This window comes from Triticum urartu, chromosome 7A (assembly GCF_056163025.1).
Source record: "Triticum urartu cultivar PI428250 chromosome 7A, HENAU_Tu73, whole genome shotgun sequence".
Lineage (NCBI taxonomy): Eukaryota > Viridiplantae > Streptophyta > Magnoliopsida > Poales > Poaceae > Triticum > Triticum urartu.
Window position 1 is genome coordinate 702,675,521 of NC_141879.1, and position 138,398 is coordinate 702,813,918.

The window sequence follows — 138,398 nt, forward strand, 5'->3', positions numbered from 1 at the left end:
TCCTGGTAGTATTTTGCAAATCATGTTGTAGATCAATAGCTCGCGTTGTTGCTTCCCTGTGCTTATTTTGATATGTTCCTAGAGAAAATTGTGTTGAAAGATGTTAGTAGCAATGATGTGGATTGGATCCGTGATCTGAGGTTTATCCTCATTGCTACACAGAAGAATTTTGTCCTTGATGCACCGCTAGGTGACAGACCTATTGCAGGAGCAGATGCAGACGTTATGAACGTTTGGCTAGCTCAATATGATGACTACTTAATATTTTAGTGCACCATGCTTAAACGGCTTTGAATCGGGACTTCAAAAGACGTTTTGAACGTCATGGACCATATGAGATGTTCCAGGAGTTGAAGTTAATATTTCAAGCAAATACCCGAGTTGAGAGATATGAAGTCTCCAACAAGTTCTATAGCCAAAAGATGGAGGAGAATCGCTCAACTAGTGAGCATGTGCTCAGATTGTCTGGGTACTACAATCACTTGAATCAAGTGGGAGTTAATCTTCCAGATAAGATAGTGATTGACAGAATTCTCTAGTCACCATCACCAAGTTAGTAGAACTTCATGATGAACTATAGTATGCAAGGGATGACGAAAACGACTCCCGAGCTTTTCATGATGATGAAATCGATGAAGGTAGAAATCAAGAAAGAGCATCAAGTGTTGATGGTAGACAAGACCACTAGTTTCAATAAAAGGGCAAAGGGAAGAAGGGGAACTTCAAGAAGAATGGCAAGCAAGTTGCTGCTCAAGTGAAGAAGCCCAAGTCTGGTCCTAAGCCTGAGACTAAGTGCTTCTACTGCAAAGGGACTGGTCACTGGAAGCGGAACTGCCCCAAGTATTTGGCGGATAAGAAGGATGGCAAAGTGAACAAAGGTATATTTTATATACAGATTATTAATGTGTATTTTACTAGTGTTCGTAGCAACCCCTTGGTATTTGATACTGGTTCAGTTGCTAAGAGTAGTAACTCGAAACGGGAGTTGCAGAATGAACAGAAACTAGTTAAGGGTGAAGTGACGATGTGTGTTGGAAGTAGTTCCAAGATTGATATGATCATCATCGCACACTCCCTATACTTTCGGGATTAGTGTTGAACCTAAATAAGTGTTATTTGGTGTTTGCATTAAGCATGAATATGATTTGATCATGTTTATTGCAATACGGTTATTCATTTAAGTTAGAGAATAATTGTTGTTCTGTTTACATGAATAAAACCTTATATGGTTACACACCCAATGAAAATGGTTCATTGGATCTCGATCGTAGTGATACACATATTCATAATATTGAAGACAAAAGATGCAAAGTTAATAATGATAGTGCAACTTATTTGTGGCACTGCCGTTTAGGTCATATTGGTGTAAAGCGCATGAAGAAACTCCATGCTGATGGGATTTTGGAATCACTTGATTATGAATCACTTGATGCTTGCGAACCATGCCTTATGGGAAAGATGACTAAAACTCCGTTCTCCGGAACAATGGAGCGAGCAACTGACTTATTGGAAATAATACATACTGATGTATGTGATCCAATGAGTGTTGAGACTCGCGGCGGGTATCGTTATTTTCTGACCTTCACAGATGTTTTGAGCAGATATGGGTATATCTACTTGATGAAACACAAGTCTGAAACATTTGAAAAGTTCAAAGAATTTCAGAGTGAAGTGGAGAATCATCGTAACAAAAATAAAAAGTTTCTACGATATGATCGCAGAAGTAGAATATTTGAGTTACGAGTTTGGCCTTTAGTTAAAAACAATGTGAAATAGTTTCACTACTCATGCCACCTGGAACACCACAGCATAATGGTGTGTCCGAACGTCATAACCGTACTTTATTAGATATGGTGCGAACTATGATGTCTCTTACCAATCTACCACTATCGTTTTGGGATTATGCATTAGAGATAGCTGCATTCACGTTAAATAGGGAACCATCTAAATCCGTTGAGACGACACCGTATGAACTATGGTTTGACAAGAAACCTAAGTTGTCGTTTCTTAAAGTTTGAGGTTGCAATGCTTATGTGAAAAAGTTTCAACCTGATAAGCTCAAACCCAAATCGGAGAAGTGCGTCTTCATAGGATACCCAAAAGAAAAATGTTGGGTACACCTTCTATCACAGATCCGAAGGCAAGATGTTCGTTGCTGAGAATGGAACCTTTCTAGAGAAGGAGTTTCTCTCGAAAGAAGTGAGTGGGAGGAAAGTAGAACTTGATAAGGTAATTGTACCTTCTCCCTTATTGGAAAGTAGTTCATCATAGAAATCTATTCCTGTGACTACTACACCAATTAGTGAGGAAGCTAATGATAATGATCATGTAACTTCAGATCAAGTTACTACCGAATCTCGTAGGTTAACCAGAGTGAGATCCGCACCAGAGTGGTACGATAATCCTGTTCTGGAAGTCATGTTACTAGACCATGACGAACTTGCGAACTATGAGGAAGCGATGATGAGCCCAGATTCCGCGAAATGGTTTGAGGCCATGAAATCTGAGATATGATCCATGTATGAGAACAAAGTATGGACTTTGATGGATTTTCCTGATGATCAGCAAGCCATAGAAAAAATGGATCTTCAAGAGGAAGACGGACGCTGATAGTAGTGTTACTATCTACAAAGCTAGACTTATCAAAAAATGTTTTTAACAAAGTTCAAGGTGTTGACTACGATGAAATTTTTCTCACTCGTAGCGATGCTTAAGTCTATCCAAATCATGTTAGCAATTGCCGCAATTTTATGAAATCTGGCAAATGGATAAACAAAACTACATTCCTTAATGGATTTAAAGAAGAGTTGTATATGATACAACCAGAAGGTTTTGTCAATCCTAAAGGTGCTAACAAAATATGCAAGCTCCAGCGATCCATCTATGGACTGGTGCAAGCATCTCGGAGTTGGAATATACGCTTTGATAAGTTGATCAAAGCATATAGTTTTATACAGACTTGTGGTGAAGCCTGTATTTACAAGAAAGTGAGTGGGAGCACTACAACATTTCTGATAAGTATATGTGTATGACATATTGTTGATCGGAAATAATGTAAAATTATTCTGCAAAGCATAAAGGAGTGGTTGAAAGGATTTTTTTCAAAGAAAACCTCAGTGAAGCTGCTTAAATATTGAGCATCTAGATCTATAGAGATAGATCAAGACGCTTGATAAGTTTTTTCAATGAGTACATACCTTGACAAGATTTTGAAGTAGTTCAAAATGGAATAGTCAAAGAAAGAATTCTTGCCTGTGTTACAAGGTGTGAAGTTGAGTAAAACTCAAAGCCCGACCACGGCAGAAAATAGAATGAGAATGAAAGTCATTCCCTATGCCTTGGCCATAGGTTCTATAAAGTATGCCATGCTGTGTACCAGACCTATTGTATACCCTACACTAATTTTGGCAAGGGAGTACAATAGTGATCTAGGAGTAGATCACTAGACAGCGGTCAAAATTATCCTTAGTGGAATAAGGATATATTTCTCGATTATGGAGGTGACAAAATGTTCGTCGTAAAAGGGTTACGTCGATACAAGTTTTGGCACTGATCCGGATGACTCTTAGTCTTCATCTGGATACATATTGAAAGTGGGAGCAATTAGCTAAAGTAGCTCCGTGCAGAGTATTGTAGACATAGAAAATTGCAAAATACTTACGGATCTGAATATGGCAGACCCGTTGACTAAACTTCTCTCACAGGCAAAACATGATCACACCTTAGTACTCTTTGGGTGTTAATCACATAGCAATGTGAACTAGATTACTACCTCTAGTAAACCCTTTGGGTGTTGGTCACCTATCGATGTGAACTATGGGTGTTAACCACATAAAGATGTGAACTATTGATGTTAGATCACATGGCGATGTGAACTAGATTATTGACTCTAGTGCAAGTGGGAGACTGAAGGAAATATGCCCTAGAGGCAATAATAAAGTTATTATTTATTTCCTTATTTCATGATAAATGTTTATTATTCATGCTAGAATTGTATTAACCGGAAACATAATACATGTGTGAATACATAGACAAACAGAGTGTCACTAGTATGCCTCTACTTGACTAGCTCATTAATCGAAGATGGTTATGTTTCCTAACCATAAACAAAAGAGTTGTTATTTGATTAACGGGATCACATCATTAGGAGAATGATGTGATTGACATGACCCATTCCATTAGCTTAGCACCCGATCGTTTAGTATGTTGCTATTTCTTTCTTCATGACTTATACATGTTCCTATGACTATGAGATTATGCAACTCCCGTTTACCGGAGGAACACTTTGTGTGCTACCAAACGTCACAACGTAACTGGGTGATTATAAAGGAGCTCTACCGGTGTCTCCAAAGGTACATGTTGGGTTGGCGTATTTCGAGATTAGGATTTGTCACTCTGATTGTCGGAGAGGTATCTCTGGGCCCTCTCGGTAATGCACATCGCATAAGCCTTGCAAGCATTGCAACTAATGAGTTAGTTGCGAGATGATGTATTACGGAACGAGTAAAGAGACTTGCCGGTAACGAGATTGAACTAGGTATTGAGATACCGACGATCGAATCTCGGGCAAGTAACATACCGATGACAAAGGGAACAACGTATGTTGTTATACGGTCTGACCGATAAAGATCTTCGTAGAATATGTAGGAGCCAATATGAGCATCCAGGTTCCGCTATTGGTTATTGACCGGAGATGTGTCTCGGTCATGTCTACATTGTTCTCGAACCCGTAGGGTCCGCACGCTTAAGGTTTCGATGACAGTTATATTATGAGTTTATGAGTTTTTATGTACCGAAGGAGTTCGGAGTCCCGGATGAGATCGGGGACATGACGAGGAGTCTCGAAATGGTCGAGACGTAAAGATCGATATATTGGACGACTATATTCGGACAACGGAAAGGTTCTGAGTGATTCGGGTATTTTCGGAGGTACCGGGGAGTTACGGGAATACGAGGAAGAAGCAATGGGCCTTAATGGGCCTTAGTGGGAAGGACTAGGAGGTGGCGCGCGCCCCTCCCAAGCCCAGTCCGAATTGGACAAGGGATTTGGGGCGCGGCCCCTCTCTCCCTTCCTTCCCCTCTTCCCCCCTTCCCCCCTTCTCCTAGTTGGACTAGGAAAGGTGGAAACCTACTCCAACTAGGAGTAGGAATCCTACTCCTCCTTGACGCGTCCACAAGGGCCGGCCGGCCTCCCCCTTGCTCCTTTATATACGGGGGCAGGGGGCACCCCATAGACACACAAGTTGATCCGTGTGATCATATTCTTAACCGTGTGCGGTGCCCCCTTCCACCATAGTACTCGGTAATATTGTAGCGGTGCTTAGGAGAAGCCCTGCGACGGTAGTACATCAAGATCGTCACCACGCCGTCGTGCTGACGGAACTCTTCCCCGACACTTTGCTGGATCGGAGTCCGGGGATCATCATCGAGCTGAACGTGTGCTAGAACTCCGAGGTGCCGTAGTTTCGGTACTTGATCGGTCGGGCCGTGAAGACGTACGACTACATCAACCGCGTTGTGCTAACGCTTCCGCTGTCGGTCTACAAGGGTACGTAGATCACACTCTCCCCTCTAGTTGCTATGCATCACCATGATCTTGCGTGTGCGTAGGAATTTTTTTGAAATTACCACGTTCCCCAACACCTTCCTCCTTGGTTGTGCATGAAGCGGAAGTTCATTATGATGCCACTGCTCATCCAAGGCCCTAGGCAACCCGACAAAGATATTGATGTGTTCCTAAGGCCATTAGTTGAAGAACTCATACAGCTGTGGAATGGAACAGGTGTACGTGCGTGGGATGAGCACATGGGGGAAGAATTTGACCTCAAGGCGTTGCTGTTCGTGACCATCAATGATTGGCCTGCTCTCAGTAACCTTTCAGGATAGACAACACAAGGGATACCGCGCATGCACGCACTATTTGGACGATACCGACAGTATATATTTGGCTAATTGTAAGAAGAATGTGTACCTGGGACATCGTCGATTTCTTCCGAGCAGGCATGCCGTAAGAAAGAAAGGCAAGCATTTCAAAGGTGAGGCGGATCACCGGACGAAGCCTCGCCACCGTACTGGTGCTGATGTACATGATATGGTCAAGGATTTGAAGGTAGAGTTTGGAAAGGGTCCTGGCGGACAACCTGTTCCAAATGACGCTGACGGACGCGCACCCATGTGGAAGAAGAAATCTATATTTTGGGACCTTCCCTATTGGAAGACTAGATGTCCGCTCCGCAATCGACGTGATGCACGTGACGAAGAATCTTTGCTTGACCCTGCTTGGCTTCTTGGGCATGTATGGGAAGACAAAAGATACACCTGAGGCACGGGAGGACCAGCAACGTATGCACGGAAAAGACGGCATACACATCAGGGTCATGCCAGCTACGCTCTTACCAAAGAAGAGAAGGAAATCTTTTTTGAATGCCTGCTCAGTATTAAGGTACCGTCTGGATTCTCCTTGAATATAAAGGGAATAATAAACATGGAAGAGAAAAATTTCCAAAACCTAAAGTCTCATGACTACCACGTGATTATGACGTAACTGCTTCCGGTTGCATTGAGGGGGCTTCTACCGGAAAACGTTCGATTAGCCATTGTGAAGCTATGTGCATTCCTCAATGCAATCTCTCATAAGGTAATCGATCCAGAAATCATACCAAGGTTAGAGAATGATTTGGTGCAATATCTTGTCAGTTTCGAGTTGGTGTTCCAACCATCCTTCTTCAACATCATGACGCACGTCCTAGTTCACCTATGCGAAGAGATTAACGTTTTGGGTCCTGTATTTCTACACAACATGTTCCCCTTTGAGAGGTTCATGGGAGTCTTAAAGAAATATGTTCATAACCGTGCTAGGCCAGAAGGAAGCATCTCCAAGGGCCGTGAAAATGAGAAGGTCATTGAGTTTTGTATTGACTTTATTCCTGACCTTAAGCCGATTGGTGTTCCTGAATCACGGCATAAGGGCAGACTGGATGGAAAAGGCACGCTAGGAGGGGATCAAATAATATGTATGGATGGACATTCTCTCACCGAAGCACACTACACAGTTCTACAGAATTCCGCCTTGGTGGCTCCGTATTTGGACGAACACAAGAATTTTCTACGCTCCAAACAACCCGGAGCGGTCTGATGACTGGATTTCATGTGAACAAACCAGGAGTTTCGCCGGCTGATTGCAGACACGTACCATGCATGACGCCTCTATTGAAGATGACTTGTACTCGCTGTCCCAGTTACCATCTTTGAATATAATGACTTTCAAAGGGTACGAGATAAATGGTAATACATTTTACACGACCGCCCAAGATAAGAAGAGCACCAACCAAAACAGCGGTGTCTGCTTTGATGCAGCAACCAAGAGGGGAAAGGAAACATATTATGGTTATATACAGGACATATGGGAACTTGACTATGGACGTGGTTTGAAGGTCCCTTTGTTTCGGTGCAAATGGGTCAATATGACACGAGGCGAGGTAACGGAAGACCTGCAATACGGAATGACAACAGTGGATCTCAACAATCTTGCGTATGCAGACGAACCATTCGTCCTAGCCAATGATGTGGCATAGGTTTCCTATGTGAAGGACATGTCTACCAAGCCGAGAAAAAGAAAAGATAAGGAAGCGAATGCATCATACGATGAGCCAAAGCGGTACATAGTTTTTTCTGGGAAGAGAAACATCGTGGGAGTGGATGACAAGACAGACATGTCAGGAGATTATGAAAAGTTTAATGAAATTGCTCCATTCACAGTGAATATTGACCCGAGTATCCCGTTAAATGATGAAGATTTTCCATGGTTACGGCGCAAAGGGACACACACGAAGAAAAAGTTTCACACCCAAAGATCTAGGATGTGATCGGCTTCACTATCATCACTTTCTTCTGTGTTTCACACCCAGGAGGTAATCTCTGTAATGGTTAGGGTAGTTATGTGTTTTGGCATTTGAAACACAAAGAAATTTTATGTGTAAACAAATTCTTTCATGCATTTACTGATTTTTTCAGCTAAATTGAAAAACACTTCAAATGAACTCCGAAAAGGTTGAAAGTTGGCATGGTATCATAATTTCACCCACATAGCATGTGCAAAAACCTAGAGAGGGCAACCGCAAAAACAGGATGCACTTCGTGTACAAAATGGACAATCTCTTTCGAAGTATCAGGGTTTCAGACGAAAACTCATCCGTTACAAATGCACTTCATTTTTTAAATAACCTAAGTATTACAAAATTGAATATAATGATAAAACACACTAATATTAAACATAAGAAAACAGAATCACTAAAAAATCTATTTTCAAAGTTAAGTTATTCACAAACTAGTGATTCACACAAATTTCAAATAATTCAAAATGTAAACTATTCAAATTTGTAAACTACCGGCACTAATAGTAAATTTGTAGTTTTTTGTACCTAAAGCAAAAATATTCACAAATAAACTCTAAATACAGCAAAAAAACAACTCAAAAATAAATAAAACAAAAATAAATAAAGCAAAAAAATAAGAAAATAAAAAAGCCCGCCTACTGCGCCACAGCGGCCTACATACAACTAGAAACCCAACATGTTGTTGGGCCAGGATGCAGGCCCGCAAAGGCCCAGTAGGTCCACAGGGCAGAACAGAACATTTAGGCCTAGTAGGCCTGCTTTGGAGAGGAGCTCGAGAGAGCTACCGCACTGGGGCTTATAAACCAGTGCGGACGCCCCTCGGCTAGCGAGGTGGGACTAAACATGACGCACCGCACCTGCGCCAGCGCACCCCCGTTAGTACCGGGTGGTGCCTCAAACCGGTACTAAAGGGGGAGTCTTTAGTACCGGTTGTGGCCACCACCCGGTACTAAAGGGGGTGCGCTTCCCGCCGCTTGGCCTGGCCAAAACAGACCTTTAGTACCGGTTGGTGGCTCCAACCGGTACTAAAGGTGGGTTCTATATAAACAAACACTTCAAAAAATCAGTTTCTCATCTCTCCCTCTGCTTCTTTCTCCTCTGCCTCGTCGTCACCGCCCGTCTCCGTCCCCGTCGCCGCCCCCCGTCGCCGCGCCTCGCCGGTGAGCTCCTGCCCCAGCCGCCATGTCCACACACACACACACACACATTGTTATAGAAATGTTAGCAATTTTTCTGTTTTTTAGTTATAGAAATATTAGAAATGTTAGTTATATAGAAATGTTATAAATTTTTCTGTTTTTTAGTTATAGAAATGTTAGTTTTAGATATGGTCAATGTTTTTTTAGTTTATTATATTTTTAGTTATAAAATTTAGAATTTGCATATATGAAATCACAATCCACCATTTAAAAAATATTACTTACTTTTGCGGCATATAGTATTTGTTGTCGACGATGCCCGGCCCGCATCCTCGCCGTCGACCAGTTCGCGACGACGTCCTGCTTCAGAGGACCCATGTCCGGGACTGGGCTCCGCCGGGCTGGCACTGGGAGGTGCTACCTTCAGGGGCGCGACGCTTGGTGAGGAACCCGGCCCCAGGTCCCGACGTCGACCCTGATCTCCTTTGGTGGCGTTCGCGTGGGCCACTTTTGGTGCGGAGGGAGCCGGCCCCGCCGGAGGTGGTACGTCGCCGTGTCAGGGAGGAGGACGAGCACGTCCATCGCTACATGGCTGCTATGGACGTCAGGTTCTCCAATACCTGGCAGGTTCTTTCGGGAGATCACCCGAGCTATGATCCAGTGATGGTTCCTTCACTTTGGTTGTCCACCGCCCGCACCTCAGGAACTGCGAGTGGCCTATATTACTCTCTAGTATTCGATCTTTATTAGCTAGCTAGCTAGCTAGTGATGTATTCGATATATAATATTCGAGATGATTTATTCAAGATTATATATATTATTCGAGACGATGTATTCGAGATTATATCTATTATTCGAGACGACGTATTCAAGATTATATTCGATGATGCTTATTATGTACTATGATTGATTCCGTTTTTCCTTATTAATTGATTGCATCCATGCATTGTAATTTGAATATATTTCTTTTGGATTAGTTAAATAAAAGTTATGGCGGACAATACCGGCAGAGAGGGAGAAGAGGCCCGTTCAATATCATACGCAATCCTCGCGGGCCAGATGATGATCAGAATGAAGAAGATTATGACGGCTCCGAATATCTAAACAACACCAGGGTGGGTGATATGATATTCGATCGCGACGACCGAATTGATGAAGTCATGAACTATGAACATGACGAATAAAATGTTGATCTTGAAACAACGAAGACCAGCGAGGTATATTTATATAAGCAGGCATCTGGTGATCATCACATGTTTTAAATGACTTGAAGATATATTAAGGAATCGATCTTTCTTCTTTCAGCCATCCGGATCGAGCAAATCTTCAGGCAGCAGGACAGTACGAGGCCCGAACAAAAAGTTGAAGGAGGGCGTAAAGTACAATATCGAGGCCATCACACCTAATGGCGAACCATTAGCGCCTAAGAAGATTGCGAACAAGTTCATTCGTCAGTGCGGAGTTCTTGTGAAGGACCAACTCCCGATCTCCCTTCAAGAATGGAGAGAGCGAGCAAAGCCACGTCCAGATCTTACTTTTGTCGACGACAGACAAAAAGTTCTGCTTTGGAAACTCTCATGGAACATTTCACCCTACCAGATCATTTCACAGATGCAGATGTGGAGAAAGTCAAGGATGCCGCTCTTAGGAAGATGGCGGTTGCATTGAACAACCACAAGAAACGTGTATGGGACCAGTACGTCAAGGGAGGAAAGCAGACTCCAGTATTCAAGGGAACACTAGAGAAGCAAAGTGCTCATTGGGACGATTTCGTGAAATTCAAGGAATCGGAATTATCTAAGGAACGGTCGAGAATAAACAAGGCCAATGCCGGAAAAAAGGATAAGTTCCATAAGCTAGGGCCAGGTGGCTACGCGGTGGCAATACCTAAGTGGGATAAGTCTGAGAAAGAGATGGAGGATGCAGGTGTCACTCTAGTTACATTGAGCTGGTCCCCCAGGTGCAGGACTTGGTTCTATGTGCATGGGGGGGAGTTGGACCCGAAGACAGGCTTAGTTTCAAAGAAGGCATGTCTGAACGGAGCCGAAGATAAGATACTTGTTGCAATAGAAGAGGCTCGATCGGGGGTGTTCGAGCCCAACAGAGAGAACGACGAGCTTACGCGTGCCCTGGGAAATCCTGAACACCCGGGAAGAACACGAGGCAAGGGCGTTATTCCGTGGTATGAGGGATTTTTGGACTGGAACGCCGACTACAGAAAACGTGCGAGAAGGAAGATTGCGGAGGAGAAGAAGAGGAAGATGGAGGAGGAGAAGAGGAAGCAGGACTATGAACGCCTTCAAGGCCTAGAATCAGCGCACGCGGACTTGGCAGTCAAATTCCAGCGGTAGCAGGAGCAGATCGACTCACTTAGCCAGCAAAGGGGGTCTCAGCAGCTAGCGGATGATCCAGCATTGGATAGCACCGTCCCATCCATGTCGAGAAGCAGCGTGGGTTCCGCCCCGGGCGACGCATTGCTGGATAGATACCCCGTGGATGACATCATGGAGAACACTAACTGCGAGCTACACTTCAAAATGAAGAACATATCCATGAAGGTGGCGGACGCCGTTGCTTTCACAAATCCCCCTGAGGCAACCTTCCATTGCAACCTGGTTCCAGCGGCTATGCTCGTGTCTTGGTTGATGAGGTGGTGGACCAATATTCGGGGCTAGAGCTTGACATTCTTGGAGGTGACGAGGAGCACACACTGGGAGAGGCCAACCATCGTATCATCCTATGGAGAAAGGATTGCATCATCTTTCGAAGGCCACCGACACCGCGTCAGCTGACTCCTCGTCGAAGTCCGCCACCTAGTTAGCAGAGTCCCGCTCCTCCAAGTCCACCAACGCGTCAGGCCACTCCTCCTCCTCCAAGTCCGGCAAAGCGTCAGGCCACTCCTCCACCAAGTTCGGCACAGCTTCAGGCCACTCCTCCTCCTCCAAGTCCGGCAAAGCGTCAGGCCACTCCTCCTCCAAGTCCGGCACAGCTTCAGGCCACTCCTCCTCCTCCAACTCAGCCACGTCAGCCGTCTCCGCTGCATCAGCAATCACGGAAGAGAACCGCCGCAGCTATGGTGCGTAGCGGTACAAGTCGAGGTAGTACGGGAGGTACATGCGGAGGCAAGCGATTTCAATATGGTCCAAGCCTCGCGCCTCTTCCGCAGAGGCCTTACGACAAGTCCAAGGAGGAAAACGCAACCATAGTGAAGGCCCATGTGGAAGCCCATTTTGCATCGAAACCGCCACCGCCGCCAAGGGAGAAAGTGCCTGAGGAAAAGATTGACCACTTCATTCGTATGGCTAGAGCACCAGCTCCCAATCCTGTTGACACAGACTATGAGCGCCACCTCAGGAAGTTAAATCGAGCACGTCTACAGAATGAGGCGAGCTCGAGCAAATCAGCTGGCAAAAGGAGCGGTAAAACTGTTCCCTGGCTGAGAGAACAGGTGGCGCAATCAATCCCCCCACTTGTTGTACCAACAACACATGAGAGTACGCGCGCCCAATATTATTGTGGGCAAACCGTTAACGTTCCCGGGCTGGGCGATGTGGTAATAACTGAGGAGCATATTGAGGAGGCTGAAAGGCTCATGATCACTGTTGGACAACTCCTCGATATCGAGCCCGTGTCTCTGCTTAGAGAGGAGGAAATAAAACGGAAATATGTCCGGGGCCAACCTTTGGTCGAGCAAGACGAGGTCAAGAAGCTCCCAATGAGAATGTATGAATTGCATCAATGGTACATGAACATTATCAAGATTTCCAATCGAGAGTCCCTCATGGTGAATGTCAAGAAGGATCATTACTTCCATGAGAAAGTTGTGTCCGTTGAGTATTCAGAACTATTTCTGTTATACAATCAAGACGCACTCGACAAATCTATCGTCAGTTCCTATTGTCTGTAAGTGATTTCTTTCTGTAATTTAAGTCTCAACCTAGCTGTAGTGATCATTTTGATCAATCATTACCTGTAATTATCCTCACTATATTCTTTTTTCGTGGTATTATGCAGGATGAAGATGTATGAAATGAAAAAAGGTGCACGCTATGGCATTGGGTTCATCGACCCAAATAGCATTAATGAATACACATGGAAATTAGATACATATTATCAAGCAAGTGTAGAGGAAAGCATGCTAGAGTTCTGTTGGGGAACGTAGTAATTTCAAAAAAATTCCTACGCACACGCAAGATCATGGTGATGCATAGCAACGAGAGGGGAGAGTGTGATCTACGTACCCTTGTAGATCGACAACGGAAGCGTTAGCACAACGCGGTTGATGTAGTCGTATGTCTTCACGGCCCGACCGATCAAGCACCGAAACTATGGCACCTCCGAGTTCTAGCACACGTTCAGCTCGATGACGATCCCCGGACTCCGATCCAGCAAAGTATCGGGGAAGAGTTCCGTCAGCACGACGGCGTGGTGACGATCTTGATGTACTACCGTCGCAGGGCTTCGCCTAAGCACTGCTACAATATTATCGAGGACTATGGTGGAAGGGGGCACCGCACACGGCTAAGAATATGATCACGTGGATCAACTTGTGTGTCTAGGAGTGCCCCCTGCCTCCGTATATAAAGGATCAAGGGGGGGTGCGGTCGTCCAGGAGAGGGCGCGCCAGGAGGAGTCCTACTCCCTCCGGGAGTAGGATTCCCCCCCCTTTCCTAGTTGGAATAGGATTCGGGAGGGGGGAAAGAGGAGAGAGAGAAGGAAGGGGGGCGCCGGCCCCCTCTCCTTGTCCTATTCGGACTAGGGGGAGGGGCGTGCGGCCCAGCCCTGGCCACCTCTCCTCTCTTCCACTAAAGCCCACTAAGGCCCAAGTACCTCCCGGGGGGTTCCGGTAACCTCCCGGTACTCCGGTAAAATCCCGATTTCACCCGGAACACTTCCGATATCCAAATATAGGCTTCCAATATATCAATCTTTATGTCTCGACCATTTCGAGACTCCTCGTCATGTCCGTGATCACATCCGGGACTCCGAACAAACTTCGGTACATCAAAAATACATAAACTCATAATATAACTGTAATCGAAACCTTAAGCGTGCGGACCCTACGGGTTCGAGAACAATGTAGACATGACCGAGACACGTCTCCGGTCAATAACCAATAGCGGAACCTGGATGCTCATATTGGCTCCTACATATTCTACGAAGATCTTTATCGGTCAGACCGCATAACAACATACGTTGTTCCCTTTGTCATCGGTATGTTACTTGCCCGAGATTCGATCGTCGGTATCTCAATACCTAGTTCAATCTCGTTACCGGCAAGTCTCTTTACTCGTTCCGTAATACATCATCTCACAACTAACTCATTAGTTGCAATGCTTGCAAGGCTTATGTGATGTGCATTACCGAGAGGGCCCAGAGATACCTCTCCAACAATCGGAGTGACAAATCCTAATCTCGAAATACGCCAACCCAACATGTACCTTTGGAGACACCTTTAGAGCACCTTTATAATCATCCAGTTACGTTGTGACGTTTGGTAGCACACAAAGTGTTCCTACGGCAAACGGGAGTTGCATAATCTCATAGTCATAGGAACATGTATAAGTCATGAAGAAAGCAATAGCAACATACTAAACGATCGGGTGCTAAGCTAATGGAATGGGTCATGTCAAACAGATCATTCACCTAATGATGTGATCCCGTTAATCAAATAACAACTCTTTGTTCATGGTTAGGAAACATAACCATCTTTGATTAACGAGCTAGTCAAGTAGAGGCATACTAGTGACACTCTGTTTGTCTATGTATTCACACATGTATTATGTTTCCGGTTAATACAATTCTAGCATGAATAATAAACATTTATCATGATATAAGGAAATAAATAATAACTTTATTATTGCCTCTAGGGCATATTTCCTTCAAGTTCTTCAAGCACCTCAAATACAATGAAGATATACTACTTCCTTACAACTTCCTGTGAGTCACATTGTCTTGTACTACAAATTCTGTTTTTGCTTACTAGCTAGCTACATGTTTTTTGCTTACATATATATGCCCACTTAATTAAGACATGCAAACATGTGTCCATCCAGTTTTCACTGGATCTTGTTAATCATTAAAGTTGATGAAGGAACAGTTGAAGTACTGGACTCACTACTTAAGAAACAAAGTGACTACACCATCGTGAAGGGGATAGTAAACAGGTAATTTCAATCATTATTAATTATATCTCGGTCTATTTAATTAGTTCGTCATTTCCTGATAACAACTATTTAATAACCCCTTTATTCATTTTCTTTGTCGGCGGGCAGGGCTTGGGCAAAGTTCATCAACGTCACTCCAGGCCAATGGAAACGAAACCTGAAATGGTATCGACCCAAGGTAAGTAATTAAGTAGTACTAGCTAGCTAGCTGCCATCTCTTTAATTATCATGCTTGATTAATTATTATCTGATCAAATTCCATTCTCATAAAGGCCCTGAAGCAGGCGCCGGGGAATAATCTGTGTGGATACTATGTTTGCGAGAACATTCGCATGATGGCGTCCGAAAGGAGCAGATCTCAAAGACAGGACTGGGTACGTTTGTCAGAACACTATTCACAATTTTTACACCATTATCGATATCTAGTCACACAACTAATACACATGCATATTGATCTCCTTCTTAATAGTTCAGAGAGGTGCGGGACAAGCTCCTACCAACGGAGCGCATACAAGCAATTCAAGAGGAAATAGAGGGATTTTTGCTCGACCAGGTCATAGATACGAACGGAGAATACTATTACCCGCTACTGTCCCCATGAACCACTTCCAATTGTCATCGTGCTCCGAAGGCACCAATTAGGCTAATGCAACTGGCTCCGAAGGCACCAATTAGGAGAAATTTTATATAGCTAGCTAATTGTATATATATATATGCATGTGTGTATGTGTGAATTAATGGTGGGTGTGAGACATTCGATAATATATATATATGATCGGTTCTACTCGAAATTCTATTTATATATATGCATAACGTGTACAATATGCCATATCGTAAAATAGCAGCAAACGAAAAAGAATTAAATGGAAAACACAAAATTAAATGAAAAAGAAATCAGAAACCCAAAACCCCCCAACCTTTTAATACCGGTTGGTGTCACCAACCGGTACTAAAGGGCTCCCTACCCCCAGAGCTGGCTCGTGCCACGTGGTTGCCCTTTAGCACCAGTTCGTACGAAACCAGTACTAAAGGGGGGGACCTTTAGTCCCCACACTTTAGTGCCGGTTACCGAACCGGCACTAAAGGGCCTTACGAACTGGTGCTATAGCCTGGTTCTGCACTAGTGAATGGAGTCTGATCTACATCATAATTTGTATTAAAACAATATCAAAATTAGAAAAGGCTCCAGTTTACTTTGGATCTTACCTACGCATCGGTTTATACTTCCAAAGTCAGAGTGTAAGAGTAGGCAGAGGCACAGAGCGACTGTCATAATGCATTATCCTGCAATCATATGCAACAATAGTTAATATTCTTGAGAAAGAAAATAGATTACCACTGCACAATTCAAACAAACATTTACGCAAATTACAAGATGAAATTACCTGCTGGGAGAGAGATATCAAATATATGGGATAAACGTGCTGGAAAAGAGATCAATCTAAATGAACAATTAACATGGCATATTAAGACGAATCCATATATACACGCCACACACACACACACAAAGAGAGAAGGGATCGATGAACGCCACACCTACATGATGCCATTAACATGCTGCCATCATTGCCGGTCATATTTATCTTCCCAAGTTGCGGCACTCACGCAAAGGCTCAACCTCATTACGTAAAGTAGCTTTTTATACTATAATTGTAAACCTGCAAGACCATAGTACACTAAGTAACAACTAAAAATTCAAACACTAGAGAGAATTAAAGATGTAGTGTGGCATCTCACGAAGCATTTTTTTTGTGATGCATCCTTATGAACTACTCCCTCTAATCCTTATTACTTGTCACTCAAACGGATGTATATAGATGTATTTCAGTTCTAGATACATCCATTTGAGCAACAAGTAAGATGAATCGGAGAGAGTAAAAAAGATTGCAATTCATCATAACATTCAAATAAATAGAAATATTTTCAGTATTTAGAAGGACCTCAAGTTAAACAAAATAGTTCAAATGAATCAGATTTACATATACACTCATGGTTAATATTACTGATGCCTCCTTGACAATGGAAGGTTTTGTGAACGTAGTGAATAAATAAATGCGCAATAACTCCTATTTCCACATGGAACTAGATTCTCTCCCAATAAGCCTCGTAGGATGCAAACATTGATATCAAAACAAGACTAGTGAATAGTCATCTGAAGAAAAATAATCATTTTGTTTTGGAGTGGCATGGCTACCTACGAATATTATAGGTGCAAACAACAATATGTTCTGAACAACTAAAGCAGAGGATCACCAGCAAAAACGTTCATAACAAAATTAGAGCAGATTTCCTCCAACAAAAAAAGAGGATCACTAGCCATAACTTAAGTTTTTTTTTGGAAATTAAGGTATACCCCCGGCCTCTGCATCATGATGATGCATGCGGCCCTCTTATTAAAAATTCAGAAAGTATCAACATAAAGGTCTTACAGCTCGCAAACGGAGCAAAACAAAGTACATAAACCGGAGAATTACAAGCGGACAAAGACAACCGAAACGGTAATAATAAGGATAAGCTCTCTAGACTCCTATCCTGTTATGTGAACGCCATCTGAACCGGTTGAATATAAACCGAGCCACCATCTCCCATTGGTTGCACCCAGTAGCCAAAGGCTCCCTGGAGTCCATAGGAGTGAGTAAGGACCACGTACGGATCCAAGCTGTAGCTCTGAAGATAACCTGCAAAAAGGTTAAGTTGTGTTGTCTGTTAAAAATCATATCATTTCTGCAGTTCCATATAGCCCATAATAACGCACATATTCCAATCGAAATACGAGCTGCCGTGATCTGTTCAACCCCACCTAACCACGTCCCAAACAAAGACGCAATATCTACTGGAGGATTGATATTAAAGGCTATATGAATCGTTCTCCAAAGTAACTTGGCAAGTGGGCATTCAAGGAATAGATGTTGTATTGTCTCATCCTGAGCACAAAAACAACACCGCGAATTGCCAACCCATCGCCTCTTAAGAAGGTTGTACTTTGTGAGTATTACTTGCTTGTGGACAAACCACATAAAAATTTTAATCCGCAAAGGAACCTTAACCTTCCATATATGTAGTGACCTTGAGAGGGGGCCAGAATTAATCAGATCCGTATAAAAAGTTTTCACCGTAAATATCCCAGTTTTAGTTAACTTCCATTGTGTTGATCCGGCATGTCGGAGAGTCGAACTTCAATCAATCTCCGAACCAAGTGCATCCAAGCTGTCTGTCTCTCACCCACTAACGTACGTATGAACTGGATGTTCAAGGGAATAGGTTGAAGGACGATACCTACGTAATCCTTCTTACGTTGCACAATATTGTAGAGGGTGGGATATTGTAAGGCCAGAGGCATCTCTCCTAACCACGTATCCTCCCAAAATCTTGTTGACATCCCGTTGCCAACCAAGAATTTGACCCTACGAAAGAACATATCCTTCGCTCTCATAAGTCCCTTCCAGAACGGCGAATCAGTCGGTCTGATGGTAACCTGGGCTAGCGTTTTCGAGTGCAAATACTTATTGCACAGGATTTGAGACCACATGCCCTCCGGCTCTGTCTCTAACCTGTACGACCATTTGCTCATAAGACATTTATTCTTAATTTCCAAGTTCTCAATACCGAGGCCCCCTTGTCCTTTAGGTCGACAAAGGATATCCCATCGCGCGAGACGGTATTTCCTCTTGGCCTCATCAGATTGCCAAAAGAAGCGAGATCTAAAGAAATCAAGTCACTTTCGGACCCCTTTCGAAATTTCGAAGAACGAAAGTAAAAACATTGGCATGCTAGTCAATACTGAGTTAATCAAAACTAGCTGACCTCCGTATGACATCAGCTTGCCCTTCCAGCAACTGAGTTTTTTTTCAATTCGTTCTTTAATACATTTCCATTCTTTATTGGATAGCTTACGATGATGAATCAGAATACCCAAGTAGCTGAATGGTAAGGCACCTAATTCGCATGCAAACAATTGTCTGTATGTATGTTCCTCATCTTTGGCCTTCCCAAAACAGAACACCTCACTCTTATGAAAATTAATTTTTAAGCCAGACAATTGTTTGAATAGACACAAGATAAGTTTCATGTTACGTGCCTTAGCCATGTCTTGTTCCATGAACAGAATAGTGTCATCAGCATATTGTAGAATGGACACCCCTCCATCAACTAGATGAGGAACTAGACCCTCTACATGGCCATGCTGCTTGGCCCTGCCAATAATGACGGCCAACATATCTGCCACAATATTGAATAGAAGAGGTGACATGGAATCCCCTTGTCGCAACCCCTTATGCGTCTGGAAGTAGTGACCGATGTCATCATTCACCTTAATTCCGACACTACCTTTCTGGACTTGAGTATCCACTTGGTTCCTCCAGGTTTCACTAAAACCCTTCATGTGCATTGCCTGCTGAAGAAAAGGCCATTTGACTTTATGATACGCCTTCTCGAAATCCACTTTGAAGATAACCCCGTCTAGTTTCTTCGAGTGAATCTCATGGAGTGTTTCATGTAAGACGACCACTCCTTCTAGTATGTGTCGTCCCGGCATGAAAGCTGTCTGACTAGGTTGAACCACTGAGTGAGCAATTTGTGTCAATCTATTGGTTCCTACCTTTGTGAAAATTTTAAAACTCACATTCAGCAGGCAAATGGGTCGGAATTGTTCGATCCGAGCTACCTCATTCTTCTTAGGTAACAACGTTATCGTACCAAAGTTGAGGTGAAATAACTCCAAATGGCCCTCGAAAAAATCGTGAAACATAGGCATAAGATCATCTTTAATGATATGCCAACATTTCTTATAGAATTCAGCTGGAAACCCATCTGGTCCCGGTGCTTTATTCGGCTTCATTTGGGTTATGGCCAGATGAACTTCTTTTTCAGTAAACGATGCAGAGAGAACATCATTCTCTGCTGCCTGTAATTGAGGGATATCATCAATAACAGACTCATCAAGAGACACCGTAGATGTATTCGGGGGTCCAAATAGGCTTTTATAATAGTTGGAAATATACGCTTTCAGATTTTCATGCCCCAGTATTGTCCCCTTGTCATGTTCAAGCTGTATAATCTTCTTCTTCCTATGTTTACCATTTGCAACCATATGGAAGAACTGTGTTCTGTCATCCCCTTGGACAACCTTAAGCGTTTTCGCACGCAACGCCCAATTGAGCTCCTCCTCCCTCAGGAGAGCACGTAGGCCTTGCTCAGCCTCAGAATTAGATCGATGTTCATTAACAGAAAGGAGAGTGGTTTCAGCCTTTAGATCTAGTGCCTCAATGAGCCGAGTTAGACGTTCTTTTTTCTGTTTATAAATCCCACTCTCATTTCTGGCCCATCCTCTCAGAAATTGTTGGAGGTGTCTAATCTTATTCTGCCATCTCTCGACATGTGTTCTTCCCGTAACCGGCTTAGCCCATTCGCATTCAATCATCTCCATAAATCCTTCTCGCTCAAACCAGCTTTGCTCGAAGGAGAATATATTTTTATTTGCAACATGGGTAGTGTCGGTGTCAAAACCGGCGGATCTCGGGTAGGGGGTCCCGAACTGTGTGTCTAGGCCGGATGGTAACAGGTGGCAAGGGACACAAAGTTTTACCCAGGTTCGGGCCCTCTTGATGGAGGTAAAACCCTACGTTCTGCTTGATTAATATTGATGATATGGGTAGTACAAGAGTAGATCTACCACGAGATCGGAGAGGCTAAACCCTAGAAGCTAGCCTATGGTATGATTGTTGTGCTGTATGTTGTCCTACAGACTAAAACCCTCCGGTTTATATAGACACCGGAGAGGGTTAGGGTTACACAAAGTCGGTTACAATGGTAGGAGATCCACACGTCCGTATCGCCAAGCTTGCCTTCCACGCCAAGGAAAGTCCCTCCCGGACACGGGACGAAGTCTTCAATCTTGTATCTTCATAGTCCAGGAGTCCGGCTGAAGGTATAGTCCGGTCATCCGGACACCCCCTAATCCATGACTCCCTCAGTAGCCCCTGAACCAGGCTTCAATGACGACGAGTCCGGCGCGCAGATTGTCTTCGGCATTGCAAGGCGGGTTCCTCCTCCAAGTACTTCATAGAAAATTTTGAACACAAAGATAGTGTCCGGCTCTGCAAAATAAGTTTCCACATATTGCCATAGAGAGAATAATATTTACACAAATCTAATCTGCTGACGTATTCTGTAGTGTGACATCGCACCACGGCCAAGCCTTTATTCGAATCGTTTTATTGTCCCAACTCAGCATGGCATGCGAGGCGGTTTCCTTAGCACGTCTCGTCGAAGCAGAGATCGAGTCCCCTTATTCCGGGATTCTCATCAATACGGGCGTGGGTAACCCAACTGCGCCATTGATTACGGTGCTTGGAGATAAGCGAGTTTTACCAGGCTGGTGGGGACACGTAGTTGCGTCCACCCATATAAGGGGATAAGGATGCACCTTTTTACCTACACCTTCTTCCTCCTTTGCCTATCCATTTTCGCGCACTCGAGCTCCAGCGCCCAAGTCCGCACTCCCCACCTCAACCTTCTCCAGCCATGTCCCGAGCGGGAGGCAAGTGGATGGTCTCCTCCGTCACGGAGGGACACATCAAAAAACTGAGGAAGGCCGGATACTTGTCTAACGACATCGCGTACCGGCTCCCGAAGAGGGGCAGCGCCTCCCCAACCCCAAGGCCCCATGAGAGGGTAGTGTTCCTTCCCCACTTCCTCTGCGGACTGGGCTTTCCTATCCACCCATTCGTCTGGGGACTCATGTTCTACTACGGCCTGGATTTCCATGATCTGGCCCCGAACTTCATCCTCAACATCTCGGCATTTATCGTCGTGTGTGAGGCTTTCCTCCGCATCCGCCCCCATTTCGGCCTATGGCTCAAGACTTTCAATGTCAAGCTGAAGGTGGTGCGCGGCAACCAGGCAGAGTGCGGAGGCACCATGGTGGGCAAGATGCCCAACGTCTTATGGCTCGAGGGCTCCTTTGTGGAGACCCTGAAGGGGTGGCAATCGGGGTGGTTTTACATCACCGAGCCGTGCGACCCTGAGTGGGTCGCAGCCCCCGAGTTCCGGTCCGGACCCCCAACGCGGCTCGTGTCCTGGAAAGAGACGGGCCTGTCGTGGGGAAGCAAAGGAGAGGTGACTGGACTGCAAACATGCATCCAAACCCTGGTGAACAAGCAGCTCAAGCTTGTCAATGTAGTCCAGGTTATGCTCATCCGCCAGATCCTCCTGTGTCAACAACGGGCCTTCAATCTGTGGGAGTTCAACCCGGCGCAGCACCGAACTCTGAGCAGGCTCTTTGACACGACGTACGAAGATGCCTGGAAGGTGCTTTTCAAGGGCGCCGAGGCTCCCGCATCCGCTACCGAGGATCGCGGATTCAGCGCGCTGCGTCACGCTAGCGCGGTAAGTTGTTTGTACCTTTTACATGGTATTAGTTTTTCATAGTTTAACACTATGCGGGATCTAAGCTCCCTTACCTTTGACAGGATTGGCAGGCGAAGTCCGGACAGATCAACTGTCTGGCTCCTTTGCCCGAAGACCCAGCCGATGCCCGCTTGGCGAAGCTGCTGGTTTCGGCACCCTGTGTGGTGCCGGAGAAGAAGGCCACGAAGAAGGCCACGGGGACTCGAAAAAGTGCCCGGCGCCCGGAGGTGTCAGGTTCATCATCCGAAAGCTCCAAGGCGCATTCCTCATGTGAAGACGAGGAGGAGGAAGAAGAGACCTCTCCCCCTCCAGCGGGGGGAGAGAAGAAAAGGAAGGCCGCCCTCACTGCGGAGGCCAAAGGGTCCTAGAAGGGGAAAACCCTTCCTCCGGACTACTCCACCAACGCTGATGACGGCGGAGAGGAGTGGCCGCTCAGGGCCAAGCCCCTGGCGAAATCGTAAGTATCCGGATGCCAGAGTAATTCATAGTATTCCTTTATTGCACAGCTTTCCCTTATGTCAAATATGATTATGCAGCCCACCCAAAGACCGGCTCGACGCGTCGTCGAGCGGTTCACTGGACTCGCCAGATGTGAATTCGCTTCCGACGGCTACCTCCCCCGCCCTACGGACGACGCCGAAGTGCTGTCCCAACAGGTTCCAAGCCAGGAGGAGGTGGTCCTGGAGGCGCCGCAAGGCGACCTCCCGGACTCCAGGAGTAAAGGGGATAAAACCCCCCAGGGCTCCAAGTCCGGCTCTAGGCCGGACACCGTTCCGGAACCTTCAAAGGTTCCAGAGTCCGGCGGGCGACCTCCTTCCAAGAGGAGCAAGCCCACCATGCCGGTGACCCCCGTCCAACCGGAGGTGCCGGACAATTTGTTGGAGGTGCTCAAAGGCGCCTCCATCGACGAGGAGCACCGCACCATTATGAGTGCGGTGGTCCAAAAGGTTCAGACCGCCAAGAGCGGACTGACTGAAGCTTGTGCTAGCCTTTTAACAGGCTTTGAGGTAAGTAAAGAATGTGTAAATAATATTACCGCATAGACAGTAGCCCCCGATGCTCTGTTTGGCGTTCGGGAAGAAAAGCCGAATAGAGGATCAAATAAAATTCGCAGGAGTCTAACAAAAAGGAGTCAATATGCGTATGCAGGCTTCTCTACTGGTGTCCGCCGCACTGACTGTGGAAGTGGACAAGCTATTGTAGGGGCGTGCCAAGAAGCAGCTCGAGGACAAGGAAGGTAAGAAATACCTTGTTTATATATATATATATATATATATAGTGCAATTGCAAAAAATGACAGGATTATCATGGCTATTGTACGGGCCACGTCTGAGGTGGCAACCCTTAAGCAAGCGCTGCTCGAGGCCGAGAAGAGGGCGGCCACGGAGCGCACCGAGCGGGAGAAGTATGAGGCCCAGGTTGGCAAGGTGCGGCAAGAGCTCCAGCCTCTCATGAAAAAACATGAGAGTTTGGAGCTTGACTCAAAGACGCGAGCGTCCGAGCTCGCGGTGGCTATTGAAAGTGCCAAGTCTGCCAAGGCCGAATCCCAGAAGACCCTCCAGGAGTTGGATGCGGTGAAAAAGATAACGGCGGGTAAGGCATTCTTTATGCACAGCAAACACATAAACGTGAGTTACTTGTTACTTACCCGAATCCGGAGCTCTCCAGGAGCATTCGCAGATCTTCCCCGTAGCGTGTCCGATGCTGTCGCGTTCTATCGAGCCGAGGAGGGCAGCTCGATAGAGAAGGTGTTCTGGTCTCAGTATGCTGAGGCCGGACACCCCGTGCCCCTGAGCGACCAGCTGAAGCAGCTGGTCGAGCTCCACAAGGCGGCCGAACAGGCCATGAAGGGCCTCATAGTTCGGCTGTGGCCTACAGAGGCTCTGCCTGGGAGTTATTTCGGGCTAGTGCGGCGGCTGGTGGGGGCCTGTCCAAGGCTCGAAGTCATCAAGTGCTCCGTCTGTATTGAAGGTGCCCGTAGGGCCCTTGCCCGTGCTAAGGTGCACTGGGGCAAGCTGGATGCTGAGAAGCTTGTGAAGGATGGGCCACCGCCGGGGAAAGAGCATCGCAAGCCCGAGAATTATTATAAGGATGTTCTGAAGGGTGCCCGCCTTGTGGCGGATGAATGTTCCAGGGATGTAATTTTTGAGTAAATCTCGCTCGTTTTGTCCTGTGCGCTGAAAACTTGTTCATATGCGCTAAGCAATGCTGTTGGAATTTAAAATATTACCTTCTGTGCGGCTGTTTATCAATTCTGAGAGATGGCAAGTCGTCGGCTTCTGCCCCCGTGCCGCTAGTGCTGGGGTGTTCGGGGATAAACCTGAGCGCTCTTTTTCCCATGTTTGGGTCCTTCGAGGGAGGCGCTTAGCACAACGAACAAGGCCATCGGACTATAATGCGTGAACACTCTCACTTAGCCATAGAATTCTATAATTTTAAATTTCGGTGAAGCCCCTGGTATTCGGAAGACCGAGTTCGGGGCGCTATCCACGCCTTGGCCGGACAGAGCCGACTCCTCGCTCTAAGTGGCATAAGTATTTAAGGACTCAAAAAACCTCTCGAACAGCGACCAGCTCTCGCTTCATCATGACAGTCAGTTATAGCTTTCTCTACAGAGGTGCTCGACCCAGCTCAACTGGGGCACAATCGCAGTAGTTCTCCTAGTGCTACCTTAGCCGACATAGCGAAACGTAAAGCACCAAAACATAGGAGCCAGGCAAACCCAACTATTGACCCAAGACATGATTCGGAGCCGATGCATATAATGCTATAAGTTCGGGGTGCCGTACTTGTTAAAGTGTTTGGACTTCTCACACCATATTGAGGGGTACTAAAGCCCCTGGCGTATTTTGGCCGTACCAAAGTGTACGGGCGCAACATGTCGTTAAGGAACATATATTTGTAAAAAAAAGAGTAACGCAAAAATAGACAAAAGCTATGCATTGTTTATTAAAAAGGGCTGTGATCAAAGCAGAACGATACAAATAATGCGATAAGCAAAATGTTGGACTATTTAACATGTCTGTTCCACGGGCAGGCTGTGGAATGGTATGCGAAACAGGTATACTGCTCATGATAGAGACCACCTGAGAGTTCCGTAATGCGGCATGACTTGTCTGCTTCCCTGGTTCTTGCATCGTTTGTGCGGCAATTGAACTGCCGAACAGGCCTTCCGAAGAATGGAGTCCTGAAAGTAAGTGAAAATTAAAAAATCGGCAGCCCCTGGTGCGGTTTAAGCCGTGTTTCCGGCGTGCCGTGAAGGTGCCCCTCCCCCTGTACCCATGGTATTTCTAGAGCGTAGTTATGTACGCGAAGCACTGGTGTCGCATTTTTGCAAGGGCTGGGGTTGGGGCAGCATTGCTACGCCTGCTCGGAACGTGTCAGGCGGTCTTGTTGTAGGTTACTCCGGGCGCACTTGACGGTGTCCGGACGTTTAACGGTCGGACTGGAGAACTGCTGTGACACCCGGATAATCAAGCTATAGTAACCTCTACTAATAACGCCACGTCACCTCCGTTATTGTCGCTAATCTCGCGTTAGTTCGAAACCGATTCAAATTCAAATTCAAAACAGAGGCAAACAATAAAAGTTTTCAAATATTAAAACTAAAATGTTTGGAGTAATCCAAATATTGCATAGGTAATTGTGGCAGAGAAACCAAACTTTGATAAAGTGCTTAAAGGCTCTAAAATAAATAAAACAGTAGCTTAAACATTTAAATAAATGGCTTTCATAATTTATAGAGTATTAAACTATTTTAATTAGGTGTGGACTTTTTGTGGCAGTGGTAAAACTAGTCCCACTAATTTAGGTGCTTTTGTATATATTTTGTAAAACAAAATTAAATGAGCATAATGATAAAACAATAAAGTAAAATTACTAAAATAAAAGGAAAACAACCCCCCCTCCTGACTGGGCCTTGGCCCAGTTAGCCGTGCGGCCCAGCTAGCCAACCGGCCCAACCGCACCCCCTCTCTGGCCTACAAGGCCACCTCTCCCACACCCGTAACCCTAACCCCCGATCCCCCCACTAGCAGCCGCTCACCCCCACCTCGTCCTCCCCCTCCCCCGATCCAGAATTGGATTGGGGCGCTCGACGCCGCCGCCGCTCGGAGGCGCCCGAACCCCGCACCCCGCCGCGCCTCCGTCCTTCCCCCCGCGACCATCGCGCCGGAGCCCTTTTCCCCCCTCGTCGGCGCCTCATCATCCCGGCCGCGTCCGGTGCTACTCCCCGTAGCCCCGACGAGCGCGCCCGTGCGCGAGGACCGCCGCCTCCGCCCTACAGCTTCTTCGTCTTCCTCGCGCAACGCCTGCAACACCACTGGCCGCCGCCATCATCGCCACGCCCCGCCGAAGCTCACCACCGCCTCGCGAGCCATGGCTTCCTCCTCCTCACCCCATGCTGAGGACGTCATCCCCGCACTGCGTCCCCCAAGCCTTCTACTCGGCCTCGCACCTGCCGGCCCATCCGGCCGTCGGACCTCGCCGGCAGGGTTCCTCCGGCCTCCCCGAGCCCTCCTCTGCAACGATGTGAGCCTTCGGCTCCCCCTGGCCTCTCCCCTCTCTTCGCCGTGCCTCGTAGACGCCCTGTCGATGAGGCCGTGCCTCTGCCACCACTCGACGCCGACGTGGTGGTCGATTCCGACCGTCCCAGCTCCTGCTAGAAGCTCCAGTGTGTGTGTGGCGAGGCCCTCGTCCGATCCATGACGACCACCGCTAGAATGTTCGCCGGAGGCGAGCGCACGGTCGTCGCCGGTGCGCTCTGCCTCAACGTCGTTACCCTGCTAACGTGGAACTGCGATTAGCGCTTAATTACCATGCTAATCAACCCACTATGTCATTGACCAGTGGGTCATCCCTGCTAATTCCCACTATTTAATAAACCTGTTAACTAAGTAGACAATAACATGTGGACGCCCAGCACCCAAATAACCCTTCACTTAAAACATGCCCCTGACAGTAGGCCCCACTACTTAATTAGATTAACTAAAACCGTTTAAAAACATTGATTAACAAAAGGGTCCACTAACATATGGGTCCCACTACTAAATAAATCTAGTTAGTAAAATAGTTTAACTAGTAGTCTATGACATGTGGCCCCCACATGTCAGTTGGACCAGTCAAACCAGTCAACAAGTTGACTGTTGACTGTTGGCTAGGCAGTCAGCAGGGCCCACCTGTTAGTCAAATAGTCATATCCCTGTGTACACTTCTGAGTACCCATGGCATATAGTATTTAATATAATTTCGAATTAAATTAACTATAGAATTTTAGAAAAACAATTTAGACTTAAAAAAAGCATAGAAAATAATCCGTAGCTCGGATTAAAATACTTTCTACATGAAAGTTGCTCAGAACAACGAGACGATTCCGGATACGCAACCCGTTCGTCCGCCACACCCCCCTAACGTATCGAACTCGTAACTTTCCCCCTCCGGCTCCTCTGCCCGAAAACGCGAAACACCGGGGATACCTTCCCGGATGTTTCCCCCCTTCACCGGTATCACCTCATACCGCGTTAGGGCACCCCTAGCACCGTTACTTGTCTTGTCATGCATCGTTATGCATCTGTTTGCATTGTATTCATTGTTTCTTCCCCCCTCTTCTTCTGCTAGACACCGAGATCGATGCCGCTGCTACCCAGTACGACTACGGTGTTGACGACCCCTCTCTTGCCGGAGCAACCAGGCAAGCCCCCCCTTTGATCACCAGATATCGCCTATTCTTCTCTCTACTGCTTGCATTAGAGTAGTGTAGCATGTTACTGCTTTTCGTTATCCTATCCTGATGCATAGCCTGTCCTTGCTACTACTGTTGTTACCTTTACCTGCAATCCTAAATGCTTAGTATAGGATGCTAGTGTTCCATCAGTGGCCCTACACTCTTGTCCGTCTGCCATGCTATACTACTGGGCCGTGATCACCTCGGGAGGTGATCACGGGCATATGATATATACTTATACTGTTACATTACTTATGATACTATTCGGAGATGGGGGCTGAAGGGGCAGGTGGCTCCATCCCGGTAGAGGTGGGCCTGGGTTCCCGACGGCCCCCGACTGTTACTTTGAGGCGGAGCGACAGGGCAGATTGAGACCACCTAGGAGAGAGGTGGGCCTGGCCCTGGTTGGTGTTCGCGGATACTTAACACGTTTAACGAGATCTTGGTATTTGATCTGAGTCTGGCTACTGGCCTATACGCACTAACCATCTATGCGGGGACAGTTATGGGCACTCGACGTCGTGGTATCAGCCGAAGCCTTCGTGACGTCAGCAACGGAGCGGCGCGCGCTGGATTGGACTAGAACGCCTACTAGGCTAGGTCTGCTTTCGGCCGCCCACGCAACGTGCAGGTGTGCAAAGGGCGATGGGCCCAGACCCCTGGGCGCTTAGGTTTAGACCGGCGTGCTGACCTCTCTGTTGGTCTAGGTGGGGCTGCGACGTGTTGATCTTCCGAGGCCGGGCATGACCAAGAAAAGTGTGTCTAGCCAAATGGGATCGAGCGTGTTGGGTTATGTGGTGCACCCCTGCAGGGAAGTTAATCTATTCGAATAGCCGTGATCTTCGGTAACAGGACGACTTGGAGTTGTACCTTGACCTTATGACAACTAGAACTGGATACTTAATAAAACACACCCTTCCAAGTGCCAGATACAACCGGTGGTCGCTCTCTCACAGGGCGACGAGGGGAGGATCATCGGTTAGGGTTATGCTATGCGATGCTACTTGGAGGACTTTAGTCTATTCTCTTCGACAGGATTAGCTATCCCCCTCTTATTCTGGCATTCTGCAGTTCAGTCCACCGATATGGCCTTTACACATATACCCATGCATATGTAGTGTAGCTCCTTGCTTGCGAGTACTTTGGATGAGTACTCATGGTTGCTTCTCCTTCTTTTCCTTCTATCCCTTCTACCTGGTTGTCGCAACCAGATGTTGGAGCCCAGGATCCAGACGCCACCGTCGACGACGACTCCTACCACACCGGAGGTTCCTACTACTACGTGCTGCCCGCTGACGACGACCAGGAGTAGTTAGGAGGATCCCAGGCAGGAGGCCTATGCCTCTTTTGATCTGTATCCTAGTTTGTGCTAGCCTTCTTAAGGCACACTTGTTTAACTTATGTCTGTACTCAGATATTGTTGCTTCCGCTGACTCATCTATGATCGAGCTCTTGTATTCGAGCCTTCGAGGCCCCTGGCTTGTAATATGATGCTTGTATGACTTATTTTATTTGTAGAGTTGTGTTGTGATATCTTCCCGTGAGTTCCTGATCTTGATCGTACACGTTTGCGTGTATGATTAGTGTATGATTGAATCGGGGGCGTCACAAGTTGGTATCAGAGCCGACTGCCTGTAGGAATCCCCCTACCACACTCCTTGGCCGAAGTCGAGTCTAGACATTACAAAACTTTTACTAACATGGCTGTGTGCCTTACGGGCCCACGTCGCCATTTGGGTGGTATTCGGATCTTTTACTCCTTGTCTATACTCTGGGACACTGATCACTCTTCTATTCGGGTTAAATGATTTTGCTAAAATCTAACTCTATCGTTACCACTTCCTACCGGAGAATCCTTTCATTACGGATGATCGACTGCTTCAACAGAAGATTCTGACAATACTCTCCGATATTTTCTTGAGACCTTGTGCCTGTTGCTTTTGCAATTCCCTACCACCGAAAAATCCCTATGGATAAATACTTACACCTGTCGTTCTAACTTTTATTCCCAGTTGGTCTTGTTATTACAAGATACCCCGAAATACTTGTCGTTGTTTCGATAATCCTTTGAGCTTACTGCCTTGCTGTTCTTTGTCACCCGAATACCCCTACGGATAATTCTCGCACTTATCGAGTATCCGCTCATCCCCCAGTTGTTCATGTGTTTCACAATGGTCTTCGAAATACTATTCGATCCTCCAAAAATCCTTAGTAGCTTATTGCTCTGCAATACTTGTCTGCTTGCATTATGGATGCTTTCCATATGTCTGGCAATATTCGTTAGTATCCTTAGGCATCGTCTTTTTGATCCTATTGATTCAACATGAGTGCGAATGCACGCAATCATCAGTTGATCCTTTTAAATTATCTTTCCGGCTCAGACGTTATTTTAAAACATGAGCTGGATCTCGACCAATCAAATTGCTATCGATTGTACCCCTAAGGCTATTCAACTTATCCATCCCTAATCAGAGCATTGCTTCTGATCCCTTGTCTTGGAATTGATAATTCCTTTGCATTTGAACTTTGAGTTAGTCAGTTGTTTCCATAAACTGATCTCCTTGTATTCCTTCTTCCTCGGGTTGAGTACCGATGCTCACATCAGACCCCTTGTGGACCACCAGATCCTTTGTTGGATTTTATCCGACAGATTCCTTCATATTCTATAAGCTTGTGAGCCTTTCCTCGGATACATAATGCCTTTGGTAAATTGTATCATCTGCTTTCTCCAGCATGCTCTACTCTCGAGCTTGTGTTATTTATTCCTGAAATTGTGGTATATGCTCCTAAGATGCCTCGATGGGTTGAACCTATGCCTTCCATATTATGTGTGAACTTGAAAGTTTTCACGAGTCATAGTCGTCTGGTATTTTGCCAGATAATTCAACCCTACAACTTCTTCGAAAAAGAGAAGTGAATGAAAGGTTATACACTGAAGAAGTGGGAGTCGACCTTGAACTTGTGTTCATGCCCATGGACACGATGTATATCCTATCATGGAAGCTTCTTGTAATAATAACTATCCCCTTGATATAATATCATTTGGTATCTGTGAATTGATCCTTGCAATCGTGGTTCCGACCATATGTTCTTCTTTGATCCCATTTCTCGGGCAAGTTTAAGTGCTTGTCTTCTGTAGAGCAATACCCCAGTCCAACCTCTACTTGGATCCGTCGTCGAGTATTACCCCCTCTGGTATCTTGAGATTATCACGGAACTGCATAACTTCTTATGAGTTCTTCTTCAAGTATTATTTCTCACTGATTCCAAAATTTTCCCCGGATTCTGAGTTGTTAGACACTCAAGGACACCGATAGTGAATTGAGTCTGTACTCCGATTCAATAACTATAAGTAATTTTCATTGCTTACGAGTTTAATAATCCTTCAAGTCATTCCTAGCCCGGTTGGCTATATCATTATCGTGCTAAATTTTAACCGTGCTACCTAGTCCAGATTCCTGGGTGCACCCTTCTATCATTGTTCAGTTGTCTATGTTTCCCTCGAGCATACATCATTATATCATTTGATTCGACAAATGATATTTCCTTGTTCACCTAATTGTGGAAATCCATCCTTTGGAAATCTCGATGATTTGTTGCTGAGCCTATCAGCCACCTCCTCATCCTCTCCTTGGTTTACTGATGAACTCTTGTTTCAGAGCTCACTTCCATAGATCATTTCTGAGAATCTCACAATGTCATCTCGTCAAATTGTATTGCACCTTTTCTTCTCAGGCATCCTGAGTCTGAGGTATCCTGACACCAATCAAATCTGAATCTCGGTCAGATATGATGGTTGGAACATATTTCCAAGAGTTATAACATTGGTCTTTGTATGACCCGATAAGGTGGTGTCATACCTAGCCCACCTGGCCGGAGGCCCTATTGTTATAGTTCTTCCTTTTAGCAATATTGGCCATTCTTCCATGAGGAAATTGTAAGACTTATTCTATAAGTTGTTCCTGATGGATCCTTTTTGTTTCCAAAGTCTGATCTTCACCTGTTGACCATGTCAATGCTATCTCGAAGCATGTCTATGGTGCTCCGATTTTCAACAGGAACTTTTGAAGCCCAGTGCTAAATATTTCCTGCTCAATTATCCAAACATCACTGTATGGGTAATGTCATGAAAATTCTCTCCCCTACCTAAAGAGTTTTCTACATTATATCATGACATGGATATCATGCTCTGCTTGTCCTTGGGGAGGATATACCCTTGAAATATGTGTTTAAACACATTTTCCTTTCCATTGTTCTGTTAATCTGATGCTCACATTTCCTTTACATTGGTTTGTTTAGCCTTTTCGGTGATCTATATGATCTAAGCAGCAATATTCTACTGCTTATGTAAACACATAGGTGCCCAACCGTGTCGGTAAGACCCTGTTACTATTGTTGATGACTTCCCGGTAGCCACCGATGGACGAGAACTTTGCCTATTGGTCCACCTCGTTTCAACGAGCAGGAAAATGGTTCTCTTCGTCCCTCGCCCTTGGTACCGACGTTGTTGCCGACATAATCGACAGGTTACCCTCTGACATGCCTTGCTATCATGACCATGCAAGATGTCACCACTCCTCCTACTTTTAACCCACATGGTGGGCCCATAACCCACAGTTCCACAGGATCGAAACCTGACTCTCTTGTACACCCTGTTTCAAGGTTATCCCTTGCACTTGGTTTCGTGTGTAATTCGTGAGCCACCTTCCGAGTGATCTATTCTGGCATCACACACAAGACTTGGTCCCATTGCTCTGAAACCTTTCACACTCTATTTCACGCAATGAACGATTGCCTATCCGCCCGAAACTTTTCATGATACCTTCTTACTTCACTCTCGATATTTTCTAAGGTTTCAATTCGAGAGTTACTTTCCGCCACCTTCGCTGATTTTATCTACCAGATAAGCAACACTATAGTGGCCCGTTCTTCTGGAATACCCCCTTACCTATTCGTAAGTTCGATGTAGTTCCCGAAGAAAGGACGACAACTTCATCATGATGCACTGGAATAATGAATTGAAGACATCAACGAAAGGGATTAACTTCTTCGAGAAGATCCGTTAGGATTTCGTAACTAGACCTTCCCCCTTCTCAACCTCTTAAATCTCGGGACGAGATTTCTTGTAGTGGAGGAGAATAGTGACGCCCGGATAATCAAGCTACAGTAACCTCTGCTAATAACGCCACGTCACCTCCATTATTGTCGCCAATCTCGCATTAGTTCGAAACCGATTCAAATTCAAATTCAAAATAGAGGCAAACAATAAAAGTTTTCAAATATTAAAACTAAAATGTTTGGAGTAATCCAAATATTGCATAGGTAATTGTGGCAGAGAAACCAAACTTTGATAAAGTGCTTAAAGGCTCTAAAATAAATAAAACAGTAGCTTAAACATTTAAATAAATGGCTTTCATAATTTATAGAGTATTAAACTATTTTAATTAGGTGTGGACTTTTTGTGGCAGTGGTAAAACTAGTCCCACTAATTTAGGTGCTTTTGTATATATTTTGTAAAACAAAATTAAATGAGCATAATGATAAAACAATAAAGTAAAATTACTAAAATAAAAGGAAAACAACCCCCCCTCCCAACTGGGCCTTGGCCCAGTTAGCCGTGCGGCCCAGCTAGCCAACCAGCCCAACCGCACCCCCTCTCTGGCCTACAAGGCCACCTCTCCCACACCCGTAACCCTAACCCCCGATCCCCCCACTAGCAGCCGCTCACCCCCACCTCGTCCTCCCCCTCCCCCAATCCAGAATTGGATTGGGGCACTCGACGCCGCCGCCGCTCGGAGGCGCCCGAACCCCGCGCCCCGCCGCGCCTCCGTCCTTCCCCCCGCGACCATCGCGCCGGAGCCCTTTTCCCCCCTCGTCGGCACCTCATCATCCCGGCCGCGTCCGGTGCTACTCCCCGTAGCCCCGACGAGCGCGCTCGTGCGCGAGGACCGCCGCCTCCGCCCTGCAGCTTCTTCGTCTTCTTCGCGCAACGCCTGCAACACCACTGGCCGCCGCCGTCATCGCCATGCCCCGCCGAAGCTCACCACCGCCTCGCGAGCCATGGCTTCCTCCTCCTCGCCCCATGCTGAGGACGTCATCCCCGCACTGCGTCCCCCAAGCCTTCTACTCGGCCTCGCACCTGCCGGCCCATCCGGCCGTCGGACCTCGCCGGCAGGGTTCCTCCGGCCTCCTCGAGCCCTCCTCTGCAACGATGTGAGCCTTCGGCTCCCCCTGGCCTCTCCCCTCTCTTCGCCGTGCCTCGTAGACGCCCTGTCGATGAGGCCGTGCCTCTGCCACCACTCGACGCCGACGTGGTGGTCGATTCCGACCGTCCCAGCTCCTGCTAAAAGCTCCAGTGTGTGTGTGGCGAGGCCCTCGTCCGATCCATGACGACCACCGCTAGAATGTTCGCCGGAGGCGAGCGCACGGTCATCGCCGGTGCGCTCTGCCTCAACGTCGTTACCCTGCTGACGTGGAACTGCGATTAGCGCTTAATTACCATGCTAATCAACCCACTATGTCATTGACCAGTGGGTCATCCCTGCTAATTCCCACTATTTAATAAACCTGTTAACTAAGTAGACAATAACATGTGGACCCCCAGCACCCAAATAATCCTTCACTTAAAACATGCCCCTGACAGTAGGCCCCACTACTTAATTAGATTAACTAAAACCGTTTAAAAACATTGATTAACAAAAGGGTCCACTAACATATGGGTCCCACTACTAAATAAATCTAGTTAGTAAAATAGTTTAACTAGCAGTCTATGACATGTGGCCCCCACATGTCAGTTGGACCAGTCAAACCAGTCAACAAGTTGACTGTTGACTGTTGGCTAGGCAGTCAGCAGGGCCCACCTGTTAGTCAAATAGTCATATCCCTGTGTACACTTCTGAGTACCCGTAGCATATACTATTTAATATAATTTCGAATTAAATTAACTATAGAATTTCAGAAAAACAATTTAGACTTAAAAAAAGCATAGAAAATAATCCGTAGCTCGGATTAAAATACTTTCTACATGAAAGTTGCTCAGAACGACGAGACGATTCCGGATATGCAACCCGTTCGTCCGCCACACCCCCCTAACCTATCAAACTCGTAACTTTCCCCCTCCGGCTCCTCTGCCCGAAAACGCGAAACACCGGGGATACCTTCCCAGATGTTTCCCCCCTTCACCGGTATCACCTCATACCGCGTTAGGGCACCCCTAGCACCGTTACTTGTCTTGTCATGCATCGTTATGCATCTGTTTGCATTGTATTCATTGTTTCTTCCCTCCTCTTCTTCTGCTAGACACCGAGACCGACGCCGCTGCTACCCAGTATGACTACGGTGTTGACGACCCCTCTCTCTTGCCGGAGCAACCAGGCAAGCCCCCCCTTTGATCACCAGATATCGCCTATTCTTCTCTCTACTGCTTGCATTAGAGTAGTGTAGCATGTTACTGCTTTTCGTTATCCTATCCTGATGCATAGCCTGTCCTTGCTACTACTGTTGTTACCTTTACCTGCAATCCTAAATGCTTAGTATAGGATGCTAGTGTTCCATCAGTGGCCCTACACTCTTGTCCGTCTGCCATGCTATACTACTGGGCCGTGATCACCTCGGGAGGTGATCACGGGCATATGATATATACTTATATTGTTACATTACTTATGATACTGTTCGGAGATGGGGGCTGAAGGGGCAGGTGGCTCCATCCCGGTAGAGGTGGGCCTGGGTTCCCGACGGCCCTCGACTATTACTTTGAGGCGGAGCGACAGGGCAGGTTGAGACCACCTAGGAGAGAGGTGGGCCTGGCCCTGGTCGGTGTTCGCGGATACTTAACACGTTTAACGAGATCTTGGTATTTGATCTGAGTCTGACTACTGGCCTATACGCACTAACCATCTACGCGGGGACAGTTATGGGCACTCGACGTCGTGGTATCAGCCGAATCCTTCGTGACGTCAGCAACGGAGCGGCGCGCGCTGGATTGGACTGGAATGCCTACTAGGCTAGGTCTGCTTTCGGCCGCCCATGCAACGTGCAGGTGTGCTAAGGGCGATGGGCCCAGACCCCTGGGCGCTTAGGTTTAGACCGGCGTGCTGACCTCTCTGTTGGTCTAGGTGGGGCTGCGACGTGTTGATCTTCCGAGGCCGGGCATGACCCAGAAAAGTGTGTCCGGCCAAATGGGATCGAGCGTGTTGGGTTATGTGGTGCACCCCTGCAGGGAGGTTAATCTATTCGAATAGCCGTGATCTTCGGTAACAGGACAACTTGGAGTTGTACCTTGACCTTATGACAACTAGAACTGGATACTTAATAAAACACACCCTTCCAAGTGCCAGATACAACCGGTGGTCGCTCTCTCACAGGGCGACGAGGGGAGGATCATTGGTTAGGGTTATGCTATGCGATGCTACTTGGAGGACTTCAGTCTATTCTCTTCTACATGCTGGAAGACGGAGGCTGCCAGAAGCGTAGTCTTCGACAGGATTAGCTATCCCCCTCTTATTCTGGCATTCTGCAGTTCAGTCCACCGATATGGCCTTTACACATATACCCATGCATATGTAGTGTAGCTCCTTGCTTGCGAGTACTTTGGATGAGTACTCACGGTTGCTTCTCCTTCTTTTCCTTCTATCCCTTCTACCTGGTTGTCGCAACCAGATGTTGGAGCCCAGGATCCAGACGCCACCATCGACGACGACTCCTACTACACCGGAGGTGCCTACTACTACGTGCTGCCCGCTGACGACGACCAGGAGTAGTTAGGAGGATCCCAGGCAGGAGGCCTACGCCTCTTTCGATCTGTATCCCAGTTTGTGCTAGCCTTCTTAAGGCACACTTGTTTAACTTATGTCTGTACTCAGATATTGTTGCTTCCGCTGACTCGTCTATGATCGAGCTCTTGTATTCGAGCCTTCGAGGCCCCTGGCTTGTAATATGATGCTTGTATGACTTATTTTATTTGTAGAGTTGTGTTGTGATATCTTCCCATGAGTTCCTGATCTTGATCGTACACGTTTGCGTGTATGATTAGTGTACGATTGAATCGGGGGCGTCACAACTGCCTGGAGAGGCTGCTTTGTACTTCCCCTGCAAGGGCCGCCGTGTGCTCCTCCGTTCGGAGGGAGCATTCGGTGTTTCCATTGACCGTAATTACTCCTCGAGGGCCTGGCACCTTGAGCTTAAGGTATGCGTAGTGCAGTACCGCGTTGAACTTGGCGAATGCGGTTCGCCCGAGCAGTGCGTGATAGCCACTACGGAATTGGACTATGTCGAAGATTAACTCCTCGCTTCGGAAATTATCCGGAGATCCGAAGACCACTTCAAGTGTGACTGAGCCTGTAAAGTTGGCCTCTACATCCGGTATTACGCCTTTAAAGGTCGTTTTGGTGGGCTTAATCCTCGAGGGATCTATGCCCATTTTCCGCATTGTATCCTAGTAAAGCAGGTTCAGGCTGCTGCCGCCGTCCATAAGGACTCTAGTGAGATGAAATCTGTCAATAATTGGGTCTAGAACCAATGCGGTGAATCCGCCATGACGGGTGCTAGTGGGATGGTCCCTTCGATCAAAGGTGATCGGGCAGGAGGACCATGGGTTGAACTTTGGGGCGACTGGCTCTACCGCGTATATGTCCCTTAACGCGCGCTTCCGCTCCCTCTTGGGGATGTGGGTTGCGTATATCATGTTCACCGTCCGCACTTGTGGGGGAAAACCCTTCTGTCCACTGTTGTTCGGCGGCCGGGGCTCTTCGTCGTCATCGCTATGCAGCCCCTTGTCTTTATTTTTGGCATTTAACTTTCCTGCCTGCTTGAACACCCAACAATCCCTGTTGGTGCGATTGGCCAGCTTTTCGGGGGTGCCATGTATCTGGCACAAGCGGTCGAGTATTCGGTCCAAACTGGACGAGCCCTTAGGATTTCTTTTGAATGGATTTTTCCGCTGACCGGATTTATAGCCTCTGAATCCGACATTAACTGCCGTATCCTCAGTATTGTCGCCGTTAATGCGGCGCTTCTGCTTGTTGCGACGCGACCTGCCACTACTGTCCCTGGTATCCGAATTGCCAGGGTTCTTGGTCATATTGTTGCTACGAGCAAGCCAGCTGTCTTCTCCCGCGCAAAAGCGGGTCATGAGTGTCGTGAGTGCTGCCATAGATTTCGGCTTTTCCTGTCCAAGGTGCCAGGCAAGCCACTCGTCACGGATATTGTGCTTGAAGGCTGCTAGGGCCTCTGCGTCCGGACAGTCGACTATTTGATTTTTCTTTGTTAGGAACTGTGTCCAGAATTGCCTGGCCGATTCCTCTGGCTGCTGAATTACGTGGCTTAGGTCATCAGCGTCTGGTGGTCGCACATAAGTGCCCTGGAAATTGTCGAGGAATGCGGCTTCCAGGTCCTCCCAACAACTGATTGATCCTGCTGGCAAGCTGTTAAGCCAATGCCGAGCTGGTCCTTTAAGCTTGAGTGGGAGGTATTTGATGGCGTGGAGATCATCGTCGCGGGCCATGTGGATATGAAGGAGATAATCCTCGATCCATACCGCAGGATCTGTTGTGCCATCGTATGATTCCATGTTTACGGGTTTGAAACCCTCGGGGATTTGATGATCCATTACTTCATATGTGAAGCATAGTGGGTGTGCGGCGCCTCTGTACTGGGCTATATCACGACGTAGTTCCAATGAGCTTTGTCTACTGTGTTCGGCCCTACCGGATTTGTGTCCGGCGGGATGGTTATCGTCTCGAGTCGTGGGGCGCCCACGCGATCCGTAGATCGATCTTGTTTGCCTTGCCTTGTCCTCCAACATATCTCGCAGGTCTGGCGCATTATCCCGTGCCTTGGTACGGGGTGCGGCTTGAGTGGAGGGCCGAGAGGCCTCTCTGTCGCGGCCACGAGGTGGCCGGTCGGCCGTATCAAGTGCTGGTGATGTAGGTTTAAGTGCTTCCTCCTCTAATCGGGGTAGCAACCTGCGCTTTGGGTAGCTCTTAGAGGGGCGTTCGAGTTTATGCTCTTCGGCCCCAAGGACTTCAGTCCATCTTTCGACTAGCAAATCTTGATCAGCTCTAAGTCGTTGCTGTTTTTTCTTGAGGCTTCTTGCCGTGGCCATAAGCCTGCGTTGAAAATGCTCTTGCTCGACGGGATCCTCTGGCACGCTGAATTCGTCGTCGTCGAGGCTTGCCTCGTCTTTGGAGGGAGGCATATAACTATCGTCCTTGACCTCTCTGTCTGCTGCTCTCTCATGAGGGCTGGCTTCTCCATCCTCCTGTGCTGAATCTTGTTGGAGGGGGTTTTCTTCGGCACTCTCCGGAGTATTATTATCTCCCGTGCTGGAATCACCGTATTTTCTTTGGCGGGATTTTGAGCGGCGCCGCTGACGCCGGCGCTTAGGTTGTTTCTTGGAGGGGTCATCCTCCGCTGTTCCATCGCCATCTCCTTCTTTTGGAGTGTCCACCATGTATAGGTCATATGACGAGGTGGCTTTCCAGGGCCCAATAGGCGCTGGTTCTTCATCGTCTCCTGCATCGGCGTCCATACCGTCGATGTCTTCGGAGTCAAAGTCGAGCATGTCGGTTAAATCGTCGACAGTGGCTACAAAGTGGGTGGTGGGTGGGCTTTGAATTTCTTCATCGTCCGTATCCCAACCTTGCTGACCGTAGTCCGGCCAGGGCTCTCTTGATAAAGAGAGAGACTTTAGTGTCTTCAGAATATCGCCGAAAGGCGAGTGCTGAAAGATGTCCGCGGCAGTAAACTCCATGATCGGCGCCCAATCGGATTCGGTCGGCAGGGGCGCGGAGGGTTCGGAGTCCGGAGAGGAGTTCGGCTCCTTGGAGTCACGAGTCTCGCGGAGTGCGGGGCTGGTGTTTGGCTCGATCACCGTTGGGATCGCAGCCCCCGAGGCGGCGTCCAACCACCCTTCCTCGATCGGCGCAGTTGGCTCCGAATTAAGGGTCGAAGTCGATGCGGGTGCGGCCTCCAGGGCACTGTTCGGCGACAGAGCTAGATCATGCTCGTCGTGATAGTGCGGCACGCTCGGCAGTGGCTCGAATCCGTCGAAGATCAAGTCCCCGCGGATGTCAGCCGTGTAGTTTAAACTTCCAAATCTGACCTGACGGCCAGGGGCATAGCTTTCGATCTGCTCTAGATGGCCAAGTGAATTGGTCCGCAGTGTGAAGCCGCCGAAGACGAAGATCTGTCCGGGGAGGAAGGTCTCACCCTGGAATGCATCGCTGTTGATGATCGTAGGAGCCATCAAGCCTAACGGCGACGACACAGAGGAACTCTCAATGAAAGCACCAATGTCGGTGTCAAAACCGGCGGATCTCGGGTAGGGGGTCCCGAACTGTGCGTCTAGGCCGGATGGTAACAGGAGGCAAGGGACACAAAGTTTTACCCAGGTTTGGGCCCTCTTGATGGAGGTAAAACCCTACGTCCTGCTTGATTAATATTGATGATATGGGTAGTACAAGAGTAGATCTACCACGAGATCGGAGAGGCTAAACCCTACAAGCTAGCCTATGGTATGATTGTTGTTCTGTATGTTGTCCTACGGACTAAAACCCTCCGGTTTATATAGACACCGGAGAGGGTTAGGGTTACACAAAGTCGGTTACAATGGTAGGAGATCCACACGTCCGTATCGCCAAGCTTGCCTTCCACGCCAAGGAAAGTCCCTCCCGGACACGGGACAAAGTCTTCAATCTTGTATCTTCATAGTCCAGGAGTCCGGCTGAAGGTATAGTCCGGTCATCCGGACACCCCCTAATCCATGACTCCCTCAGGTAGCCTCGCCCGAATCTAAAAAGAGTGGTGTATGATCCGAGATCGCTCTCTGCATTGCATGAACCGACACCAACGGATATTTTTGTTCCCACTCCACACTAGCAAGTACCCTATCCAGCTTTTCATAAGTCGGAACAGGTAATGAGTTGGCCCATGTAAACTGTCTACTGGTGAGCTCAATTTCTCTCAAATTGAGGCTCTCGATAAGCATGTTAAACATCATAGACCAACGTCCATCAAAATTGTCATTATTCTTTTCTTCTCTCCTCCGAATGATATTAAATCCCCCCTACTAGTAGTGGCAGATTTTCATCTCCACAAATCAGCACTAGATCGGCCAGAAAATCAGGTTTAAATTCAGGTTGTGCTGCCCCATATACCGCAACTAGTGACCATCGGAACCTATCCAATTTTGATCTTACCCGGAATTTAACCGAAAAGTCTCCCTGAACCACATTAAGCACCTCTAACGTCTCACACCGTACTCCTAGTAAAATCCCGCCGGATCTTCCTCTAGGAGGTAGAATGTGCTAGTCAAAGGCGATACCACTGGACAAGGTTTGAAGGAATTGGGATGTGAAATTATCTCGTCCAGTTTCCAAAAGTGCAATGAAATCTAAGTGATGTTCTAACGTTGTCTCTGCTAAGAATCTTTGTTTAGCCAAGTCTGCTAAACCTCTGCTATTCCAAAAGAGTCCTTTCATAAGTCATCATGAAATTTTTCTTAAGCTTAACTCTATCACTTCTGCGTACTGCCGAGGTAGGATAAATTTTCTGCTTCCAGGGTCGTTTGGGCTTCTCCTCAACACCCTGCAGGATGCTAGTATTATCTATGACAGACACTGCATCCTCCATCAAGAGAGGCGCTACCGTATTTGTGTTCTCAACATCCTCCTCATCCTCAGCCTCGACAGTAGGAAACAAATTATTACATATATTTGCAAGATCATTAATTCCTAAATTATTCATGTCATTGTCATTCAAAGGTTGAATAGAGACAAGATTATGAATGATCTCAGAAGCCCTCTCCGCTTCCAAGTCTAAAAGATCATTAACGGATTTGACGACCTCGGTTTCATTTGATCCCAAAGAAATTCCTAAGTCGTTTGCCTTATCAACTATTTCATTCTCAGAGAAGTGTAAAATTGAACAACTTTTATCCAAAGACGTACCCGCAGTAGTCTCGGCCTGACGAAGCATGGCGGCCCTCTTGGCACGCGCTAGCTGCAGGTCGTCCGCATCTGGCTGTCCCTGGATCCGGTTGCTGACACGCCTGCCAGCCGACACCGGATCCGTTATCTCGCCAAAGGCGATGAGCTCCTCCATCGTCCTCTCATGAGGGATACGGTCAGGACTCCCACGCCCCTCCCTTATCGTCGGTGAAGGAGGGTAGGGCGTCGTGGAGCGGACCTCCGCCGCAGTGGACGAGGGGGAGTAGGACCGTGGAGACGCCTGCTCACTGGTCCCGTCCCCCTATCTCCCGCTGAAACCGTCGTCCCCCGGCCAACCAGCTTGGCGCAATCCTGCGGAGGGGTTATGACATGGGACTCCTTCCCACATCTCACCCCCGGCTCACCACTCTGGATGGTGTGGTCCTGTGGAGGGGTTATAGCACGGGACTCCTTCCCGCACCTCACCCCTAGCTCGACCGGAGACGTCGAAGTGGGAAGAACGCCATAGACCTCCTGTCCAGGCACCCCTCCCACCGAAGAAAAGTCGGGCTCTGTTATCTGGGTGTTATGGGCTACCTGCCCACGGCCCCCCAAACCCATGGCCAACCCATCAGGGTCCACCCTCGCACCGAGTGTAGACTCCATGGTCGTCACCTCACCGACTAGACTCAGCACTGGAGGCAGATCAAGCTCCGCCGGGTCGTCTGCCTCTACCCTGGTGCTCCATAACCGACTAGGAGCAGACCCCGGTGCAAATGAACCAAAGCGAAGCGTGTTCATCGGAGTAGTGGACGGGGGCGCCTCTTTGGTAGAACTAGCTACCTTATCTGGTTGTGTAATAGGCCCCTTATCCGACTCTGGCAGTGTATCATCGGGCCCCTTATCATGTTTCCCGGGCGCGCCGCCTCCCTCAGTCGTATCCATGTCCTGTGTCCCATCCCCATCCTCGGAAACTACAGTATCCTCGATCTCAAGCTCTAAGACATATGTGACTCCAGCATGTGTCCATCTGACCACATCTGGTATATGCTCAACACTCACAACAATGACCAACAGCCTCGCAGCTTTTTGTGCGCGAGTGAAAGGCATGTCAACCTTTTCTGTTTTACCAATCATCACACCCAAACTCCAAGCACTCAGAAAATGTTTTACAAATTTAGGTGGCAAGCCATAGAAACGAACCCACACCTTCTCCAAAAGTGTACCCTCAGGTTCTTCCTACTTCCACTCGTCAAAAGCGATCACAATGTTTGTGCTAGTAACTCTGCATAAACCCCATTTAAGAAAATGCATCTGATCCTCTTTAGTGGGAAAATCCACCTTATAAGTCTGACCTTCTAACTTCTCCAGATGCCACTGATAATTACCTAGCACTAAGTCACGTAGCTGTCTCACGATCTGAGCCTCGGTCAACTTTCCATTAGTAACTCTGATTACTGCCGGGAAGGAACTCTCAACCATCTGCGGTAGAGGGTCCACCTCCGGTGTCTCAAAGAACATCAATTCCCTACAACAGACCCCAAAAATGTTAATACCAGGCTTAGGACCGGAGAGAAGAGGGCATTCCCCAGTCACATGCTGGGAGCGGAGGCAATAGTCACAAAGCTCATTCGTACACTCTGCCATGAAATGACCCGGTTCACCACATCTATAGCAAGGCAACTTTTTCTTCTTAATCGCCCACTTAGAGAGTTTTTCTCCCTCCGCTTTCTCTGACCCTTTGTCAGACGTGCCCTCCCTAGATTTGGTCCCTCCAGAAGTCACCGGAACCTGCACTGCTGCCAAAGCCCTAACCGCGTCAACTGCCGCCGCCGGTAGCGTGGATGGGTCTCCCACCTCAGTCGCTCCGTGCTCGAGTTCCTCCCCCGAAGCCATATCCATAGCAGGCAGTGGTGGCGGTGGGTAGTGTCGAGGCTGTGGTGGGCGTCTCCCTCTCCCACCGCGACGATATCCACCGCGGTAGCGATCCCGGGGGCCGGTGACACCTTCAACAAAGTTACCGGGCGGACCTTGAAACTGTCCAGCATCATCATCATTGTATCGGTTATATCCGCGGCCACCACCGGACGAAGATCCATGGTGCAATCCCTCACCATATGCATCATATCCATCATCTCCCCACTGCCTGTATCGGTTGACGTTCTGACCATCCCGGCTGTATCCAGAGTATCCACCACGCCCTTGTGCACCGCGACCCCTTCCTAGGGCCGGTGCCTTGGCTGCTGGTGGCTGCGTCGATTCATCCGGCTGACGCGTATTGGGCCTAGGCGTCTGTGTCAACGCCGAAGAGTTAGATGCATCTGCCCCCTGTTGTACGGATGAGAGAACGCCTCGGCCGGCGGCAGCTCTGGGCTGCACACTCGTTGCCACAGACCTCTGAGGAGGTAAGCCACCCCGCCCGAGAGCGCCGGTCCCACCAGCCGTCAGGGCACCACGGCCAGCACCACCGGCGGCCAGGACTGGTTGAGCGCCACGCCCGGCCCCGGCCGTCGCGGCAGCACTGGACAGCGGAGCGCCACGCCCGGTCCCGCTAGCAGCCGAAGCACCAACGGTGTGCGGCCCTCGCTTGATGGGCGGCGGCCCTCGTCCAGTCATGGCGTCGGCGCAGGAGATCTTCCTCGCCCGCCCAGTACCCAGCGAATAGAAACCTGGAACCGCAACCCTCACTAGTAGAAAAAGGGTCAAATGTGAAGCACATTAGTGCCGGTTTGAATTTGAGCCAGCACTAATGTGACCATTAGTGCCGGTTCCAACGGCTAGGCGGGCGGGCATCATTAGTACCGGTTCGTGGGCAACCTTTAGTGCCTGTTGGGGATATTACTACTGGGCGTAAACCGGCCTATCTGGGCCGGGTTAACTTCGTCAGTAGTTAAGTATGTTAAAGCCCAAGAAGACAGAGGAGGGATCAAGGCCCATAGTCGGTTCAAGGCCTGTAGCCGTAAACCGGCGTTAGTAGTTAACCTGTATTGTAAGTTAGGAATAAGTAGAGACCAAACCGGACACATCTATGAGCCGGTATTGGGACTCCGTAAGCCGACGGGAGTCACCCGTGTATATAAGGGGACGACCCGACGGCGGTTCAGTATGCAGCATTCAAAGTGACGTCATCAATTTCCAACATGTTCTGACATCATTTGTTGTTTTTTGGTCATTTACCTAATTGTTTAGAGAGCTAAATGACCGTGAAATTGAAAATCACTACAAAATGAACTCTGAAAATGTTGAAACTTGGCATGGTATCATCATTTCACCCGCATAGCATGTGCAAAAGAGTAGAGAGGGTCACGGCAAAAACTGGATGCACTTCGTGTACAAACTGGACAAACTCTTTCGGAGTATCAGGGTTTAGGACGAGAACTCATCTGTTACACGGGCACTTCAATTTTTTTTAAATTTATTTGAACTCCGGACTTCTTTTGTGTTCAGTATGTAGCATTCAAAGCAACGTCATCAATTTCCAACATGTTCTGACATCATTTGTTGTTTTTCGGTCATTTACCTAATTGTTTAGAGAGCTAAACGACCGTGAAATTGAAAATCGCTACAAAATGAACTCTGAAAATGTTGAAACTTGGCATGGTATCATCATTTCACCCGCATAGCATGTGCGAAAGAGTAGAGAGGGTCACGGAAAAAACTGGACGCGCTTCGTGTACAAACTAGGCAAACTCTTTCGGAGTATCAGGGTTTCGGACGAGAACTCATCTGTTACACATGCACTTCAATGTTTTTTAAACTTATTTGAACTCCGGACTTCTTTTGTGTTCAGTATGAAGCATTCATAGCGACGTCATCAATTTCCAACATGTTCTGACATCATTTGTTGTTTTTCGGTCATTTACCTAATTGTTTAGAGAGCTAAATGACCGTGAAATTGAAAATCACTACAAAATGAACTCGGAAAATGTTGAAACTTGGCATGGTATCATCATTTCACCCGCATAGCATGTGCGAAAGAGTAGAGAGGGTCAGGGCAAAAACTGGATGCACTTCGTGTACAAACTGGACAAACTCTTTCGGAGTATCAGGGTTTCGGACAAGAACTCATCTGTTACACGGGCACTTCAATGTTTTTTAAACTTATTTGAACTCCGGACTTCTTTTGTGTTTAGTATGTAGCATTCAAAGTGACGTCATCAATTTCCAACATGTTCTGACATCATTTGTTGTTTTTCGGTCATTTACCTAATTGTTTAGAGAGCTAAATGACCGTGAAATTGAAAATCACTACAAAATGAACTCTGAAAATGTTGAAACTTGGCATGGTATCATCATTTCACCCGCATAGCATGTGCGAAAGAGTAGAGATGGTCACGGCAAAAACTGGACGCACTTCGTGTACAAACTGGACAAACTCTTTCGAAGTATCAGGGATTCGGACGAGAACTCATCTGTTACACGGGCACTTCAATGTTTTTTAAACTTATTTGAACTCCGGACTACTTTTGTGTTCAGTATGCAGCATTCAAAGTGACGTCATCAATTTCCAACATGTTCTAACATCATTTATTGTTTTTCGGTCATTTACCTAATTGTTTAGAGAGCTAAATGATCGTGAAATTGAAAATCACTACAAAATGAACTCTGAAAATGTTGAAACTTGGCATGGAATCATCATTTCACCCGCATAGCATGTGCGAAAGAGTAGAGGGGGTCGCGGCAAAAACTGGACGCACTTCGTGTACAAACTGGACAAACTCTTTCGGAGTATCAGGGTTTCGGACGTGAACTCATCTGTTACACGGGCACTTCAATGTTTTTTAAACTTATTTGAACTCCGGACTTCTTTTGTGTTCAGTATGCAGCATTCAAAGCGACGTCATCAATTTCCAACATGTTCTGACATCATTTGTTGTTTTTCGGTCATTTACCTAATTGTTTAGAGAGCTAAGTGACTGTGAAATTGAAAATCACTACAAAATGAATTCTGAAAATGTTGAAACTTGCAATGGTATTATCATTTTGGAGTATCAGAGTAGAGAGGGTCACAAAAAAACTACTCAGAAATAAATAGAAGAAATTAAATAAAGCAGAAAAGAAAAAACTATATAAAAAATTACTCAAAAATAAATAGAAGAAAATAAATAATGCAGAAAATAAAAAAATTATATAAAAAATTACTCGAAAATAAATAGAAGAAAATAAATAATGCAGAAAAGAAAAAACTATATAAAAAATTTGTTGGGGCGCTGCCCAGTGGGCCTGCCAAACCTAGGGTGTGCAAATGCAGGCCCAGAAGGGCCAGCAGACTCACAGGGCAGCGCGCCCTAGTTAGGCCCAGAAGACAGATATATAGAGAAGCTCGAAGGAGCAGCCGCGGCTAGGTTTATAAACCAGTGCGGCTGCCCTTCGCTCGGCGAGGTAGGACTAAACATTGTGCACCGCCTGTGGCAACGCACAACCATTAGTACCGGTTGGTGGCTCCAACCGGTACTAATGATTGGGCCTTTAGTATCGGTTCGTGGCACGAACCGGTATGAAAGGGGCTGTTTCCCGCCCCTTGGCCTGACGAAAATTGGCCTTTAGTACCGGTTGGTGGCTCCAACCGGTACTAAAGACCCCTCCTATATATATGGCACTTACGAAAAAGTCAGTTTCATCGACCACCACTTCTTCTCGATCCAACTTCTTCGCCGCGCCCGTCGCCCATCGCGCGCCGCCCTCACCGCCCCCGCCGCCCGTCGTCGCCGTCACCGCCGTCGCCACCGCCACCCGTCGTCGCCGTCGCCCCCGCCACCCGTCGTCACCGTCGTCGCCCCCGCCGCCCGTCGCCACCGCCTCGCCCGCCGCCCGTACGCCGCCGCCCCCCGCTCATACACACACACACACATTGTTTTTACTTATTTTCTATTTTCTGTTGTTTAGATTAATGTTAGATAAATTACGTAGATAATAATGTTAGAATGTTAATGTTAGATGAATTATATGGAAAAGATGTTAAATATTAATGTCAATTTTAGATGAATTAGAACAAGTTGAACTAGTTGAATTAGTATAGCTAGATATTAATTAGGTATATATATATGAGATTTGAACTAGTTGAATTAATATAACTAGTTTATTTTTAGTATGAAAATTAATAGAACAAGTTTATTTTTAGTAAGAAAATTTAGGTATATGAGATTTGATGATCTAATCAAAATATTACTATATAGAACTACCTACTTTATTTTAGTAAGAAATTAATAGAACTAGTTTATTTTTAGTAAATGCTTAGTTGAATTAATAGAACTAGTTTATTTAGTTGGATTAATAGAACTAGTAAGTGTTTAATGTTTCACCTATATATGAACATATGTTAGATATTAATGTCAAATGTTAGATGAATTAGATATAAATTATATGTTAGATATATATTTAATTTAGTTATATGAGATTTCGTTATCTAATTAACATCTTATTATATAGAACTAGCTACCTTATTTTTAGTAAGAAAATTAATAGAACTAGTTTAGTTGAATTAGTTGAATTAATTAGTTGAACTAGTTAGTTGAATTAGTTCAATTAATTAGGTATATTTTTCGTAAGTGCTTAGTTGAATTAGTTCAATTAATTAGTTGAACTAGTTGAATTAACAGAATTCGTTGAATTAATAGAACTAATAAGTTTTTAATGTTTCACCTATGAACATAGGAATGTCGTCTGACGACGAACACGATTTCATTATGTGTGAATACTGCGAAGACCAGCGCGGCCTGTGCGGCAGAAATTTTCTAGTTGATGATAGACGCTTCAGCATCAAGCTGGATGAGAACTTCGAAGTGGATACAGTAAGTCACAACGACAAGTCTTTTTTCGTAATTAAGCATGACTTATGCTTCATTTGCTTCAAATTTTAATTTTAATTTTTCACTATTCTACTAGCGTATCCCCTGCCATGCAAGAATTTTTGTCTTGGATAAAATAGGTTTCAGTCCTAACGAAACTATGGAGTTAAAAAGAGTTTACTTGAAGACCGAGCATGGTTATACCTTCAACGTCAAATTATACAATGCAGACACATACACCTATTTTGAATGCAAAACATGGCAAGCACTATGCAAGGCTTATGCATTTGAGCCTGATATGGTTATCACCTTTGATATTCGTCCGGAAGATGATATTGAAGGTAATAGAGACATCTAGGTCGATGTGCAGACGCCTCCAGTTCTACCATTATGTGAGTTTCTCAACCATATTTATGTCTTCGATATGAGATTATTTGAACCAGTTGAATAATTAATAGATCTCAATTTATATTGACAGCTTACTCCCAATCAAGCAAACATGTCCGGCGCTTGGTAGACAGGACCGTCCATTGTCCCGCGGCTGAACTAAACTGCAAGGAGACAAGTCATTATGTTTCATGGCTTGAGGATCTTGATGCTGTCAAGACAAATTTCTTTCCTGCACTTAGAAATGTTAGTACTCAAAACATGCGACCAATAGTTTTCGTACTGAACTACGGTCACATATATTTAGGAAAGATGGTAAGATTTCTACTATTTCTCCTCAGCGCATCTTTTGCATACATTATTTTTTTAAGCTAAATTTCATTGCTAAGTATGTTACTATACGATGTTCTTCAACAGGGACTTCCGATGATTGTTGTGCCTGATTGGAGAGACTAAAGGTACCATGAATATTGTTAGCTTACGGCCAAGATATCCTACAATGCACTTTAGTGCATTCAGGATTTCTAATAGCGAGGAATGCTTAATAGTAAAAGACTCGAGCAAAATTGTGAACGATCACGGAGAAGTACTAGGGGCAGCAATCAGAAGCGCAACCCACAATTAGGAGACAGGTTCATCTGCATGCTCCAATATGATGAATCAGCAAAGCTATACATGTTCTATGCTATTTTACCTGAGAGAGCAGCCGGAGTGATTAATTAGCTAGTTCATGCTCTTAGTACTTGTCCTCTCATGTCTGTGTTCTTCGTCCTGAACTTAATCTCAAAGAGTGATTTGCTTTTGTGGTGTTATGAACGCTTATAATATCATTACCATGTTGAACTCGATGATATCTTTACTATGAAAACCGTTGGTGATGATATATATGATGCAAGAGTTTTTATATTAATATGATGATGATGATGATGATGATGATGATGAGTTATTATATCATTTATGAAAGAAACTGCATATTAGTTTCAACTGGATGGATTCTAGCTAAGTGATCAAGTATATGCCATATCCATATTACCTCGATCACTTAATTAGGTGATCAAGTATATATAATATGGATATGACATATACTTGATAACTTAGCTAGGATCCACGCGTCCAGTGTCGTGGTTCTAACTCTGACAGTGATGTAGGGGGGTATGTATGGAGAGGCTAGATCTCAGCTATGGAGAAGTTGTAAACACACCAGGATGTATGAGTTCAGGCCCTTCGCGGAGGAAGTAACAGCCCTACGTCTCGGTGCCCGGAGGCGGTCGATTGAATTATGCGTGTGTGAATAACAGAGGTGCGAACCCTTCATACTGAGGAGGGGGTGGCTTATATAGAGTTCATCGGCCCTCTCCTGCCCTCAGTGATGCAGGGTTTAAGGTACATTTAACGCCCCTAATAAAGTGCTATAATGACCATAAAGACTACTTAATAGCCGACCGTTTGCCTGCTGAGTGACTTTAGGTCTCCTGGCAGTCGAGTGGTTGGCTTCATGGTCGAGTGATAGCTTCTTGGTCGAGTGTCTTGAACCCGTCGAGTGGGATACCTTCAAGTCGATTGAAAGGTGACTTCCTCTAGGGATGTCCCTGGGTAGGGCTCTTTGGACAGGTCCGTGCCCCTACCCTAGGTACATAGCTTCATCATTAGCCCCCGAATGGATCGAGGTTTGAATGGGGAAAGAGTTGGAGATCTTTCCGACCGGTTCTTTGGGCTACATGAGTGCCTCGTTTCGGGTCAATCGTCACGGATGACGTCATCAACCTCTTTCAGTCGCCTTGATCCATTCCAGGCCTTTCGTTGAGTGAATTTCTTTACTTGTGACATACCGAGTGTCGGCGCGAGCGGGGTCTTCTGTTTTGACAAGTTGTTTTGCGGCCCGCGGATGTCGCGGGATTCGGATTTCGGGAAGCGCGCGGGACGGGAGCGGCCGCAGTAATCGAAAGCGATAAAGCAGAAGCTCCTCGATTTCCGCACCACCTTTTTCGCCACTTGCTGCATGCGCGTCTGCTGCGGGATTTGACTGGATTGCCTGGGCCTACCAGTCAGCCACTCGGGAGCGGCCTCTTATAAGTAGCCGGCTCGGGGTTTCCAAACAGTGTGCTCTCTTCTTACTCTCTCCCTTCGCAAGCTCCTCCGCCACCTCCGCTCTCACCCTAGCGCCACAGACCCGTGCGAGATTTGCCGGCGACGATGGCGAAGGACAAGACATCCGCTCTGGAGCGCGCGAAGAAGGCAGCGACGCAGGGGAAAGGGAAGAGATCCGCTCGGGGCGGATCTTCCTCAAGGTCTGCTCTGCCCCGCGGCTGGATCCAGGGCGACTGGATGCCGTCGGTGATCCGGCAAGAAGATCTCGACGACATGGTCGAGGGGGGGTCATTCCCCACGAAGCTGCGCGTCTCCCGGGGAGAGAGATCGAACCTCAGCCTCGCGACGGTGAGTGTGTGCTCCTAGCCACCCATGTCGACCGAGGGTTTTCTCTGCCGCCCCATCCTTTTTTCCGGAGCTTTCTGAACTTCTTCGGAGCGCAGCTCCACCACTTCACTCCCAACTCCATCGTATATCTTGCTGCTTTCATTTCCATGTGTGAGGGTTTCTTGGGTTGCCGCCCCCATTGGGGACTCTTCAAGCACATCTTTACCTGTTGTTCCCAATCGGTCAAGAAGGCCAAGTCGAGTGACGAAAGGACGCAGGTGATCCAGCTGTGCGGGGGCCTGGCGATCCAAACGAGGGGAAAGAGTTGTTTTCCATCTATCACTTTCCCGGAGTCGGTCCGCGGTTGGCAGGCGACCTGGTTCTACTGTCAAGACCAGGCGACCCCAGGACAGTCGACTGGTCTTCCCCCTTTCTCACTCGACCGAGCTGAAAAACCTGCTTCTCTGAAAGTGACGCTAGAGGAAAAGGCCCAAGTCAAAGTGCTGGCTGGTCGAGTGGTTGAGCTTGTCCGTGAGGGCGTGACAGGTATGGACTTGCTGGAGGTCTTCCTCCGGAGGCGCATCCAACCGCTCCAGGCTCGTGACCACCCGATGTGGCTATACTCGGGTCTCGACGACACCACTCGGGTCCATCCGGAGGAGGTTACCGACGAGATGCTGGAGGGGTGGCTGTCGAGCATCACGGGGAACAAAGACAACCCCCGAGGAGCTAGGAGGGTAATTCCACTCGACAACTCGTATGACGTGGACCGGGTATGTCATTATGCTCCTGACTGAGATCTTGTTTTCTTCGTTGGTCTTCTTTGAGTTGGTCGATTGACCTTTGTCTTGTCTGTTGTTTTTCAGGCGACTACTGAGATGTACTCGACGCCCAACGGGGCACAGGGGCCAACTGAGGAAGGGGAGGCGAGCGGAGGTGAGAGCGGAGACGATCAAAGCGAGTGGGAGTCTGACGGTGAAGGAGGGGGAGGCGACGACGTCGACTCCAGCGAAGAGGAGGAGGAGGAGGTTGAACCCCCCCCCCCCCCCCCCCGCCCGGAGGGGCGATCCAAGCCCACACACGATCCAGCGCGGGAGCGTGGTAGGGCGACTGCTCCTGTTGGGCAGTCGTCGAAACGCCCTCGGACCTCTTCTCCTACGCCGACTGGAAAGGCTCCCAAGCACCCACACGCGACGCCGTCCAAGCCGCCCAAGGCTCTGCCCAAGATGAAGATGGCCGTCCCCACCATTTCTGGGTAATAATAAAACTTGCTTTCCTTCGTCGACCGTGGACAGATCCTTGGTCGATTCATTGAGCCAACTGACTGATTTTCGAGTTTTGCGGCGCTGCTACTTCTGAGATCTCCGCCAAGGACGACGACCAAGAGATGGAGGATGCTGTTACCTCCAACCTTGGTACGATTACTGACGTTCCATTTTGATTCGACTGAACATTTATTGCTACTCTGGTCGATTGAATGTTTCCCTTGTAGCCCCTCCTCATGTTATCGACCTCCCGGATGACGACGACAATGAACCGCTGAGAATGAGGAGGAACAAGAGGGCGTCGGCTGAAAAGATCCCCCAACCTGCTCCGGCGTCTGAGGCTATAGCTCGGGATGGTGGTGACACCGCTTGGGCTTCTGTGACTTTCGCCATTCCTCTGACAAGTGTGCGGCCTTCGACGTCGACTGCGGATCCACCTTCGGTTTTTGCCGCGTACCCTGTCCCTGAGGACCAAGCGGCTGCCGCAAAAGAGGCTATACACCAGGCGGGGATCATGATGGAGCAAGTGAAGGCGGCTTGGGAGGCCAGCCAAGCAGCTTATGACGCGAGCTCGGCTCTTCAGAGCAACGTCCAGGTCAGTCGACTCAACACTTGGTCTGTTATGATATGATGTTTGAAGAATCTCTTTTCCGAAGATCTTTGTATCTGTACACCCACTGGGTGTGTCTGCCAATTCTTGGATGAGTGGGGGCACGCTAAGTGCACCCACTGGGTGTAGTCCCCGAGACTACGGTGGACTGCTGGCAGTCGACTGTAGTCTTTATATTGTGTTGCTGTAGCCGTATTTCTTCACTCGGTCTGGTCAGGCCATGTCGAATGGGACTGTATCCGGTCGACTGCGGGCAGTCGACTTTTTGTTTGTTTTTTTTACAGTGGGGGCACGCTGAGTATACCCACTGGGTGTAGTCCCCGAGACTACTGTCGAATGTTCTTGATTCGGCTGTAGTCTTAGAAACGTCATCATTGTCTCTTAGTTACTCGGAAGCAACTTATTTTGGACGTCTGTCGACTGATTTTTCTTTTTATAGAAATCCTGCGAACTTGTAGCTCGCTATACTGAGTTGGAGAATCAGCAGATCCAGCTCAACCTTAACTTGGAGCTTGCTCAGGAGAATTTGAAGAAGGCGCAAGAAGAAGCAAAAGGTATGGTTAGTGAGGTTCTCCATTCTTGACGAGCGGCTTTTCTTTCTTGTCCATTCTTGATGTTGATTGCACTCGACGCGCCGCAGATAAACTGGAGGAAGCTCTGAAGAAGAAGGATCAAGATCTTGCAGAGGCACAGAAGGAGGTCTTGGACAAAACGAGGCTTGCTGAAGAGAAAATGGCCTCGGTCGGAGCTCTTGAGCAGGAGAACTCCAGACTGAAAGCTGCTCTCGAGGTAGCCAATCAAGAGGTCAGCCGACTGAAGAGTGACAACGTGGCTCTGCACGAAAAGGCAGGTGAGCTGGCGGGGAAGAGGAACGGTCTGGAGGCTTATCTCGGTGGACTCGCCAAGAAACTGTTCGTCATGCTCGAAGGTAATTACTCTGCTCCGACTGTCTTGCAGTTACCAAACCCGTGTAGAGCCACTGTCTGATTCTTGAATTGTGTTTGCAGAATTCTGCCAGAACTTCGAAGAGGAAACCAGTCGAGTGGAGCCAGGCTTGGACCCCGCCAATTCTCTCGTGAAGGATGAGGCTGCTATGAACGTGCTCCGACTGGAGTCTCGTGTTACCAGTGTTGTTGACTACCTTGCTCGACTGAAGGTTGCGATGTCGCGGATCGACACATCACTCTGGCCTGGGACGACGCTTCAGAACGACCTCGAGTCTCTCATGGCTCGACTGAATGAAGTCCCGGGTCGAGTGGCGGAATGGAAGAAATCTTCTGCTAGATGTGGTGCTGATGTCGCTCTGTCTCTGGTCCGCGTCCATTGCAAGGAGGCGCGAGAAGAAAAGCTGGTTTCCCTCCAAGTTGCCAATACCAGGAAGCACAACTTTCAAGACTTCATGGAGACCTTCATCGCTGCTGCCACTCGTATTGCAGGCGGGATCGACTTGGACGAGTTCGTCGCCCCTTCCAGTCCTCCTCCTGAGGAATGAAAAACTTTTATGCTTCACTTTAAATTTGCCTCGGAATGCCGAGTGGATTTGTAACCGTTAAACTCTGCCGAGCCGAGGGCTCGAGTACTTTGATCTAAGGTCTGGGACCTTTTAGGCTTTATCTGAACTTGATTTCTCTTTGAATATCTTCATGGTTTGATCCGTCGAGTGGAATTCGATCTTCACTCGGAATAACCTTGTATTTGCGGTGCAACTCCGAAGGAGAAGGCAGCAGTCGACTTGCGCCTCGTCGTCCTTGCGGATTGGGTCGTGTCCTGTACTTAGGCGAGCACTGGGCTGTAGCTAAGCCTCCGAGTGGGAGGTTTGCTCTCCACTCGGCAGGATTTTTAAATACTTAGGCGAGCGCTGGGCTGCAGCTAAGCCCCCGAGTGGGAGGTTTGCTCTCCACTCGGTAGGATTTTTAAACACTTAGGCGAGCACTGGGCTGCAGCTAAGCCCCCGAGTGGGAGTCTGGCTCGCTACTCGGTAGGATTTTTAAATGCTTAGGCGAGCGCTGGGCTGCAGCTAAGCCCCCGAGTGGGAGGTTTGCTCTCCACTCGGTAGGATTTTTAAACACTTAGGCGAACACTGGGTTGCAGCTAAGCCCCCGAGTGGGAGGTTTGCTCGCCACTCGGTAGGATTTTTAAACACTTAGGCGAACACTGGGTTGCAGCTAAGCCCCCGAGTGGGAGGTTGCTCTCCACTCGGTTGGATTTTTTCAAACTTAGGCGAGTGCCTGACTGCAGCTAAGTCTCCGAGTGGGAGAACTTAGGCGAGTACTGGACTGCAGCTAAGCCCCCGAGTGGGAGGATTGCTCTCCACTCGGTAGGATTTTTTCAAACTTAGGCGAGTGCCTGACTGCAGCTAAGTCTCTAAGTGGGAGAACTTAGGCGAGTACTGGACTGCAGCTAAGCCCCCGAGTGGGAGGATTGCTCTCCACTCGGTAGGATTTTTTCAAACTTAGGCGAGTGCCTGACTGCAGCTAAGTCTCCGAGTGGGAGAACTTAGGCGAGTACTGGACTGCAGCTAAGCCCCCGAGTGGGAGGATTGCTCTCCACTCGGTAGGATTTTTTCAAACTTAGGCGAGTGCCTGACTGCAGCTAAGTCTCTAAGTGGGAGAACTTAGGCGAGTACTGGACTGCAGCTAAGCCCCCGAGTGGGAGGATTGCTCTCCACTCGGTAGGATTTTTTCAAACTTAGGCAAAACGGATTCGCAGCTAAGCCCCCGAGTGGGAGGATTGCTCTCCACTCGGTAGGATTTTTTCAAACTTAGGCGAAACGGATTCGCAGCTAAGTCACCCACTGGGGGATTTCGTATGCAAACAAGAGTGACAACAATTATTGGAACACTCTTGTCTTTGGTAAAAATAAACTGCAGAAATTTTTTCTTATTACATCTCGTCCAAGGGAGAACTCAAGTGTAAAAGGGGCGGAGCAGTTCCGCATTCCAAGCTCGTGGCTCGTCGATCTGGCGATCAACATTGTAGAGGTGATATGCTCCATTGTGGAGGACTCTGGTGACGATGAAGGGGCCTTCCCAAGTAGGAGCAAGTTTGTGTGGTTTCTGTTGATCCACTCGGAGGACCAAATCTCCTTCCTGGAAGGCTCGGCTCTTCACATTTCTGGCATGGAATCGACGCAAGTCTTGCTGATAGATGGTCGATCTGATCATAGCCATTTCCCTCTCCTCCTCTAGGAGGTCGACTGCGTCTTGCCGGGCTTGCTCTGCTTCGTCTTTGTTATAAAGCTCAACTCTGGGGGCGTTGTGAAGTAGATCACTCGGCAGGACGGCTTCGGCTCCGTAAACCAGAAAGAATGGCGTTCTTCCGGTCGACCGGTTCGGGGTAGTCCTCAGCCCCCACAAAACTGACGGAAGTTCGTCGACCCAAGCGCCTGCTGCGTGCTTGAGATCACGCATCAGTCGAGGCTTCAGTCCTTTGAGAATCAGACCATTTGCTCTTTCAGCTTGTCCATTCGACTGAGGATGCGCGACCGATGCGTAGTCGACTCGTGTGCCTTGAGAGGCGCAAAAATCTCTGAACTTGTCTGAATCGAAGTTTGACCCATTGTCAGTGATGATGCTATGCGGGACCCCATATCTGAATATCAACTCTCTGATGAAACCGATAGCAGTGCTGGCATCAAGATTTTTGATAGGCTTGGCTTCAATCCATTTGGTGAACTTGTCGACTGCCACAAGCACATGCGTGAATCCGCTCCTGCCTGTTCTCAGTGGACCAACCATGTCCAGTCCCCAGACAGCAAAGGGCCAGACGAGTGGAATGGTCTTCAGGGCTGATGCAGGCTTGTGTGACATGTTGGAGTAGAACTGGCAACCCCCACACTTGACGACTATCTCTTTTGCCATCTCATTTGCTCTTGGCCAGTAAAATCCCGCTCGGTATGCTTTAGCCACAATGGTTCGAGAGGACGCATGGTGACCACAGGTCCCCGAGTGGATATCATCAAGGATCATCTGACCCTCTTCTGGTGTTATGCACTTCTGACCGATTCTAGTCGCGCTTTCCCTATACAACTGTCCCTTTATGACTGTGAAGGCCTTGGATCAGCGGACGATCTGTCGAGCCTCTTCCTCGTCCTCCGGGAGTTCTTTCCTCAAGATATACGCGATGTATGGTACCGTCCAGTCGGGAGTGATTGCCAAGACCTCCATGAGTAGGTCGACCACAGCAGGAATTTCGACTTCAGTCGAATCTGTGGCACTTTTCGGTTGCGGGGCTTCTTCTGTAAAAGGATCCTCCTGGACTGACGGCGAGCGGATGTGCTCCAAAAACACATTGCTGGGAATGGCTTCTCTCTTGGAGCCTATCTTTGCCAGATCATCAGCTGCTTGATTTTTCAGTCGAAGGATGTGATGAAGCTCTAGCCCCTCGAATTTCTTTTCTAGCTTTCTTACTGCGTTGCAGTAGCCAGTCATAGCTGGGCTTCTAACGTCCCACTCCTTCATCACCTGATTAACCACCAAATCTGAGTCGCCATAGACCATGAGGCACCGGACGCCGAGTGAAACGGCCATGCGCAACCCATACAAGAGTGCTTCATATTCTGCTTCATTATTGGAGGAATCGAAATGAATCTGGAGAACATATCTGAGCTTATCTCCTCGGGGGGAGACCAAGACTACCCCAGCACCGGAACCATTCAGCATCTTAGATCCATCGAAGAACATGGTTCAGTGCTCCGAGTGAACTTGAGTCGAAAGCTGCTGTTCAATCCATTCGGCGACGAAGTCTGCAATTGCTTGGGACTTGATAGCCTTCTTTTGCTTCAAACTTGATATCTAGGGGAAGGAGTTCAATCGCCCACTTCGCCACTCGACCAGTTGCATCTCTGTTGTGCAAGATCTCTGACAGTGGAGCGTCAGTGACGACTATAATGGAATGGTCAGTGAAGTAGTGTGCAACCTTCTTCGTGGTCATGTAGATCCCGTATACGAGCTTCTGGTAATGGGGATATCTTTGCTTCGAAGGGGTCAAAACTTCAGACACATAATATACTGGGCGCTAAACTCTGAAGGCCTTTCTTTCTTCTTCCCGCTCGACCGTAAGTACTGTACTGACAACTTGTCCCGTGGCCGCAATGTACAGCAGCAGAGGATCTTTACTGATTGGGGCAGCAAGCACCGGCTGGGTGGAGAGCAGAGCTTTGAGCTCTGCAAACGCTGCGTCAGCTTCTGGAGTCCACTCGAACTTGTCAGACTTCTTCATCAGTTGGTAAAGGGACAACGCCTTTTCACCGAGACAAGAAATGAATCGACTCAGAGCGGCCAAGCAACCTGTAAGCTTCTGGACATCGTGTACACGCACAGGGCGCTTCATCCGGAGTATGGTGCCAACTTTCTCGGGATTGGCGTCGATTCCTCGTTCGGAAACGAGAAAACCGAGTAACTTTCCACCTGGAACTCCGAATGTGCACTTTGATGGATTGAGCTTGATATCGTATCTCCTGAGGTTAGCAAAGGTTTCGGCAAGGTCAGTCAGTAGGTCGGAACCTTTCCGTGACTTAACCACAATATCATCCATGTATGCTTCTACGTTCCGACTGATCTGAGTGAGCAAACACTTCTGAATCATCCTCATGAACGTGGCTCCAGCATTCTTGAGGCCGAAGGGCATGGTGACATAACAGAAGCACCCGAATGGGGTGATGAAAGCCGTTTTGATCTCGTCGGGTCCATACAGACGGATCTGATGGTACCCTGAATAAGCATCTAGAAAAGACAAACGCTCACACCCCGCGGTCGAGTCGACTACCTGGTCGATGCGGGGGAGGGGGAAATGATCTTTCGGGCAGGCCCGATTGATATGTTTAAAGTCAATGCACATGCGAAGCGACTTGTCCTTCTTGGGGACCATGACGACATTGGCGAGCCACTCGGAGTGGTAAATCTCTCGGATGAACTCCGCTGCTAAGAGCCGAGCCACCTCCTCGCCAATAGCTTTCCTCTTCTGGACGGCGGACCGTCGAAGCTGTTCTTTCACAGGCTTGAACTTCGGGTCGACTCGTAGACGGTGCTCAGCCAGCCCCCTGGGAACTCCGGGCATGTCAGAAGGCTTCCATGCGAAGATGTCCCAGTTCTCACGGAGGCACTGGATGAGCGCTTCTTCCTATTTGGAGTCGGCCGTCGTTGAGATGTGAGTCGGGGCGGCATTGGGGTCGGTCGGGTGAATGTGAACTGGCTTAGTTTTACCGGACGACTGAAAAGCTGATTCTGAAGCTGGCTTCTTCGCTCGCAGCAATTCACTCGGATCAGCAGTCTTCTGGTACTCTTGCAGTTCGACTACTGACATCTGAGCATCAGCGATCTTTGATCCTTTCTGAAAACACTCCTCTGCTTTCTTCCGATTGCCTGTAACGGTGATCACGCCTTTGGGGCCGGGCATCTTCAACTTGAGATACACATAGCACGGTCGAGCCATGAAGCGTGCATAAGCTGGCCAGCCTAGAATAGCATGATAAGCACTTTGGAAGTCCACAACCTCAAATGTCAATTTTTCCTTGCGGTAATTCTTTGAATCACCGAAAACCACATCGAGAGCAATCTGGCCGAGTGACTCGGCTTTCTTTCCAGGAATGACTCCATGGAAACTCATGTTGCTGGCACTGAGCCTGGACATCGGAATGCCCATCCCTTTCAACGTTTCCGCATACAGTATGTTCAGGCCGCTGCCACCATCCATCAGAACTTTGGTCAGTCGAGTACCTTCGACAATTGGATCGACCACCAGAGCTTGCCTCCCAGGGGTGGCAATGTGCGCAGGGTGATCGGACTGGTCGAACGTGATGGCAGTCTGAGACCACTTCAAGTAGCTGGGTGTTGCCGGGGCAACCATATTCACTTCACGGTTAATGACTTTCAGTCGACTTTTGCTTTCGACATCAGCAAAAATCATCAGGGTGGAATTGACTTGGGGGTACCCATCGTCACTGTCTTCCTTGTCCTCAACTCTGTCCGACTCTTTTTCCTTGCCCTTGGATTGTTTGCCTTGAAACTGCTGGATTAGGAGCCGGCACTGTCGAGTGGTATGCTTTGGGTAAATAAAATTACTCTCTTCATCTTTCTTGGTGTGGATGTGACATGGCAGATCCAAAACATCATTTCCATCTTGATCCTTGACTTTCTTGGGGTTCCAGGGCCCCTTGGGTTTTCCCTTGAATTTTCCCTGGGTCACGGCCAGGGCCTCCCCAGGAGCGGCTGGCTCGGCCTTCCGCTTCTGCTTTCGACTGGAATTGCCTCCGGTTTCCTAGGCGACTGCTTTCTGCTTGCCACTCCGGAGTCGATCTTCATCTTCTCCGTTAGCGTATTTGGTGGCAATTTCCATCATCCGATTCAGAGACATTTCTCCGGTCCGATCGAACTTCAGGTTCAACTCTCTGTTCTTGACGCCTTCTTTAAAGGCACAAACTGGTTGGTGATCTGGTACGTTCTCAACCGTGTGATGCAAAGTGATCCACCTCTGGATGTAATCCCTCAGAGTTTCACTCAGTTTCTGCATGCAGGACCGTAATTCTGTAAGGCCTGCCGGTCGCTTGCATGTTCCTTCAAAGGTTGTGACAAACACTCGAGAGAGATCCTCCCAAGTGTAGATGCTGCTGGGTGCTAACTGATTCAGCCACGCTCTGGCTGAGCCCTCTAACAGGAGAGGCAAATGCTTCATAGCCACCTCATCATTGCCGCCACCAATCTGGACAGCCACTCGGTAGTCTTCGAGCCAAGTGTCAGGCTTAGACTCGCCGGTGAACTTGCTGACTCCGGTCGCCAACCGGAAGTTGGGAGGAATCACTGCGGCCCTGATGGCTCGACTGAAACACTCTGGCCCTGAAGCATGTACTCTGCTGCTGGCAGACGCATCTCTGTTGTAGCCTTCTCGATGAGCTCTGTTCCTGTCAACCAAACCTTGAACGAGGATGGATCTCGCATCAAAGCCTGGGTCCCTGGGGTCGACTGGAATCCTCTGCCCAACACTATGAGGGCGTCTGTCATCTTGCCGTCGAGGCGCATACGACCCACTCCTCAGGGGAGGGGTTGGCACTCGACGTCGATCATCACGATCGAATCGGTGATCATACTGCTCATTCCTCCTGTACTGATCATGCCGGTCACCACGTCCCTCACGCCTTGGGGGCGATCTCGGGCTGTGAGCCGACTGGACTGTATCTGTTGCAACGGATCGACTGTGGATCCTATTCCGCGACTGAAAAACGGCGGAATTCTGGTTTCCCGCCACCCGGAGCAACGCTCTGATTTGCAACAAGCCCCTGCCAGCCTCCGACTGGGAGGGCTGAATCGATTCCGCTATACGGGCCGCGGCTGCCAAATTCTGAACTGGGGTTCGATATACCTGCGTAGGCGGGAAGAGCTGACGTCGACTGGACTCGGGAGCCCGCTGACGCGCTCGCTCGTCGAGTATTCGCTGGAGATTCTCCAGTCGAGTGTGCTCGGCCAAGTTAGCCAAGCGTGCGTCCTCCAAGGCCCGGGCCTCGGGGGTTTCTCCGACGATAGGAGTGTGGAGTGCATCCATGTTCCGGCGGCGAAGCTCCTCTCGCTGTACTGACGTGAGAGGTTCGGGGAGATATTCATCGTGAGGATGCGACGGGTCGCCTCCACCCGCGCCCCCATCGGTGCGAGGGAAACCGGGAGGACTGTGTGTTCCATTGACCGCCAGAACCTCAGCCGCCGGGTCGCTGCTGTCGCACTCGGACGCAGTCCCCGCGGAGCCAGTCGACAGGTCGAACAGGCCGTAGAGGGACTCGTCGGGCTCGATTGTCGCGACTTGCGGGGCCGCCGACTGGCGGGCCACGGCATGCCTCACCCACCTCCGAAGTCTCGACCGGCCGGAGCGCTTGCGCCGGTGGGAGACGGGGCGGGGAGACGACACGGGGGCCGGCTGATACTGGGTCGACGGCTGCCGCAGGAGGACGCCACGAATGCACGCGCGGAAGTGCGTCGCACCACGGACGGGGAGCGCGTCGATGTCGAGTGGTGCCTCCTGAAGCCAGGCGGAGTCGTCGGCGATGAACGTGAGCGCGCCGAGACGGATCTCGTGGCCCTCCACCAAAACTCCGCGAGAAACCATGATCAAAGGGATCGGAAAAGATCGCAACTTCTCCAACTAGGCGCTAAGATTCCTGCCCCACGGTGGGCGCCAACTGTCGTGGTTCTAACTCTGACAGTGATGTAGGGGGGTATGTATGGAGAGGCTAGATCTCAGCTATGGAGAAGTTGTAAATACACCAGGATGTACGAGTTCAGGCCCTTCGCGGAGGAAGTAACAGCCCTACGTCTCGGTGCCCGGAGGCGGTCGATTGAATTATGCGTGTGTGAATAACAGAGGTGCGAACCCTTCATACTGAGGAGGGGGGTGGCTTATATAGAGTTCGCCGGCCCTCTCCTGCCCTCAGTGATGCAGGGTTTAAGGTACTTTAACGTTGGGCGTTACTGGTAACGCCCCTAATAAAGTGCTATAATGACCATAAAGACTACTTAATAGCCGACCGTTTGCCTGCTGAGTGACTTTAGGTCTCCTGACAGTCGAGTGGTTGGCTTCATGGTCGAGTGATAGCTTCTTGGTCGAGTGTCTTGAACCCGTCGAGTGGGATACCTTCAAGTCGATTGAAAGGTGACTTCTTCTAGGGATGTCCCTGGGTAGGGCTCTTTGGACAGGTCCGTGCCCCTACCCTAGGTACATAGCTTCATCATTCAGTCAAACTAATCTGCGGTACATTCACCTAATGATTTAACAACTCATTATAATGTAAAACAATCACTAAATTAAATTAAAAACACAAAATTAAAGTAAAAAATAAAAAATAAAACCAAACCACACCCAAACATTTAGTACCGGTTGGTGGTACCAACCGGTACTAATGTCCTACGTGCGCATGGTGCTGCCTCGTGCCACGTGGTTGCCCTTTAGCACCGGTTCGTGCTGAACCGGTACTAAAGGGGGGGCCTTTAGTGCCCACAATTTAGTGCCGGTTACCGAATCAGCACTGAAGGGCCTTACGAACTGGTGCTATTGCCCGGTTCTGCACTAGTGCCTAGTCTCGATCGATTGCGTGATTGGCAGCGATGCAACATGCACGTCCGCCTGTTTGGGATGAAACGAGGCTTGGGCCTCCAGCTGGGCCTCGCCCAAACCTGAAAGACCCACGACCATCGTTCCATCTGGCACAACATCCAAACCAGGTCCACGACCCAATAACGTATTCAAACGAGCCCGTCTGGCCGCTCGAACAGTGCTCGCCGATCTCGCCACCGGCGATCTTGGCAGCGGCGGTGGCCGGCTAAACTTTCCTTTCTTCATCTTTCGCGTAACCATAGTCCAATTTTCCGGCAAGAATTGTGACAAGTCACCGGTTCTCTCATTACCTTAGGGATCGGTCCGATCCATGGCTTCATGGCTGGCTTGGAGTTTTCAAATTTTGAACGACATCGAACGATCTTACTCATGGGCTCCGGCAACGGCAACGGACCGACACCCGACGAGGCCATGACTCTGGTGGGGGCATGACACTCCGCTTGATCTTCGTCATCGCTCTCCAGAAGCGCCCAAAAACGTCCTCCTGGTCGTGCCTGGATCGGCTCCGTCAGATCAATCATCTCTGATGCCTTCGGTCGTAAGTCTATCTGCACACACTCGCCAACAACTACGTCATATTCATCAAGTTTGAATTGAAGACCTACCTCAATCATGTCTCCGTCTGGAAGATAATCGCCGGCGAGGACGTCGTTCTCCGGATCGAGAAGAACCATCCATCTAGAATGAGGGGTGAATCGAAGCCGCCCTTCGATCCAGACGCCCGGATCCATCCCGATGGAGAACGAAGCTTGCCATTGCATCCACCGCCGCTCCTCCCGCCCGATCTGACGCTGCGGATCATCACGGTCACCTCCCGATCCCGTAGACCCCTCCTTTCTCTCCGACAGTGCCGCCGCATGTGTATTAGGAGATCGCGAACGGATCAGGTGTGACCCCCTAGCGCAGCGATGCGGTGAGGATCGGGGTGACGGCGGTGAGATTCCGGTCACCTCAGGCGGCCTTGTCTCCGCCTCTCCCTCTCTCATGTGTCAATTTTCGGGAAGTACAGCGGTATAAATATGCACTGACCAGTTGAATAGAAATGGGACAAACATGCTGTCCAATCTCGTACCTAGTTGTCACCCATGCACAAGTGGAACGTTTAAGAATCTGGGGCACCAAATCCCAAACAGAATAATGGAAGCCATCATGTTGAGAGTGGCTGCGGTTGTTGTATCCAGCCGTGATCTACAACGCCACGACGGCAAAACTTTAGGTAGCCACGCCAGAAAGCACTGGCAGAGGAGCCCAGTAGGCAAGGTGTGGCAGCCGCCACACCTTGATTTGACACCAAATTTTTATACATATAAGCATATACTTTTCTTCATGTAAATATCTAAACATATACTGCTTGTTAGTTTTAGACCACGCTGGATCAATTCACCCAAACAAAGCTAGATGAAGCACATAAGTTAGATTGGAAGCACACAAGCAGGCAGCTTGATTGATGTATTGCCCAGCACATGCCCATCTCACTACGTAGACGTACGCGAACCAGCTCGCTTCCGCTGCACAACGATCAGATCGATTCTCTCCACGGCTCACTCCTGATGGAAGAACGGATAAAATTTTGTTGATGCGTGCAACTTATATTTTTTTGACTACCAACATGACCCGACCAAATGTTAGGTTTAAGAGCATCTTCAAGTGAAGATGTATATGCAAAAACAAATATCTCTGAGGCCCAAAAACACCTCCCTAACAGATGGTGTTGATGCAAAACAAATTATATATTCGCCTCACGGAGATGTAAACTACAACATCTCGCGGTGCAAATTTGCATCTCCACCTCTAGGAAATGTAAAACTGATGGCAGCGCGCCAACCGCCTTCATTTCACTTCCGTCAATCTGCCCGTCGGTGATTTTTGCCCTGAAACGCGCCGCCGTCTCCCTCGGCCCATACCCGACCCCGCCGCCGGCCGCGCAGTTGTAGCCGCCGCCGACCCACCGATTTGAGTCTGCTACGCTGATGACTGCCCGCCTCCGCTACCGGTGATTTGTGCCCGAAAACGCCGCCGCCGCTGCCGTCGCCCGTCCGTCCATCCCTAACTCCGTCGCGACCTAGCCCTACCACTGCATGTGTCTTCTAGATGTCAATAAAAGCTTTAGTGCGGTGTGAATTGACTATTATGTTTTTGCATCAATTTTTTTAGGGGGCATCAATTTTGTCTAGTTGATAGTTGCCACACCTTAATTTTTTCCCGTCCTCCGCCTCTGCCAGAAAGGACCAGAGAGATAAGAGCAGAGATGAGGGGTGACTCACTGAACCATCGGCGTCGCAGTTGAGGTAGAGGCGGAGCAGCACCGCCGAGCCCGTGGCAGCAGCTGCATGCGCGAAGACGCATGTGTTGGTGAACCGGCAAAAACCAGAGGAGAAGGAGACGCGTCGGTGTTAGGGTTGCTGCAGCCTGCAGGGGCACATGGGCGTGCAGGATGTCACGACGGCGGAGGGAGCCAGGGCGATGGGGCCAGTGAGTAAGAGCAACTACAATGGGGCGACCCATTTCGTCCGCCCGCGTCTGTTTGGGTCGGTGCGGACAAAAGTGGCGGCCCAACGCGTCGACCCAAACGGACGCGCATCCGTTTTTCGTCCGCGGGCGACCCATTCCAGGCCCATTTTTGAGCCAGATTTGCGTCGGCGCGGACACGAGACGGACGCGCGCGCGCTCGCCCTCTTTCCTCACCGGGCCCGCTGGTCGGTGGCACATTGGATTCACACCCTCGCCCGCCTGCTACGTCGCCGACGCCGCCGGCCATTTTTTCAGATAAAAATGGATACATAGATAATTCTAGCATACACAGATAAAAAGAAAAGACCACTACTCGTCGATTTTTGACTCCGACTCGGTAATATCCTCCTCCGATGTCTGAATGTAGGCGTCAGCATACGCCTCGTCTTCAAAGTCCCAACCCGCCGTTTCTCGTAGCTTCAATTTCAATTGAGCTGCCTGCTTCCGCGGACGCTTGTCCTTCAGATAGGCGGCTCGCTCCCTCCTCCTCGCGTCCCTCTCCGATCTTAATTGCTTGTAGAACTGGCGCTCGTCGACGATGTCCTGCGGGTAGCCTCCATGCCACAGCACCAAGGCTTCCACGTCCTTCTCTGCGATGGCGAGGCGACGCTGCCGCCTCCGATGGACACGACGATCCTTGTCGGTGAAAAGCCGTAGGAGAGGCGCCAGATCCTGCGCCCGCTGGCTCGACACGTTGGGAAAATTCATATCCCGGCGAGGCCTCAGGAGGCGCCACGCCGCCGCGTCGTGCGCGCGGGCCGCCTCCTCTACGGTGTCGAAGGTGCCGAGGGCGAGACGTTTCTCGCGAAACCATATCTCGGCGGAGAAGGCGCCGGAGCAGCGCTCGCGGACTCCGCGAAAATCCGAAGCGCGTAGGCGGCGGATCGACATGGTGGCGCAGAGGCGGCGGATCGACATGGTGGCGCAGAGGCGGCGAGAGTGGGCGGCCGACAGAGTGTGAAGCGAGCGCCTTCTTTTATAGCGAGCGCCGGCCGCGGCGCGCGCGCGAACCTTTCCCGCACGCTGGAGCGCCAAAACCAGCGCGCGCGAACCTTTCCCGCGTGCTGGAGCGTCAAAATCAGGGCGACGGTCATGAAAATGGGTCAGCCCGTTGGGCGCACTGCCGACCCAAAACTAAAAGAGGGCGGACGGCGGGCGGGCAACCGACCCAAACGGACAAAAACACCGTTCGTTTGGGTTGGCCCGTTGGAGTTGCTCTAACGGCGCAGGAGAGCACTGGAGCTAGGCCGAATCGAAGATCGCGGCAGCGGCGTCGTCGCCACGGATCTCGGGTGAGAGAGGAATCGGGGGGAGAGATGGGATAGGAAAAAATGACTTTTTGGATAAGGTAGAGGTGGGCAAGGTGAGCTTAGTTTTTTCTCAGGAAACGGAGAGGTTAGTGCCGAGTGTGGAGGAGTTTTTTTTCTTAGGGAAACGCTGAGTGGGGAGGTGGGAGATTGAATCAAACAACACTTATCCTAGTTCCGTTGGTAAATATGTGTTGGTGTATGTGGGTTTTTGTTGTAGTGTAGGGGCACGGTTGAAGATGCTCTAAGTAGTTTGGGGACCTTAACGGATGTAAATAGTACTGGCGTTGGACTGTCCCCATGCCGTTCACATATTGAAAAATAGTGGCGCCCGGCCGCAGAGCCAACGTCACAAGTGCTTTGTCACTGGCACACGGAAATAGCAGCGGCGTCCCTACCAGCCAACTGTCAGTACTACTATCTATCTTATTTACTGGCGTTGGCTTGTGTATCGCCTCCACTATTTAATTAAGAGCAGAAACTGGAACATTCGGCAGCCATGTTGCTTCCTTATGTTTTGTGGCGTCTTGAATGTGGACAGTGCCACTGATTCTAGACACAAAATATGAAAACAATAATGCTCAACACAAAATGTGAAAAAATAGTGTGAAACCAAAAAGGTTTTGACCTCCCGCGGTTGTTGTTCGTCCCATTTTCACTATACATAGAAAACAACCGAAGATCGTTCCAATGGCAGCAAACATCGATGTCGTCCGTGTTGTGCCTGATATCATCCCTGGCTCATGCATTGTTCATGTCGAGACGAAGAACATCCATCCTAAATACTGCGAGGCATTGGTCCGGGGTGTTCTGAAGACGGAGTTTTCTAACCAATGCGAGTACAACATCACCCCCCCCCCCCCCCCCCGGAGCGACATCGCCATCTTAGTCCAATTCTGGTTTCACGACTCCGTGCCCAAGGTCCACGGTCACATTTGGCTGCATAACGGCACCCCGAGTCCGTGACTTTCTACTCCGTCCAACTCGGCGCACCGGATACCATGCATCTTGCATTGAAGAGATGGGTCTGGATTGCTTGAGTATGCGCTATTCCGCTAATAATATGTATTTTCTATTTTTATTTATATATTCCTATTTCTCTATGTGTTTCCCTCCCTTCTCTATATGTATTTTTTTTCTATTTTGATCAAAAAAATATGGACCCTTGTTTTATATTAGTGTGTGTCTGGTGCATCATCATCATGTCATTGAATGCCATAGGGATACCCACCGGCCACCCAGCAATGGCCTGACTTGCGCCACATCACTCATCCGTGGCACCGACATCCTTCTCGTTCTCTTTGGCATGGCTTCTAAGAGCATCTTTATCTCTATATATGTTGGAAATGGTCGTCCATCCGCGTGTGGGGTGTGCGTGCGACTTAGGACTTGGGCGAGGAGAGGGAGAGGGAAGGAGAGGTACCCGGGTGCATGCTGCTCATCGGCGAGGGAGGAAGATGTACGACAACCACGACGGCAGCCGTTGGTGGAGGGCTCGAGGGACGGGCGAAGGGGAAGGACGTCATGCGTAGGCGGGGATGGATCGAGAAGAAGGAAGCCCTGAGGTCCTAGTGCACGCCACGAGCGAGGTGAGTTGGTAGGAGAGGAGGAATCGAGTCATATCTCGCCGGATGGGGAGGCCGATTAGGGGCTTAAGAACACTTGTGCAGCATCCGTCACATCCACACGCTTGGGCTGCATCTCCAGTAGTCCAGTGCAGCAGAGACCTTGACTCGTGTCCCGGCACTTGTGTTGCTGTTTGAGCCCGGCAAGACGGTCTCCTGCCCCCGCCGTCAGCGGCGGGACGGCGAGTGTCGACATTGAGTCTGTCGCGCTCAACTTCACCGGATGGAAGTCTGAAGAAGCATGTGTTGCAGTCTGCAGATGCCATCCTCCTCCTCCGTGTGCTCACCCTCGTACGGGTCGGCCTTCAATCTCCGGCGGCCAGGCCATCGATCACGAGCCGAGAAGCCCTGGAAGAGATGAGAACAAATTCTGAGGATACCAAATTAAGAAGGAATGGAACCACGTACGTACGACGTACTTGCAGCACCGTACGTACCGGCCGGCCGGAGAAGAACAAAGCAGCGTTCGGCTGTGCCTGTGGGATGGATCGACGGCGGCCATCGTATATGAAAGGGACTGATCCATCAGAGGAAAGATGTGAAGAAGGGTAGGGAAAGCGCAGGCCTTGCCTTTTGGGTTCGTTGGATCGCCCCCGAATACCCGCGATCGTCGTCCCGTACCTCTCTCTCTCTCTTTTTCTGATTATTACTGGCGATGTACGTATATGATACAGATACAAAAATAGGTGCACACAGCCAAACCGTATGTGCCACACACGAACATGGGAACAAACCCGCTGAAATAGACAGTGCTACCAATCCAGAAAAGGTAAACTGCAGTACAGAGCAACCACAAAAAATGCAGACAGAAACTGCACTACAGAGCGAACCACACATGCCGACAGAAGATGCAGCTGTGCAGGAACAGGGGAGATACACAGGTTTCCCATCGGGTTGTTGCACAACACGCGACATCATTGGCTTGGCCAGACACTCCGCAGCAAGCTGTTAGCCATCAGGCAGCGCCGATGCACTACCAGCCGTCAAAATGATTACCGGAAAGATTCAGCCTCCATAACTTTAAAACGCAAAAAAAAAACAATTTCATTTTTGTGTTTTCGAACATGGAAATACAAGGTGAACCTTTCTTGCAAAAAATTTTGAACTTTTCCGGGCGGAGCACTTGAACTTCTTTCTATAAACTTTTTAAGATTTTACTTTTCTATACTTTTATTCTCACGTGAAATGCATTCCTGGCAGTACTTTAACTTCTTGTTGTTTTCACTATGAACTTCTTTCAACAGATAAGAATTTTTTTAATACATAAAAACATGTTTTAATTGGTATACATGAGAATTTTAAATCGTTCATCGAAATGTGGCACATAATATAACCAGTGGAAAGCTTATGAATAACAGCAAGTTTGTCATGTAGACATGTGCATTACAAATTCGTTGCCGTTTGAGAGCAGTTTTTAAAATGGCAAAACAACTTTGTTTTTTCAACATGTTAATGAATGACAGATGTCTCACACATGAATTTTGAACTATGCTAGGAGAAGCACGTGAACTTCTTGCAATGAAACTTTTAAGCTTTTAGTTTTTTATTTTTATATCCTTCTGATAGGAACCCTCTGAACGAGAGTTTAAGGTAATCGGAAATGACATTCGACAAGAGAAGATCACACGTTGTGATGTATAAGTGCTTCATCTGAGTCGTTGAACCCTGGATTGGATGATACAAGACATGTGCCATCAATGTAGATCTCTAGTTGTGCCCTTGCTTGCACTTCATGTATTGGTCCATGTATGTTTTCCTTCTGCCGTCCATGACGAGTGTCGACATGGAGTGCGTCGCTCTCAAATTTAACTGATGGAAATCTGAAGAAGTTATATATCTTAGTCACGAAGCGCATTAAGATGCTGCAGATGTGATGTATCTCAATAGATAGGGTACAAAATGATGAATCGAAAGACCCAAGGAACAAGAAAATCAATTTGGAACTAAGGGGAAATTTGTTTCCAGGGACCTTTTTGTATAGGGCTAGAAAAAGTCATTCTTAGAGACTTTTTTATCAAACGCGGGGGGGGGGGGGGGGGGGGGGGGACTTTTTAGTGACTAAACTAGGCATTTGGGACTAAATGAAGAAGACTCTCAAGGAGAGTCTTTTTAGGACTTTTTGAGATTTTTCCAACAATGCCCCTCCATGCACCTATTGGCCCGCCACCCCATAATGTTGTTTGATTGTTATTTTTCTATATATTAGAGGCAACATGGTCATTTAATAACCTCTAGGAAGAGACTAGGGACTTTTTAGTCTCTGAAAACAAATAAGGAAGGATTTTTTAGGACTAGAAACTTTTTAGTTGGGACTAGAAAAAGTCTTAGGATTAGAGAACCAAACACCACCTAAGACACACCTAGACCTTCTTGAGTTAATCCCCTCCCAAGGGGATTGGAGCGGATTTAGGGGACTTTTTACTTGCAGTGGATTAAATCCCCATCAATCCTCTCTCATCCCTACCAGTCTGAACAAGCACTCACTTTGTATGGAGGAAAATTAGTCGCGTACGAGAAGAGCTTCTTGATTCACTGTGGGGGTGTTTGGTTAGCTGCGTTGCATATGCCTCGCATCCGCTATGCAAATTTCTGTTGTTTGGTATCCTGTATGGGCTTTTCAGCCTGGCCCAGTGGATGCAAAAAGAGGCCTCTCAGCCAGGCTGAGGGAAACATAGAGATCAAGCGTAGCTCGCGTACAGGCTCGTTCCTTCGCCTTTTCTCTCCCTCTGTTCGTCTGTGCCGACCAAGCCCCGCCGCGCCCTCGTCAGGCGCCGTCGCCGCCGTGCCCTCGCCAAGCTCGGCCGCGCACTCGTCAAGCGCCACCGCCACCCCGCCCCGCCCTCGCCAAGCTCCGCCGTCGGCGTGCCCTCGCCAAGCTCCGCCGCGCCCTCGTCAAGCTCCGCCGCCGTCGCGCCCTCGCCAAGCGCCGTCGCTGTAGGACTGGTCAAGCGCCGCCGCCGGCCTCGTCTGCCCTTGTCCAAGCGATGCACGCCGGATCCTGCCGCCTCGTGCCGTTGCAAGCGAGGATCCACTGTCAGGCCATCTGTAGTCATCGAGGCCCGGATCCCTTCGCCCAATACTGTCGCCTGATCCACGTTCCTTCCTGATTTCAGCTATATTTTGAAGAACCTGCACGTACAGCCAGCCATCTCATACAAATTTTACCAAACACTCATCTCGGCTCTTCGTTGCATCGGCTCAACCAGGCCACACTCACCCAGCATCCCTCATGCCATGCAGCCTAAAGCTACCCAGGAACCAAACACGCCCTGTGTTTTCTTGTGTCACGGCTCAAAATATTAAAATAGAGGAGGTGTCGCTACGCCAGGGCACATTATGAACATGAGAGCATCTCCAACAGTCGCGTCAAAAGACACGCACGTGGTAAATTGGCTTTTTAACGTGCGGGAGACGTTTTCGCGCGCTTCAGCAGTGGCGGGAAACTAGCGCGCGTGGGAAATGGTTGCGCGCGCGAGAAAAGGCGGCAGCTCGCGCGCTACATTTGGCGCACCGCGTTCGGCGCGCCTTTAAATTGCAGCACCCTCTGCCGCTCTCTCCATCTCTCCATCGCCCTCTGCCGCCCTCTGCCGCCGACACGCCACCACCATGCCACCATGCGGCCTCGCCGCCGGGGAGCTTCGGGCTACCGTGGCGTCCGCGTGCGTCCGCTCGGCACCTACTCCGTCGAGATTCGGTCGGGCGGCGGCATGCGCCTTCGCGTCGAAACCTTCGACACCGCCCAAGAGGGCGCCCGCGCGTACGGCGCTGCGGTGTGGCGCCTCCTGCGGTCCCGTCAGGACATGAACTTCGCCGATGTGGCGACGCGGGAGCGGGCACAAGAGTTGACGCCTTTCCCGCGGCTTCTCACCGACGAGGATCGTCGCAAGCACCGGAGGCGGGAGCGTCGTCTCAGGCTGGCCGAGATGGACGAGCAAGCCATGGCGCTGTGGAGCCATCGCTTCCCGCAAGACACCAACGAGGAACAGTTATTCGCCGAGAGGAGGGCGAAGAGGGCCAAGAGAAGGGAGGAGCGAGCCGCCTATCGCGAGGACAAGCGAACGCGGAGCGCGGTAACTAAATACAACATCGCGCTAGGAGATGCGTCCTCCCGAGACTCCGGCGACGAGCGGTTTCTTGACGCCTACGCACAGACGTCGGACGAGGACATCACCGAGAGAGAGTCCGAGTCAGATGAGTAGTACTAGTTTTTTGTTTTATTTTGTATCATAGAAGTAGGCTATCGTAGAAGCAGGCAGAGTCCGAGTCGGACGAACTATGAACTATCTACCGTAGGAGAAAACTATCTACGCATTTTATCAATTATCAAATTGTAGTAGAAAAAAACAGATGAAATATAGCCCACTTGTTGGAGCGGCTCGGATGTGCTTTAATTTGCGGCGGCCGCTGAAGCCAGTGCATTGCCGCGTGCAAAAGCTGGCTAATCCGGCGCTATATTCTGACTTTTAACGCGCGGTGCTTGCGTGGCTGTTGAAGATGCTCTGACAACAACCTAAAAGTTATAGGCCGGGAGCAACTCCACAGCGGGCCAACACCACAAACCTTATTTGACTGCCCCTAAGATTATCCTCCGCAGGTCTTCTCTGTCTTGCTGTTGGATTTTTTTTTCTGGGGTTCACCAATGGATGAGACTTTGCCCCGTTGTTAGCACCATGAACTTATCATTTATGCCCTTCAAAGGCTCAGCGCCACCAATCATCTCCCTCAATACAACCATTTCCGGGAGCAGCCACATTGTTTTTTTCCCCAAACAGAAGCATTTTATTCAATTCATCTAGGTGACAGAAATACAAATGAGGTGCGTACATCCACAAACCCTACATACATGGGGATGGATCCGCTGAAAATATAGGAAACCGCTAAGGAAAACAAGCAATAGAAAACTGTAGTCCAGACAGAGCAACCACGCCCGTTGACAGAAAGTGTGACACAGCCATGCAAGAACGGGAAGGTGCAGAGCTCTCGTCGGGTCGTTGCACTCGCACAGCAAACTGCATCCCTGGCTCATTCGGCCACCATGAATAAGTCATTAGCAGTCAGTAGTGTCGGTGTGCTACCAACTATCAAAATGATTATTGGAAAGATCAAGCTTCCATAACTTTGGCAGACTCCCGACGGAATATGGTATTGGTCCAACGAAGTTGTTTCCTCCAAGATCTAAAACTGTTAGGTTCTTTAGGGCCCCAATGCTCGGTGGCACTGTCCCAGACAAGTTGTTTGCACCCAAAATTAGCCATTGAAGCGCGGCAGATAGATTACCGATATTGTATGGTAATGTGCCCGTTAGCTTATTCATACTTAGGTTCAGTATTATAAGCTTGGATAGATTAAACAATGTTGTTGGAACTCTACCCGATAGCATATTCTGACCGAGAAACACCGCCCGGTTCTTCCCCATATTCGGCAATTTCCCAAGATCTTCAGGAATGCTTCCTTTGAGTTGATTGTGGGTAAGTCGTAGCTCTTCTAAGTAAGTGTTGTTGCCGAAGGTTGGTGGAATGTTTCCTGTGAGGCTATTATTGGAAAGGTCAATTCCCTTTAGATTGTAGAGGGAACCTATATTTCCAGGAATCGAACCCACTAGCATGTTAGAAGAGAGGTCTAGTAAAAGGAGTTTGGAACAATTTGTAAGTGCATTCGGAATGTTCCCCTGCAACAAGTTGTTCTGTAAGTAAAGGATTTCTAATCTTATAAGACGATTGAGAGAGGGCAACTGGCCAGAGAAGAGATTGTTAGATAGTGTAAGTTCCCAAAGGAAGGTTAGATTTCCTAGAGAGGGTGTGATTTGGCCTGTCAAGCTCATGTTGGCAAGGTTTAGCACTGTAACACGTTCTGGGTGCATTGTGCTGCACTTGATGCCCGACCACATACAGTAGTGGATGTTCTCATTCCAAGAGCGCAAGGCTCCTCTTGGGTCCGCTCTGATGGCCCCTTTGAAATCAAGCAGTGAACGGTGATCTGTGGTGTTACCATGAACTGTTGAGCAATTAATGTCACTTGCTCCATAAAACAACCCTAAGAGCACTGGTAGAACAAGCATGGCGAGACCCATGAGGTTTATGTTTCCTGCAAAAGGCCAGACATGCATTTTCAACATAAGCTCCAAAAAATTACAAACCTACATTAGTGCATACTACGTCACTTTTACTCAGTAACTTCCAATACAGATAGACCATTTTTTTCACCAATGGGGTTGCAAGGATAAAAATGGAAAGTGGTCATAAATTAGCATTTTATTTTTGTAAACATATTTGTATTATATGCTCACCGGAGAAGATAAGCACACTAAGGGGTGTTCGGTTGGGCTTAACTTTGGCTTTTGCACTTGGCTTAAAAGCCTGGGAAAACACCTATTTATGGACTTTTGGATTATACAATCATAGGTATATTTTATTTTGCTTAATACCATCCTAGGTGTCTTTCTTGCCTATAAGCCAAAATGCAAAAGCCAAAGTTAAACGTAGCCAAATACCCACTAACTCATAGTACTTCGTTGCAAAGTGCAAGTCCAAACATGGGTACATAATTACGTATGAACCTAATATTTAAAACTTCATGAAAAAAAGCATAGCTCTATTTCTGAAAATGTGTGAAGAAAAAACTAAAAGGCAGTACGTATGGTAACAAGCCTAACCAGAAGACACAAATCAAAAGGGATTACTTTTTTGCGGATCTGCTAAGCATATGTTGTCTAGCCACGTCATCACCAGCAGAAGATATGAAGAGGATTGACGGCTGCAAGGGTGCTTGCCAGCACAGCAGAAGTGTGGGGCTTAGGGGGGTGGCCGGAACGGCGGTGGTAGGCAGGTATGCATGGGCTAGAGAGCGGGTAGAATGGGAGGGGGGAAAGATGAACAGTAGCCACACACGAAGGAATAACATAACTTATCCATAAATACTTTTTCAAGCAACTGACGGATGAGTGCTCCCTCTTTTCGAGGATAAGAAGTCAAAAACTGATGATTATTTGATAAAAACTACTAGTAAAATAAGGACGAAAGACCAAGTCTAAGCACCATTTTCAGGCTTTTGGTTATCGGAAGCATTTCATATAAGACTTGTTGTGGTGCCATAGTGGTACGGTGGCTAATCCAACGGCCAGTTGCAGCTTAGCCTTGCGCATGAACGGTGTGATGTGGGATATCGTACAAATATTGGATGGGAAGTGTCCTACGCGTACGTGGCAATGTTGTTTGGGTTTTGCACATGATGGTATAAGCGAAAAGCCCGTAAAATAGGTGAATTTTTGTTGGCTTACAAGCCAAAATGCAAAAGCTGAAGTTAAGCCCAACCAAATACCCCCTAACTCGTAGTACTTTGAAGCAAAGTGCTAGTCTGAGCATGACGAAACTAATATCTGAAACTTCACGAAAAAAAGGATTATACCTCTAATTTTTAAAAATATGTGAGAAAACAGCAAAACAATACATAAGATAACAAGCCTGACAAGAAGACTCAACCCAAAAGAGATATTTTTTGCGGATTTGCTAAGCATCGGTTGCTTAGCCGCATCATTGCCGGTGCCATGTGGAGCATAGAAAAGGGTTGACGGGTGCTCGCAGGCGCATGAAAAGGGTGGGGCTTAGAGGGAAGGTTAGAACAGTTGTGACACGACAGGAGAGGCTGCTCAGAGAGGGCAGGGTGGTGCACAGCGGCGATAGCCGGTAGGTAGTTAAGCAGGGGCTAGAGAGCGGGTCGACTGGGAGGGGAACAAGATGAATAGTACTAGGCTGTGAGAATCGACTGATACATGTAAACTTGGCGACTAGGTGCTTCCTTTTACCGAGGATTACATCCCAAGAAAAGATGATTACTCGATAGAACTACTAGTATATCAGGACAAGAGAACAACTCGTGAAATAAATAAATAAAAATCAGGACGAGAGATGATAGTTGCGAACCTTTGATGGAGCGCACGGCAGGACGACGACCTCTTCTAGCTTTGGGATTCCCCGGGTGGTGGTGTGTGAGTAAGGCGAAAGTAGGATGCTCGGCTAGATGGCTAGCTCAGGCCCCAGGGGTTTAAGAGCACTTGCGCAGCGCCCCCCGCATCCACACGGTCGTCAGGTCGCATCAGCCATTGTCACTGCATTATTTCAGCTTTGACATCCAACGCAGCGGCAAGTCAAAATTTATTTCATCTCCCACCTACTTTGCGTCGCTGTTTCAGCTGGACAGGCCATATTGCGCCGCAGCCAGGCAGAGAGAAACCTTCCGCGCGGCATGTCGACAAAATGCAGGGTGCGCAACTGTTCTCCATTTGGGTTTGGCAACATCGTTAAGAAATCAACATTTACTTGTGATAGCAGCGCTCTGTTCCAGATGTCGGCAGATAGTAGGATACAAAATAACACAAGCTTCTTCCAATTCAACGTCAATAATAGTTTAAGAGATAGGTATTGCCTTTATCGCTCAACTCAAGACAGACAGGTAGTGCTTTTTTCTCTCACAAGTCGCATAATAACTATATCAAAATATCAAATGGCAGCTCATTCGGACCCTACACCAAGATAATGTGAAAACAACCCTCAAGTAGATCCTAGAAGCTCCTGGACCATTGACTTCTTGCATCAACCAAGTGTTCATGTTTCCTATTTGTGACTACTACCTTTTACATATTTTAAAATTAGCTAATGTTACAACAGTGATACACATGTTTCAATGAGTCGCAATGCTCACAGGCTACATTTTAACAACCTAGTTAATCATAGGGTTCACTGAGATCAGCAAGGACAATGTAATAAGCTCTACAACACGAGTCAGCCAAGTAAACATCTACTTTGCTACTTAAGGTCAAAAATGAAAAAAAATGTGAATTGTATTCCAGAGTGCATATACAGCAAGCTTAGGAGCCTATAGCGAGAGAGCGCCAGACGCAAACAATAGATTCCTCCGAGAAAACTGCAATGGAGAAAAGCAGTTAGTTTGTTTTCACTGCACACGGTAACTACCATATGTTAACTGATGACAGCGGTTTCTCACCCGCAAGTTATAAACAGGAGTCGATTTTGTAGGGAGAGCTTTCAGCAGCCTCAGTCGGTTCGTAGAACCAGCCTTGCTGTTTCACAAAAAGAAAGGATATTTAAAAACTAGAGTAAGGCAAACCAAAGCAGCCTTTTACAAGCAAGCCAATCAACTTACGTGTCATCCATCTTCAGGGCCTTTGTGCTGGACGCGACATCCCAGAGTTTAACAGTGCAATCAGCTGATCCAGATGCAAGCAATGCTCCCTCGCAGCTATAAACAAAGGAAGAATTGTTTAACTAAGATGATTCTTTGGTATAGCAGATTACCACGCAATTAAGTAATTGTACTTCTCCAAAAACTAAAATCATATGTAACTAGATACAACAGCACAGGGTGACTCATCACTGAAAGAAAAAAAATGTACATTTCAAAACAGAAGAACTATCAGTGATATTCAATATAATATGTTGCAGCTTACATCTACTGAAAATAGTGGATACGTGGAAGACATTTTTTACAGAATTTTTTTTAAACAATAGACCCATAAGATAATCTCCAAAGACTATAATTTCTTTAAAGCGCATAATAAGCAGATACAATATGTTTAAAATTTCTTAAACATGGACCGTCAATGTATACTCAAGAAAAAATAACCACATACGAGCGTTCAAGATACATGATGTGATCATTTGAAGACAGAATTACGCAACCATCCAGTTAAGTACTCTAAAAAAGGATGGCCAAAATGATTAGTGAACCCATTGCTCATTTATAGGTAAATCTAACCCACTTTGTCAAGCCCTACCATAAACTAATACTCTCTACGCATATTTGTTTGGTACGGCAGCTATTGTTTGATTGCCATCAGTAACAAGGACACATGGGATACTAAGCAAGCAAAACAATGTATAATGTGATTACCTGAAAGCAAGTGACCACACACAAGAGTTGTGTCCTGCTAGTGGTGAAACGCAGCGACCAGTAGAGAGATCCCACATCATGATGGTCCCATCTTCATCTCCGGAGGCCATGTATCGGCCATCAGGAGACATTGCCAGGGACAAGACCATACTCCTATGACCAATAAACATCCGTATACATTCACCAGTTTGAACATCCCATAGCCTTACAGTTTTGTCACTAGAGCCGGTGGCAATGTAGTTACAGTTTACATGCCATTGCACACACTGTCAGATAAGTAATATGCAGAAGAGAACATCAGTCAGAATGCAGACTATCAATTCTCAAATCACTAAAAGATCTGAGCTAGAAGCACACTTACATCAACATCAGCAAGATGCCCAGCCATTATCCGCAAAGGTTGGATTTTATCCATTGACCATATTCGAGCAGTCCTGTCATGCGAGGCACTGGCAAAATAATGGCTGACTGGACTAAACTGCCACAAAAACATAAAAATATGTCAGCAATACAACGCACAATGATGTCTATTCAATAGAACAGAATTAGAAAGCTATGCAACACAAACATATGTGCCGATCATAAGCTATTCAAAAGAATATTAAGCCCAACGGACCTATTCCAAATCCCATCATCAGAAGTGTTCAAAAATGAAGAGCGAACTAGGAATATGTACCACAAGTATTTGCAGTTTCGCACTCGTCTCGCCAAGATCAAGACTAGGGCAAGGACATCTTTTGTAACAATGAGGCCACTATTAGAACTCCAGAAAAGTTTTCTCTCAAAAAAGAACTCCAGAAGTGTTTATTAAAAACTACTGAAATGAGACCACTATTATTAGAACTTCAGAAGAATTCATTTAAAACTACTGAAATGAGGCCACTATTAGAACTTCAGAAGAGTTTCTTAGAAACTACTGAAATCAGGCCACATTAGAACTTCAGAAGAGTTTATTAAAAACTACTGAACAACTGATTGATTGTACGGCATCGACACTGATTGTAATAACAGATCTGAGCATCATTCAAATAAAAACTACTGAACAATCAACTAACTAATCAAATGTTTTGGCCTGAACTAGGCAATCAAGACACCCCATGAAGAAAGAACTCAAATGTTGTTTTCACAACAATGACACGGAGAAAGGATTTGCTCACATACTTGGACATCCCAAACCGGGTAATTGTGTCCTTTGTAACAAACAAGATTGGCATTCAACTTGGTACTCCATAGCCGAACTGTAACAAATATATAGAAAATAGATGAACGGTTAGTTTGATTAAATAAATGAACAAGCAAATGAATGGTACAAAATAAGCATAATGTAAGTGATGCTTTACTTGTTGAATCTGAAGATGATGACAGGAGAAAATCTCCAAATGGACTAAAGGCAGCGGAATAAACTGGTCCAGAATGACCTTGGAATAATGTATACGGTCTTTTCCCCTCAGATGTTGATGACAAGCGCTCGTCCTGTGAAGATCCATTCTCTCCTTGTGAACTAGCTGAGAGTCCAAATTTGACCAATCAGCAAATACCATCAAGATAGAAATGAAAACGCTACTATGTTAGGAAAATTAATGTTCTATGGTTATTCTGAAGTTCTGGACAGGTTCCAGTCAAATACTGCAAAGCCAGTAAAATATTCTAGCATGTCCAACAATAGGTCCAGAAGACATTCATTGCATTGACCATGCATCAGTGCTGCAACACCACCTTAAACTTCAAGGTTATAACTTAAACTAAATGAAATAAACTAGGATCCTTAGAACAAAAAACAACCATGACCGAAATCAGGTGCGCAGTTACAGAAGCATTTCACCATATCACAGTGGAACAAAAACATCAGCTATATGTAGTGTAGAACGACTAACATGTTTTGGCTGGTTGACCAATCTTTGCCATATCCCAAACCTAGTAAAAAAGGAAGTTTTGCCAGTTAATGTAGTGATCACATGAGAAACAAACTATCACCTAAAGGGACTAACCTTCACTGATGAGTCTGAGAACCCACCAACTATCAAAGATCCATCGTTTGATATCGATGAGCAGTTTAATCTGCACTCCACAGGATAATGTTTTCAAACCAAAGTATGCACACTGAAACAGTTGATACTAAATTACAGCTAAGCTTACCCGTTATGTGTATTAAGGAATGTGTAGAAGCTAACAGATGGCAATGCCAAGTTATTCAATTGTGCACGGTTCCGCAGGTCCTCAAGAATTGATTGTTCAACTTCAACAGGCCTGAAGAAAACAAGTAATTTTTCAGGATCATAAACGCAAGGCTGACACTTGGCAGATAAAAAAGTAGACAAGTGAGTATGTTCAGCAAAATGATAAAAGAACAATATTTTGTCCTCCTGAAACTTGTAAGATAACTTTTCCAACAGACCCCCCATAAAACATCTCAGCCTTTATTTTAGGTTCCAAGTCAGGCTCAAGCAAATGACACAGACATGTCTGGAGTATGGACCCACATTCAGTTTATCAGTTATAGGGATGGTATCTATTTTCAAAGAATACAGTTGAGAAATTATTTAGAACTGTAGATAAGAGAATAAATGTTTACGTCGCTGGAAGGGTTAGCTCTGGTTTCACACGAGGTGCTGCAGAAATCATGCTTGTTTCGGATTTCGTATTTTTTCCTGTTGCGCCTACAAGCTTATCCTTTTTGAGCTTTTTGTTAAGAGGACCGCCCTGCTTTCCACCTAATGAGGATTTTTTCTGTAGCAAAAACAATAAGAAATAATGAAAGATCCAACGTAAATAACAAACAAGGGTATATGGATAGTGGAACCAAGCAATGAACAGCAGCATTCCTGTTCTTAAGATAACAACAGAAGAAGAGAAGAACAAAAACATGCTGCTGAGTGCTGACAAAAAAGGAATGTCCAGGTTTCAATGGCAGAGAGCATAAAACAAACATAATATAACAAGGGTCCCATACTATGGGAGACTTTCTTGCCTTGTTATTATCTTCTGCATCTGCATCCTTGCTTTCTGCTTCAGCTCTATCAGAATCTGAGAGTGCTTTCTCCATGCGCTCCTCAACTGAATCTTCAAGCAACTGCATACTATATATTTAATTTTAACAATAACACATGCCTAAGGATAACGAAGAATCTATATCTATATCTATACTACTCTATAGTGTACGAGTTTTAAATGTTTGGATCTCAAAACCAAAAAGCAATGTGAGCCGTTGATAGAGTCAATCAGAGGGCTGAAAATTGTGGGATTCGCAGCTACAGTACGAGCTACAGTACCAGTGAACATGGTAGAACCAGGGGTCCTACCGGACCTGCTCCGGAGGTTGTAGGGAAAGGATGGAGTGGGATGGGGCGATGATCGGGCGCGCCGGCGGCTGGGCGCCATCGCGTCGGAGGGAGATGGCGGCGGCGGCTAGGGTTCCGGCTCCTCTGGGAGCCGGGCAATAGGGATAATAATATTCTTATTGCTTAATTCCAAAAAGAGTCTTACAGCCTATATTTATAACCTAGATAACTTGCATAAGAATTAACCTAAGATAACTTGTGGACTAAGATTGCCCGGTGGGCCTAGCTAAACCGGCCATAACACTTCTCCCCGCCTGCACAAACAGCTCGTCCTCGAGCTGTAAGGTGGGGAAGCGCTTGCGGAACTCCTCGAGGCGATCAACCAGCGTCAAACACCTTCTCGACAGCTGGGGCGGCCAGGTCGGCGGCGACGGCGTCCTCCGGAATGTAGTCTGCAACCTCCAGGTAGAAGAGTCGCGGGCAGGCATGGCCGGGCGTGTAGGGCTCGTCGCAGTTGAAGCACAACCCTTGGCGGCGACGCTCGAGTAGCTCGACTGAGGTGAGCCAGCGGAACGGGCGCGCCGCGGTCGCGGCGAGGGGTGCCGCAGAAGCCTGCGCAGGCCGACCCTGCGTGGAATCCGGCCCGGGTAGCGACCCAGTGGCCCGGGACGGTGATTCCTGCTGGATGGCCACCGCGCGGCGCTCGAACGCGCGGGCGTAGTACATGGCCGACTGGAGATCCTAGGGTCCCCGAAGCTCCACGTCCACGCGGATGTGATCCGGAAGTCCACCGACAAAGAGGTTGGCCCGCTGCTGCGCCGTCATGCCCGACGCATGGCATGCCAAGGCCTGGAAACGGTCGGCGAAGTCCTGCACCGTGGAGGTGAAGGGAAGGCGGCCGAGCTCCACCAGGCGGCTCCCGCGAACCGGAGGCCCAAAGCGAAGGAGGCAGAGCTCGCGGAAGCGCTCCCAAGGGGGCATGCTGCCCTCGTCCTGCTCGAGGGCGTAGTACCAGGGCTGGCCTGCACCGCGGAGGTGGTAGGATGCTAGCCAAGTGCGCTCCGACGCGAACGTGCGCTGGCCACGGAAAAACTGCTCACACTGGTTGAGCCAGTTAAGCGGGTCCTCAGTGCCATCATAAGTGGCGAAATCGATCTTGGCGAACTGTGGCGGCATCTGGGTCGGCGCGCCATGGCCGACAGGCTCGGCGGTGCGGAGCAATGATGATGATGGCTGATGGCGCCCGGTCAACGGTGGGGAGGCCGTCGTAGGATCTCGCGGAGCCGGACGAGGCCCCAGACTGCATCGTGGGTACCGGTGGGTCCCCGACCTCTTGTGTAAACTGGCGGTGGCGACGTCCCGGTTAGCCAGGCCGGGATCGGGGACGGTGACGGCGGAAACCGGACCTGCTGGATCGGAGGTCCTCCCGGTGTGGACTGGCCCAGTCCGGAGCTGGGCAGCGGCGGTGGGAGCTGGACCGGCGCGGGCGGCGCGGTTGGCGCAGCTGGGGCCGGCGTGGGCCAGTGCGGCCACTGCGGCGCTAGGGCGGGTGCGGGAGGCGCGGGTGACGCCGCGAGAACCGGCGCTGGGGCGGGCGGCGGCTGGAGCGACGGATGGGCCCCGGCGATCGCCACGGGTACAGAGTACCAGGGCGGGTGCAGCAGCGGCGGGGGCCCGCCGGTGTAGCCCCCCTGGAACGGCAGCAAGGGCGTCCCGCTCGGGCCCGATGCGTTCTGGATCGGCCAGTGCGTCGCCGAGTGGCTGTAGGCGGGGGCCGCAGCCGGCAGGGTGGTGTGCGGGCCGGCCAAGTACAGGGAGATGCCCTGGACGGCCGTCACAAGGTCCCGCAGGGTGCTGGTCATCTCCGGCGTGGAGACGAAGGTTGTCGGCGGCGCGGAAGTGACGGGGGCCGGCGGCGCGAAGGTGATCGGGGCCGGCGGCGTTGGGGACCCGGCAGTGGTCATCGGGGCGGTGGTGATGATGGGCAGCGGCGGCGTATGTGTTGATGACGACATGATCGAACCCGAGTCTCTGGATACCAAATTGGTAGAACCAGGGGTCCTACCAGACCTGCTCCGGAGGTTGTAGGGAAAGGATGGAGTGGGACGGGGCGATGATCGGGCGCGCCGGCGGGTGGGCACCGTCGCGTCGGAGGGAGATGGCGGCGGCTAGGGTTCCGGCTCCTCTGGGAGCCAGGCAATAGGGATAATAATATTCTTATTGCTTAATTCCAAAAAGAGTCTTACAGCCTATATTTATAACCTAGATAACTTGCATAAGAATTAACCTAAGATAACTTGTGGACTAAGATTGCCCGGTGGGCCTAGCTAAACCGGCCATAACAGAACATACCATTGATTTCTAGAACCATCACTATATACCAATGTAGGAAAAGTTTCACTTGCCTAAGGTTATCCATTCATGCATGCAACTGGTCAAGGTACACACACTGGCAGAGCGTCTGCAACGCGCGCACTAATCGCGTCAGGGAGAAGTAGGAAATTTTCAAGAAGTTGCAAAGTAAGCTCAATGTAGTACGAGATACTAATACTAAGCATGTAAAGCTTTATATACAGGACTGAACCCCTTTTTTCAGGCAACATATATACAAAACAGAATGGTTACAATAATGAACTCGATCAAGCTTTACATGCGAAGGTACCATGTTTGAAGGGAGCAAGCAGTGTATCCATGAATTGAACTTTGCACACATATTTAAATGACATGCAAAGCACGTACAATTTACTAGTAAATACTTAAATAGAAAACTGAAAAATTGCACTCATGGAAGAGGTTCGTTTGGGAAGTGGCAAAAACAGTGCTACTAGAGTTTTGTCCCTATTTGATCGGCATTGTTAACCGTTTTGATAGAATAGATAATAGGAAACAAACACATTGATCACGGATGTGCTGAATAACATACCCCCCAATGCACTTCCTTCTGATTTATCTGTTTTGCCAAGTCCTTACTGGTTCCAACCAGAGCAACAACATCCGCATCATCAGAGATCAATGAAGGCTGCCCAGCGGATACTGCCAATATAGATAGAGGGATGTGGTGGAAAAGTGAGAAGCAAGGGTAAGTAAAATGTGTGATATAATCTCGACAGACTGGGAACTGTACCTTCAAAAATTATCCTTTCATTGATTATTCCAAGCATCACGAGAGCTTGTGTTTTCTGGAGATACTGGAGAAGTAATTCATATGAATACTGCAATGAAACACGAGGTAGAAACTTTAAACAGAGCAGTTGACATAATTTTATAGGAAAAACAAAATTGCAGCAAAGGAAAAAGGTGAGATCATGATGTATCATGCAACGAGTTGCCAACTGAACTACAAATCACCACATGGAATGTGCCTTGCCAGCAACATCTGTGAAAAATTGGTCTATATGCGGTTTGTGTCTCATATTTGACACTAGCATTCCGTATATGTATTATGGTATCATGATGACGTATCATCTACTCCTATTTGAAACTAGTTGCCCATTTGGATTCAGGAAGAAAAAGCTTGTAACAAACCTTAGATTGTGTTTGTTTCCCTTGGTCATAACAACACTTACCAAGTAAGTGGTGGAAAAGGGTACACGAGAATAAAGCATCTCAACTTAAAAAACTATTGTCACAACAACGGATATGCATCCAGTGGAACATTTTACCTATGTGCATTGATTTAACTCAAAAGGTGACCCACCCATACAATCGTAGTTGAAACAAAGAGATGGAATGCAAATATAAAAGAACTTGGTGCAGTACTACCTCACATAATTTAATTCTGAATTTATTTTCCCTTAAAGATCGGGCCAGATCCATTTCCTGAAAATTATAGCAGGCAAAACAATAAGTGCATGTTTTGTGAATCCTGAGTAGATAAAATCAAATAAACAAATGAAATCTCCATTCACAGTTGAAGGATGTAAGAGAGCTAAATGACGAACCTCCAAATGCAAAGGAGAAAGAGTGCCTTCCAGCTTTTGGAGATCCCTTGAATGCATCAGTTCATGATCTTCCCGAAATTTAAGGAAAAATTGCCGAGCTGCAAGATTCATGTGTGGTGATATCAACGACAGAAATGCCTCAAATAAACTAAGTGGATGCATAAACTGCAAACAAATATTATCGCAGAAATGTACACCAACTACCAATATCTTCTTGCCTACAAAAATAATTACCTTCTAGTGTATGCCCCTCTGACACTAGATCCATGAAGCAATGGATAAACGCTGGATAAAGGACACGGAGTAATTCATGCTACAATATAAAAAAAATAACTCAGAGGCACGAAATATATATAGCTGAATACAAGGAAATAAAAAAGGCCATTCCATGTAATAGGTACATCAAATTATAGCAAGTAGTCCATCCACCGCAAGCAAATATCCCATTTCCAGTGACTACAATCATGTGACAAGTACGTGATTATGCTTATGTGAGTGGTTTTTGCTTTTTAGATGGAGCTCTGCAGTGTAAAGACATGCCATAAAACAAAGACCATTTCATAAATGCGACATCTAAAGCTAGTAGGCAAGCATTCAGCCATGATCCTGGAAGCATGGTGCACCAAGCAGGCATGCTCATTTTCAATAAGAGAAACATGAAGATAACTCATGAGTAGCATGCTAGATTACTGAACAGTGTGGATATAGCAGCTACATGCCTCAAAACATCTGTGAATGCTGCAAAGCAAAGTGCATTCAAATGTACTACTAGAGCTGTAAACGTGAATCACAATCCACACTTAATGTAGCACACCTTGTATTGGTCCAGAGAATTGTATGCCCATGATCTTAGCTTGTTGTAGCCATCATAGTATCTTGCTGGGTCGTTATCCGGCCTGCCAACAAAGGGGGGCATAGTAAATTTTTCAGATTAACATGGAATTAGAGCAGTTTTCGAGCATATTTGACATGATACTCTAGATTAGCCCCCATAAACTCTGCTCAAGGCTCAAATCATGTCGAAGGTCTGCAATTGCCCAAGCCAAAGTAGTATCAATTTCTCACGCTCGAGACCGCTGCGGCCGCCGAAAGGGGCGGCGGGGGTAGAGATTCAGGGGGATTCGCGGAGGCGGGCGGGCGCACCTGGAGAGCGAGACGTCGGAGAGGGAGGTGGTGGAGAGGCGGTTGCGCTCCTCCTGCAGCGCGAGCTCGGTGAGGCGGAAGCCCTTGCGGTGCAGGTACTGCTGCACCTTCCTCTCCATCTCCTCGTCCTCCATCGCTGGCTCGCTCGCTCGCCGGCCGGCCGCCGCGCCGGGGAGGGAGGGAGGGCGGCGCTCTAGGGTTTAGGGGCGGGGCGGGCCGGATCCAGGGGCGGGCGGGTCGGAGGGGATGACGAAGGCGGAGAGGGATTGTGCGACTGATTTCGATTTGCAGGCTGTTCGGCGAGGGCTCCCGCAAACAGCAGCTCGACGCACAGGCTTGATGCATAACTGGGCCGGCCCACCAACGCGATCCTTGTTTCGTTTCCTTTCGCGCGCGACAAAAAGAGCTAAAAATCAACAGCGACTACCAGGAATCGATCCCAGGACCGCCAACCGCGAGCCATTAACCACTACGCCACACACTACAAACTTAACTCTAGGTGCAGAAATATATAAGAACAGAGAGCAGCGTTGACATTTGGAAAACATTTTCAAAATATATCTTGAAAATTGCGACCAGTTTTAAAATGCCGCATTTTTTTGTATGCCATTTTGTGGAAAAGTCAAGATGTTTCGTAATTCTGATTTCAAAATGAAACACGAACAAAACTTGCAAACTCCAAGCAGATTCCAAAATCCGAACAATTTTCAAAAATGTTTCTGAAAAACAAACAAATTACAAAAAAGACGAACATTTTTGAGATCACAAACAGTTTTTTGTTTTTAAAAAATGGAAAACAGGAACATTTTTTAATTCAGCACCAATAAAAGCAAAACAGGAACTTTCTTCAAAATGCGAACAAAATTGGTATTGTACGCTTTTCTGGAAACACGAACAAAATTTTAATATGGGAATATTCGTTGAAATTGCGAACAAAATGTTGATATCACAAACATTTTTTGAAAAATGAACATTTTCTGAAATAATGAACAAATATCGAAGATTTTGTAAAAAATTTGACATTTTTTTAAACATGAAATAATTTCTAGAACTGTGATATTTTCTAAATGAGAACATATTTTGAAATTGTGAACAAATTTTATAAATGAGATTTTCCGAAATTGTGAACGGATTTTGAAATAGTAATTGTTTTTGAAATTTCTATAGATTTTTTTAAGAATGAACATTTTTTTAAAATCTGAACAAATTTTTAAATGAAGAACATTTTTTTATAATTTCAGCAAAAGCGTTTTTTGAAATCATGAACATTTTTTGAAAATCTCAAACATTTTTTTAATAGTTATGACTATTTTGAACAAAAGTATTCGCAACATTTTATGAAAACAAGAACATTTTCTGAAAATCGTGAACATTTTTTGAAAAGCAACCATTTTGAAATTTCGAACATTTTTGAAATGTAAGAACATTTTTCGAATATGAACTTAGTTTAAAAAAGATAAAATAACCTTCAAAAGGAAAAAAAGAAAAAAGAAACAGAAAAGGAAAAAAAGAAAAGGAAACAAAAACAAAAAATGAAAGAAAACAGAAAAACCAGTAAACGAAACAAAAAAACGGTTCAGGGAACCTTTCGGAAGGTTCCCAAAACCGGTTGGCTAGTTTTTTTTTTTTTTGAGACAAAACCGATTGGCTAGTTGCGATTGTACGCGGCAAAACTGGGCCGGCCCATCACGTCGCTGCTCGGTCGCTCGCCTGTGCAAAGCGCCGGCAGTTTGACGCAAAGAGCGTCAAATAGGATATTCCGTTCGGCAAGGCTCCCAATCGAACGGGCACCGAGGCCGGATGGGCTAGGCCCAGCAGGTTAGCAGGCTCGGCCTGGTTTGGATAGCCTGGTTAGGCTGTGTTCACACGGGCCGAGAGGGTCTAGGATTCGGCTTTGTGAATCCGACGGTGAGTCCAACTGGGGGACCCCGACCCGAGCCTCCGGGTTGTAAAAGGCCACGGCCTACGCTGGTTCGGTTCCTCGCGCAGCGCACTCGAGCGAGACTCGTCCAAGGGAGCTCCTAGTCAGCGCTGCAGGCGGCTGTTAACGAGCGGGCGCCTGCAGCATCACTGGCATGGGCCAGCCCACGAGCGCGTACTCGCTTGGGAAAACAAAACGGTCGCTCCTGCTTCAGTCGCTCATCGCTCGCTTCGCTGGATCGGCCACTCACTAGGAGCCCAGTTTTTTCCCCTTATTTTCCTATTTCTTACGAAATAAAAAGGTGAAATCAAAACTGGTTTACAGATTTAAAGAAAAGGCTTCACCCATTTGAAAAAAAAATCATCTCTTTAAAATAGGTTCATCGATTTTTCGAAAAAGTTTATCGATTTTCAAAAAAAGTTCACCAAATTTAAAAAAAGTTCATTGAATTTGAAAAAAAGTTCATCAGATTTGAAAAACGTTCATTGATTCCAAAAAAAGTTCGTCTATTTTGAACAATTTCATCAATTTAAAAAAAGTTCATTGATTTTGAAAAAATGTTCATGGAAATTGGCCAAAAAAGTTCAACAAATTTGAAAAAAGTTCAGCAAAATTCAAAAAAGTTCATGGATTTTTTAAAAAGTTCATCGATTTGAAAGTAGTTAATTGAATTCAAAAAAGTTCATCAATTTGAAAAAAAAAGGCTCATGTATTTGCGTACAATTCATCGGGCAAGGGAAAAGAAGACAAAGAAAAAAGAAAAAATGAAAAAAAAACAGAAATGAAAATGGAACGAATAAATGACGTATAGGTTAGAATGTTAGCACAGCTGCCCTTGTTGGTGGGGTGGCTAGAACAGGCAACCTTCGACGGGGATTTCACAGGTTCGAATATGTCTCGTATCGCTCCTTTTTTTGCCTTTTACGGGGGAAGCCGGGAAGATGGAAGGGACGGCGGCGGCCACCGTGCCCTCGCTCCCGGACGACGTCGTCCGTGAGGTCCTCGTGCGCCTGGACAACGCCGTCGACCTCTTCCGTTGCGCCGTGTTATACTCGGGGCCTCCTTCCTTCACCGCCTCCGCTGGCCGGACTCTACACCATCGTTCCTTTCCGGGCTCTTTGATATATCCCTGGCGTATCTATAATTTATTAAGTATTAATGCCATGTTTGCAACAATTCTATATGATTTTGGGATGATTTGATTAGAACTAACCCGAACTGACGTTGTTTTCAGCAGAACTACTGTGGTGTTGTTTTTTGTACAAATAAAAGTTCTCGGAACGAGCTGAAAATTAACGGAGAATTTTTCTAAAAAATATAAAAAATACGGGAAGAAAAAGATACGAAAGAATAGTCCTGGGCTAACCACAAGGGTGGAGGGCGCCCCCACCCCCCTAGGGCGCACCCTTCGACCTTGTGATCGCCTCGTGAGGCCCCCTGAAGTGAAACCGACGCCAACCCCTCCTATAAATCCTAAAAACCCTAAAACAGAAGAGAGATCGAGAGTTCCGCCGTCGTAAGCCTCTGCAGCCACGAAAAACCAATCTAGGCCCTCTCTGGCACCATGCCGGAGGGGGCCATCATCACCGAAGGCCATGGAGGAGGATCCCAGAGGGGGCCATCGTCGCCATGGAGGCCTAGGACCAGAGGGGGAACCTCTCCCCATCTAGGGGAAGGCCCTGGAGGAGCAAGCACAAGGGAGAGAACCTCTCCCCCTCTCTCTCGGTGGAGTCGGAGTGCCATCGGGGGAACCATCGCCGCGGTGATCGTCTTCATCAACATCACCATCTTCATCACCATCCTCATCTCTTTTACGCGGTTCACTCTCCCGCACCCCGCTGTAATCCCATACTTGGACATGGTACTTTAAGCCACATATTATGATCCAATGATGTGTTGCCATCCTATGATGTTTTAAGTAGATTTCTTTTGTCTTTTTGGGTTGATTGATGATATAGATTGGTTTGAGTTGTATGTATTATTTTGGTGTTGTCCTATGGTGCCTGCCGTGCCACACACACGTGAAGGATTCTCGCTGTAGGGTGTTGCAATACGTTCATGATTCGCTTATAATGGGTTGCTAGAGTGACAGAAGCTTAAACTCGAGTAACGGGGTTGTTGCGTATGGGATAAAGGGGAATTGATACTTTAATGCTATGGTTGGTTTTTACCTTAATGATCTTTAGTAGTTGCGGATACTTGCTAGAGTTCCAAGAAGAGAAAGTATGTTAGCTTATGCCTCTCCCTCATATAAAATAGCAATAATGATTACCGATCTTGTTAACAATTGCCTAGGATAATTCTGCACACCGACCCATCATTATTCCACACTCGCTATCTATAATTTATAGTGATATATTCTAACTTTATACTAACAACACCTACTTTTATATATTAGTTCTCCGATATCATGCAAATCTATCTTCTTCATGCCCATAACGTAGTTTTATTTCTCGTTTTTAGTTGGAAGCAAACGTTTGGTGTACGTAGATTCGTATCAGTGACAGATAGGACTTGAGAGAATATCGATCTTACTTTTAGCTCCTTGTGGGTTCGACACTCCATACTTATCACTTCCACCTTTGAAAATTGCTACGATGATTCCTTGCACTTGGGGATTATCAAGCTCTTTTTTGGCGCCGTTGCCGGGGAGCAATAGCGTGGGGTTGGTATTGTTGTGTATGCTTGTTTGCTTTCTTCACTAAGTAGATTTTGTTTTCCCTTTTATTTTCTTTAGTTGTGTGTGAATAACAAAAAAAAAATACAAAATGAAAATACCAAAAAAAATTACTTGCCTCTTATGCCTAAAAACTTTTTCAAAAAGAGAAGTGATTGGAAGGTTGTGCATTGGAGAAGTGAGGGTCGACCTTCAACACTTGTGTTCATGCTCATGAAAACAATGTATAATTTTTCAGATTGCTACATAAGTATACTAAATATTCAGATTACTACAGACTGTCCTGTTTTTGACAGATTCTATTTTCTATGTGTTGTTCACTTATTTTGATGAACCTATGGGTTGTATCGGGGGGTATGAACCATGGTGAAGTTAGAATACAATAGATATAATAATAATATGAAATTGAAATGAGTTTACAACAGTGCCTAAAGGCGAGGAAAAACATATTTTACCTCGCCTTTCTAAAAAGGACACAAATCCTAACCAAACTTTAAAAAACACATAAAAACAGAGCTCTCCCAATGGCAAGGACTGAATCCACCGCGCCTCCATGGCCGTAAGGCCGCCCAAGACAAGGGAAATCGGCGGCGGCACCTACAAAAGGTAGATGAAACCTTATCATTGTGCGTCCGAGAGAACGTAGGGGTATGCCTTGTAGCTGTTTGTGATTTTTTTCCCTCTTCTTGCTAAGCTTTGGATGAATCGTCATCTTGGTCACATTGTTTCATCGTAACAATGTTTTTTGCGGGTGAACGGTGGTTGTGTAACTAATTAAAAAAATAGCGGTTGTGTAAAATAATGCAATACAATGGTGTTCATATTATTCTTGACAACAAATTGGTTTCTGTAATTAAGTATACCGTGAAAGCATATTGTTCTGAATATTGAATTGACCCAAGGCACTCACTTTTTTTAGAGTACCTATAAGGCACTCACGGCCTATCAGTAAACCTATATTACTGCGGTGGACGGACCCTTCTCCTACTAATCCGTCTGGGGCCGCCGACTTGTCTGCGACTACGGTTGAACAGTTGACCGGTGACGAATTTGCTTGCTCCATCCTCACGAGCAGATTAACAGCAAAGAAAGTGCCCTGTGAAATTGGTCAAAGAGGACAAAGGAGACTGCTCACTGGTGGACCCCTTGTCCAATTAACCATACGTTAGTCAGCGCCATAACCTCTGTCATGTCATCCTGACAGGCGGGACTTAGCTGTTAAACCCGGTCAAAGTGGTCAATATCTGATTTCGGACAAAACTTACCCGGTTTTCAGACTTGAAAGACCAAATATCTACCAAGCCGGCTGATCCGCGCACAGCCGGGACACCTAGGTGGGGACACATCCCGGCTTCGAACTGTAACACGCCACGGACATGAATTCGACGGTGACTCCAATTAGGATCCGGACCTTGAGGCCCTTCAAAACCTTGGTTATCCTCCTCGTACGCGAGACACTCGCGGAGTCGCGTGGTACGGGAGAAGATGAAAGGGACGGCGGCGTTGGTGTCCGCAGCATCGCTCCCGGACGACACGGTCCGCGAGATCCTCGTGCACGTGGACGACGTGGCTGATCTCTTCTGTTGCGCCATGACGTGCAACCACTGGTGCCGCCTCGTACTTAAGGCCTCCTTTGTTCACCGCAGCCGCTGGCCCGACCACGAGACGGCGTCGTTCCTCCCCGGTTTCTTCCTCTGGGAGAAAATCGTCATCAAGGACGACCCGACCTTTGTGACACGCTTCGTCCCCGCGCCGGGGTCAGTGTTTGTTCTGACCGTCGCTCTCTAGAGTCATTTTTGCCGAGAGCAGCAACAAGTGGCACAGAAGGCCGTAAAAGAGGCCCGCTGCACAATGTTGTGCCGCTCGTCGTTCACCACGGCCTCCTCCTCGTACGCCTGGATACACCTACTAGCAAAGGCAAAGGTTGCTTGGCCTCATCTGTCCGCCTGGCCGTCTGCAATTTGCTTTCCGGCGCATGTGACAAGCTCCCTTTGTTAGATTTGTGTGGGCTACCGCCGTGGGCGTTGGCGGTAGGTACGTAAGCAGCCGTTAACGGATTGACGGCCGTCAGGCACACCTACCGCCGAAACCTGTGGCGGTAGGCTGTGCAACTCTACCGCCTGAGGGTCTGGCGGTAGCAAAAGGGTCAGATCCCGAAATGTTTTCAAACCGGGGTCAAATCTCGATTTTGTTTCACAAAAGGGTCAAAACACGAAATTTAGCCCCGGGAGAAGAAGGTGGTGCTGCAACCATGGTAAAGATGCGGTGGACGGACCCTTCTCCTACTACTCCGTTCGGGGCCGCCGACTTGTCTGCGACTACGGTTGAACAGTTGACCGGTGACGAATTTGCTTGCTCCATCCTCACGAGCAGATTAACAGCAAAGAAAGTGCCCTGTGAAATTGGTCAAAGAGGACAAAGGAGACTGCTCACTGGTGGACCCCTTGTCCAATTAACCATACGTTAGTCAGCGCCATAACCTCTGTCATGTCATCCTGACAGGCGGGACTCAGCTGTTAAACCCGGTCAAAGTGGTCAATATCTAATTTCGGACAAAACTTACCCGGTTTTCAGACTTGAAAGACCAAATATCTACCAAGCCGGCTGATCCGCGCACAGCCAGGACACCTAGGTGGGGACACATCCCGGCTTCGAACTGTAACACGCCACGAACATGAATTCGACGGTGACTCCAATTAGGATCCGGACCTTGAGGCCCTTCAAAACCTTGGTTATCCTCCTCGTACGCGAGAGACTCGCGGAGTCGCGTGGTACGGGAGAAGATGAAAGGGACGGCGGCGTTGGTGTCCGCGGCATCGCTCCCGGACGACACGGTCCGCGAGATCCTCGTGCACGTGGACGACGTGGCTGATCTCTTCCGTTGCGCCATGACGTGCAACCACTGGTGCCGCCTCGTACTTAAGGCCTCCTTTGTTCGCCGCAGCCGCTGGCCCGACCACGAGACGGCGTCGTTCCTCCCCGATTTCTTCCTCTGGGAGAAAATCGTCATCAGGGACGACCCGACCTTTGTGACACGCTTCGTCCCCGCGCCAGGGTCAGTGTTTGGTTCTGACCGTCGCTCTCTAGAGTCATTTTTGCCGAGAGCAGCAACAAGTGGCACCGAAGGCCGTAAAAGAGGCCCGCTGCACAATGTTGTGCCGCTCGTCGTTCACCACGGGCTCCTCCTCGTACGCCTGGATACACCTACTAGCAAAGGCAAAGGTTGCTTGGCCTCATCTGTCCGCCTGGCCGTCTGCAATTTGCTTTCCGGCGCATGTGACAAGCTCCCTTTGTTAGATTTGTGTGGGCTACCGCCATGGGCGTTGGCGGTAGGTACGTAAGCAGCCGTTAACGGATTGACGGCCGTCAGGCACACCTACCGCCGAAACCTGTGGCGGTAGGCTGTGCAACTCTACCGCCTGAGGGTCTGGCGGTAGCAAAAGGGTCAGATTCTGAAATGTTTTCAAACTGGGGTCAAATCTCGATTTTGTTTCACAAAAGGGTCAAAACACGAAATTTAGCCCCGGGAGGAGAAGGTGGTGCTGCAACCATGGTAAAGATGCGGTGGACGGACCCTTCTCCTACTACTCCGTTCGGGGCCGCCGACTTGTCTGCGACTACGGTTGAACAGTTGACCGGTGACGAATTTGCTTGCTCCATCCTCACGAGCAGATTAACAGCAAAGAAAGTGCCCTGTGAAATTGGTCAAAGAGGACAAAGGAGACTGCTCACTGGTGGACCCCTTGTCCAATTAACCATACGTTAGTCAGCGCCATAACCTCTATCATGTCATCCTGACAGGCGGGACTCAGCTGTTAAACCCGGTCAAAGTGGTCAATATCTGATTTCGGACAAAACTTACCCGGTTTTCAGACTTGAAAGACCAAATATCTACCAAGCCGGCTGATCCGCGCACAGCCGGGACACCTAGGTGGGGACACATCCCGGCTTCGAACTGTAACACGCCACGGACATGAATTCAACGGTGACTCCAATTAGGATCCGGACCTTGAGGCCCTTCAAAACCTTGGTTATCCTCCTCGTACGCGAGAGACTCGCGGAGTCGCGTGGTACGGGAGAAGATGAAAGGGACGGCGGCGTTGGTGTCCGCGGCATCGCTCCCGGACGACACGGTCCGCGAGATCCTCGTGCACGTGGACGACGTGGCTGATCTCTTCCGTTGCGCCATCACGTGCAACCACTGGTGCCTCCTCGTACTTAAGGCCTCCTTTGTTCGCCGCAGCCGCTGGCCTGACCACGAGACGGCGTTGTTCCTCCCCGGTTTCTTCCTCTGGGAGAAAATCGTCATCAAGGACGACCTGACCTTTGTGACACGCTTCGTCCCCGCGCTGGGGTCGGTGTTTGGTTCTGACCGTCGCTCTCTAGAGTCATTTTTCCTGAGAGCAGCAACAAGTGGCACAGAAGGCCGTAAAAGAGGCTCGTTGCACAATGTTGTGCCGCTCGTCGTTCACCACGGCCTCCTCCTCGTACGCCTGGATACACCTACTAGCAAAGGCAAAGGTTGCTTGGCCTCATCTGTCCGCCTGGCCGTCTGCAATTTGCTTTCCGGCGCATGTGACAAGCTCCCTTTGTTAGATTTGTGTGGGCTACCGCCGTGGGCGTTGGCAGTAGGTATGTAAGCAGCCGTTAACGGATTGACGGCCGTCAGGCACACCTACCGCCGAAACCTGTGGCGGTAGGCTGTGCAACTCTACCGCCTGAGGGTTTGGCGGTAGCAAAAGGGTCAGATCCCGAAATGTTTTCAAACTGGGGTCAAATCTCGATTTTGTTTCACAAAAGGGTCAAAACACGAAATTTAGCCCCGGGAGGAGAAGGTGGTGCTGCAACCATGGTAAAGATGCGGTGGACGGACCCTTCTCCTACTACTCCGTCCGGGGCCGCTGACTTGTCTGCGACTACGGTTGAACAGTTGACCGGTGACGAATTTGCTTGCTCCATCCTCACGAGCAGATTAACAGCAAAGAAAGTGCCCTGTGAAATTGGTCAAAGAGGACAAAGGAGACTGCTCACTGGTGGACCCCTTGTCCAATTAACCATACGTTAGTCAGCGCCATAACCTCTGTCATGTCATCCTGACAGGCGGGACTCAGCTGTTAAACCCGGTCAAAGTGGTCAATATCTGATTTCGGACAAAACTTACCCGGTTTTCAGACTTGAAAGACCAAATATCTACCAAGCCGGCTGATCCGCGCACAGCCGGGACACCTAGGTGGGGACACATCTCGGCTTCGAACTGTAACACGCCACGGACATGAATTCGACGGTGACTCCAATTAGGATCCGGACCTTGAGGCCCTTCAAAACCTTGGTTATCCTCCTCGTACGCGAGAGACTCGCGGAGTCGCGTGGTACGGGAGAAGATGAAAGGGACGGCGGCGTTGGTGTCCGCGGCATCGCTCAAGGACGACGCGGTCCGCGAGATCCTCGTGCACGTGGACGGCGTGGCTGATCTCTTCCGTTGCGCCATGACGTGCAACCACTGGTGCCGCCTCGTACTTAAGGCCTCCTTTGTTCGCCGCAGCCGCTGGCCCGACCACGAGACGGCGTCATTCCTCCCCGGTTTCTTCCTCTGGGAGAAAATCGTCATCAAGGACGACCCGACCTTTGTGACAGGCTTCGTCCCCGCGCCGGGGTCAGTGTTTGGTTCTGACCGTCGCTCTCTAGAGTCATTTTTGCCGAGAGCAGCAACAAGTGGCACCGAAGGCAACATACCTAACCCAATTACGACGAACCACAACATACTCTCCTTACCGTAGATGTTGACGGGCAACTCTCGTTTCTTCATGTGCAAAGGAGAGGCTCCCAACTGGAGAGATGGACGCGGCAAGAGGATGCCGCTCCTATAAGGTGGCTCCGCACTCGGGTTATTGAGCTAAACACACCTAGCAAGACTTTTATGTTAACACTTTTGGAAGAGAAAGGTGGCATGTTGTTCGTCAAGGACAACTGCGGGAACGTGTACACTACAGATCTTGAGACAGGGGCGATGAAGAAATTTACCAACTTTGGCACAATCAAGCGCCGGCAGCTTGTCCCCCTCGAGATGGATTGGCCGGCATTCTTCATTTCTTGTCTTGGTGCACACGAACCTCACTCGAAGAAACCATCATCATAATTGCCTTTTCCTTTTCCCTAGTTGTAAGATACATGAGGTAAACCAATATATATATGATTTAGTGTGGGTGAACTCTCGCCTTTGTCGGTATTTTCATCATGTTGCATGTAACAGTGGATTGATTTTTTTGCAATATAATTGTGACGCCTTCAAAATTAATCGTGCACTAAATATCCATGCAACATGCACGATCAAAATCAGTTACTAAACATCCACGCATCATTTACTGCATTAATTTCTCATGGCAGATAGAGACATATGTACCATATCCATTAATCCATTGCCTCATCACACTAATACAAAATTCTTTTCTTCCACTTGCCAATCAAATGTACTCCAGTCCCCAAGTAATTATATGCCGAAATCTCGCAGGTTGATTTCCTACATTTTTTCAGTAGGGAGTCTTGGTGTAGACCTTGACATCCCTCCACCGCGACTCCATGTAGTGCGAGGGATCTGTCTGCGTGTACACCCCGAACTTGAAGTAGTGGAGGTCGCCGCCGTAGCCTGGGACGACCAGCCTCTTGTTGCCGTCGATGAACACGGTGAGGGCCGACGCTTGGACGTCATGGACCACGTTGAGCCTGAACCAGCGGTCGTAGATGTGGTCGTCGACCACCTTGGTCTCATCGTTGTAGTACACGAGCCGTCCGCCGTAGACGTGCAGCATCAGCGTCGTGTTGCGCGGCGGGCCTGCCGCGCCGAACACCTGCATCACGGACACTCCCGTGGTGCCGGCCCGCACGTAGCCGTACCCCTCGAACTGCCACACCCCGGAGCTGTACGTTACCTGCTCCACCCCGGAATGGGAAACCAAAAACGACATGTCAAACTAACAGAACTCGATGGCTAATCTGTCAGAAATCATAGTGAGAGGGAAGGGTTGGTTTAGAGAGATTGATGCGACCTACATTGAGGAGGATCTCGGAGCGCGGCTTGGTGGGGCTCCCGGCGCGGAAGGGCTTGTCGTCGCAGTAGACCCAGAACCGCCGCACGCCATCGGCACGGAGCTCGTAGCGCTGCTCCTGCGGTAGGTCGTACAGCTTGTGGAGCTTGAACCGGTCCCCCGTGACCTCGACGGCGATGAAGCCGGCCGTCGGGTCGGCACCAGCTGCCGGGCTGCACGAGCGCCACAGCGTCGACAGCACGACCAAGACACTGATCCATGGCAGCAAGCGCTTGGTCATAATCAAGGGAATTACCGCTCCGATAGCAACACGTTCTGTTAGACTGCTTGGTTGTGGATGTATAGTGGCGCCGTATGCTTGATTTCTTTTCAGTGGTTGGCAGATAACCGAACGTTTATGCTATTCTGTTCGACATTTGACAGGATGCTTTATAAAAACCAGCGGAGCCTGCAGCGACGGATGCTGGCCGGCTCGTTCGTCGGTTCACGAGCCGCCTGCCATTGCTTTTCTTTTTCTGTACATCGTTTCATGTCGGTATCGATGCAGCATCAGCGGTCTTTTGTTGTTTTTGATGAAATGGCCGACGCTAGGCGCCGGTCGGCCCAGCATTCGGCCGGTCGAGCGTGCGCCACCCGATTTTGCCAAAGCCAACTTTGGATCCCGCAACCGCAGGTCGTCTTCCTCCCCCGACGTTTCGGATATGGCTACAGGGGGAATGCGCACCCACCACACGCCCTGCAAGAGTGTTAGACTTGTCGCTGCAGCTCCCCGCCGATATAGAACATATCCAGTGCAACGAGCCAACTCGTGCACCAGGAGCACCAGCTGCACATGAGTGGTCAGATTGGAAAGGAAGGGACAGGATCCATCTACAAGGAGTGCTGCTAGTACATTTATAAAACAGTCCTCGGAGTGTACTTAAATCGAACAAAATGACCTCCGAAACCCTGTTCGTCTCTTCCCTTTCGCCATCTCCTGTACCACTGAAACAGGGAGTCAGGCTGAGCTAGGGTTCGAAGAAAAACTGGGAGACCCGCCTCTCTCCCTCTCCTCTTCCGCGAGAACTCCCTCTCCGGCCCCCGGCGTTGAAACAACAGCGCCCAAGATCCAAATCATGTGGTCCAGCTAACGGGCCTGCCGGCTCATGATCTTTTAGAAGTAGAAAAAGGCCCTTTCGCCACTTCGGCCCGTGTCGGCTGTTTTTCCTTTTCTTTTGAGATCGGCTGGTTCTATACACTGATCACTGATGAATCATTCATGCAAGAATCATGTCACGGCACACACGAGCATACACTTGTAATGGCACGTCCAATCATTCAAATTAGTTTCCCCCGCAAATAAATAAATAAAATTGGTTTCTTTTTAGTTTCCCTTTTTTCAGCCACGGTCAAGGTTTTTGAGTCGCCGACTAACCGCCAAGTCGTTGGAGCGAGGTTGGCTTGCACAGGCGACTTGGCTAGAGGAGCAAGTCGCGTGGCTGGTAGGCTAGTCGACGACTAGTCGGGCGACTAGGACCTCGAAGCAGGGCGGCTTGATTCAGCAAGGCCAAGGGAGGAAAGACTGGGAAGTTGAGGAGGCCCGAGTCCAAGGCGGGGGAGGAGGAGACGAAGCTGGAGAGTGTGCCACCTGTACGAGGAGAAGCATGAAAGAGGCGAAGGAGAAAGGCACATGGGAGAGTAGATGCACGGTCAAGGTTAGAGCATATGGACGGGTTGGATTTTATTTGGAAGCTAGGGTTACATGATGGGCCTATTGGGCCAGCTCTCTGCCACAAAACAGAGGAGGAGCAAGACGCGTGCTCCCATACCACATCAGAATCGCCGCCTTCTCCGAGCTGAAGTACACTAGTAGAAAAGGGGGTTTTAGTCCAGGCCAGGTAAGCCCATTAGTCCCGGTTCAGTCCAGAACCGGGACCAATGGGTGCATTTATCCCGGTTCGTGCGGCTAAGGCATTAGTCCCCGTTCACTTGGGCCCTTTAGTCCCGGGACTAAAGGGTGCGATGCCCATTGGTCCCGGTTGGTAGGCATTAGTACCGGTTCATGGCACGACCGGTACTAAAGGTCCCATTTTCAAACTCCCCCCCCCCCCGATCGCCTTTTCAGTTTTAGAAAAAACAAAAGAAAATGATGGAAATGTCAAAAAATAAAATAAAATAAGTTTCCCATGTGATATATGGTCTAGTTGTTGGGAAAATTTACAAATATGAATTTCGACTTTATGTACAAAATCTCTCTGGAATTTGTAAAATGGGCATAACTTTTGCATACGAACTCGGATTAAAAAGTTTTTTATATGAAAAATCATCTACTCGAAAAGTTACATCCGATGGAGACCGCCTACGGCTTGTTTGCAAATTTGTAGAATCCTCAAATTCCAAAAGGAAAAAAAACTTATGCTCAAATTTCAGTTTTTTTAAATTTTCATTAAATCTGGTCAAACTACTTATTCAAGAAGTATTAGTGTTACTAAATAATTATTCAAGAATATTAGTGTTATTAAATAATTATTTCAGTTTTTTTTGAATTTTGGTCAAATCTGGTCAAACTATGGTCAAACTGTGGTCAAACTATGGTCAAACTACTTATTCAAGAAGTATTAGTGTTACTAAATAATTATTCAAAAATATTAGTGTTATTAAATAATTATTTCAGTTTTTTTGAATTTTGGTCAAATCTGGTCAAACTATGGTCAAACTGTGGTCAAACTACTTATTCAAGAAATATTAGTGTTACTAAAAAATTATTGTTTTTTAGAACAATAGTTTCAAACTCAAACAGTGAAATGTGTGACTTCATGCTCAAGCTAAACTCCTGAGGGTTAATAGGATTGACATCTTACTATTGTCAGGAAAACAACGAGTGCAGACTTGGAAACGAGGGAGAATAGAACCCGGAAGTTAAGCGTACTCAGGCTGGGGGAGTGGGAGGATGGGTGACCGTCTGGAAAGTTAGATGATTTGGAATGATGAGGGGTGATTAGAGATTAAATTGAGCAGTGATGAGGGATGATTAGAGATTAAAGATTAAAATAATTCAGAAATTTGAAAATAAAAAAAATTCAAAAAAAAATTCAAAAAAAACATCAGGAACTTTCCTTTAGCACCGGTTGGTGTTACCAACCGGGACTAAAGATGGACCGGCCACGTGGAGGGCCTTTAGTCCTGGTTCTGGTTTGAACCGGGACTAAAGGCCCTTATGAACCGGGACTACAGGCCCTTTTTCTACTAGTGGTATCCTCCAAGCAGCTGCCTTCCCCCTCCTCCGCCTGCAACAACACCTATTCCCTCCCCTCCTCCTCTTAACACCTGGGGTGACTTGGGGCGATTAATCACGACGAGTCGCAGACTAATCGCAACGAGCCACTAGTCGGAGGCATGGCGACTCGACTTGGCTAGGCGACTCAAAAACCTTGGCCACGGTATAATTTTGTTTACAGATAATACAACCACTATAGGACAGAAACTTTTGGTCTATATGTGTATATGCATCCTATATGGAAAAGAAATGTAGTAATTAAATAAAAGGTTAAAAATTTCTGAAAACCTTCCATTGTATTAGTAAAAACATTTCACAAAAAAGAAAATTCTTGTTGACTTCTTTTCAGAAAAGACCAAAAATATCAGTCAAACATGTGTCCTATAATAAATAATTTTTTTGCCCTGAAGTCAACGCTGGTTTTTTTGACTTCTTATTAAAAAAAAATCCATATGAGGTGTATATCCAAGAACGATTCCGAGTACCTACTGCGCCGTCTCCATTCGACGCCTGTCACCGAGTATCCTTATTTGAAACTCGGTAATGCTTTTGCCGAGTGTTGCGCTCGGCAAAGGCCACTTTAAACTCAGCAAAGCCTTGGCCGAGTGTTTTGGCATGGTGCCAGAGAGGCCCTGGAGGAGCAAGCACAAGGGAGAGAACCTCTCCCCCTCTCTCTCGGTGGAGTCGGAGTGCCATCGGGGGAACCATCGCCGCGGTGATCGTCTTCATCAACATCACCATCTTCATCACCATCCTCATCTCTTTTACGCGGTTCACTCTCCCGCACCCCGCTGTAATCCCATACTTGGACATGGTACTTTAAGCCACATATTATGATCCAATGATGTGTTGCCATCCTATGATGTTTTAAGTAGATTTCTTTTGTCTTTTTGGGTTGATTGATGATATAGATTGGTTTGAGTTGTATGTATTATTTTGGTGTTGTCCTATGGTGCCTGCCGTGCCACACACACGTGAAGGATTCTCGCTGTAGGGTGTTGCAATACGTTCATGATTCGCTTATAATGGGTTGCTAGAGTGACAGAAGCTTAAACTCGAGTAACGGGGTTGTTGCGTATGGGATAAAGGGGAATTGATACTTTAATGCTATGGTTGGTTTTTACCTTAATGATCTTTAGTAGTTGCGGATACTTGCTAGAGTTCCAAGAAGAGAAAGTATGTTAGCTTATGCCTCTCCCTCATATAAAATAGCAATAATGATTACCGATCTTGTTAACAATTGCCTAGGATAATTCTGCACACCGACCCATCATTATTCCACACTCGCTATCTATAATTTATAGTGATATATTCTAACTTTATACTAACAACACCTACTTTTATATATTAGTTCTCCGATATCATGCAAATCTATCTTCTTCATGCCCATAACGTAGTTTTATTTCTCGTTTTTAGTTGGAAGCAAACGTTTGGTGTACGTAGATTCGTATCAGTGACAGATAGGACTTGAGAGAATATCGATCTTACTTTTAGCTCCTTGTGGGTTCGACACTCCATACTTATCACTTCCACCTTTGAAAATTGCTACGATGATTCCTTGCACTTGGGGATTATCAAGCTCTTTTTTGGCGCCGTTGCCGGGGAGCAATAGCGTGGGGTTGGTATTGTTGTGTATGCTTGTTTGCTTTCTTCACTAAGTAGATTTTGTTTTCCCTTTTATTTTCTTTAGTTGTGTGTGAATAACAAAAAAAAAATACAAAATGAAAATACCAAAAAAAATTACTTGCCTCTTATGCCTAAAAACTTTTTCAAAAAGAGAAGTGATTGGAAGGTTGTGCATTGGAGAAGTGAGGGTCGACCTTCAACACTTGTGTTCATGCTCATGAAAACAATGTATAATTTTTCAGATTGCTACATAAGTATACTAAATATTCAGATTACTACAGACTGTCCTGTTTTTGACAGATTCTATTTTCTATGTGTTGTTCACTTATTTTGATGAACCTATGGGTTGTATCGGGGGGTATGAACCATGGTGAAGTTAGAATACAATAGATATAATAATAATATGAAATTGAAATGAGTTTACAACAGTGCCTAAAGGCGAGGAAAAACATATTTTACCTCGCCTTTCTAAAAAGGACACAAATCCTAACCAAACTTTAAAAAACACATAAAAACAGAGCTCTCCCAATGGCAAGGACTGAATCCACCGCGCCTCCATGGCCGTAAGGCCGCCCAAGACAAGGGAAATCGGCGGCGGCACCTACAAAAGGTAGATGAAACCTTATCATTGTGCGTCCGAGAGAACGTAGGGGTATGCCTTGTAGCTGTTTGTGATTTTTTTCCCTCTTCTTGCTAAGCTTTGGATGAATCGTCATCTTGGTCACATTGTTTCATCGTAACAATGTTTTTTGCGGGTGAACGGTGGTTGTGTAACTAATTAAAAAAATAGCGGTTGTGTAAAATAATGCAATACAATGGTGTTCATATTATTCTTGACAACAAATTGGTTTCTGTAATTAAGTATACCGTGACAGCATATTGTTCTGAATATTGAATTGACCCAAGGCACTCACTTTTTTTAGAGTACCTATAAGGCACTCACGGCCTATCAGTAAACCTATATTACTGCGGTGGACGGACCCTTCTCCTACTAATCCGTCTGGGGCCGCCGACTTGTCTGCGACTACGGTTGAACAGTTGACCGGTGACGAATTTGCTTGCTCCATCCTCACGAGCAGATTAACAGCAAAGAAAGTGCCCTGTGAAATTGGTCAAAGAGGACAAAGGAGACTGCTCACTGGTGGACCCCTTGTCCAATTAACCATACGTTAGTCAGCGCCATAACCTCTGTCATGTCATCCTGACAGGCGGGACTCAGCTGTTAAACCCGGTCAAAGTGGTCAATATCTGATTTCGGACAAAACTTACCCGGTTTTCAGACTTGAAAGACCAAATATCTACCAAGCCGGCTGATCCGCGCACAGCCGGGACACCTAGGTGGGGACACATCCCGGCTTCGAACTGTAACACGCCACGGACATGAATTCGACGGTGACTCCAATTAGGATCCGGACCTTGAGGCCCTTCAAAACCTTGGTTATCCTCCTCGTACGCGAGACACTCGCGGAGTCGCGTGGTACGGGAGAAGATGAAAGGGACGGCGGCGTTGGTGTCCGCAGCATCGCTCCCGGACGACACGGTCCGCGAGATCCTCGTGCACGTGGACGACGTGGCTGATCTCTTCTGTTGCGCCATGACGTGCAACCACTGGTGCCGCCTCGTACTTAAGGCCTCCTTTGTTCACCGCAGCCGCTGGCCCGACCACGAGACGGCGTCGTTCCTCCCCGGTTTCTTCCTCTGGGAGAAAATCGTCATCAAGGACGACCCGACCTTTGTGACACGCTTCGTCCCCGCGCCGGGGTCAGTGTTTGTTCTGACCGTCGCTCTCTAGAGTCATTTTTGCCGAGAGCAGCAACAAGTGGCACAGAAGGCCGTAAAAGAGGCCCGCTGCACAATGTTGTGCCGCTCGTCGTTCACCACGGCCTCCTCCTCGTACGCCTGGATACACCTACTAGCAAAGGCAAAGGTTGCTTGGCCTCATCTGTCCGCCTGGCCGTCTGCAATTTGCTTTCCGGCGCATGTGACAAGCTCCCTTTGTTAGATTTGTGTGGGCTACCGCCGTGGGCGTTGGCGGTAGGTACGTAAGCAGCCGTTAACGGATTGACGGCCGTCAGGCACACCTACCGCCGAAACCTGTGGCGGTAGGCTGTGCAACTCTACCGCCTGAGGGTCTGGCGGTAGCAAAAGGGTCAGATCCCGAAATGTTTTCAAACCGGGGTCAAATCTCGATTTTGTTTCACAAAAGGGTCAAAACACGAAATTTAGCCCCGGGAGAAGAAGGTGGTGCTGCAACCATGGTAAAGATGCGGTGGACGGACCCTTCTCCTACTACTCCGTTCGGGGCCGCCGACTTGTCTGCGACTACGGTTGAACAGTTGACCGGTGACGAATTTGCTTGCTCCATCCTCACGAGCAGATTAACAGCAAAGAAAGTGCCCTGTGAAATTGGTCAAAGAGGACAAAGGAGACTGCTCACTGGTGGACCCCTTGTCCAATTAACCATACGTTAGTCAGCGCCATAACCTCTGTCATGTCATCCTGACAGGCGGGACTCAGCTGTTAAACCCGGTCAAAGTGGTCAATATCTAATTTCGGACAAAACTTACCCGGTTTTCAGACTTGAAAGACCAAATATCTACCAAGCCGGCTGATCCGCGCACAGCCAGGACACCTAGGTGGGGACACATCCCGGCTTCGAACTGTAACACGCCACGAACATGAATTCGACGGTGACTCCAATTAGGATCCGGACCTTGAGGCCCTTCAAAACCTTGGTTATCCTCCTCGTACGCGAGAGACTCGCGGAGTCGCGTGGTACGGGAGAAGATGAAAGGGACGGCGGCATTGGTGTCCGCGGCATCGCTCCCGGACGACACGGTCCGCGAGATCCTCGTGCACGTGGACGACGTGGCTGATCTCTTCCGTTGCGCCATGACGTGCAACCACTGGTGCCGCCTCGTACTTAAGGCCTCCTTTGTTCGCCGCAGCCGCTGGCCCGACCACGAGACGGCGTCGTTCCTCCCCGGTTTCTTCCTCTGGGAGAAAATCGTCATCAGGGACGACCCGACCTTTGTGACACGCTTCGTCCCCGCGCCGGGGTCAGTGTTTGGTTCTGACCGTCGCTCTCTAGAGTCATTTTTGCCGAGAGCAGCAACAAGTGGCACCGAAGGCCGTAAAAGAGGCCCGCTGCACAATGTTGTGCCGCTCGTCGTTCACCACGGGCTCCTCCTCGTACGCCTGGATACACCTACTAGCAAAGGCAAAGGTTGCTTGGCCTCATCTGTCCGCCTGGCCGTCTGCAATTTGCTTTCCGGCGCATGTGACAAGCTCCCTTTGTTAGATTTGTGTGGGCTACCGCCATGGGCGTTGGCGGTAGGTACGTAAGCAGCCGTTAACGGATTGACGGCCGTCAGGCACACCTACCGCCGAAACCTGTGGCGGTAGGCTGTGCAACTCTACCGCCTGAGGGTCTGGCGGTAGCAAAAGGGTCAGATTCTGAAATGTTTTCAAACTGGGGTCAAATCTCGATTTTGTTTCACAAAAGGGTCAAAACACGAAATTTAGCCCCGGGAGGAGAAGGTGGTGCTGCAACCATGGTAAAGATGCGGTGGACGGACCCTTCTCCTACTACTCCGTTCGGGGCCGCCGACTTGTCTGCGACTACGGTTGAACAGTTGACCGGTGACGAATTTGCTTGCTCCATCCTCACGAGCAGATTAACAGCAAAGAAAGTGCCCTGTGAAATTGGTCAAAGAGGACAAAGGAGACTGCTCACTGGTGGACCCCTTGTCCAATTAACCATACGTTAGTCAGCGCCATAACCTCTATCATGTCATCCTGACAGGCGGGACTCAGCTGTTAAACCCGGTCAAAGTGGTCAATATCTGATTTCGGACAAAACTTACCCGGTTTTCAGACTTGAAAGACCAAATATCTACCAAGCCGGCTGATCCGCGCACAGCCGGGACACCTAGGTGGGGACACATCCCGGCTTCGAACTGTAACACGCCACGGACATGAATTCGACGGTGACTCCAATTAGGATCCGGACCTTGAGGCCCTTCAAAACCTTGGTTATCCTCCTCGTACGCGAGAGACTCGCGGAGTCGCGTGGTACGGGAGAAGATGAAAGGGACGGCGGCGTTGGTGTCCGCGGCATCGCTCCCGGACGACACGGTCCGCGAGATCCTCGTGCACGTGGACGACGTGGCTGATCTCTTCCGTTGCGCCATCACGTGCAACCACTGGTGCCTCCTCGTACTTAAGGCCTCCTTTGTTCGCCGCAGCCGCTGGCCTGACCACGAGACGGCGTTGTTCCTCCCCGGTTTCTTCCTCTGGGAGAAAATCGTCATCAAGGACGACCTGACCTTTGTGACACGCTTCGTCCCCGCGCTGGGGTCGGTGTTTGGTTCTGACCGTCGCTCTCTAGAGTCATTTTTCCTGAGAGCAGCAACAAGTGGCACAGAAGGCCGTAAAAGAGGCTCGTTGCACAATGTTGTGCCGCTCGTCGTTCACCACGGCCTCCTCCTCGTACGCCTGGATACACCTACTAGCAAAGGCAAAGGTTGCTTGGCCTCATCTGTCCGCCTGGCCGTCTGCAATTTGCTTTCCGGCGCATGTGACAAGCTCCCTTTGTTAGATTTGTGTGGGCTACCGCCGTGGGCGTTGGCAGTAGGTATGTAAGCAGCCGTTAACGGATTGACGGCCGTCAGGCACACCTACCGCCGAAACCTGTGGCGGTAGGCTGTGCAACTCTACCGCCTGAGGGTTTGGCGGTAGCAAAAGGGTCAGATCCCGAAATGTTTTCAAACTGGGGTCAAATCTCGATTTTGTTTCACAAAAGGGTCAAAACACGAAATTTAGCCCCGGGAGGAGAAGGTGGTGCTGCAACCATGGTAAAGATGCGGTGGACGGACCCTTCTCCTACTACTCCGTCCGGGGCCGCTGACTTGTCTGCGACTACGGTTGAACAGTTGACCGGTGACGAATTTGCTTGCTCCATCCTCACGAGCAGATTAACAGCAAAGAAAGTGCCCTGTGAAATTGGTCAAAGAGGACAAAGGAGACTGCTCACTGGTGGACCCCTTGTCCAATTAACCATACGTTAGTCAGCGCCATAACCTCTGTCATGTCATCCTGACAGGCGGGACTCAGCTGTTAAACCCGGTCAAAGTGGTCAATATCTGATTTCGGACAAAACTTACCCGGTTTTCAGACTTGAAAGACCAAATATCTACCAAGCCGGCTGATCCGCGCACAGCCGGGACACCTAGGTGGGGACACATCTCGGCTTCGAACTGTAACACGCCACGGACATGAATTCGACGGTGACTCCAATTAGGATCCGGACCTTGAGGCCCTTCAAAACCTTGGTTATCCTCCTCGTACGCGAGAGACTCGCGGAGTCGCGTGGTACGGGAGAAGATGAAAGGGACGGCGGCGTTGGTGTCCGCGGCATCGCTCAAGGACGACGCGGTCCGCGAGATCCTCGTGCACGTGGACGGCGTGGCTGATCTCTTCCGTTGCGCCATGACGTGCAACCACTGGTGCCGCCTCGTACTTAAGGCCTCCTTTGTTCGCCGCAGCCGCTGGCCCGACCACGAGACGGCGTCATTCCTCCCCGGTTTCTTCCTCTGGGAGAAAATCGTCATCAAGGACGACCCGACCTTTGTGACAGGCTTCGTCCCCGCGCCGGGGTCAGTGTTTGGTTCTGACCGTCGCTCTCTAGAGTCATTTTTGCCGAGAGCAGCAACAAGTGGCACCGAAGGCAACATACCTAACCCAATTACGACGAACCACAACATACTCTCCTTACCGTAGATGTTGACGGGCAACTCTCGTTTCTTCATGTGCAAAGGAGAGGCTCCCAACTGGAGAGATGGACGCGGCAAGAGGATGCCGCTCCTATAAGGTGGCTCCGCACTCGGGTTATTGAGCTAAACACACCTAGCAAGACTTTTATGTTAACACTTTTGGAAGAGAAAGGTGGCATGTTGTTCGTCAAGGACAACTGCGGGAACGTGTACACTACAGATCTTGAGACAGGGGCGATGAAGAAATTTACCAACTTTGGCACAATCAAGCGCCGGCAGCTTGTCCCCCTCGAGATGGATTGGCCGGCATTCTTCATTTCTTGTCTTGGTGCACACGAACCTCACTCGAAGAAACCATCATCATAATTGCCTTTTCCTTTTCCCTAGTTGTAAGATACATGAGGTAAACCAATATATATATGATTTAGTGTGGGTGAACTCTCGCCTTTGTCGGTATTTTCATCATGTTGCATGTAACAGTGGATTGATTTTTTTGCAATATAATTGTGACGCCTTCAAAATTAATCGTGCACTAAATATCCATGCAACATGCACGATCAAAATCAGTTACTAAACATCCACGCATCATTTACTGCATTAATTTCTCATGGCAGATAGAGACATATGTACCATATCCATTAATCCATTGCCTCATCACACTAATACAAAATTCTTTTCTTCCACTTGCCAATCAAATCTACTCCAGTCCCCAAGTAATTATATGCCGAAATCTCGCAGGTTGATTTCCTACATTTTTTCAGTAGGGAGTCTTGGTGTAGACCTTGACATCCCTCCACCGCGACTCCATGTAGTGCGAGGGATCTGTCTGCGTGTACACCCCGAACTTGAAGTAGTGGAGGTCGCCGCCGTAGCCTGGGACGACCAGCCTCTTGTTGCCGTCGATGAACACGGTGAGGGCCGACGCTTGGACGTCATGGACCACGTTGAGCCTGAACCAGCGGTCGTAGATGTGGTCGTCGACCACCTTGGTCTCATCGTTGTAGTACACGAGCCGTCCGCCGTAGACGTGCAGCATCAGCGTCGTGTTGCGCGGCGGGCCTGCCGCGCCGAACACCTGCATCACGGACACTCCCGTGGTGCCGGCCCGCACGTAGCCGTACCCCTCGAACTGCCACACCCCGGAGCTGTACGTTACCTGCTCCACCCCGGAATGGGAAACCAAAAACGACATGTCAAACTAACAGAACTCGATGGCTAATCTGTCAGAAATCATAGTGAGAGGGAAGGGTTGGTTTAGAGAGATTGATGCGACCTACATTGAGGAGGATCTCGGAGCGCGGCTTGGTGGGGCTCCCGGCGCGGAAGGGCTTGTCGTCGCAGTAGACCCAGAACCGCCGCACGCCATCGGCACGGAGCTCGTAGCGCTGCTCCTGCGGTAGGTCGTACAGCTTGTGGAGCTTGAACCGGTCCCCCGTGACCTCGACGGCGATGAAGCCGGCCGTCGGGTCGGCACCAGCTGCCGGGCTGCACGAGCGCCACAGCGTCGACAGCACGACCAAGACACTGATCCATGGCAGCAAGCGCTTGGTCATAATCAAGGGAATTACCGCTCCGATAGCAACACGTTCTGTTAGACTGCTTGGTTGTGGATGTATAGTGGCGCCGTATGCTTGATTTCTTTTCAGTGGTTGGCAGATAACCGAACGTTTATGCTATTCTGTTCGACATTTGACAGGATGCTTTATAAAAACCAGCGGAGCCTGCAGCGACGGATGCTGGCCGGCTCGTTCGTCGGTTCACGAGCCGCCTGCCATTGCTTTTCTTTTTCTGTACATCGTTTCATGTCGGTATCGATGCAGCATCAGCGGTCTTTTGTTGTTTTTGATGAAATGGCCGACGCTAGGCGCCGGTCGGCCCAGCATTCGGCCGGTCGAGCGTGCGCCACCCGATTTTGCCAAAGCCAACTTTGGATCCCGCAACCGCAGGTCGTCTTCCTCCCCCGACGTTTCGGATATGGCTACAGGGGGAATGCGCACCCACCACACGCCCTGCAAGAGTGTTAGACTTGTCGCTGCAGCTCCCCGCCGATATAGAACATATCCAGTGCAACGAGCCAACTCGTGCACCAGGAGCACCAGCTGCACATGAGTGGTCAGATTGGAAAGGAAGGGACAGGATCCATCTACAAGGAGTGCTGCTAGTACATTTATAAAACAGTCCTCGGAGTGTACTTAAATCGAACAAAATGACCTCCGAAACCCTGTTCGTCTCTTCCCTTTCGCCATCTCCTGTACCACTGAAACAGGGAGTCAGGCTGAGCTAGGGTTCGAAGAAAAACTGGGAGACCCGCCTCTCTCCCTCTCCTCTTCCGCGAGAACTCCCTCTCCGGCCCCCGGCGTTGAAACAACAGCGCCCAAGATCCAAATCATGTGGTCCAGCTAACGGGCCTGCCGGCTCATGATCTTTTAGAAGTAGAAAAAGGCCCTTTCGCCACTTCGGCCCGTGTCGGCTGTTTTTCCTTTTCTTTTGAGATCGGCTGGTTCTATACACTGATCACTGATGAATCATTCATGCAAGAATCATGTCACGGCACACACGAGCATACACTTGTAATGGCACGTCCAATCATTCAAATTAGTTTCCCCCGCAAATAAATAAATAAAATTGGTTTCTTTTTAGTTTCCCTTTTTTCAGCCACGGTCAAGGTTTTTGAGTCGCCGACTAACCGCCAAGTCGTTGGAGCGAGGTTGGCTTGCACAGGCGACTTGGCTAGAGGAGCAAGTCGCGTGGCTGGTAGGCTAGTCGACGACTAGTCGGGCGACTAGGACCTCGAAGCAGGGCGGCTTGATTCAGCAAGGCCAAGGGAGGAAAGACTGGGAAGTTGAGGAGGCCCGAGTCCAAGGCGGGGGAGGAGGAGACGAAGCTGGAGAGTGTGCCACCTGTACGAGGAGAAGCATGAAAGAGGCGAAGGAGAAAGGCACATGGGAGAGTAGATGCACGGTCAAGGTTAGAGCATATGGACGGGTTGGATTTTATTTGGAAGCTAGGGTTACATGATGGGCCTATTGGGCCAGCTCTCTGCCACAAAACAGAGGAGGAGCAAGACGCGTGCTCCCATACCACATCAGAATCGCCGCCTTCTCCGAGCTGAAGTACACTAGTAGAAAAGGGGGTTTTAGTCCAGGCCAGGTAAGCCCATTAGTCCCGGTTCAGTCCAGAACCGGGACCAATGGGTGCATTTATCCCGGTTCGTGCGGCTAAGGCATTAGTCCCCGTTCACTTGGGCCCTTTAGTCCCGGGACTAAAGGGTGCGATGCCCATTGGTCCCGGTTGGTAGGCATTAGTACCGGTTCATGGCACGACCGGTACTAAAGGTCCCATTTTCAAACTCCCCCCCCCCCCCCCCCCGATCGCCTTTTCAGTTTTAGAAAAAACAAAAGAAAATGATGGAAATGTCAAAAAATAAAATAAAATAAGTTTCCCATGTGATATATGGTCTAGTTGTTGGGAAAATTTACAAATATGAATTTCGACTTTATGTACAAAATCTCTCTGGAATTTGTAAAATGGGCATAACTTTTGCATACGAACTCGGATTAAAAAGTTTTTTATATGAAAAATCATCTACTCGAAAAGTTACATCCGATGGAGACCGCCTACGGCTTGTTTGCAAATTTGTAGAATCCTCAAATTCCAAAAGGAAAAAAAACTTATGCTCAAATTTCAGTTTTTTTAAATTTTCATTAAATCTGGTCAAACTACTTATTCAAGAAGTATTAGTGTTACTAAATAATTATTCAAGAATATTAGTGTTATTAAATAATTATTTCAGTTTTTTTTGAATTTTGGTCAAATCTGGTCAAACTATGGTCAAACTGTGGTCAAACTATGGTCAAACTACTTATTCAAGAAGTATTAGTGTTACTAAATAATTATTCAAAAATATTAGTGTTATTAAATAATTATTTCAGTTTTTTTGAATTTTGGTCAAATCTGGTCAAACTATGGTCAAACTGTGGTCAAACTACTTATTCAAGAAATATTAGTGTTACTAAAAAATTATTGTTTTTTAGAACAATAGTTTCAAACTCAAACAGTGAAATGTGTGACTTCATGCTCAAGCTAAACTCCTGAGGGTTAATAGGATTGACATCTTACTATTGTCAGGAAAACAACGAGTGCAGACTTGGAAACGAGGGAGAATAGAACCCGGAAGTTAAGCGTACTCAGGCTGGGGGAGTGGGAGGATGGGTGACCGTCTGGAAAGTTAGATGATTTGGAATGATGAGGGGTGATTAGAGATTAAATTGAGCAGTGATGAGGGATGATTAGAGATTAAAGATTAAAATAATTCAGAAATTTGAAAATAAAAAAAATTCAAAAAAAAATTCAAAAAAAACATCAGGAACTTTCCTTTAGCACCGGTTGGTGTTACCAACCGGGACTAAAGATGGACCGGCCACGTGGAGGGCCTTTAGTCCTGGTTCTGGTTTGAACCGGGACTAAAGGCCCTTATGAACCGGGACTACAGGCCCTTTTTCTACTAGTGGTATCCTCCAAGCAGCTGCCTTCCCCCTCCTCCGCCTGCAACAACACCTATTCCCTCCCCTCCTCCTCTTAACACCTGGGGTGACTTGGGGCGATTAATCACGACGAGTCGCAGACTAATCGCAACGAGCCACTAGTCGGAGGCATGGCGACTCGACTTGGCTAGGCGACTCAAAAACCTTGGCCACGGTATAATTTTGTTTACAGATAATACAACCACTATAGGACAGAAACTTTTGGTCTATATGTGTATATGCATCCTATATGGAAAAGAAATGTAGTAATTAAATAAAAGGTTAAAAATTTCTGAAAACCTTCCATTGTATTAGTAAAAACATTTCACAAAAAAGAAAATTCTTGTTGACTTCTTTTCAGAAAAGACCAAAAATATCAGTCAAACATGTGTCCTATAATAAATAATTTTTTTGCCCTGAAGTCAACGCTGGTTTTTTTGACTTCTTATTAAAAAAAATTCCATATGAGGTGTATATCCAAGAACGATTCCGAGTACCTACTGCGCCGTCTCCATTCGACGCCTGTCACCGAGTATCCTTATTTGAAACTCGGTAATGCTTTTGCCGAGTGTTGCGCTCGGCAAAGGCCACTTTAAACTCAGCAAAGCCTTGGCCGAGTGTTTTGGCATGGTGCCAGAGAGGCCCTGGAGGAGCAAGCACAAGGGAGAGAACCTCTCCCCCTCTCTCTCGGTGGAGTCGGAGTGCCATCGGGGGAACCATCGCCGCGGTGATCGTCTTCATCAACATCACCATCTTCATCACCATCCTCATCTCTTTTACGCGGTTCACTCTCCCGCACCCCGCTGTAATCCCATACTTGGACATGGTACTTTAAGCCACATATTATGATCCAATGATGTGTTGCCATCCTATGATGTTTTAAGTAGATTTCTTTTGTCTTTTTGGGTTGATTGATGATATAGATTGGTTTGAGTTGTATGTATTATTTTGGTGTTGTCCTATGGTGCCTGCCGTGCCACACACACGTGAAGGATTCTCGCTGTAGGGTGTTGCAATACGTTCATGATTCGCTTATAATGGGTTGCTAGAGTGACAGAAGCTTAAACTCGAGTAACGGGGTTGTTGCGTATGGGATAAAGGGGAATTGATACTTTAATGCTATGGTTGGTTTTTACCTTAATGATCTTTAGTAGTTGCGGATACTTGCTAGAGTTCCAAGAAGAGAAAGTATGTTAGCTTATGCCTCTCCCTCATATAAAATAGCAATAATGATTACCGATCTTGTTAACAATTGCCTAGGATAATTCTGCACACCGACCCATCATTATTCCACACTCGCTATCTATAATTTATAGTGATATATTCTAACTTTATACTAACAACACCTACTTTTATATATTAGTTCTCCGATATCATGCAAATCTATCTTCTTCATGCCCATAACGTAGTTTTATTTCTCGTTTTTAGTTGGAAGCAAACGTTTGGTGTACGTAGATTCGTATCAGTGACAGATAGGACTTGAGAGAATATCGATCTTACTTTTAGCTCCTTGTGGGTTCGACACTCCATACTTATCACTTCCACCTTTGAAAATTGCTACGATGATTCCTTGCACTTGGGGATTATCAAGCTCTTTTTTGGCGCCGTTGCCGGGGAGCAATAGCGTGGGGTTGGTATTGTTGTGTATGCTTGTTTGCTTTCTTCACTAAGTAGATTTTGTTTTCCCTTTTATTTTCTTTAGTTGTGTGTGAATAACAAAAAAAAAATACAAAATGAAAATACCAAAAAAAATTACTTGCCTCTTATGCCTAAAAACTTTTTCAAAAAGAGAAGTGATTGGAAGGTTGTGCATTGGAGAAGTGAGGGTCGACCTTCAACACTTGTGTTCATGCTCATGAAAACAATGTATAATTTTTCAGATTGCTACATAAGTATACTAAATATTCAGATTACTACAGACTGTCCTGTTTTTGACAGATTCTATTTTCTATGTGTTGTTCACTTATTTTGATGAACCTATGGGTTGTATCGGGGGGTATGAACCATGGTGAAGTTAGAATACAATAGATATAATAATAATATGAAATTGAAATGAGTTTACAACAGTGCCTAAAGGCGAGGAAAAACATATTTTACCTCGCCTTTCTAAAAAGGACACAAATCCTAACCAAACTTTAAAAAACACATAAAAACAGAGCTCTCCCAATGGCAAGGACTGAATCCACCGCGCCTCCATGGCCGTAAGGCCGCCCAAGACAAGGGAAATCGGCGGCGGCACCTACAAAAGGTAGATGAAACCTTATCATTGTGCGTCCGAGAGAACGTAGGGGTATGCCTTGTAGCTGTTTGTGATTTTTTTCCCTCTTCTTGCTAAGCTTTGGATGAATCGTCATCTTGGTCACATTGTTTCATCGTAACAATGTTTTTTGCGGGTGAACGGTGGTTGTGTAACTAATTAAAAAAATAGCGGTTGTGTAAAATAATGCAATACAATGGTGTTCATATTATTCTTGACAACAAATTGGTTTCTGTAATTAAGTATACCGTGAAAGCATATTGTTCTGAATATTGAATTGACCCAAGGCACTCACTTTTTTTAGAGTACCTATAAGGCACTCACGGCCTATCAGTAAACCTATATTACTGCGGTGGACGGACCCTTCTCCTACTAATCCGTCTGGGGCCGCCGACTTGTCTGCGACTACGGTTGAACAGTTGACCGGTGACGAATTTGCTTGCTCCATCCTCACGAGCAGATTAACAGCAAAGAAAGTGCCCTGTGAAATTGGTCAAAGAGGACAAAGGAGACTGCTCACTGGTGGACCCCTTGTCCAATTAACCATACGTTAGTCAGCGCCATAACCTCTGTCATGTCATCCTGACAGGCGGGACTTAGCTGTTAAACCCGGTCAAAGTGGTCAATATCTGATTTCGGACAAAACTTACCCGGTTTTCAGACTTGAAAGACCAAATATCTACCAAGCCGGCTGATCCGCGCACAGCCGGGACACCTAGGTGGGGACACATCCCGGCTTCGAACTGTAACACGCCACGGACATGAATTCGACGGTGACTCCAATTAGGATCCGGACCTTGAGGCCCTTCAAAACCTTGGTTATCCTCCTCGTACGCGAGACACTCGCGGAGTCGCGTGGTACGGGAGAAGATGAAAGGGACGGCGGCGTTGGTGTCCGCAGCATCGCTCCCGGACGACACGGTCCGCGAGATCCTCGTGCACGTGGACGACGTGGCTGATCTCTTCTGTTGCGCCATGACGTGCAACCACTGGTGCCGCCTCGTACTTAAGGCCTCCTTTGTTCACCGCAGCCGCTGGCCCGACCACGAGACGGCGTCGTTCCTCCCCGGTTTCTTCCTCTGGGAGAAAATCGTCATCAAGGACGACCCGACCTTTGTGACACGCTTCGTCCCCGCGCCGGGGTCAGTGTTTGTTCTGACCGTCGCTCTCTAGAGTCATTTTTGCCGAGAGCAGCAACAAGTGGCACAGAAGGCCGTAAAAGAGGCCCGCTGCACAATGTTGTGCCGCTCGTCGTTCACCACGGCCTCCTCCTCGTACGCCTGGATACACCTACTAGCAAAGGCAAAGGTTGCTTGGCCTCATCTGTCCGCCTGGCCGTCTGCAATTTGCTTTCCGGCGCATGTGACAAGCTCCCTTTGTTAGATTTGTGTGGGCTACCGCCGTGGGCGTTGGCGGTAGGTACGTAAGCAGCCGTTAACGGATTGACGGCCGTCAGGCACACCTACCGCCGAAACCTGTGGCGGTAGGCTGTGCAACTCTACCGCCTGAGGGTCTGGCGGTAGCAAAAGGGTCAGATCCCGAAATGTTTTCAAACCGGGGTCAAATCTCGATTTTGTTTCACAAAAGGGTCAAAACACGAAATTTAGCCCCGGGAGAAGAAGGTGGTGCTGCAACCATGGTAAAGATGCGGTGGACGGACCCTTCTCCTACTACTCCGTTCGGGGCCGCCGACTTGTCTGCGACTACGGTTGAACAGTTGACCGGTGACGAATTTGCTTGCTCCATCCTCACGAGCAGATTAACAGCAAAGAAAGTGCCCTGTGAAATTGGTCAAAGAGGACAAAGGAGACTGCTCACTGGTGGACCCCTTGTCCAATTAACCATACGTTAGTCAGCGCCATAACCTCTGTCATGTCATCCTGACAGGCGGGACTCAGCTGTTAAACCCGGTCAAAGTGGTCAATATCTAATTTCGGACAAAACTTACCCGGTTTTCAGACTTGAAAGACCAAATATCTACCAAGCCGGCTGATCCGCGCACAGCCAGGACACCTAGGTGGGGACACATCCCGGCTTCGAACTGTAACACGCCACGAACATGAATTCGACGGTGACTCCAATTAGGATCCGGACCTTGAGGCCCTTCAAAACCTTGGTTATCCTCCTCGTACGCGAGAGACTCGCGGAGTCGCGTGGTACGGGAGAAGATGAAAGGGACGGCGGCATTGGTGTCCGCGGCATCGCTCCCGGACGACACGGTCCGCGAGATCCTCGTGCACGTGGACGACGTGGCTGATCTCTTCCGTTGCGCCATGACGTGCAACCACTGGTGCCGCCTCGTACTTAAGGCCTCCTTTGTTCGCCGCAGCCGCTGGCCCGACCACGAGACGGCGTCGTTCCTCCCCGGTTTCTTCCTCTGGGAGAAAATCGTCATCAGGGACGACCCGACCTTTGTGACACGCTTCGTCCCCGCGCCGGGGTCAGTGTTTGGTTCTGACCGTCGCTCTCTAGAGTCATTTTTGCCGAGAGCAGCAACAAGTGGCACCGAAGGCCGTAAAAGAGGCCCGCTGCACAATGTTGTGCCGCTCGTCGTTCACCACGGGCTCCTCCTCGTACGCCTGGATACACCTACTAGCAAAGGCAAAGGTTGCTTGGCCTCATCTGTCCGCCTGGCCGTCTGCAATTTGCTTTCCGGCGCATGTGACAAGCTCCCTTTGTTAGATTTGTGTGGGCTACCGCCATGGGCGTTGGCGGTAGGTACGTAAGCAGCCGTTAACGGATTGACGGCCGTCAGGCACACCTACCGCCGAAACCTGTGGCGGTAGGCTGTGCAACTCTACCGCCTGAGGGTCTGGCGGTAGCAAAAGGGTCAGATTCTGAAATGTTTTCAAACTGGGGTCAAATCTCGATTTTGTTTCACAAAAGGGTCAAAACACGAAATTTAGCCCCGGGAGGAGAAGGTGGTGCTGCAACCATGGTAAAGATGCGGTGGACGGACCCTTCTCCTACTACTCCGTTCGGGGCCGCCGACTTGTCTGCGACTACGGTTGAACAGTTGACCGGTGACGAATTTGCTTGCTCCATCCTCACGAGCAGATTAACAGCAAAGAAAGTGCCCTGTGAAATTGGTCAAAGAGGACAAAGGAGACTGCTCACTGGTGGACCCCTTGTCCAATTAACCATACGTTAGTCAGCGCCATAACCTCTATCATGTCATCCTGACAGGCGGGACTCAGCTGTTAAACCCGGTCAAAGTGGTCAATATCTGATTTCGGACAAAACTTACCCGGTTTTCAGACTTGAAAGACCAAATATCTACCAAGCCGGCTGATCCGCGCACAGCCGGGACACCTAGGTGGGGACACATCCCGGCTTCGAACTGTAACACGCCACGGACATGAATTCGACGGTGACTCCAATTAGGATCCGGACCTTGAGGCCCTTCAAAACCTTGGTTATCCTCCTCGTACGCGAGAGACTCGCGGAGTCGCGTGGTACGGGAGAAGATGAAAGGGACGGCGGCGTTGGTGTCCGCGGCATCGCTCCCGGACGACACGGTCCGCGAGATCCTCGTGCACGTGGACGACGTGGCTGATCTCTTCCGTTGCGCCATCACGTGCAACCACTGGTGCCTCCTCGTACTTAAGGCCTCCTTTGTTCGCCGCAGCCGCTGGCCTGACCACGAGACGGCGTTGTTCCTCCCCGGTTTCTTCCTCTGGGAGAAAATCGTCATCAAGGACGACCTGACCTTTGTGACACGCTTCGTCCCCGCGCTGGGGTCGGTGTTTGGTTCTGACCGTCGCTCTCTAGAGTCATTTTTCCTGAGAGCAGCAACAAGTGGCACAGAAGGCCGTAAAAGAGGCTCGTTGCACAATGTTGTGCCGCTCGTCGTTCACCACGGCCTCCTCCTCGTACGCCTGGATACACCTACTAGCAAAGGCAAAGGTTGCTTGGCCTCATCTGTCCGCCTGGCCGTCTGCAATTTGCTTTCCGGCGCATGTGACAAGCTCCCTTTGTTAGATTTGTGTGGGCTACCGCCGTGGGCGTTGGCAGTAGGTATGTAAGCAGCCGTTAACGGATTGACGGCCGTCAGGCACACCTACCGCCGAAACCTGTGGCGGTAGGCTGTGCAACTCTACCGCCTGAGGGTTTGGCGGTAGCAAAAGGGTCAGATCCCGAAATGTTTTCAAACTGGGGTCAAATCTCGATTTTGTTTCACAAAAGGGTCAAAACACGAAATTTAGCCCCGGGAGGAGAAGGTGGTGCTGCAACCATGGTAAAGATGCGGTGGACGGACCCTTCTCCTACTACTCCGTCCGGGGCCGCTGACTTGTCTGCGACTACGGTTGAACAGTTGACCGGTGACGAATTTGCTTGCTCCATCCTCACGAGCAGATTAACAGCAAAGAAAGTGCCCTGTGAAATTGGTCAAAGAGGACAAAGGAGACTGCTCACTGGTGGACCCCTTGTCCAATTAACCATACGTTAGTCAGCGCCATAACCTCTGTCATGTCATCCTGACAGGCGGGACTCAGCTGTTAAACCCGGTCAAAGTGGTCAATATCTGATTTCGGACAAAACTTACCCGGTTTTCAGACTTGAAAGACCAAATATCTACCAAGCCGGCTGATCCGCGCACAGCCGGGACACCTAGGTGGGGACACATCTCGGCTTCGAACTGTAACACGCCACGGACATGAATTCGACGGTGACTCCAATTAGGATCCGGACCTTGAGGCCCTTCAAAACCTTGGTTATCCTCCTCGTACGCGAGAGACTCGCGGAGTCGCGTGGTACGGGAGAAGATGAAAGGGACGGCGGCGTTGGTGTCCGCGGCATCGCTCAAGGACGACGCGGTCCGCGAGATCCTCGTGCACGTGGACGGCGTGGCTGATCTCTTCCGTTGCGCCATGACGTGCAACCACTGGTGCCGCCTCGTACTTAAGGCCTCCTTTGTTCGCCGCAGCCGCTGGCCCGACCACGAGACGGCGTCATTCCTCCCCGGTTTCTTCCTCTGGGAGAAAATCGTCATCAAGGACGACCCGACCTTTGTGACAGGCTTCGTCCCCGCGCCGGGGTCAGTGTTTGGTTCTGACCGTCGCTCTCTAGAGTCATTTTTGCCGAGAGCAGCAACAAGTGGCACCGAAGGCAACATACCTAACCCAATTACGACGAACCACAACATACTCTCCTTACCGTAGATGTTGACGGGCAACTCTCGTTTCTTCATGTGCAAAGGAGAGGCTCCCAACTGGAGAGATGGACGCGGCAAGAGGATGCCGCTCCTATAAGGTGGCTCCGCACTCGGGTTATTGAGCTAAACACACCTAGCAAGACTTTTATGTTAACACTTTTGGAAGAGAAAGGTGGCATGTTGTTCGTCAAGGACAACTGCGGGAACGTGTACACTACAGATCTTGAGACAGGGGCGATGAAGAAATTTACCAACTTTGGCACAATCAAGCGCCGGCAGCTTGTCCCCCTCGAGATGGATTGGCCGGCATTCTTCATTTCTTGTCTTGGTGCACACGAACCTCACTCGAAGAAACCATCATCATAATTGCCTTTTCCTTTTCCCTAGTTGTAAGATACATGAGGTAAACCAATATATATATGATTTAGTGTGGGTGAACTCTCGCCTTTGTCGGTATTTTCATCATGTTGCATGTAACAGTGGATTGATTTTTTTGCAATATAATTGTGACGCCTTCAAAATTAATCGTGCACTAAATATCCATGCAACATGCACGATCAAAATCAGTTACTAAACATCCACGCATCATTTACTGCATTAATTTCTCATGGCAGATAGAGACATATGTACCATATCCATTAATCCATTGCCTCATCACACTAATACAAAATTCTTTTCTTCCACTTGCCAATCAAATGTACTCCAGTCCCCAAGTAATTATATGCCGAAATCTCGCAGGTTGATTTCCTACATTTTTTCAGTAGGGAGTCTTGGTGTAGACCTTGACATCCCTCCACCGCGACTCCATGTAGTGCGAGGGATCTGTCTGCGTGTACACCCCGAACTTGAAGTAGTGGAGGTCGCCGCCGTAGCCTGGGACGACCAGCCTCTTGTTGCCGTCGATGAACACGGTGAGGGCCGACGCTTGGACGTCATGGACCACGTTGAGCCTGAACCAGCGGTCGTAGATGTGGTCGTCGACCACCTTGGTCTCATCGTTGTAGTACACGAGCCGTCCGCCGTAGACGTGCAGCATCAGCGTCGTGTTGCGCGGCGGGCCTGCCGCGCCGAACACCTGCATCACGGACACTCCCGTGGTGCCGGCCCGCACGTAGCCGTACCCCTCGAACTGCCACACCCCGGAGCTGTACGTTACCTGCTCCACCCCGGAATGGGAAACCAAAAACGACATGTCAAACTAACAGAACTCGATGGCTAATCTGTCAGAAATCATAGTGAGAGGGAAGGGTTGGTTTAGAGAGATTGATGCGACCTACATTGAGGAGGATCTCGGAGCGCGGCTTGGTGGGGCTCCCGGCGCGGAAGGGCTTGTCGTCGCAGTAGACCCAGAACCGCCGCACGCCATCGGCACGGAGCTCGTAGCGCTGCTCCTGCGGTAGGTCGTACAGCTTGTGGAGCTTGAACCGGTCCCCCGTGACCTCGACGGCGATGAAGCCGGCCGTCGGGTCGGCACCAGCTGCCGGGCTGCACGAGCGCCACAGCGTCGACAGCACGACCAAGACACTGATCCATGGCAGCAAGCGCTTGGTCATAATCAAGGGAATTACCGCTCCGATAGCAACACGTTCTGTTAGACTGCTTGGTTGTGGATGTATAGTGGCGCCGTATGCTTGATTTCTTTTCAGTGGTTGGCAGATAACCGAACGTTTATGCTATTCTGTTCGACATTTGACAGGATGCTTTATAAAAACCAGCGGAGCCTGCAGCGACGGATGCTGGCCGGCTCGTTCGTCGGTTCACGAGCCGCCTGCCATTGCTTTTCTTTTTCTGTACATCGTTTCATGTCGGTATCGATGCAGCATCAGCGGTCTTTTGTTGTTTTTGATGAAATGGCCGACGCTAGGCGCCGGTCGGCCCAGCATTCGGCCGGTCGAGCGTGCGCCACCCGATTTTGCCAAAGCCAACTTTGGATCCCGCAACCGCAGGTCGTCTTCCTCCCCCGACGTTTCGGATATGGCTACAGGGGGAATGCGCACCCACCACACGCCCTGCAAGAGTGTTAGACTTGTCGCTGCAGCTCCCCGCCGATATAGAACATATCCAGTGCAACGAGCCAACTCGTGCACCAGGAGCACCAGCTGCACATGAGTGGTCAGATTGGAAAGGAAGGGACAGGATCCATCTACAAGGAGTGCTGCTAGTACATTTATAAAACAGTCCTCGGAGTGTACTTAAATCGAACAAAATGACCTCCGAAACCCTGTTCGTCTCTTCCCTTTCGCCATCTCCTGTACCACTGAAACAGGGAGTCAGGCTGAGCTAGGGTTCGAAGAAAAACTGGGAGACCCGCCTCTCTCCCTCTCCTCTTCCGCGAGAACTCCCTCTCCGGCCCCCGGCGTTGAAACAACAGCGCCCAAGATCCAAATCATGTGGTCCAGCTAACGGGCCTGCCGGCTCATGATCTTTTAGAAGTAGAAAAAGGCCCTTTCGCCACTTCGGCCCGTGTCGGCTGTTTTTCCTTTTCTTTTGAGATCGGCTGGTTCTATACACTGATCACTGATGAATCATTCATGCAAGAATCATGTCACGGCACACACGAGCATACACTTGTAATGGCACGTCCAATCATTCAAATTAGTTTCCCCCGCAAATAAATAAATAAAATTGGTTTCTTTTTAGTTTCCCTTTTTTCAGCCACGGTCAAGGTTTTTGAGTCGCCGACTAACCGCCAAGTCGTTGGAGCGAGGTTGGCTTGCACAGGCGACTTGGCTAGAGGAGCAAGTCGCGTGGCTGGTAGGCTAGTCGACGACTAGTCGGGCGACTAGGACCTCGAAGCAGGGCGGCTTGATTCAGCAAGGCCAAGGGAGGAAAGACTGGGAAGTTGAGGAGGCCCGAGTCCAAGGCGGGGGAGGAGGAGACGAAGCTGGAGAGTGTGCCACCTGTACGAGGAGAAGCATGAAAGAGGCGAAGGAGAAAGGCACATGGGAGAGTAGATGCACGGTCGAGGTTAGAGCATATGGACGGGTTGGATTTTATTTGGAAGCTAGGGTTACATGATGGGCCTATTGGGCCAGCTCTCTGCCACAAAACAGAGGAGGAGCAAGACGCGTGCTCCCATACCACATCAGAATCGCCGCCTTCTCCGAGCTGAAGTACACTAGTAGAAAAGGGGGTTTTAGTCCAGGCCAGGTAAGCCCATTAGTCCCGGTTCAGTCCAGAACCGGGACCAATGGGTGCATTTATCCCGGTTCGTGCGGCTAAGGCATTAGTCCCCGTTCACTTGGGCCCTTTAGTCCCGGGACTAAAGGGTGCGATGCCCATTGGTCCCGGTTGGTAGGCATTAGTACCGGTTCATGGCACGACCGGTACTAAAGGTCCCATTTTCAAACCCCCCCCCCCCCCGATCGCCTTTTCAGTTTTAGAAAAAACAAAAGAAAATGATGGAAATGTCAAAAAATAAAATAAAATAAGTTTCCCATGTGATATATGGTCTAGTTGTTGGGAAAATTTACAAATATGAATTTCGACTTTATGTACAAAATCTCTCTGGAATTTGTAAAATGGGCATAACTTTTGCATACGAACTCGGATTAAAAAGTTTTTTATATGAAAAATCATCTACTCGAAAAGTTACATCCGATGGAGACCGCCTACGGCTTGTTTGCAAATTTGTAGAATCCTCAAATTCCAAAAGGAAAAAAAACTTATGCTCAAATTTCAGTTTTTTTAAATTTTCATTAAATCTGGTCAAACTACTTATTCAAGAAGTATTAGTGTTACTAAATAATTATTCAAGAATATTAGTGTTATTAAATAATTATTTCAGTTTTTTTTGAATTTTGGTCAAATCTGGTCAAACTATGGTCAAACTGTGGTCAAACTATGGTCAAACTACTTATTCAAGAAGTATTAGTGTTACTAAATAATTATTCAAAAATATTAGTGTTATTAAATAATTATTTCAGTTTTTTTGAATTTTGGTCAAACTATGGTCAAACTGTGGTCAAACTACTTATTCAAGAAATATTAGTGTTACTAAAAAATTATTGTTTTTTAGAACAATAGTTTCAAACTCAAACAGTGAAATGTGTGACTTCATGCTCAAGCTAAACTCCTGAGGGTTAATAGGATTGACATCTTACTATTGTCAGGAAAACAACGAGTGCAGACTTGGAAACGAGGGAGAATAGAACCCGGAAGTTAAGCGTGCTCAGGCTGGGGGAGTGGGAGGATGGGTGACCGTCTGGAAAGTTAGATGATTTGGAATGATGAGGGGTGATTAGAGATTAAATTGAGCAGTGATGAGGGATGATTAGAGATTAAAGATTAAAATAATTCAGAAATTTGAAAATAAAAAAAATTCAAAAAAAAATTCAAAAAAAACATCAGGAACTTTCCTTTAGCACCGGTTGGTGTTACCAACCGGGACTAAAGATGGACCGGCCACGTGGAGGGCCTTTAGTCCTGGTTCTGGTTTGAACCGGGACTAAAGGCCCTTATGAACCGGGACTACAGGCCCTTTTTCTACTAGTGGTATCCTCCAAGCAGCTGCCTTCTCCCTCCTCCGCCTGCAACAACACCTATTCCCTCCCCTCCTCCTCTTAACACCTGGGGTGACTTGGGGCGATTAATCACGACGAGTCGCAGACTAATCGCAACGAGCCACTAGTCGGAGGCATGGCGACTCGACTTGGCTAGGCGACTCAAAAACCTTGGCCACGGTATAATTTTGTTTACAGATAATACAACCACTATAGGACAGAAACTTTTGGTCTATATGTGTATATGCATCCTATATGGAAAAGAAATGTAGTAATTAAATAAAAGGTTAAAAATTTCTGAAAACCTTCCATTGTATTAGTAAAAACATTTCACAAAAAAGAAAATTCTTGTTGACTTCTTTTCAGAAAAGACCAAAAATATCAGTCAAACATGTGTCCTATAATAAATAATTTTTTTGCCCTGAAGTCAACGCTGGTTTTTTTGACTTCTTATTAAAAAAAATTCCATATGAGGTGTATATCCAAGAACGATTCCGAGTACCTACTGCGCCGTCTCCATTCGACGCCTGTCACCGAGTATCCTTATTTGAAACTCGGTAATGCTTTTGCCGAGTGTTGCGCTCGGCAAAGGCCACTTTAAACTCAGCAAAGCCTTGGCCGAGTGTTTTGGCATGGTGCCAGAGAGGCCCTGGAGGAGCAAGCACAAGGGAGAGAACCTCTCCCCCTCTCTCTCGGTGGAGTCGGAGTGCCATCGGGGGAACCATCGCCGCGGTGATCGTCTTCATCAACATCACCATCTTCATCACCATCCTCATCTCTTTTACGCGGTTCACTCTCCCGCACCCCGCTGTAATCCCATACTTGGACATGGTACTTTAAGCCACATATTATGATCCAATGATGTGTTGCCATCCTATGATGTTTTAAGTAGATTTCTTTTGTCTTTTTGGGTTGATTGATGATATAGATTGGTTTGAGTTGTATGTATTATTTTGGTGTTGTCCTATGGTGCCTGCCGTGCCACACACACGTGAAGGATTCTCGCTGTAGGGTGTTGCAATACGTTCATGATTCGCTTATAATGGGTTGCTAGAGTGACAGAAGCTTAAACTCGAGTAACGGGGTTGTTGCGTATGGGATAAAGGGGAATTGATACTTTAATGCTATGGTTGGTTTTTACCTTAATGATCTTTAGTAGTTGCGGATACTTGCTAGAGTTCCAAGAAGAGAAAGTATGTTAGCTTATGCCTCTCCCTCATATAAAATAGCAATAATGATTACCGATCTTGTTAACAATTGCCTAGGATAATTCTGCACACCGACCCATCATTATTCCACACTCGCTATCTATAATTTATAGTGATATATTCTAACTTTATACTAACAACACCTACTTTTATATATTAGTTCTCCGATATCATGCAAATCTATCTTCTTCATGCCCATAACGTAGTTTTATTTCTCGTTTTTAGTTGGAAGCAAACGTTTGGTGTACGTAGATTCGTATCAGTGACAGATAGGACTTGAGAGAATATCGATCTTACTTTTAGCTCCTTGTGGGTTCGACACTCCATACTTATCACTTCCACCTTTGAAAATTGCTACGATGATTCCTTGCACTTGGGGATTATCAAGCTCTTTTTTGGCGCCGTTGCCGGGGAGCAATAGCGTGGGGTTGGTATTGTTGTGTATGCTTGTTTGCTTTCTTCACTAAGTAGATTTTGTTTTCCCTTTTATTTTCTTTAGTTGTGTGTGAATAACAAAAAAAAAATACAAAATGAAAATACCAAAAAAAATTACTTGCCTCTTATGCCTAAAAACTTTTTCAAAAAGAGAAGTGATTGGAAGGTTGTGCATTGGAGAAGTGAGGGTCGACCTTCAACACTTGTGTTCATGCTCATGAAAACAATGTATAATTTTTCAGATTGCTACATAAGTATACTAAATATTTAGATTACTACAGACTGTCCTGTTTTTGACAGATTCTATTTTCTATGTGTTGTTCACTTATTTTGATGAACCTATGGGTTGTATCGGGGGGTATGAACCATGGTGAAGTTAGAATACAATAGATATAATAATAATATGAAATTGAAATGAGTTTACAACAGTGCCTAAAGGCGAGGAAAAACATATTTTACCTCGCCTTTCTAAAAAGGACACAAATCCTAACCAAACTTTAAAAAACACATAAAAACAGAGCTCTCCCAATGGCAAGGACTGAATCCACCGCGCCTCCATGGCCGTAAGGCCGCCCAAGACAAGGGAAATCGGCGGCGGCACCTACAAAAGGTAGATGAAACCTTATCATTGTGCGTCCGAGAGAACGTAGGGGTATGCCTTGTAGCTGTTTGTGATTTTTTTCCCTCTTCTTGCTAAGCTTTGGATGAATCGTCATCTTGGTCACATTGTTTCATCGTAACAATGTTTTTTGCGGGTGAACGGTGGTTGTGTAACTAATTAAAAAAATAGCGGTTGTGTAAAATAATGCAATACAATGGTGTTCATATTATTCTTGACAACAAATTGGTTTCTGTAATTAAGTATACCGTGACAGCATATTGTTCTGAATATTGAATTGACCCAAGGCACTCACTTTTTTTAGAGTACCTATAAGGCACTCACGGCCTATCAGTAAACCTATATTACTGCGGTGGACGGACCCTTCTCCTACTAATCCGTCTGGGGCCGCCGACTTGTCTGCGACTACGGTTGAACAGTTGACCGGTGACGAATTTGCTTGCTCCATCCTCACGAGCAGATTAACAGCAAAGAAAGTGCCCTGTGAAATTGGTCAAAGAGGACAAAGGAGACTGCTCACTGGTGGACCCCTTGTCCAATTAACCATACGTTAGTCAGCGCCATAACCTCTGTCATGTCATCCTGACAGGCGGGACTCAGCTGTTAAACCCGGTCAAAGTGGTCAATATCTGATTTCGGACAAAACTTACCCGGTTTTCAGACTTGAAAGACCAAATATCTACCAAGCCGGCTGATCCGCGCACAGCCGGGACACCTAGGTGGGGACACATCCCGGCTTCGAACTGTAACACGCCACGGACATGAATTCGACGGTGACTCCAATTAGGATCCGGACCTTGAGGCCCTTCAAAACCTTGGTTATCCTCCTCGTACGCGAGACACTCGCGGAGTCGCGTGGTACGGGAGAAGATGAAAGGGACGGCGGCGTTGGTGTCCGCAGCATCGCTCCCGGACGACACGGTCCGCGAGATCCTCGTGCACGTGGACGACGTGGCTGATCTCTTCTGTTGCGCCATGACGTGCAACCACTGGTGCCGCCTCGTACTTAAGGCCTCCTTTGTTCACCGCAGCCGCTGGCCCGACCACGAGACGGCGTCGTTCCTCCCCGGTTTCTTCCTCTGGGAGAAAATCGTCATCAAGGACGACCCGACCTTTGTGACACGCTTCGTCCCCGCGCCGGGGTCAGTGTTTGTTCTGACCGTCGCTCTCTAGAGTCATTTTTGCCGAGAGCAGCAACAAGTGGCACAGAAGGCCGTAAAAGAGGCCCGCTGCACAATGTTGTGCCGCTCGTCGTTCACCACGGCCTCCTCCTCGTACGCCTGGATACACCTACTAGCAAAGGCAAAGGTTGCTTGGCCTCATCTGTCCGCCTGGCCGTCTGCAATTTGCTTTCCGGCGCATGTGACAAGCTCCCTTTGTTAGATTTGTGTGGGCTACCGCCGTGGGCGTTGGCGGTAGGTACGTAAGCAGCCGTTAACGGATTGACGGCCGTCAGGCACACCTACCGCCGAAACCTGTGGCGGTAGGCTGTGCAACTCTACCGCCTGAGGGTCTGGCGGTAGCAAAAGGGTCAGATCCCGAAATGTTTTCAAACCGGGGTCAAATCTCGATTTTGTTTCACAAAAGGGTCAAAACACGAAATTTAGCCCCGGGAGAAGAAGGTGGTGCTGCAACCATGGTAAAGATGCGGTGGACGGACCCTTCTCCTACTACTCCGTTCGGGGCCGCCGACTTGTCTGCGACTACGGTTGAACAGTTGACCGGTGACGAATTTGCTTGCTCCATCCTCACGAGCAGATTAACAGCAAAGAAAGTGCCCTGTGAAATTGGTCAAAGAGGACAAAGGAGACTGCTCACTGGTGGACCCCTTGTCCAATTAACCATACGTTAGTCAGCGCCATAACCTCTGTCATGTCATCCTGACAGGCGGGACTCAGCTGTTAAACCCGGTCAAAGTGGTCAATATCTAATTTCGGACAAAACTTACCCGGTTTTCAGACTTGAAAGACCAAATATCTACCAAGCCGGCTGATCCGCGCACAGCCAGGACACCTAGGTGGGGACACATCCCGGCTTCGAACTGTAACACGCCACGAACATGAATTCGACGGTGACTCCAATTAGGATCCGGACCTTGAGGCCCTTCAAAACCTTGGTTATCCTCCTCGTACGCGAGAGACTCGCGGAGTCGCGTGGTACGGGAGAAGATGAAAGGGACGGCGGCGTTGGTGTCCGCGGCATCGCTCCCGGACGACACGGTCCGCGAGATCCTCGTGCACGTGGACGACGTGGCTGATCTCTTCCGTTGCGCCATGACGTGCAACCACTGGTGCCGCCTCGTACTTAAGGCCTCCTTTGTTCGCCGCAGCCGCTGGCCCGACCACGAGACGGCGTCGTTCCTCCCCGGTTTCTTCCTCTGGGAGAAAATCGTCATCAGGGACGACCCGACCTTTGTGACACGCTTCGTCCCCGCGCCGGGGTCAGTGTTTGGTTCTGACCGTCGCTCTCTAGAGTCATTTTTGCCGAGAGCAGCAACAAGTGGCACCGAAGGCCGTAAAAGAGGCCCGCTGCACAATGTTGTGCCGCTCGTCGTTCACCACGGGCTCCTCCTCGTACGCCTGGATACACCTACTAGCAAAGGCAAAGGTTGCTTGGCCTCATCTGTCCGCCTGGCCGTCTGCAATTTGCTTTCCGGCGCATGTGACAAGCTCCCTTTGTTAGATTTGTGTGGGCTACCGCCATGGGCGTTGGCGGTAGGTACGTAAGCAGCCGTTAACGGATTGACGGCCGTCAGGCACACCTACCGCCGAAACCTGTGGCGGTAGGCTGTGCAACTCTACCGCCTGAGGGTCTGGCGGTAGCAAAAGGGTCAGATTCTGAAATGTTTTCAAACTGGGGTCAAATCTCGATTTTGTTTCACAAAAGGGTCAAAACACGAAATTTAGCCCCGGGAGGAGAAGGTGGTGCTGCAACCATGGTAAAGATGCGGTGGACGGACCCTTCTCCTACTACTCCGTTCGGGGCCGCCGACTTGTCTGCGACTACGGTTGAACAGTTGACCGGTGACGAATTTGCTTGCTCCATCCTCACGAGCAGATTAACAGCAAAGAAAGTGCCCTGTGAAATTGGTCAAAGAGGACAAAGGAGACTGCTCACTGGTGGACCCCTTGTCCAATTAACCATACGTTAGTCAGCGCCATAACCTCTATCATGTCATCCTGACAGGCGGGACTCAGCTGTTAAACCCGGTCAAAGTGGTCAATATCTGATTTCGGACAAAACTTACCCAGTTTTCAGACTTGAAAGACCAAATATCTACCAAGCCGGCTGATCCGCGCACAGCCGGGACACCTAGGTGGGGACACATCCCGGCTTCGAACTGTAACACGCCACGGACATGAATTCGACGGTGACTCCAATTAGGATCCGGACCTTGAGGCCCTTCAAAACCTTGGTTATCCTCCTCGTACGCGAGAGACTCGCGGAGTCGCGTGGTACGGGAGAAGATGAAAGGGACGGCGGCGTTGGTGTCCGCGGCATCGCTCCCGGACGACACGGTCCGCGAGATCCTCGTGCACGTGGACGACGTGGCTGATCTCTTCCGTTGCGCCATCACGTGCAACCACTGGTGCCTCCTCGTACTTAAGGCCTCCTTTGTTCGCCGCAGCCGCTGGCCTGACCACGAGACGGCGTTGTTCCTCCCCGGTTTCTTCCTCTGGGAGAAAATCGTCATCAAGGACGACCTGACCTTTGTGACACGCTTCGTCCCCGCGCTGGGGTCGGTGTTTGGTTCTGACCGTCGCTCTCTAGAGTCATTTTTCCTGAGAGCAGCAACAAGTGGCACAGAAGGCCGTAAAAGAGGCTCGTTGCACAATGTTGTGCCGCTCGTCGTTCACCACGGCCTCCTCCTCGTACGCCTGGATACACCTACTAGCAAAGGCAAAGGTTGCTTGGCCTCATCTGTCCGCCTGGCCGTCTGCAATTTGCTTTCCGGCGCATGTGACAAGCTCCCTTTGTTAGATTTGTGTGGGCTACCGCCGTGGGCGTTGGCAGTAGGTATGTAAGCAGCCGTTAACGGATTGACGGCCGTCAGGCACACCTACCGCCGAAACCTGTGGCGGTAGGCTGTGCAACTCTACCGCCTGAGGGTTTGGCGGTAGCAAAAGGGTCAGATCCCGAAATGTTTTCAAACTGGGGTCAAATCTCGATTTTGTTTCACAAAAGGGTCAAAACACGAAATTTAGCCCCGGGAGGAGAAGGTGGTGCTGCAACCATGGTAAAGATGCGGTGGACGGACCCTTCTCCTACTACTCCGTCCGGAGCCGCTGACTTGTCTGCGACTACGGTTGAACAGTTGACCGGTGACGAATTTGCTTGCTCCATCCTCACGAGCAGATTAACAGCAAAGAAAGTGCCCTGTGAAATTGGTCAAAGAGGACAAAGGAGACTGCTCACTGGTGGACCCCTTGTCCAATTAACCATACGTTAGTCAGCGCCATAACCTCTGTCATGTCATCCTGACAGGCGGGACTCAGCTGTTAAACCCGGTCAAAGTGGTCAATATCTGATTTCGGACAAAACTTACCCGGTTTTCAGACTTGAAAGACCAAATATCTACCAAGCCGGCTGATCCGCGCACAGCCGGGACACCTAGGTGGGGACACATCTCGGCTTCGAACTGTAACACGCCACGGACATGAATTCGACGGTGACTCCAATTAGGATCCGGACCTTGAGGCCCTTCAAAACCTTGGTTATCCTCCTCGTACGCGAGAGACTCGCGGAGTCGCGTGGTACGGGAGAAGATGAAAGGGACGGCGGCGTTGGTGTCCGCGGCATCGCTCAAGGACGACGCGGTCCGCGAGATCCTCGTGCACGTGGACGGCGTGGCTGATCTCTTCCGTTGCGCCATGACGTGCAACCACTGGTGCCGCCTCGTACTTAAGGCCTCCTTTGTTCGCCGCAGCCGCTGGCCCGACCACGAGACGGCGTCATTCCTCCCCGGTTTCTTCCTCTGGGAGAAAATCGTCATCAAGGACGACCCGACCTTTGTGACAGGCTTCGTCCCCGCGCCGGGGTCAGTGTTTGGTTCTGACCGTCGCTCTCTAGAGTCATTTTTGCCGAGAGCAGCAACAAGTGGCACCGAAGGCAACATACCTAACCCAATTACGACGAACCACAACATACTCTCCTTACCGTAGATGTTGACGGGCAACTCTCGTTTCTTCATGTGCAAAGGAGAGGCTCCCAACTGGAGAGATGGACGCGGCAAGAGGATGCCGCTCCTATAAGGTGGCTCCGCACTCGGGTTATTGAGCTAAACACACCTAGCAAGACTTTTATGTTAACACTTTTGGAAGAGAAAGGTGGCATGTTGTTCGTCAAGGACAACTGCGGGAACGTGTACACTACAGATCTTGAGACAGGGGCGATGAAGAAATTTACCAACTTTGGCACAATCAAGCGCCGGCAGCTTGTCCCCCTCGAGATGGATTGGCCGGCATTCTTCATTTCTTGTCTTGGTGCACACGAACCTCACTCGAAGAAACCATCATCATAATTGCCTTTTCCTTTTCCCTAGTTGTAAGATACATGAGGTAAACCAATATATATATGATTTAGTGTGGGTGAACTCTCGCCTTTGTCGGTATTTTCATCATGTTGCATGTAACAGTGGATTGATTTTTTTGCAATATAATTGTGACGCCTTCAAAATTAATCGTGCACTAAATATCCATGCAACATGCACGATCAAAATCAGTTACTAAACATCCACGCATCATTTACTGCATTAATTTCTCATGGCAGATAGAGACATATGTACCATATCCATTAATCCATTGCCTCATCACACTAATACAAAATTCTTTTCTTCCACTTGCCAATCAAATGTACTCCAGTCCCCAAGTAATTATATGCCGAAATCTCGCAGGTTGATTTCCTACATTTTTTCAGTAGGGAGTCTTGGTGTAGACCTTGACATCCCTCCACCGCGACTCCATGTAGTGCGAGGGATCTGTCTGCGTGTACACCCCGAACTTGAAGTAGTGGAGGTCGCCGCCGTAGCCTGGGACGACCAGCCTCTTGTTGCCGTCGATGAACACGGTGAGGGCCGACGCTTGGACGTCATGGACCACGTTGAGCCTGAACCAGCGGTCGTAGATGTGGTCGTCGACCACCTTGGTCTCATCGTTGTAGTACACGAGCCGTCCGCCGTAGACGTGCAGCATCAGCGTCGTGTTGCGCGGCGGGCCTGCCGCGCCGAACACCTGCATCACGGACACTCCCGTGGTGCCGGCCCGCACGTAGCCGTACCCCTCGAACTGCCACACCCCGGAGCTGTACGTTACCTGCTCCACCCCGGAATGGGAAACCAAAAACGACATGTCAAACTAACAGAACTCGATGGCTAATCTGTCAGAAATCATAGTGAGAGGGAAGGGTTGGTTTAGAGAGATTGATGCGACCTACATTGAGGAGGATCTCGGAGCGCGGCTTGGTGGGGCTCCCGGCGCGGAAGGGCTTGTCGTCGCAGTAGACCCAGAACCGCCGCACGCCATCGGCACGGAGCTCGTAGCGCTGCTCCTGCGGTAGGTCGTACAGCTTGTGGAGCTTGAACCGGTCCCCCGTGACCTCGACGGCGATGAAGCCGGCCGTCGGGTCGGCACCAGCTGCCGGGCTGCACGAGCGCCACAGCGTCGACAGCACGACCAAGACACTGATCCATGGCAGCAAGCGCTTGGTCATAATCAAGGGAATTACCGCTCCGATAGCAACACGTTCTGTTAGACTGCTTGGTTGTGGATGTATAGTGGCGCCGTATGCTTGATTTCTTTTCAGTGGTTGGCAGATAACCGAACGTTTATGCTATTCTGTTCGACATTTGACAGGATGCTTTATAAAAACCAGCGGAGCCTGCAGCGACGGATGCTGGCCGGCTCGTTCGTCGGTTCACGAGCCGCCTGCCATTGCTTTTCTTTTTCTGTACATCGTTTCATGTCGGTATCGATGCAGCATCAGCGGTCTTTTGTTGTTTTTGATGAAATGGCCGACGCTAGGCGCCGGTCGGCCCAGCATTCGGCCGGTCGAGCGTGCGCCACCCGATTTTGCCAAAGCCAACTTTGGATCCCGCAACCGCAGGTCGTCTTCCTCCCCCGACGTTTCGGATATGGCTACAGGGGGAATGCGCACCCACCACACGCCCTGCAAGAGTGTTAGACTTGTCGCTGCAGCTCCCCGCCGATATAGAACATATCCAGTGCAACGAGCCAACTCGTGCACCAGGAGCACCAGCTGCACATGAGTGGTCAGATTGGAAAGGAAGGGACAGGATCCATCTACAAGGAGTGCTGCTAGTACATTTATAAAACAGTCCTCGGAGTGTACTTAAATCGAACAAAATGACCTCCGAAACCCTGTTCGTCTCTTCCCTTTCGCCATCTCCTGTACCACTGAAACAGGGAGTCAGGCTGAGCTAGGGTTCGAAGAAAAACTGGGAGACCCGCCTCTCTCCCTCTCCTCTTCCGCGAGAACTCCCTCTCCGGCCCCCGGCGTTGAAACAACAGCGCCCAAGATCCAAATCATGTGGTCCAGCTAACGGGCCTGCCGGCTCATGATCTTTTAGAAGTAGAAAAAGGCCCTTTCGCCACTTCGGCCCGTGTCGGCTGTTTTTCCTTTTCTTTTGAGATCGGCTGGTTCTATACACTGATCACTGATGAATCATTCATGCAAGAATCATGTCACGGCACACACGAGCATACACTTGTAATGGCACGTCCAATCATTCAAATTAGTTTCCCCCGCAAATAAATAAATAAAATTGGTTTCTTTTTAGTTTCCCTTTTTTCAGCCACGGTCAAGGTTTTTGAGTCGCCGACTAACCGCCAAGTCGTTGGAGCGAGGTTGGCTTGCACAGGCGACTTGGCTAGAGGAGCAAGTCGCGTGGCTGGTAGGCTAGTCGACGACTAGTCGGGCGACTAGGACCTCGAAGCAGGGCGGCTTGATTCAGCAAGGCCAAGGGAGGAAAGACTGGGAAGTTGAGGAGGCCCGAGTCCAAGGCGGGGGAGGAGGAGACGAAGCTGGAGAGTGTGCCACCTGTACGAGGAGAAGCATGAAAGAGGCGAAGGAGAAAGGCACATGGGAGAGTAGATGCACGGTCAAGGTTAGAGCATATGGACGGGTTGGATTTTATTTGGAAGCTAGGGTTACATGATGGGCCTATTGGGCCAGCTCTCTGCCACAAAACAGAGGAGGAGCAAGACGCGTGCTCCCATACCACATCAGAATCGCCGCCTTCTCCGAGCTGAAGTACACTAGTAGAAAAGGGGGTTTTAGTCCAGGCCAGGTAAGCCCATTAGTCCCGGTTCAGTCCAGAACCGGGACCAATGGGTGCATTTATCCCGGTTCGTGCGGCTAAGGCATTAGTCCCCGTTCACTTGGGCCCTTTAGTCCCGGGACTAAAGGGTGCGATGCCCATTGGTCCCGGTTGGTAGGCATTAGTACCGGTTCATGGCACGACCGGTACTAAAGGTCCCATTTTCAAACTCCCCCCCCCCCCCCCCCCCGATCGCCTTTTCAGTTTTAGAAAAAACAAAAGAAAATGATGGAAATGTCAAAAAATAAAATAAAATAAGTTTCCCATGTGATATATGGTCTAGTTGTTGGGAAAATTTACAAATATGAATTTCGACTTTATGTACAAAATCTCTCTGGAATTTGTAAAATGGGCATAACTTTTGCATACGAACTCGGATTAAAAAGTTTTTTATATGAAAAATCATCTACTCGAAAAGTTACATCCGATGGAGACCGCCTACGGCTTGTTTGCAAATTTGTAGAATCCTCAAATTCCAAAAGGAAAAAAAACTTATGCTCAAATTTCAGTTTTTTTAAATTTTCATTAAATCTGGTCAAACTACTTATTCAAGAAGTATTAGTGTTACTAAATAATTATTCAAGAATATTAGTGTTATTAAATAATTATTTCAGTTTTTTTTGAATTTTGGTCAAATCTGGTCAAACTATGGTCAAACTGTGGTCAAACTATGGTCAAACTACTTATTCAAGAAGTATTAGTGTTACTAAATAATTATTCAAAAATATTAGTGTTATTAAATAATTATTTCAGTTTTTTTGAATTTTGGTCAAATCTGGTCAAACTATGGTCAAACTGTGGTCAAACTACTTATTCAAGAAATATTAGTGTTACTAAAAAATTATTGTTTTTTAGAACAATAGTTTCAAACTCAAACAGTGAAATGTGTGACTTCATGCTCAAGCTAAACTCCTGAGGGTTAATAGGATTGACATCTTACTATTGTCAGGAAAACAACGAGTGCAGACTTGGAAACGAGGGAGAATAGAACCCGGAAGTTAAGCGTACTCAGGCTGGGGGAGTGGGAGGATGGGTGACCGTCTGGAAAGTTAGATGATTTGGAATGATGAGGGGTGATTAGAGATTAAATTGAGCAGTGATGAGGGATGATTAGAGATTAAAGATTAAAATAATTCAGAAATTTGAAAATAAAAAAAATTCAAAAAAAAATTCAAAAAAAACATCAGGAACTTTCCTTTAGCACCGGTTGGTGTTACCAACCGGGACTAAAGATGGACCGGCCACGTGGAGGGCCTTTAGTCCTGGTTCTGGTTTGAACCGGGACTAAAGGCCCTTATGAACCGGGACTACAGGCCCTTTTTCTACTAGTGGTATCCTCCAAGCAGCTGCCTTCCCCCTCCTCCGCCTGCAACAACACCTATTCCCTCCCCTCCTCCTCTTAACACCTGGGGTGACTTGGGGCGATTAATCACGACGAGTCGCAGACTAATCGCAACGAGCCACTAGTCGGAGGCATGGCGACTCGACTTGGCTAGGCGACTCAAAAACCTTGGCCACGGTATAATTTTGTTTACAGATAA

At 48.3% G+C, this 138,398-nt stretch overlaps 9 protein-coding genes and 1 pseudogene across 13 annotated transcripts; 1 reads left to right on the forward strand and 9 right to left on the reverse strand.

The window, feature by feature from the left end:
- Positions 1-17,720: 17,720 nt before the first annotated feature.
- LOC147961792 (uncharacterized) lies at positions 17,721-64,801 on the reverse strand. Its single transcript, XM_087533944.1, has 2 exons — positions 64,421-64,801; positions 17,721-17,879 (listed from the first exon to the last, which is right to left on the reverse strand). Exons 1-2 carry the CDS (start codon positions 64,799-64,801, stop codon positions 17,721-17,723), a joined length of 540 nt encoding a protein of 179 aa, XP_087390070.1.
- A 1,834-nt stretch (positions 64,802-66,635) lies between these two features.
- LOC147961793 (uncharacterized) lies at positions 66,636-67,244 on the reverse strand. The gene has a single exon (XM_087533945.1). The coding sequence runs from the start codon at positions 67,242-67,244 to the stop codon at positions 66,636-66,638; it is 609 nt and encodes a 202-aa protein (XP_087390071.1).
- A 5,628-nt stretch (positions 67,245-72,872) lies between these two features.
- Positions 72,873-73,457, forward strand: LOC147961794 (uncharacterized). Its single transcript, XM_087533946.1, has one exon. The coding sequence runs from the start codon at positions 72,873-72,875 to the stop codon at positions 73,455-73,457; it is 585 nt and encodes a 194-aa protein (XP_087390072.1).
- Positions 73,458-74,010: 553 nt separating this feature from the next.
- Positions 74,011-77,391, reverse strand: LOC125525378 (uncharacterized). Of its 2 annotated transcripts, none has more exons than XM_048690382.2 (2): positions 77,178-77,391; positions 74,011-75,342 (listed from the first exon to the last, which is right to left on the reverse strand). In XM_048690382.2, the coding sequence occupies exon 2, from the start codon at positions 75,326-75,328 to the stop codon at positions 74,330-74,332; it is 999 nt and encodes a 332-aa protein (XP_048546339.2). In that variant the 5' UTR covers positions 75,329-75,342; positions 77,178-77,391; the 3' UTR covers positions 74,011-74,329. The 2 variants fall into 2 exon arrangements, with proteins under 2 accessions (XP_048546339.2, XP_048546340.2); XM_048690383.2 differs by lacking the exon at positions 77,178-77,391 and adding an exon at positions 75,395-76,734.
- A 398-nt stretch (positions 77,392-77,789) lies between these two features.
- Positions 77,790-87,801, reverse strand: LOC125525377 (transcription initiation factor TFIID subunit 5). Of its 4 annotated transcripts, none has more exons than XM_048690379.2 (19): positions 87,527-87,801; positions 87,198-87,279; positions 86,618-86,696; positions 86,384-86,481; positions 86,205-86,261; positions 85,567-85,630; positions 85,366-85,475; positions 82,133-82,234; positions 81,737-81,891; positions 81,301-81,411; positions 81,153-81,222; positions 81,039-81,078; positions 80,505-80,669; positions 80,326-80,402; positions 79,526-79,642; positions 79,165-79,430; positions 78,418-78,513; positions 78,259-78,334; positions 77,790-78,177 (listed from the first exon to the last, which is right to left on the reverse strand). In XM_048690379.2, the coding sequence occupies exons 1-19, from the start codon at positions 87,658-87,660 to the stop codon at positions 78,130-78,132; spliced, it is 1,947 nt and encodes a 648-aa protein (XP_048546336.2). In that variant the 5' UTR covers positions 87,661-87,801; the 3' UTR covers positions 77,790-78,129. The 4 variants fall into 4 exon arrangements, with proteins under 4 accessions (XP_048546336.2, XP_048546335.2, XP_048546338.2 ...); XM_048690378.2 differs by having other exon boundaries at positions 85,567-85,654; XM_048690381.2 differs by having other exon boundaries at positions 85,567-85,654; positions 87,198-87,410; positions 87,527-87,665.
- Positions 82,821-83,618, reverse strand: LOC147961795 (uncharacterized; annotated as a pseudogene).
- A 10,850-nt stretch (positions 87,802-98,651) lies between the features above and the next one.
- LOC147961796 (citrate-binding protein-like) lies at positions 98,652-99,447 on the reverse strand. The gene is made up of 2 exons (XM_087536758.1): positions 99,172-99,447; positions 98,652-99,050 (listed from the first exon to the last, which is right to left on the reverse strand). The coding sequence occupies exons 1-2, from the start codon at positions 99,445-99,447 to the stop codon at positions 98,652-98,654; spliced, it is 675 nt and encodes a 224-aa protein (XP_087392884.1).
- Positions 99,448-110,580: 11,133 nt separating this feature from the next.
- Positions 110,581-111,376, reverse strand: LOC147961797 (citrate-binding protein-like). The gene is made up of 2 exons (XM_087536757.1): positions 111,101-111,376; positions 110,581-110,979 (listed from the first exon to the last, which is right to left on the reverse strand). Exons 1-2 carry the CDS (start codon positions 111,374-111,376, stop codon positions 110,581-110,583), a joined length of 675 nt encoding a protein of 224 aa, XP_087392883.1.
- An 11,139-nt stretch (positions 111,377-122,515) lies between these two features.
- On the reverse strand, positions 122,516-123,311 carry LOC147961798 (citrate-binding protein-like). The gene is made up of 2 exons (XM_087536755.1): positions 123,036-123,311; positions 122,516-122,914 (listed from the first exon to the last, which is right to left on the reverse strand). The coding sequence occupies exons 1-2, from the start codon at positions 123,309-123,311 to the stop codon at positions 122,516-122,518; spliced, it is 675 nt and encodes a 224-aa protein (XP_087392881.1).
- Positions 123,312-134,434: 11,123 nt separating this feature from the next.
- LOC147961799 (citrate-binding protein-like) lies at positions 134,435-135,230 on the reverse strand. Its single transcript, XM_087536754.1, has 2 exons — positions 134,955-135,230; positions 134,435-134,833 (listed from the first exon to the last, which is right to left on the reverse strand). Exons 1-2 carry the CDS (start codon positions 135,228-135,230, stop codon positions 134,435-134,437), a joined length of 675 nt encoding a protein of 224 aa, XP_087392880.1.
- Positions 135,231-138,398: the final 3,168 nt, after the last annotated feature.

What these genes read in the sequence shown, in the direction of transcription:
- LOC147961792 (XM_087533944.1), bottom strand. Translation starts at nt 64,801, where the DNA reads ATGAGAGAGGGAGAGGCGGAGACAAGGCCGCCTGAGGTGACCGGAATC. An exon ending in CAGACGGAGACATGATTGAG is followed by an intron (nt 17,880 to 64,420) that starts GTAGGTCTTCAA and finishes ACCTTTTTGCAG; the next exon opens with GTTATCTTCAGAGCTACAGC.
- LOC147961793 (XM_087533945.1), bottom strand. Translation starts at nt 67,244, where the DNA reads ATGTCGATCCGCCGCCTCTGCGCCACCATGTCGATCCGCCGCCTACGC.
- LOC147961794 (XM_087533946.1), top strand. Translation starts at nt 72,873, where the DNA reads ATGCGGCCTCGCCGCCGGGGAGCTTCGGGCTACCGTGGCGTCCGCGTG.
- LOC125525378 (XM_048690383.2), bottom strand. Translation starts at nt 75,452, where the DNA reads ATGGTCTATCTGTATTGGAAGTTACTGAGTAAAAGTGACGTAGTATGC. An exon ending in CGTAGTATGCACTAATGTAG is followed by an intron (nt 75,343 to 75,394) that starts GTTTGTAATTTT and finishes GGCCTTTTGCAG; the next exon opens with GAAACATAAACCTCATGGGT.
- LOC125525377 (XM_048690378.2), bottom strand. Translation starts at nt 87,660, where the DNA reads ATGGAGGACGAGGAGATGGAGAGGAAGGTGCAGCAGTACCTGCACCGC. An exon ending in TCAGAATTAAATTATGTGAG is followed by an intron (nt 85,655 to 86,204) that starts GTAGTACTGCAC and finishes GTTTCATTGCAG; the next exon opens with TATTCATATGAATTACTTCT. An exon ending in ACCCGGTTTGGGATGTCCAA is followed by an intron (nt 79,643 to 80,325) that starts GTATGTGAGCAA and finishes TTTTTGTGGCAG; the next exon opens with TTTAGTCCAGTCAGCCATTA.
- LOC147961796 (XM_087536758.1), bottom strand. Translation starts at nt 99,447, where the DNA reads ATGACCAAGCGCTTGCTGCCATGGATCAGTGTCTTGGTCGTGCTGTCG. An exon ending in GCTCCGAGATCCTCCTCAAT is followed by an intron (nt 99,051 to 99,171) that starts GTAGGTCGCATC and finishes GGGGTGGAGCAG; the next exon opens with GTAACGTACAGCTCCGGGGT.
- LOC147961797 (XM_087536757.1), bottom strand. Translation starts at nt 111,376, where the DNA reads ATGACCAAGCGCTTGCTGCCATGGATCAGTGTCTTGGTCGTGCTGTCG. An exon ending in GCTCCGAGATCCTCCTCAAT is followed by an intron (nt 110,980 to 111,100) that starts GTAGGTCGCATC and finishes GGGGTGGAGCAG; the next exon opens with GTAACGTACAGCTCCGGGGT.
- LOC147961798 (XM_087536755.1), bottom strand. Translation starts at nt 123,311, where the DNA reads ATGACCAAGCGCTTGCTGCCATGGATCAGTGTCTTGGTCGTGCTGTCG. An exon ending in GCTCCGAGATCCTCCTCAAT is followed by an intron (nt 122,915 to 123,035) that starts GTAGGTCGCATC and finishes GGGGTGGAGCAG; the next exon opens with GTAACGTACAGCTCCGGGGT.
- LOC147961799 (XM_087536754.1), bottom strand. Translation starts at nt 135,230, where the DNA reads ATGACCAAGCGCTTGCTGCCATGGATCAGTGTCTTGGTCGTGCTGTCG. An exon ending in GCTCCGAGATCCTCCTCAAT is followed by an intron (nt 134,834 to 134,954) that starts GTAGGTCGCATC and finishes GGGGTGGAGCAG; the next exon opens with GTAACGTACAGCTCCGGGGT.